Genomic DNA, 134,027 nt, shown 5'->3' on the forward strand with positions numbered 1-134,027 from the left:
AATTCACAGTGGCCTGTGTGACAAAAGCAAGTGACTGTCCCTTTATAATGACAGGAAGACTCCTAGACAAACAGAGCCATTCACAATGAGTTATCTCAAGTGAAAATGTGACCATTCTGGGAGGAAAAACTAAAATAGTATTGTATAATCAGACTCTAAAACCTCAGACATTGAAAGTCATTAAACACAACCTCAGAAATATGCTTTATGTATTGAAAGAAGCAATGGAGAAGTCTAAAATGATAAATATATACTTGACTTTTTAAAGAATTTTTGGATAAGTCATAGAATTAGAAAATTAGAACATAATTGTTCATCTAGAAGACAATTATGAAGATATTGTTCCAAAGGTTTTTTTTTTTTTTTTTTTTTTTTTTTTTTTTTTTTTTTTTTTTTTTTTTTTTTTTTTTTTGAGACAGGGTTTCTCTGTGTAGCCCTGGCTGCCCTGGAACTCACTCTGTAGACCAGGCTGGCTTTGAACTCAGAAATCCACCTGCCTCTGCCTTTCAAGTGCTGGGATTAAAGACGTGGGCCACCACTGCCCGGCTGTTCCAAAGTTCTATCCTCTGTCATGTCATTTCTCTATAGTTATTGTCCCTTGGCTGGAGATGTGTAGAAGTTGTTACTCTAAGCTAACTCAACTGGTGGTTGACTTTTCTCAGATGTTAGAAACTGCATGTACCATTAAGCTTGTCTTTTCTCTTTTGGGCATCTCTTTTACTACAGTGGTCATTCCCAACTGAGAGAGAAAGTTCTCTGTCCCCTACTTTGGGCACTGGTTTGAGAAGCAGAGACTGTGTTCTTTTAAGTTGGGCCTTGTGTCAGGTCTTGGTGCTTCTACAAGAATAGGTGCAACAGGTCATGTGGGATCTGGCATCTCCATGGAGCACATGAAGAGAGTCAGCAGATGCAGAAGCCATAGACTCATTTAGGAGCTCTGTAAAAGCCATGGAGCTGCCTAGGGAAGGAGAGTCTGGGTTCAGGAACTGCATAAATTATATCCAAAATGATAGGACATCCTTAGGGACAATGTGACATTTGCTCATTAAAACAACCCCTGGCAGAATGCAAATTGAACCAAATAGACAAATCTTTTTAAAAGAAATACACTTCCCTCCAGAAGAGAGGAGATTCTTAAATATGTCTTCAAACTACAGAATGTAGACTTAGCACTTTATAAGGCAGGCTTTAGGAATCTACTATGTATCCAAAGACAAGCTACAACTTTGGATAAAATTTTGCTACACATATAACTGATTAAAGTTGAGGTTACATAAAAATGTTTTTTGTTTATAAGTCAGCTAGGAAAGAACAAGTAATTCATGGAAATGGGCACTATATGAATAGTACCTCAGAGAATAATGCAAATATCTTGTGAGTGTATTTTAGAATGTTCAGACTTCACATCTGAAATCAGTTAATGAAGTGCAACAAGGTATAGAATATAGGACAAAGAGTAGGTGGTTACTTCAGTAGACAGAGAAAAAGCATTTGCTTAAGTTCACTCCCCTTCCTGACAGAAACTCTCAATAAATTAGAAACAAAAGGAAAACTCTACAATCTGATTCAAAATATTTATGAAAAATATTCCAGCTTCTGCCTACTTGCTTCCATATCAAAAACAAGAAAAATATGTCGTTTCTATTCAACACTGTGCTCAATAATCTATCCGGGGCAAATGACAAAAAGAGAGGCCAGGGCTGAAAAGGAGGAAGTCAAGCTACTATTTTTAGATGTGTTTATTTTATATTTAGAAAATATAACACTAAAGAATAAATTGACAGAAGTTTGATACTTAAGCTCTGGAAGTTACAAAGGCTTTCAAAAGAAGCTGACGATATAAATAAGTAGAAAAATAGGATATGTTCACAGAGCAAAAGACTTAATATCATGAATATCATGGACAGTAATACACAATAAATGAACCTACAGACTTAATGCAATACCTATCAGAATCTCATGCGGCTTCATTACAGAAACTGACAAGCTCAACTTAAAATTTATATGGAAATTCACAAGACCCTGGGCAGACACAACAATCTTGAAAACCAAGAAAGAGTAGAGAAGTCGTACTTTTGAATGATAAGAAGATACAGAAATTCAGAACTGTGGTACAGGGCAAGGAACAATGTATACAGATCACTGGAATTGAGAATCCAGAAATAAACTTTCACATTCAAGGTGGATTGACTTTTTTAACAAGACTGCCAGAAATAGGGAGAAAACTGTATATTTTTCAAGAAATGGTGCTGGAGAGGGGACAACATACCCACATGAACAACTAGGAAGTTACACCGAATGAAGATCTAACCCAAAGAGAATCAACTGTGAGCTGAAAACAAGGTGAGTCTACTTGAGCTTGACAGAGCCAGTGACTTCTCAGGTAGGACCGAAGCACAAGCAAGAGAAGCAAGAAGAGAAACATCACTGAAATAAAAAATGTTTGCACATCAAAGAAGGGAAAGGGAAAAGGCCACTAAATAGTAGGATCTTATTTTTTTCAACTTCTGTATCTGAAAAGAGACTTATATGTAGAATATAAGACAAACTCTTATTATTGGTGCATCATTTTAAAATAGAGAAATAAGCTACCTTTAAAATGAACAAGTGATCTGAATGAATGTTTCTCCAGAGAAGATACACCAAGGTGACACCCTGCATCATTAGTCACAGGGAAATGCAAATAAAAAAACCCAAACTGAAATACTGTTTTACATCTACAAGAACTACTAAAAGGAAGACAGATAACACATCAATCAAAACATGGAGAAATTGTAAACTTTACCCTCTGGGTGTGTAAAAGAGTTCAGCAACTCTGTAAAACAGCCTGACAGCTTCCTCAGCAGATGATCAAGGCACTACCACATGGCTCAGCACTTCTACTCTTAGGTACTATGGTGGTTTGAATGAGAAATAGCCCACATAAGCTTATATATTTGAAACTTGGTCCCTAGTTGGCAATAGTGCTTGAGCAGGGTATGGAAATGAAGAGTCCCAAACTCAGGAGACCCTTACTCAAGTCTCAGGAAATCACAGCCACCCAAAAATCACAGGACACAGTACCTGGATGCAATCAGCAGAGGTTTATTGGGGAGAGTTGGCTAGCCAATGGTCAAACTGCTCATCTGTTGCAGCCCGTACTGCCCGTTCCGGTCCGAGGGTCAGGGTCTAGCGAGAGAGAGAGTGGGGATAAAGGGGAAGAGACGCAAAGAATGGAGACAAGACAGAGATTCTGATCAAGTCTCGTTTATTGAAGGGAATTCTGAGCTATTTATAGGCTTTTGCCACGTGCCTTGTAGGCGCGTGGATACCACGTGCCTTGCAGGTGTTGATATGACGTAAGCCTTACAGGCGTCTATAGCGTGGACAGCACGTGTACCGCAATGCCTTGCAGGCTTGGATAGCACATGCGCCTTATAAGCATGTATGGTGTAGATAGCACGTGGACAGCATGTGAACTGCATGTCTTGTAGGCGTGACTACCACTTGCACCTTGCAGCTGGGGCCAGTAAACAGCAACACAAAATATGTGGGATATCAGAGTGTGCTTTAGCTGTTGTAGGCTATTGAAAACCAAATCTTTCATCAGGGTATATGGTTCCAGATGGCTGCAAAGTTGATCTAGCCGCTTTCTGCTAAAGTCGGCTCCCAACACTCATCTATGCAGGAACAAAATTTGACCAAAGGCCAGCAAGCTGAGGGGCTTTTTTATAGCATGGGGTGGGGAAAGGGAGGAATTTTCGTGTGGTTACACATGATTGGTTGTTTTACAAATTTTGAACATCAGCAGGCTGTAACACTGGGAAGACCTCAAGGGTGGGGAGGGTTAACAGTGAAAAGTTAGCTAGTTCTTGGAAACACCCAGATGACTTGCATCTTTCTCTGTGGTCAGAAATGTGTCTTCTTGCTTTGGGCCTTCCCTACCCACAGGTGGGTTTTCTTCCCTGAGGCTTGAGGAATGTTGCTCTTCCCAGAATGTATCCCGGGGCAGTGAAGGCCTGAAATCTTACATTCAGTTGTGCTTTCTGGAACCTGCATTCTTTTTGCTTAGGTCTAGGGGTAAAGAAAAAGCCTGTATATATTTTATAAAATGGTCTTTATAATTTTTCACTCTATATCCCCCACTTCTTTTAATTTTGACAGTTTTTAACTATAAAAATCTAGATTTTATAAACCCTGCTCCACTTCTTTAAGAAACAGCAAGTCTAATTTTCTTTTTATTCTGTAGAACAACCTCCGAGAAGAAAGTCAGTGACTCTTTTAACTTTGATACTGACTGTTTTAGGGCTCTCAAATCTATATCAATGGCAGCTCTCAACTGATGAAAATAATGAGGTGTCTGTATCAATGTAGTGGCACCTGTCCCCACACCTGCGGCCACTCCTAGTCTCAATGTAACAGCTAGAGTCAAGGAAAATAGGCTCTCTGCAGAACCGTCTAGGATGTTTCTCAAACTGTCGTTTAAGAGTACCTGCAGGGTGGTAGTAAACCTGGGGAACTAGCTGGACAAGTACACAATAATCTTTGGCCTCATCTAAGACAGAAGTAGATATATAAAGGGTTAATCTTGAACTGCAAGCTCACATTTATCAATCTTAGGTGCTAAGTATCTGTTAGCAGGGGTCCTCGGGCTCTATTTTATTGGCTAGGGGTCTCAAAGTTTTTATTTCTTTCAAACACACTTACAAAGTTGTCCTCTGACTTTTACATATTTTGTGGCACATAGTTGTCTACATACACATATAATCACATATATAATAAAGAGAAATTGCAAAAGGAACAAATCTATATAACTCTAGATTCGAATTTTGATTTCAGTCTTGGAATCACAAGCTGTCATTTAACCTTGGGTGTACATACCCTAAGCCCCACCCTCTAAGGTTGCATTACCCCTGTGCCTCTAGGGTGGGGATGTCTCAGGAGTCAAGGCCTGCTGCTCTTTGGCCTTGTAGAATAGCAGAAGACCTTGAGCTAAACAGCAGGAGGTTGCTCAGGCATCTGGATGTTCTCTAGTTGGCATCAGGCACAGGTGGTGTTGGTGGACTTCAAGGAGGTCAGATGGTCAACAGTGCCAGGAACAGTCTCTTAGTAGCCTGAAAAATCATTTCTCATACAAGAAGGACATTCTGGGTGTGGAACAAGGATAAGGGACACTCTCCAGCCTGAAAAATCATTTCTCATACAAGAACGACATTCTGGGTGTGGAACAAGGATAAGGGAAACTCTCCAGGCAACGCAAGTTCCCGAGGGCAATTTAATTTTAGGGTTCTGTTTATTCTCTCTATCTGTCCTGAGCTTTGGAGACAGTATAAACAGTGGAGCTTCTAGTTAGTCTCTAATATCTCTGACAATTCCTGACTTACCTTAGAAACAAAAACAAAACTGCTATCTGATCTAATTACTTCAGACACTTGAAACCTCGAGAAGGTCTCTATTCTAGGCTGTTTTCTCCTAGGTATTTTCTTATTTACTCTAAATCTCATAAGCCTTTGTTTGCTGGCATATCTTACACTGTTTTATTATTTCTCTGGCCCAAAACCTGAGGTCTATTATACGCTTTAAATCTCTTGGCTGCTTGGTTGCACTCATATCTTAAGAATCCAAATGTGCATTTAGCCTGGTAAGTCTTTTGTTTTCTGGGAAGTATAGTTCTCCCTTCTTGTGTGCACCATTGCCTCTTTTCCTCTAGATAGTAGCTGGCATGATGGCTAGCAATCTGAGTTCTTTCTCTTACTCTGTGTTTTAAGTGAGGCCATCTCTTAGGCCCATAACCAGGATGGGCTCCTGTATCAAGCCACTTGATCTGTCCGGTTATTGCCTCAGGCCACTGAGTCTCTTCCCTTTTGGTGTCCTAGGCAACGAATATTTACAGCTGCTTGCTTCATCAGGGTTTCCTCTCTTGGTATATAGCCCTGTGGACATGGGCTGTGGCAAAAGTATACCTGCTGTCCATGCAGATGTTGATTTTCTTGTCGGCCCCAAGTTCCAAGGTTGTTCTCTACACCGACGAGCCCAGGGGTGGGGAGTCAGCCCAGATGACTTTGTGTCCACCACAGTAGAGCTGGCTTGCCTCTGACCAGCATGGAGAAAACTGTTCCCATCTGTAAAGCAGGTTACCTTGGCTCCCAGCTAGAGTCAGTAGGAGAAGCCTTTCCTCTACCTGTGAGTTCTTGTCAGCTAGTTGCAGCCCATCGGGTAGGAAGTGTACCTGGGCCCCCATCCTGGGGAGTAAGTCTCAACCCGACAGAGGGTATGGACAGTCTAGGATGACCATAAATGAATGGTATACCCAGCCCATCTCTTAGTCCACCATTTTTCAGGTAGTCCTTGAATACATTTTGGCCCATTGGCCTGGAGGAGGACCCTGTCTATCTTTTTTTTTTTTAAAGAATTTATTTATTTATTTATTTATTTATTTATTTATTTATTTTGTGTAAGTACACTGTAGCTGTCTTCAGACACCCATATGAGGGCATCAGATCTCATTATGGATGGTTGTGAGCCACCATGTGGTTGCTGGGATTTGAACTCATGACCTCTGGAAGAGCAGTCAGTGTTCTTAACCATTGAGCCATCTCACCAGCCCAACCCTGTCTATCTTAATCGCTGTCTTCACACAGAGCTAGTATCTTCACCATTTGGGGTGTTTTTTAAGGCCTGGGATTTCCTGACCCTGGCTTCTATTTGTTGGGGCCCTCTTGGACCCCGAAGCTGGCTCCTTTACTTGCAATGTGCACACTGGTCTTTTTCAAGGAGTTTCTTATCTCCCTTTGATTGGAGTCCCTCTTCTCTGCTTTCTGTAAATTCTTTTCCTGTCACCTTTCTTTTTCTTCACCTCTCTCTAGTCTCAGCAACTTACACTAAATCTTTTATCTTCTCTATTCCTCTTCTCTAGACTTACACTAAATCTTCTCCACTCCTCTTTTCCACTCCTTTCTTCTAGACTTTCTCAGCAACTTACGCTAAATCTTTTTAATGACTTATCTTGTAGTCTCTCTAGCCTCTGAAGCCTTGCCTATACTGACAGAATGTCTAGAAAGGCTGTGGGCAACTCATCTGATCCCTGCTTAGCCTCATGTGCCTTGGTGAAAATTAGTGGGGTCTCATGTAGCTCTCTCTCTCAAGATCTATCAGTGGGATCTGGCGTAGGCCTCTGGGTGTCCCTTACCTTCTGTAACCTGCTGTTGACCACGGCCTGATCAATTGATGGGGTCCCCATGTCTGAGGGAACATTCTTTTCCTGATATCTTCTCTTGTTCTTCACTCCTGAAGACCAGAACCTACAAGGGTCTTGCAGAAGAAAGGCTTTTACTGGGGGAAGGGTATTCCTCTACTAGATTTATCTAGGTGACTATATAGATCTAGGTATCTGAGGGATCCTGGCCTATCTATTGTTTTGATAACTAACTTACTTTTTACTATAAATTTGTATCTATATCAAAATGGAGGCCTATTCTTTTGGCTCTCTGACTCAGGACAGCCTGTAACTTTTTGTAGTAGGCAACCTGCCTGAACTGTCTGACCTGTCTGCAGGCAGTTTTGTTGGTTCATAGTTTCTAAGCTGGAGTCACGTCACATGACTTGTCTCAGTGCTACTTATTCACTTTTTCTATTTTTTCACAATCTCAGCACTATTCACTCACTATTTTTTTTTAATAAAAAAATATATAATTATAACTCTCAGGTGAATAATCTTGCTGGGGCTGTTTGTCCAGCTGCCCTGGCTCCATTGCCAGGTTTTTAATCACCTGGGCCCTATCTATCTTCATAGGCGGCAGGTGGAAAGCCACCGATTTGTTACAGCAGCGACCCCGAGGTCCCCAGTACAGCCACATACACCAAATTAGGTGTCGGCCAATTTGTGTGGCTGAGTGGTTCAAGGGAGTTGTGCTGGGGAACCACAAGCTGTCTCCCGCCAAGTGCGGGCTGGGCAAGGATGCCCTCCATGTGGTGTTATCTAGAGAGCACCCTACATGTGGTAGGCGGGCTGTCCAAACCCAAACCGTGGTCGGTGCCCCTTACTAAAGGACCTGCCCAGCTCTCTGCTTTGTAGCAGCAGTCTTGTACCAGTGGCTTCATCTCTTTCTCTGCCAGTGATCATGTTATCTCTTTTTAACTCAGGATATTTAACACAGTAGATTAATGGCTAAAACACAGACAATTTGCCAAGAAAACACACACACACACACACACACACACACACACAAACACAGATAGCTCACCCCTCTCACAGGCGGCACATAAACCAGGTGATACAGACAGTTTTCGCCCCTGCCATGGGCGCAGAGACCAAGTTACACAATAAGGGCATAGAAAGAGTGTCAGACATCTGCCTGTCTGTCTCCCAAGTAAGACTCCAATAACCAGACAACTCGGTCAGTCTTTACAGATTCAGATTTAACAGATTCAGACGACTTGGCCAGCCTAGACTTGGCTGGACCAAGTCTAACAGATTTCTAACACGCCAGCAATGAACAACCCAAAAATAGACACACTGCCACGAGAGCACAACAACCACTGCCCTAGATGGCCATTTCTGACCTTTTCTCTCTGCCCCATTGTTAACACACAAAGAGACTAACAAAAGCCCGTCTCAATTGCCAGTGCCAGCCGAGAGGGATTCCACATCCTCTCTGGCACCTAGATGAACCCCCAGACGTCTCTGGGGGTGCAGCAGCTAGTGACCCCACAGCACGTCTGCCAGTCACTTGTTTATCTCCTCTTGAGACACAAACAGTTTACTGCCCCTCACGTGACAGAAACAGCTGCCAGTCCAAACCGAAAGTGCACTTTTCAGAAACCAAATAATTCAGACAGATAGGCACAAACAACTTAGAAACCAAACAACTTAAACAAACCTAGACAAAATGGCACACAAGAAATCAGACAATTTAGACAAATGGTAACACAACAACCAGACAGAAAACCTCAACTGTCCCCTCACCTCCCAGTGGGGTTCTTGGATATTAGGGTGGTCGCAAAACCCTGGGACAAGCCCCCAAATAAAGACCCCCCCAAACTCGGGAAACCCTTACTCAAGTCTCAGGAAATCACAGCCACCCAAAAATCACAGGACACAGTACCTGGATGCAATCAGCAGAGGTTTATTGGGGAGAGTTGGCTAGCTAATGGTCAAACTGCTCATCTAAGCAGGAACAAAATTTGACCAAAGGCCAGCAAGCTGAGGGGCTTTTTTATAGCATGGGGTGGGGAAAGGGAGGAATTTTCGTGTGGTTACACATAATTGGTTGCATTTTCGCATGGTTACACATGATTGGTTGTTTTACAAATTTTGAACATCAGCAGGCTATAACACTGGGAAGACCTCAAGGGGCGGGAGGGGTAACCAAGAACAGTGGAAAGTTAGCTAATTCTTGGAAACACCCAGATGACTTGCATCTTTCTCTGTGGTCAGAAATGTGTCTTCTTGCTTTGGGCCTTCCCTACCCACAGGTGGGTTTTCTTCCCTGAGGCTTGAGGAATGTTGCTCTTCCCAGAATGTATCCCAGGGCAGTGAAGGCCTGAAATCTTATATTCAGTTCTGCTTTCTGGAACCTGCATTCTTTTTTCTTAGGTCTAGGGGTAAAGAAAAAGCCTGTATATATTTTATAAAATGGTCTTTATAATTTTTTACTCTACAGAACCTCTACTGTAAGGGACCAAAAGTTGCTGAAGGAAGACCCTAGACTCAGATAGTATGCAAAGACCAAGAGTGTTTATTGTGTAGAAACATCCAGCATACAGGGGTCAACTATTCTTCAAAATGGTGAACCCAGACAAAGGTGTGCAGGCCTTCTTATAGGGAACCAGAGAAATTCTCTAGAAGGATTAGATAACTTAAATTTTCATTGGTGGGGGCTAGGGGGTCATAGGTGGTCAGTGGCCTGCATTTCTGTCATGAATGTCTAACCATAGGATAAGACAGGGCAGCCCAGCACAGATGACCTGTCCTGAGAGTTAAGTATTTCCCCATTTTTGGGGTTATCCTCAGGCTGCTTTTTGGGAGGGAGTTTTATGACCTTGTTTCTGGATTTTATAGTCTGTTCCTGGAGCTTGTGCCTCATGGCCTAGTTCTTGGGACTTATGGTCTTTTCCTGGAGCTGGTGCCTTGTGGCCTTCTTTTCAAAATCAGGCCTGGTCCTTAAATGAGGACAAATAGGTTTATGTCATCCTTTCAGTAGGAGGTTGTGTCTTCCTTGAGGAAGTACATCACTGGACTCAGGCTTTGGTGGTTTATAGCTTTGCCTCACTTCCTGTTCTAGAGCTCTGTTTCTGGTATGTAGAAGAAATGTGATCTTTCTGCTTCCTGCTCCTATGCCTTCTCTGCCATGATGGCCTTTATTCCTCTGGAACTGTAAGCCAAATCAAACTTTTTTCTTCCTTAAGTTGCTTCTCATCATGGCATTTATCAAAGCAACAGAAATGTAACTCATACAACTATACGCCCAAGACATAAAATGTATGTCCAAAGGAAAATGCATGGAAACATTGTTTATGATGGCCAACAGATAGAAACAACACAGTTGTTGCTAGTAAATGGGTAAATGGAGTGCCGCATAATTATATTACATGGAAGATGATTCACCAATACAAAAAATAATGCATATATATATATATATATATATATATATATATATATATATATACATTACAATGTGGATAAACTTTGAAAACATAAATAAAAGAAGCCACCTACAAAAGACCACATTATCTGAATCTGTGTATAAAAACCACCAAAAGGAAGTAATATACAGGCACAAAAAGTCATCAGAGCTGAGGTACTTTGGAGGAGATGACAAATGCCTGCCAGTGGTGGGTCCTGAGTTTCTTGTGGGGAAATATCCTGAACTTGCTTGTAATCATGGCACAGCTCTGTGCTTAAACTGAAAACAGCTGACTTGTGTTATTTAAGTAACTAAATAATAAGGCATGTGAATTCAATATAAACAACATTTTCCTAAAAATGTTAAAAGTTCTAGTCTCCATTCAACATCAGCTAGGTGCAAATTAGAGTCGTGTTAATAAATAATTCTGCTCTGGTCAGGTAGGAGAATTTTAAATTTTGGACAATGGAAACTACAAGCTGAGTGCTGAACAGTGAGAGTGCTCATTTGCGGCTTAGGAAGTGTGAATTGGAGGTGTGCACAGGAGTACACTCTGACAATAACTCATGAGCCAACCCAGAAAATCCCTCTCGCAGTTGCAGCTGCAGGAGCGGGAGCGGGAGCGGGAGCGGGAGCGGGAGCGGGAGCGGGAGCGGGAGCGGGAGCGGGAGCGGGAGCGGGAGCGGGAGCGGGAGCGGGAGCGGGAGCGGGAGCAGCGCCCTAAGCAATTACCACCACAAAATCAACACTCTCTATACACAATTTTTTGTTTGCTTTTGTTTAGTTTGTTCAGACCCTTCAAACTTATCCCACCCCTGGGCTTATAGTCATAGAAACAAAGAATGACAAAATGGGAGCTTTGTGACTGGCTATTTTCTATATGACCTTTCTCATTGGTGTGATGAAATATCGTTCCAGAGCAGTTTAAGAAAGAGCTTGGACTATGGTGGTAGTGCACACCTTAAATCCAGACACATGGGAGACAGAGGCCTCTGTCCTCTGTAGTGACAATTTTGCCATTTTGGTTTCTCTAAGAGACACAGAAATGTTATGGGAATATATTTTTGTTTCAAGCCCACATGTGGAATATAGAACTGTTGTAGATTGTTCACCAGGGCTGAGTATGATTTGCCTCACACTCTAGCAGGGAGTGTGGTTTTGCCAGCTGCGGGTGGTTTCTGTGATTATGTGATATTTGGAGTTCCGGGGACTTTTCAGAGGGTAGATAAATGCCAGGACCCCAAGAGGTGGGTTGAGTTGTTGGCTGATTGCTGTTGGTCACAGTTTGTTAAATAGTCATGCACAAAGAAGAAAAAACAAAAAGAAATTAGATATCCTAGTGGCAAAGACTTGCCCCTAGGAACCTGATGTCCCTAACAGCAGGAAGTAATCTAATGATAATGTGTCCCCTTTCCCCATATCCTTTTTTTTTTTTTTAATTTCTCTTCTATCTAGTGTTACTAGTTTGTGGAGGTGGGGTGGAAAAAGGGTAGAGGGGGTGGAAAAAAAAGAACCCCCATAGTAGCAAAAGACCAGATACAGTCAGTCCTCTATGAGTTCAAGACCAGGCTGATCTACATAGCAGGTTCCTAGGCTACATAGTGAAATCCTGTCTCAAAAAAATTGAAATAAGAAAGAAGGGAAGGGTTCACTTTGGCTCACAGTTTTAAGTGGGTCAGTACATTGTGCTGGAGAAGCTACAGCTTCAGGGCTGTAAGGCAGCTGGTTTCCCTATGCCAATAGTCAGGAAGTAAGAGGTAAATGGTGTTCGTTCTCTTTCTCCTTTTTCATTTTTATTTAGAACACCAGCCTATGGTGTGGTACCACTATTCCCGTGACTCTTCCTTTCTCAGTTACACCTCTCTGGGACCACCTTCAGACACATCCGGAGGTGTGCCATCAAGACCATTCCAAATCCAGTCAGGTTGACAGTGAAGATTAGCCATCGCCCTCAGGATGGGACTGTGTGGAGAAGGATCTTCTACTCCTTGCTATCACTTAGGAAATGTAAGAGCAGACAGAAGGCACATTGTTCTCCATTTGTCCCCTAGTGAAACTCCCTTGACCCAGACAAAACAGCCAGGTACTAGAGAATTAGAGATGAGAATGGAAGTCACTGGATCCTCTACTTCAAGCTGCATCCGAATCTGCATTCATCCTCATTGGCCTCTGGGCCAGGAAGAAAAATCAAATTCAACCACCTGCCTTCTACATCTGGCCCTCCTTAGACAAAGGAACTAGAAGCTGTCCCTTTATTGCTGGAAAAGTACTTTCATCTGAAATAGGCTCTTAGCTTCTTCTCCTGCAACTAAATTATTTACCAAGTGTGACATTTTTCAGTTGTCCCTTCTATTAATAGACCTTCCCATGTCTCACCATCCTCCCAGGTGACACTGATGTCATTCATTTGCAGCTTCCCCACAGTCACACACCTTTTAAGTCTCAGGCGTCCTTCCCAAAGCTCTTCCCACCATCCCTGACAGTCCAACCTCAGTGTCAGCCGATGGCTTTCATGTCCTGGATCTGCAAATGTGGGTCATGTGGCCACAGCATTTGTCTAAGGTGGTAAAACCCATGAGTCAAGATTTTTATAGGTTATTTTTCTTTGTAAAAGGGCAGCAGGGAATCTGTAAGCCACAAAAAGAAAGGTAAATTGGACCTGCAAGAATATTCTGGGAGGGGGTCAGTTTAAAACAAAGATAAGCTGTTTTACTGATGAATGTAAAAAATCTCTAAGCAGTACATGTTTCAAGGTATTTAATGAGAATACATGTTATATATTATATAATATACATACTGTATACACTATACATTTTATATATATTATTATACAGATTTGTGGGGTTTTGTTTTAGGTCATCATTCTTGTTATTATTAACAGAGTTTTCATTTTTATAGTCTACATTCTCAACAGAATTACTGAAATATTATAATAATATTATAAAGCTTTCATATTATTTCAGTATATTATATGTTATCTTCTTTTATGAAGCATTTGAGATACCTTATATAATAAATATAAAATATAAAAATATGAAATATGTTATATAAAAATAAATATAAAATATAAAATATTTACTACAATAACAAAGAGAAAAATACATGACTCATATCTGTTGCTGTGGTAAAATACTCTGACAAAACGCAGCTTAGAGGAGAAAAAAAGTTTATCCAGCTAACAGTTTGCTTGCTGTGTGATCCTTTTCCTGGGGAGACATGAACAAATATCTACTCACCCTAGACGAGGAACTGATGACAGAAGAAAGTATGGACACCACCAAAGTCTAACTTGATGAACCAGTGTGTTTTATTAGAGTTACTTTCAGGAACAGAAATGACTCAAAGACAGCTGACTCACCAAAGCCCACCCACCATGGGTGACAGTTCACAAAAGCCTGGAAACCTGGAGTGGGCTATACAACCTACAGGCAGCTCAGGTTGGAGAGTAGCCTTTCCAAGAAGTTCAGCTGGACTAAGACTCTTCCAGGCAGTCTCTGCTTCTTTCAGGAAGCAGAGCTTATCTGAGAGTATTTCTCAACATTCCTAACAATTACCATAGGCTTAGTAATAGAGGGACTTAGTGTATCTGACCAGTTTCATGAACTTCCTGAAGCCTTTTGAGTTGTTTACTACACTTCCTGAGCTTAAGGGGTGTCTCTGCAGGAAAGGATGTTTCACTTCCTTTCTAACATCATGTGTTTTAATGATCTTCCCTGTAAGATGGAAGGTTTTAATTTAAGAGGAAAGTGCTATATAACACAATTCCAGGTCAAGACCATTATTGAAATGAAGTCAAAGTAGGAACTCAAGCAGCTGGGAGCAGCATGATGCACAGCCAAGAACAAACAGCTAGTACACGAGTTTCTCGGCTGTTCTCAGCTCGCTTTCTTCTGGCTTATACTCCCAGAACCCTCTTCTGAAAAAATGATGCTGCCTACAATGGAAACATTTTTTAAACGGAAATGGGGTGAATCTCACTACTCTCTCTTCAGCCTTCTATCCACTATAACCAGCTGTTTCATGTTCTTGCTGCTGTAATGTTACTTTTATGAATGTTTTTGAAAGCATGAAAGATGCAAGAGTGAAGGGGTCATGAAAGTTTGTGCCAAGGCCAAGAGAGGTGCTTCAGACAGGAAATGCATAGGACAGGGTTATTGTCCCTGAAAGGAAGCTTTTGTGTTAATCCATAAAAGCCAGGGTTGTAATGAAGATCCCAGGATGTTAGAGAAGCCAGAACCATAGGGTGTTGTGGTGATTTGAATAGGAATGACCCTCAAAGACTCAAGTGTTTGAATGCTTGACCCATAGAGAATGACACTATTAGGAGGTGTGGCCTTGTTAAGAGTAACCATGGCCTTGTTGGAGGAAGATGTAGGACTCTCAGCCCCTTCTCTCGCACCATATCTGCCTGGACACTGCCATGTTTCCTGCCATGACAATAATGGACTAAACCTCTGAAACTATAAGCCAGCCTCAATTAAATAAATTTTATTTAAAATTTATTAAATTTTAATTTAAATTAAAATATTCTTTATAAAAGTTGCCCTGGTCATGATGATTCTTCACAACAATAAAATTCTAAGACAGTCTTCTGAGGAAAAGTGTTGACAAAAAGTGGAGCTACCCCAAGAGAGAGACTCTGTGTGTTCCCTGTAGTAGAGCTGGAAAGGCAGAACGACCCAAAGCCTTGGGAGCCCGGATGATTCCAGCGGACATTTCATGTTCTGGACACAGAGGTATATCTGTGCGGTTGGGTTTTAGACTTGCTTTGTCTGATCTTTCCTTACTGTGCCTCAATTTCTCTCAGTTGGACTAGGAATATTTATTTATTCTGTGTCTGGTGTGCTGGTGAATGCCTTTAATCCCAGCACTCAAGAGGCAGAGGCATGTCCATCTTTGAGAGTCCAAGCCAGCATGCTCTACAGAGAAACAGAGAGGAAGAGGAGGAGGAGGAGGAAGAGGAGGAAGAGGAGAGCACTCTCATAGAGTCTTAGAAGAAACTTGGACTTGTAAATGGTGTTGGAACTGTTAAACACTATAGAGATTTTGAAGTTGGAACAAACAGATTTTGAATTATGAGTGGACCGTGAGCTGTAAGGGCCAGAAGTGAAATGTTATCATTTGAAGTGACGTTTTGAGTATTGAGTGGACAGATGGTACGGTTGTGATGGTCAATCTTAATTGTTAACCTGACTAGATTTAGAGTCACTATGGAAGTACACCTCTGGATATGTCTGTTTATGTACTTCCAAGTAAGACTGAACTGAAGAGGGACAACCCACCTGAATGTGGGGTAACCAGCCCACAGGCTATAGATCTGCACTGAGTAAAGGAGAAAGCGGGCTGAGTCCTAACACTTAATTCTCCCTGCTTCCTGACTGCAGCTCATGTGAACAGCTGGCTCCTCCAGCTCCTGCCACCGTGACACTCCCACCGTGACAGCAGTGTCCTCAATTTGTAACCCCAAATCAACGCTTCACTCTTGAAGTTGCTTCTGTCACAACAGAAGATCAACGAACACACATATTAACATCTCTAAATTAGCAAACCAGTTTTTATTTTGTTTTCTTTTGAAACCAAATTCTACAAGTTGACCATTCACACACTTGAAAAGCATTTACTGAATACTTAGAGTCATCCACATTATACAGAGGACACAGAATAAGGTGCCAAACATTTCAAAACAGCCTTTACCTTTTAGTGCTTGGTATTTTCTGGGAGAAACAAGAATAAATAAATGAATTTAATAATAAATAGGTACTATATAATTAAATGATATGATAGCAGAGGGCTGGGAAGGTCTTTTGAAGGAGATGACATTTAAAAATTAGGTAAGAGATGAAGTGTGGTTCCCTCCCTTAGGTCTGACTGGAAGAAATAGGATTTTGGCAGTGCTCTTACACAGACTTGACTTTGAAGTGCAGAGCCCAGAATATTTCTTTGTCAGAAAACTTGCTGAGAAGTCCATAGAATGGAAACAAAGACACACCTTTGTAATCAGTTCCTCCATTTGTAATCAGTGATCCTGGAGAAGGCTCTGGGTGAGGAAGTAGTCAAGGAAGGCTTTAAATGGGTGTAGCTGGAAGTTAGATTTTTCTCAAGAAGCCGACAGATGCTTCTAATCCTTACCAGTGTGTGTGCTCCCTGGACCTCTGTGACCTTGCCTCTTAGCAAAGGGGAAGAAAATTAATCTCACTTGGGTAAAATTTGACTTTATAATTACCCCACATGTTCTACTTAAGGAAAAGAGAGACAAGTAAAATACACAGTTATGTGATTAAAACAGTTTAGCTTGATATTTAAGATTTGAATAGTTTCCAGATTGTAAGTTATTGGAAATCTATTTATTTGTTCTTTAGCCGAGTGATTAGAAAGGATGACCAAAAACCAAAAGAGGAATTAGAAGAGGAAGAAAAAGAAGAGAGAGAAAGAGAGAGTATGATGTTGAAAAAAACTGACAGGCAGAAACAAGCTTAAATCCTGTTGCTATGGAAACTCTGTACCCTCTGTGTTCTATTCAATCCACACCGAATGGTTATATGGCCTAGTAGTCAGCTAAATATTAAAGTGGACCTTACAGTGGAAGAGGATGATTTATTGTTTCTGAAAATGATATCTCAAAGTCAAAATGAAGTACTGTAAACCCCTCTTTACATCTAGTCTGAGAGCCCTGCAAGATGCAGGGACAATTTCCTTTGAGGGTCACAAAATAAACAAATAAATAAATAAAAAATAAAAATCTGAAATCCCATAAAGGTCTTGATTTCCCAACCCTGCAAGGCTACTTCTTCTATCTACCTCATAACTAGGCAAGGTCATAATGTTTGATGCATTAATTAATATGCTTCCAATTGTGATTGATTTAGCATTAAGACAAAGGCAATCTGAAACAAAAGCTGCCCTACACAAGGCAGGGAGACCTCCACTGATTAAAGGCAAACCTAATTTTCCTCAAGTGTAGGAAGGTGCAATCCACTCTCCTGTCACAGGAAAGAGAACACTAAACTCAACACTGCTCGCTAGAAAGAATCTTAACAAAGTTCACAGGAATTGTGATAAGAATTGAGGAATCATGCCCAACAGAAAGCTCAGCCCTGAGCCATTGCCCATAGCTACAACCCTAAGTTTCACATTGGAACTGCCAGCCCCAAATAACCAGCTTCCAGCCTTAAGCCAGAATTGGGTATGCGTTGGATTTTGGCAGTTTCAACTGGACCTCTTCCTAGTCTCCCTAGAGAATCTACTTTGATGATCCCTTTAATACCAACCATTTTGAAGCCTATGTCTGTGGATCTCAGTTCCTTCTCCATAGATATCACCAAGACATCTCAAAGATCTGTGTGTCTAAATATTGTTTTAGCATTTCCACAGGGTATTACATGTCTTCTCTATCTCAGGTACTATCCAATCTGGAAAAGTCTAAGCTACCTTAACATCCTCTGGCCATGTATCTTGAAGAGTACCTCACCTCTCACCAGTCAGCCTAGGTGTTTGCCGGTTAATAAACAAGTATCTTTCTATCAAATTTACAAGACAAATGGGAAAGTGTAGAAGAAGTACTCAGAATGGTGCCTGCCTCTACTACACGCTCAGGAAGGGACAGTGACTTTCATAGTCATCCCTGGCCTAAAGACTTCATGGAATCCTAACCCATCTTCCCAGCTCCAGCTCCCCCGAGTCTTTCTGTGACACTCTCTGCCCACTCAGGACCCCAGTTTCATAGAATATTTGTCCCTCGAATTTGTCCTTCCTGCCCTTGTTTCTTTTTTATTCGCTGCCCATGTGGAGAAGATAAGTAGCTAAAAAGTTAACCAGCTTCCAGAGCTGCTTTCCAGAGAAAGCACTTCCGAGCCACCCCTTAAGAGCAACACAACACCTTCATCTCTTTCATTTGCACCTGGGTGATGACTAGACCCTAGACTTTGGGCAGGCACTGCTCCAGAATAAGCCTTGGTGGGAGGTGGTGAGCAATGTTGCACGAAAGGAACATGACTTAGCGTAGCAGGGAGTGGTGTCAAAAACAGGCTGTGCTGGGATTTCGTGTCCCATAGGCCTTTTGCAACGTGATTTCCCTCTTTTTAAGAGATGGACTCTCTTTTCTCACTCTTGGAATTGGGTTGGCTTAGTGAGTGGCTTAGCTAAATCAAAAGGAGCGTCAGTGATGTAGATCTCAAAGCGTTGGTGTAATAGGTTCTAAAGCACTGTTTGCAATGTTGGAATGATTCTTCTAAGAATATTATTTTATGAGATCTGGTGACACAGGCCTCTAATTGCAGGCTAAGTCAGGAAGATCACAAATCCAAAGCCTGCTGCAGCCACAGGATGAACGTAAGGCCAGCCTGGGTACCTTGATAAGAACTGGTTTCAAAGTACCAAGGGGCTCTGGATGTGTCTCAGTAATAGTGTACTTGCTTAGCATGCTTTAGGTCCCGAGTTCAATTCCCAGCAACTCCTCCCTCAGAACAAAAACAAATTCAAGAAGAAAAAAAAAAAAAAAAAAAAAAAAAACCCAGGACACTGCTTAAGATCTCCATATTATCAGCTAGTTCACACTGGTTATCTAGGGATGGCCACAAACTCTAACACCACACCATGGTTCACAGCCCCAGCTAGCCTAGTTCTCAATCCGTCACAGGGATGGAACCACTAATAGTGTTGAGAGAGATCAACAAAAGAATCCTCCAGACAACAACATAGTTTTAGGAGAAAAAACATTTGTGGGATATCAACCCTGCAAATGAAAACCTTCGTGATCTGGTTCTAGTCTTCTGTGGGAGTTCAGCTTTGTATTCCTGCCCTTGAAGTTGCATTCTGAAGTAGTTTAGACAACTATTAAGATCATGACTTTTTAAACCCAGCACTCAGGATATAGAAGCAAGATCTCTGTGAGTTCAAAGCCAGCCTGGCCTATATAGCAAGTTCCAGAATAGCCAGGGCTACGTAGTGAGACCCTGTCTCAAAAACAACAATAAAGAAAAGCATTAAAGAATCATAACTTTTGTCACAGTGTTATCCAAGCCATTTTGAATTTTCAAAGTTATGGTAAATCTGTATGTAATATTCATAGTAAATTTTAAAATAGGAGGAATTAAGTCAATGAATATTACCTAAATTCAAATTTTAGGTTATAAAATGTATGGGGATTCAAGTAACCAAACAAGAACAGCTCTATTGGGGCTGGAGAGATGGCTCAGTGGTTAAGAGCACTGACTGCTCTTCCAGAGGTCCTGAGTTCAATTCCCAGCAACCACATGGTGGCTCACAACCATCTATAATGGGATCTGATGCCCTCTTCTGGTGTGTCTGAAGATAGCTACAGTGTACTCACTTACATAAAATAAATAAATAAAATATTAAAAAAAAAAAAAAAAAGCTCTATTGAACACAGCCGATCATCAACACGGGAGTGAAAACGTAAGTCTCACAAAGGTCTTCAACAGGTGTTATCGATCACCCTAGTCAGTTTGATTAGACACAATAAATGATAAATTATCCCTGTCAAGTGATTAAGAAACAAAACGCATGCCTAGAGACTTTATGGAAGATGTAGTCACCAGCAAGTCCATTTCACCTGGACATAGAATCTTGATAATTTATTTTTACTTCAGTTACTTTTTGCTGAGTGTTCATTTATCAGCATATTTAAATTCCAGATGGAGAGCATCCAGGAGCTAGCTTAAACAGCAGAGGCTTCCGATGGTAAAAGCATTTTTAGTTCAGCCTAACAGCTCAAGTTCGATCCACAAGATAAGAAGGAAAAAACAGACTCTCTGCAAGTTGTCCTCTGACCTCCACATGTGCCTCGGGCACAGTTCAACCCTCCCTCAAGAAACAAATGTAAGAAATAATAAATAAAATAAGCAGCAATATAATGGCATCTTTGTCATCATTTGTAGACTAATAAGAGACTGGCAGCTATGTGAGCCCGAGGACTGATACCTAGAGTACACATGTGCACCATAAGTGAAAGTCAGGCAGAATGGCTGTTTGAAGAAAATCACAAACCACCTGTTCTATGCTGGTCTTTTTTTTTTTTTTTTTTTTTTTTTTTTTTTTTTTTTAAATATGTAAGTACACTGTCGCTGTCCTCAGACACACCACAAGAGGGCAATAGATCCCATCACAGATGGTTGTGAACTACCATGTGGCTGCTGGGAACTGAACTCAGGACCTCTGGAAAAGCAGTCAGTGCTTCCAACCACTGAGCCATCTCCCCAGCCCTATGCTGGTCTTTCTACTGAAGGAAAGGAAAAGTCTAACCTGATATAAATTCCTAGTGTGCCTAAGGCCTAAGGAAAAATGCCTACACACCATCTGTTGGGTTGGGTAGTGAAAAATATCTTTCAGTTTTCCTCTTTGTGGTAATGTAAATATTTATTTACCTTTGTATACCTATCTCTTTTGTGTTGTTAGGTCTCGAGAAAACTTATGTTCTTCATATTCAGTGTTAGATGTCCTTCCTGATAGAATTTGGACCTTTCTGTTGTCACAATTACATTACATTTCTGCCACAACAATAAACACAGTTGGCTCCTGAGTCCAGGGCTGACATGGTTGGTCTCTCACAGAAAAACAGCCTGGCCCCTTGGTACCTGGTTGACAGAAAGACCCTTCAGAAACCACTATAATAATAATATATTATTGTTATAAATAGTAATAAAATATGGTAAAAAATGTATTGATAATAAACACAATTATAGTAAAAGTAATTTCATAATAAATATAATTATAATGTGTAATAAATACAGTAAATATAAAATAAAATCATTATTAATTATAAAAACAACAATAGTTATATAATATATTATTATATAATTATGGTATTTAATAATTTTGTTATTACTATTACCATGTCACAGGTTACTGTGTCAAGGGCATTTGATCTTTGCCATTTTAGAAATCAGAAACTTACATTCCTCCTTTTCATTTGATATCATAGTTTTGTTATTTAAGCTCAGGATAAAGTTTTGTTGTTTAAGCTTTTCTTAGATGAGTTTATATCAGTTAACAACTTCAACTTTTGCCATTTATTTATATGTCACAATTTGAATGGGCAGTTCTGCTAAAAATATATATTTTTAAAACGTTTTAGCAATGCATTCTTTCCTTTTTAAAAAGAAATCTATTTTTGCTTTTTGGTATCAATTATTTTTAGAATTAAACATTAGGCTCCAGTTTAAAGATAAACAGACAATTTCTTCCTGGTTGTTTAAAAGCAAAGCACACTCTGCTTCTTCATTAGAACTGAAACAAATGCCCTCCCAGTGTATCTGTTGGAATCTCCTGGACCCTTCCAAGGCACTCATTGTTAACTTTACTATGAGATTCCCCCATCTACCTCTTTCCTCCCTGTGTGTGCATGAAATGTAAATAGACTTTACACATTGACCTGGTGGCTTCTAGTTGCATTGTGGTCTCTGCCCACACAGTTCAGCTCAACTGAAATTTCTTCAGCTTTGACTACCTGCCTGTGATGGAATGAGGAGGAATGGCCTCCATACACTCGTATTTTGACTGCTGAATCATCGGGGAGCAGAACTATTTGGAAGGATTACAAGGATTGAGAGATGTGGCCTTGTTGGAATAGGCATGGCCTTGTTGGAAGAAGTGTGTGGCTGAGGGTGGACTTTGAGGTTTTCAAAAGTTCTCAATTACTGCTCCAGTGTCATGCATGCCACCATCTCCCTGACATGATGACAACAGACAAAACTTCTGAAACTGCCGCCACGAAATGCTCTCTATTATAAGAGTTGCTGCGGTCATGGTGTCTCTTCACAGCAATAGAACAGTGACTAAGACACTACTTACACTGTTCTGATAACTGTGGCTTTGAACTATAGATTGGGCTAGTCAGTAGGAAAGAATTAGAAAATCAGCAGTCTGTAGAAAGAATCTCTTATAAACATCACCTGTCAATAAAAAAAAAAAAAAAAAAAAAAAAAAAGCCAGTGGTCAATGAGCTGAGGCAGGAAATAGAGACACTGGCAGGCAAAGAGAGGATTCTGGGAAATAGTAAGAGATAAAAGATGTAGGGAGAGCCACTAGAGATTCAAGAGGCTAAGGGAGCAGCATTTTATGGGCTTAACACTGTGCTTCCTGTCAGCGCTGCAATGGGGAAGAGTGAAGACAGAGTCAGTCCTTTATGCTGAGTGTGCATTGACTAACAGAATTTTCCATTCTGTGATAAGCACCTTTTCCATGTATGACCTGAGATTTTAGCACACCTGTTTTCGGCTGCTTGCTGATTGTCACTGTAGTTAGTTTGCATTGGCTAGAAAATGAAAGTTCTGTTGGTGCAAAATAAAAGTGTGTATAAAGGAAGGGGATCGATGCTGGTAGTATCTAAAATGTCTCCCTTTACCTAGTGAGGTCATCGCTGATGCAGCTGGATGGCTGACTAGAAGAAGAGGAAAGGTCATACCCAGTGCTGGGCATGAATTCAAGAACTGGTCCTTCTTTTCCAGACCTGGATCTAGACCCACATCTGCCCTGACCTCTCCCCTAGATGTTCACCTGCCCTGTCCTATCCCCGATGTCAGGGACTTTCCCAATCGGAGGAGTTTTTGCCTTTGTTCCTTGCCCTTTTTTTGCGCAAGTGTCTGTCTGACTTTATCGTCCCTGGTAAACACGCATGGATGCGGCATCAGAACTATCAGAGTTAGCAGATTGTTTTTTCTGTGACAATTCTTAATGGTTTATCCACGCACAGCTGATCTAACAGCCACATTGGTCCAAGCAGCCCCATAGCTCCATTCATTCCCTTTCTTGGTCAGGATTTCAGACGCAGAAGCAGTCATGTGTCATCCCGACTGTCCGTTTTACAAAGACAGTGTTGATTTCTTCTAATGTGGTACACTTATACTTCTTATATTGTGCACACTGAGCTGGATGAGGCTAGCTAACAGCCTATCCACTTATTGACTATGGAAGGCAGGCCGCTCAAGGGTCATTTCCCTTGGATTCCAGCAAACAGAAGTGTGACTGCATTTCTGCACCCAGAAAGTGCATTTCTAATGTCAAATTACAGAACTATAGAAATATCATTATCTAGTCTGGCTTAGGGGAAATGCTTGCTTTCCCATAGGCTGGCTTTACTTTTACTTCTTCAAAGATTGCAAGGCATTTTGCTGACGTTCGAGTTCTACAGAGAAGGGGCGGGGGCAGGATGATACAGTCTTTTGATTTAAGGATGAAAACTCAAAAGAAGCAAATCAGGAAAATAAAATAGAAGTCAGACTGAGGTTGCAAGTTCAAGATTGCTGTTAATTAGTTAAATCAGTCTGGATGTCCACTTAGCTCACCAGCTCATTCATCCCACGTTTCTTTAATTCTATGTGTGTTTCTTGAAGATGTGCAAATTAAAAACTGAAAATAAATCTTTCTGTTTTTTTTTTTTTTTTTTACTAAAAGGGCTAGAGAGATGCCTCAGTGGTTAAGAGTCCTTATTGCTCTTACAGAAGAACTGAGTTTAGGTCCCAGCACTCACATTGGGAAGCTCACACCTTCCTGTAACTACAGCTCTGTGGGGAGCTGAGGCATCTGGCCTCCACAGGCACCTACACTCATATTCACATACTCCCATACACACACACACACACACACACACACACACACACACACACACATATATATAATTAAGAATAATAAAAATAAATCTTTAAAGTGTATAGAGTCTTAGGGCCTCACAAATTAAGGGCATCGTGAACTCATGACATCAGCTAGGAGAGACAGCAGCCTTGAAGCCAATGGGACAGCCGCACCGTAAGCCTGCCTGGCGCACAGTGGGGCCTGCTCCTATCTTCAGGAGTACTCACAGTAGGTCATAAGTCATGCACATGACAAACGTGGCCCTTTGTTATAAAAACCAATGCTTCTCATTAGTTTCATTAATGCCATTAAGATAAATCATCCTTGTGTTCAGCGAGGATTGACACCAAAAGGTTTGACATTCATTTCATGCAAGAGAAATCAGTCCTAAGGTTCTTAGCATGGAGGTTTCTGCATTCACAGTTAGGATCAGGCCATAGCTGATGCTCTGGGTCTGGCCATTCCCTCCGGCTTCAGGGCAGGCTGAACATTTTTCTTACTGTGTCCTTCATATCTGGCTTAGGTTTCCTGTACTGACTGATTGATTGTCATCTTTGTCCTACTGCTTGTTCAAGATCTGTGTGGGGAGTAGAAGGCCTGGCCACCCATGGCACATCATAGTCATGTGAGAATTATCTATTTAATTGAGTGTATGTTCTAGTTTGGATTCACACCTTGCTAGATGATTAGTGAGTCTGGAGGTCAACGTTCTCAACCTGTCTCTCTCCCCATGTAAACTGCATCTCTCCCACAGGTGCATTAGGATGGGTTACCTTCAACAGGTTCCAAAGTGTTATTTCATCCTATTTTTAGCCTCAACTTGGATCCAAATCCTAGTTTTCCTAAGTGAAGCCCAACCCCTCCCCCACCTGCTCCATGAAAGTGTGGTGCATATCCTCATTGTCCTCGTCTGTAAAGGTTAACAACAGTGAGATTTGTCCTGTAGCATAAGGATGAACTAAGGATGTGAGACACCTAGAAAACATCCAGAAGGCACTCAACAAACAACGTTCATTGTTATGTCCTCTGTTAGGTGACAGTTTTTCCTCTAATTGCTCAATCAATCTGTCTCCAATTAACTGCAGTAAATAACCTAAATCTCCAGTCTGAAAATAGTTGTTATAGACTTCAATATTGAGCAAATTCAAACTCCAGTGACAGTGCAGCTACTTACTCCTGTGTAACCCTGGATGGGTCACATGGCTATTCAGAACCTCAGTAGCCCCATCTTTTAAAATGTGAAGGATTTTACTGGGGAGAGGCATCAGTGGGTAACATCATTTGCCATGAAAACCCGATGACCTGAGTTCAGACTCTCAGAACCTACATACAATCAGGCATAATAGTGTAAGCAGCTGTAGTCTCAGTGTATCAGCCCAGTTAGCCTGGTTTCTACAGTACAAAGAGACCCTGTCTTAAAGTGGAAAAGCAAGGACTATCACAGAAAGGCTGTCTTCTGTCCTCCATACATGTTGTGTGGCACGTAGGTGCTCTCTCACACACATGAACACACACTTGCATATTGTAAATGCACACCAAAAAAATTAATTAAGTCTATTATTTTTGTATCTTTGGTTCTCCATAAGGATCTAGTAAAAACTCTGCCAGAGAAGTGCATCCAGAAACTAAAACATCATAAATCCACACTATTAGACAAAGTAAAACGGGGGTTTTAGAACTTGGGAAGAACATGCCTGTTTGTGCTATTAAATTCCATTTTCCTATTTGTAGCAGGTAGTGACTTTTGCCAGGATTCTCCACAATGTTTATTCTCTGACCCCACCTTGGTCTGAGAACTCCCAGTTTGTCAGGGATCTGATAGTATGTGGGTGGGAACATGCATCAAGAGAGAGGACAGTCACTGGAGCCTCCTTCAGTGATGACGCTGTGAAACACAAGCACCTGTGTAATGTAGCCCACTGTGCCACATAGAAAACAATCGTCTTGTCCTTCAAACTGAAACTTAATGTCTTAAGGGTTTCTATTGCTGTACTATAACACCATGACCAAAAGCAATTTGGGGAGAGCAGGTTTACTTGAGCTTACACATCACAGGTCACACTCCATCACCGACAGAAACAGGGCAGGATCTTGAGGAACCTGGAAGCAGGAACTGAAATAGAAACGATGGACGGAGAAATGCTCCTTACTTATTTGTTCCTCAGGGTTTGCTCAGCCTGCATCATTATATAATTTGGGAACACTTGCTGAAGGTGGCACTGCTTTCCAAGGACTGGGTTCTCCCACATTAATCATAAAAATAAATAAATAAATAAATAAATAAATAAATATTTTTAAAAACCCTACAGACCTGCCTACAGGCAATCTGATGGAGGTATTTTCTTTATTCTTTTCTTTTAAGCTTTGTATTGATTCTTTGTGGCTTTCACATCATACACCCCAATGCCATACGTCTCCCTGTCCCTTTGTATCTGCCCTATGCCTTACCCCCCAAAGTAAAATGAAATAAGAGTTAAAAAAAAATCTTAGCATGGAAGCTATAGTGTGTCATACAGGATACCCTTTTGTATGCACATCTTTCCTTGCAGATGTTCATTGCAGTGAGTCATTGGTGTGTTTCCAGGCCTTTGTCTACTGCTACACTGTCAGTACTGGATCCCCATGGGGACTCCTCGTGGATATCTTGCTGTTGCTCTGTGTCATAGAGATCCTGCAGGTTTGGTTCTTCAGTACCAGCCTTTCACACGCTCCAGCAGATCACAAATAAAGTAAAGGCTGGTGTGGGTCAACCCAAAACCTTGGCTCTTGGCCTGGGTGGTAGCTGAGTTGGTCAACCCACCAGCTCTTGTGCAACTGCACATCAGGATGAGCTCGGCAGTCGTGCCCCAGCTAGCTTACCCAGTGCCACAACTGGTAAGGGTCAGGGTCAGTTCTCCTGCTCTGAAGTCCTTGGGCAGGCTCACCTGTGCCTTAGCCATGGCCAGCTCTACAGTGCTGCCCAGGTGAGGTCCAGAGGCCACTCTCCCGAGTGCTGCAGCCAGTGAAGGGCAGGGCCAGCTCTCCAGCTTTCATGACCTCAGGGCCAGCTCACCCTCCTGCCGTAGCCACTGAGGGATAAAGGAGAGGGGGAGGGCATTTCTCTCTCACTCATGGCACCCATGCAGATGTGGGGTGGGGATACCCCTCTCATTCTCACACCTGGAGGCCTTTTCTTAATTGAGGTTTCTGTCCCAGAAAACTCTATCTTCTGCCAAGTTGACAATAAACTAACCAGCCCACCTGAGATGTTTTAGCAACAAATGTCTCCTCTAAGTGCTACTTAGGGTAAAAGCAGTTCCTGTTACTTGAGCTCATATCATTAGAAAGCAGAAGGAGGCAGCTCAAAACCTACTTGGTTTCAAAGAAGTCTATTTTGTTCACTGTTAAAACTTTCATTACACAAATCTTCCAACAATCCGCAAAATGTATAGAACCAACATTTGTCTAGTCACTGAGTGGGAAATGCTGCAGAATACCGATTCTGTGAGTTTAACAGACCCTGGCTCACCCCATTCACACGCATTCTTCCTGGCTACCAGAGATTGGGGATTAGACCTCAGAGATATCTCATTACTGATTCTTGGTTTTGTCTGCAAATACATTTTCCGTTACAAAAGTACCCGAGATAAACAAGTTATGAGGAGGAAAGGTTTACTTTGATTCTTAGTTCTAGACATGTCAGTTTGTCATTGGTCAGTCCTGTTGTTTGGAGCAAGATAGCACATCGCCGTGGGAGTGTTTGTGAAGGCACTTGTCTCATGACCAGAAAGTAAAAAGGAGAAAGAGGATGAAGCCAGGATCCCCTTCACCCTATTCAAGGACTTGTCCACAGTAAAGGCCTCTCCCTAGATCCTTAAATTTTCTACCACCTCCCCAGGCTGGGCAACAAATCTCTAACACATGTGCCTTTGGGGGACATTTAAAGAGTAACTCAAAGCACTTGTGAGTAGAGTCTGGACAGCCTGGGGACAGTCAGTCTGTCTGGAACTTTTCTTCACTGAGACACTGGGGGAGGAGAGCTTGGCAGATCTGGTTAACCACCAAAGCAAGCACCATGCAGTTGATGAGAGACAAAACCAGACCATGACTCTCAGAACTAGAAATGAAAGCAATCTGCGGTTCAAAAGGAAGCAAGCTTTGAAGTTCCTCTTCACTTTTATCCCACAATCAAACCCTGAATCAAGATCTATCTGTTCAAGTATCTGAAATTTCAATCTTAAAATGCTTGAAGAGCACAGGCTCATTTTAAAACATTATCCAGTTGTTTATAGTATATATTATAGACTTTAATTTCTGGGTGTATTTCAAGGAAACTGTGGAAAAGGGATTAAAGGCATTTGTTCTCTGTGTCTGACAATATTTGCTCCCAGAGATAAGGCTCTTTTGTAAACTTGAGATAATGTTTGCATGGACTTTGGAACACCTACTTGCAGTTACTCCTGGGGGTGAACAAAAAGTGATTTTGATTTATCCTTTCCCTGAAGAAACACCATTCAGAATATTTAAGTGACGGGGTCCTCTCTTACCTGAGCTTTAGCTCCAGAGAGGTGGTACTGGGAAAGAACTGTATTGGGCACTACAGTTAGAGGGCAGGAGACAGCGGTAGTACCCAGGGAAGATGCTCTAGGCATACGTGATTCTGTGGCTGAGCCTAGCCCCAGCTTGTAGCCTTTCCTGGGTTAGAAAGACTTCCTTGAGTCTTAACCCAAGAGGACAAAGAACACAGTTGGTCCTTCTAGAGTTCTGTGTTTAGGATGGAGCCATATCTCAAGAGGTTAACTGTAGGGTGCCTCTAATAAGAACACCTTCAGGACTTCAGTATCTAAGTCGAGTGAAGAGCGTGTGGCAGATATTAGGAAACCAGGCCTTTAGGAAGTGTCTTAGTAAAGTTTTACTGCTACGAACAGACACCATGGCCAAGGCAAGACTTATAAAGGACAGCATTTATTTGGGACTAGCTACAGGTTCAGAGGTTCAGTCCATTATCGTCAAGATGGGAGCATGGCAGCATCTAGGCAGGCATGGTGCAGGCAGAGCTGAGAGTTCTGCATCTTTATCTAAAGGTTGCTAGTGGAAGACTGTCTTCCCGGCAGCTAGGATGAGGATCTTAAAGCCCATACCCACAGTGACATAGTTACTCCAACAAGGCTACACCTCCTAATAGTGCCATTCTCTGGGCCATTAATACACAAACCATCCCAGGATGCAATCAGACACAGAAAAGGTGCTGATAAAGACTCATCCACTACCCCTCACCACCACCACCACTGCCACCACCTTCTCCAACTCATGCTATTGAAAGGTAAAGCCAGGGTAACCTTCACCCACCATATTCATTCATTAATCCATCTATCCATCATATACTCAGTCTCCTCCATCTGCTTTATAGACCTAATGTTGAAGGGGAATGAACTTGGACATATAAAGGTAATTAATTAAGTCTAATACCTGTAGTAAAGGAGATCCTAGTCCAGTAATTTATGATGTAAGAATCAGGGAGCAGAGTCAGCATGGACTTTTAGGGTGCCACAGAAGAGGATAAGAAAGTTATCCTCTTCTGTGGCACCCTAAACACTTTTCAAAACCTATTTTTAATGATAGTTCTTAAATGTTTTAACCTCCCTTTTAGCCCACCACCCACCAGAGGTAGTGGAAAAGAAAGGATACAGGGGAAGCAGACCTGTTTAGAAAGGTTCTTTGGAGCAACTCTTGTCTGTGTTGTCTGGAAATCGGCAGTTCAGTTCACAGGTCAGCAATGGCAGCTAGATCCACTCACAACCACTTTATTGATACACCAGCTGTTTAGTATGGTAGAGTCAGGATAGCAGACAAAAATCAGCAGTGGTGGCACTACCTACCAAAGACTACTACCAGGCCTCAACCTCAGCACAAGTTAGCAGGAGGGACTAGGACCAACAGGAACACCAGGAAAAGTTGGCTGTGCATCTCTTAGCGAATCAAAGATCAGCAAAGACTCCAGATCAACAAGCATTTAGCTATGCAAACAAGCCAAGCTCCACCTCCATCACTGTCCAGCAAGTCTTATTTATATCCCTCTAAACATCAGTGTCCTCCGTGGGTCTTGCCTCAGCATGTATGTCTGCCTCAGCTGACATCACTCTGCCAATCAATCTGAGTCCAAGGAAGTGGCAAGAAACTATAGCACATCACCAGAAGTTTCTTGGTGTGTTTCTCTCTATGGCGTCTTGACAAATGGAGATTAACTACACAATGTAAGACAGACCAATACACGTGTGTCCTTAGCAAAGAATCTCTCAGCACATGTCCTTTCACATGCTTGCTTTAGCAGAACATTCTTTCTCCTGTGTCTGCTTCAGCTAAACTTTCCTTTACCAGTCTGTCTTAGCCTTTCACTTTGTCCACTTCAGGAAAACACTCCTTCATGTGTTTGCCCCAGCAAAACATCATCCAACACAACTAACTTTCTAAAGAATCCTTATGTTTCCACTTCAGTAGTTAAATAAACTTGATGAATCTAGGAAGATTTCCCACAGTCAAGTGGGAAAGTTGCTTGGCATAGTTTAGGCCAGCATTTCTCATCCTGAATCTAAGAGCCCTTTAAAGATCAAATGACCCTTTCACAGGGGTCACCTAAGACCACAGAAAAACACAAATATTTACATCACAATTCATAACAGTAGCAAAATTACAGTTATGAAATAGCAACAAAGATAATGTTATGGTTGGGGTCACCACAACATGAGGAACTGTACTTAAGGGTCACAGCAGTAGAAAGTTTGAGAACCACTGCTTTGGGCAAAAACATAAAAAAATAATAAATTTTTAAAAAAAGTAGAGAAAACAAGCAATTCCAAAAAAAAGAGAGGAAATGAGATACAGTAGAGAGAGGCACTGGGATGGTGGACAATGAGATTAATAAAGTTAAAATATAAAATACTCTGTGTACTAAGGAACATATGTATTCTGCCTTACTACTACACAAATGACCTATCATCTTTGGAAGCACAGGAAAAAAACCTTCCAAATCTGTTTATGCTTCAAGCTATCTTGTGAAAGGAGAAAGTTTCCCTCAAAGAGTTGCCATGAGGACTAAGTGTGAACACACCAACAGAGGGCCTCTACTTGTTTCTAACATTCATTAAACATTTGACAAATTATTTTTAACTTCAGAAGCCCTTGGATCTTCCTGTGTGGGTTGTAGCTCACAGTTACACTAAATGTCAAATTTTTCTGGGTTTGTATTTTCTGATATTTTGTATTTGCATAGGAAAAAAAATCTGTTTTCTAAATATTCCCAATTTCTTTGGGGTTTTATTTGATGATTATGTGGACTGAGCCACCTCCTTCTGTTGTGTTTAGAAGGCAGCAGAGCCCTGAACAGCTGCTGGTAACTTTTTTTTTTTCCTCAGCAGAATGGCCCAGCATGGCTCCCATCAGATGGCAAAGCTCGAACCACCCAGGAGAAGCAGGAGCTCATTTGCATGGCAGTTCTGCACATGGCGTGACTCTTGAGTACTCCAGGGAGAAGGATGCAGAAAAGGTTATCTGTAGGAAAAGCCACAGAGCCAGAAAATATAGAAAGGTTGCAGAGGCCCTGGAGGCCAGTAATGAGGCCAGGCAGTGTGGCAGATCTCCTCTGAGGCCTTTGTACACATTTTCTTTCTCAGTTTATTCTCATAATGGCTGTGTGAGGATCATTTACCATCCTTGTTAACTGATGAGGAAGATGTATCTCAGTGACGTTAATTGCCTTATCCAAGATGTGCAGAAAAGCCTTGCAGCTGTGTCTTCCTCATTCTGGAGCCCGGTCTCTCAGGAAGAACAAAGCCTCAAGGGAGCTAGGGCTGACTCTCTAACAACCTCTGTGTTCAGGGCCTAGCTCTCCTCCCTTGTGGCATTCTGAAGTAAGAGAGTGGTCTCCACACTACCTTCTGCTTCTTGTATGTTGCCTCTTAACACTGGTGGGGGCGGGGAGTGGGTTCTCTGATTTTTCAGAAAAGAAAAGAAAAAAAATACATAGATTGTTTAATGGCTTTTAACCTGTAAGTCATGACTCATTTGTGGTTGAACAACCCTTTCACAGGGGTCGCCTAAGACCATCTATCTGCATATCAGATATTTATATTAAGCCATAACAGTAGCAAGGACAGTAATTTTATGGTCAGGGTTCACCACAACATGAAGAACTGTATTAAAGGTTAGCAGCATTGGGAAGGTTAAACGACTGGTCTGTTAGGGACCAGATAGTAACTCTGATTCTATTTTGTATGTGAATTTTCACTAAACTTTTGATTATGAAAATATTACTTTGATTATGTAACCATTAATACTTTGCCATTTTTTTATTCTTCTGTATGCATTGACAACTAGGTTCATTTTTTACATCAAGGAATAGATACCTTGAAATTTCACTGCTGCGAATTTCATCATGAATTATAATAGACACTAACAAGCTGTGTTTGCTCTAAGCTGTTGGTGCCTCCCTTGGGCCCACACAGTCACTAAAGCGTGGGGAAAGCCTGGCATGGATGTCTTAATTTCCATGTGTCTTCTTTGCTTCAGATCAGATGCCTGCTTAACTTTGAACAGGCTTGTCAATCACCAAGGTGTGTCCATTTTAAAACAGGTAATACCTACCTTGAGTCATTTCTTTTTGGTGCTGATATGGCCAATTTAAGAGTCATTGTTCTAAACCACTACACACCTTAGAGTAGAAAAACTTCAAATCCAGGACACATCACCCCTAAAAATGAGAGGGATTTTCTCCGATGGAGAGGCAGAACCCTAGAGCAGAAGAGTCATCTCACAGGAACCAGATTGCTCTCCTGCTAATTCTCCTGATGAGAAGAAGATCACTACCACAATTTTGAGTCATATTTGAAGCAAGCTGTAATTTAAATACTGAGCAGGATGTTGGGCTTTGGCCAGGTCCATTCACGGGATCCCAGAAAATGGCGATGAATCACATGTTGCTGAGGCTTACAGAGGCAAACCCATAAGGTCACTCAGTCCAATCAGGGGCAAGCATATATCATGATGTACTTCCTGTGTGCACGTGATCAAGCACATCCAGTGTAGTTGGGTCAAACAAACTTGTTTAGGGGAGCAGACAGCACTCGGCTTGTTATCTTCCATACATGACCTCCAGCATCTTAGGAAGTATCTGTCCTTGGGCAAGGGGCTTACGAGTTAAGACAATTTTTGTTTTGTGGATCATTAGACACAGTGATTAAAATATAACTCCCAAGGGAGGACAATGATAACACCTTCTTTGGATCACTTTGATGACCAAACCCAGAGATAAACAGATTTCGTTTTAATTAAGGCTGCTTGTCTTGACACACCTTGTGCCCCTGTTGTAATTCTTCATCTTTAAATATAAAGCTCCTGTCAGTATCTCACAGATAGACGGAATCTCCTTACCCACCCTTCTTGATTTTCCATAGATTCCAGCTAGAAAACACATTAATTCTTTGTTTTCCATCATTAAACAAGTTTCCCTTTTATCACATTTATGCTTCTTTTTTAACAGCGTGTGCCTATCTTTTGGTTACTGTGTCAGGGCTCAGCAGTTCTGTACTCTTGCTAATCTCTGAACAAAGCAGTTCAGCTTGCATCATTTGGCTGTGGGTCTTTTGCTTTTATTTATCCCCTCTTGTCTTCTCAGACATCTGAGGTCTGGACGCCAGCTAAGGCTTTCCAAATGAGCTGAGCAGGAAATGCCAGGTACAGTTGAGTCTACAGGATGCCCACTGACTGCCCCACTTACCCTTGGAGGAGACAAGGGGAGATAAGGACCTTCTGCTGCTGCTGCTGCTGCTTCTGCTGCTCTCCTATCAGAACATTTTCAACCCTACAATTTAGATGGAAAGATGAGAGAAGGTGGGGGTGCTTTGGTGCATCCTCTAGTAGGCACAAGTGGGAAACAGTTTCCTGTTAGGTGATCTTCAAGTTACAATTTGGATTTTATGGTAAATGAAGAAGGATTACATTGCATGATGAAGCTGAAACTCCCATTTGCAAAGCAAATGTTTCCTATTTCTCAGAATAGTATTCAGCGCATGCTTATCAGAGCGTACTCCGATGACTTTTCCATGTTCCTCTCCAAAGGCCACAGCACACAACTCCCCCGCTTTCCTCTTCCTGTCTTTGGGTTCTTTTTGTTTTTTTTTTTTTTTAAATAAAGAAGTATGATTTTATTGTTTTATTACAGTGGAAGAAACTGATGTTTGGCAAGAGTCTATAACTTTCTCAAATTCATTGCCACAGAGCTTGTAAACAAAGATACTTGCAAAAGATTAAGCAAGGCAATAAAAGCAGCCGGACTCAAAGACTATACTGCTCTTAAAGAGGACCCTTGTTCTTCCACATTGCTCTGGCTTGGGTGTGGCTTCTCCTCCAAAGGTTCATGTGCTGGTATTCAGGGTGGCTGTGACGAGGGATGGGCTGTGAGGAGACTGGGCTGGGGATGTAGCTCAGAGGCAGAGCTCTTGGGCACATGTGTTATGAAGGGATGGTGAAGCCCCATTCCCTTCTCTCCTGGACCTGTTTTATCTTGCACTCTCTTGTTCTTGGGTGGTCCTGTGCTACTGAAGCACCTTTAACCACGAGGCCTTATCAGAAGTGGTACAATTGCCCTGGAACCACCAGATCTGTGAGCTTAATATCCCTCTTCTCCTTCTAGTTATCCAGCCTGGGGATTTCACAGTAGACACAAACAACAGACTAATGGAACTTCAGTCACTAACTCATCTTAGAATTGTGTAGAATTGTGTCTCCATCCCCTAATTTACATGTTTGAATTTCTAACTTGCAGCACCTTCTCTGAGACTGTGTTTAGGGATAGGGCTGTTAAAGTGCAGGTTATGGTGTGTTTTGTTTGTTTGTTTGTTTGTTTGTTTGAGACAGGGTTTCTCGTATAGCACCGGCTGTCCTGGAACTCAATCTGTAGACCAGGCTGGCCTTGAACTCAGAAATCCACCTGCCTCTGTCTCCCAAGTGTTGGGATTAAAGGCGTGCGCCACTATTGCGTCTAAAATGCAGGTTAAATTAAGCCCTGTGTATATGCAGATGGGGCTAGAGGTCCAATCTTGGATGTAGTTTCTCAGGAGGTTTTTTGGTTGGTTGGTTTGGTTTGGTTTTTTTCTTTGTTGTTTTTTTTTTTTTTTTGGTTTGCTTTTGTTTTGATTTGTTTTTTTGTATTTTGAGAAAAGGTTTCTCATTGACCTGGAGACAGGCTAGGCTGGCTTCCCAGGGAATCCCAGGAATCCATCTGTCTCTGCCTCTTCAACACTAGGATGACAAGTGAACTCAGGCCCTCATGCTTGCATGATACCAAGTAAACTGTCTCTCCACTCTGTTTCTCTCCTGGCAGAAGAATAAAAAGACGAAGAGGGAAAGAGGAAGAGGAGGAACAGGGAGGAGGAAGAAGAGGAGTGGTGGTAGCTGTTTTGGGGCAGCTGGTGAGCCCTACATCCATGTGAGGTCAAAGTGATAGAATCTCATCATGAGGCAGGAAACAGGCCTTCCTTCATGGACACTGGGCTGCTGGTGTGTTGATTGGGATCTTCCAGCCTGCAGAACTATGAGAAGTAAGTTCCTGCTCTTTGCATCTTTTTGGACACATTGTTCTGGGTTTTTATTTTTTTAATAATAACAAGATGTCACTACTGTTGCTGGAAGCTTGTCAGGTTTAGCCAGGTCAACTGACATGAAGCAGAGGTGGATGAGGGAACAGAGAAGCCTGTCTTTAAGACTAACAGGTTACTCAGTACTGAAAAACGCCACCTCTGGCATTGGCCATTCCCTGAACTTGACTCCCTGGCAGGCACACACACACACACACACACTCACACACCCCTAAGCTACTCCTAAATAAACAAAGGCAAAATGCAGTGAACAGTTGGAAGCAGACACTGGGGATGTTTTAACCATCCAAACTATGACTTTTCTACTGGTAATTTTGCTCATACTACAAAGATTTTTTTCCAAGGGACTCACCTATAGCTTTCCCTTTAGATAAGAATGCAGAAATATTATTAACATTTTCCTGGACTTGAAAATTATTTTTAAAAAAATGCTGAAGAGAGAGCTTGGTGGGTTACTAATGGGGAGCAGGTCTTCAACAAATCATCTGAATGAAATCAAACCGGCTGATCTATTTCCAGCAAATGTAAGCCGTGAATAAGATGGCAAATCATTTATTTCACTATGTTGCTCTCTGAAGAAGAATTTAATGATTTTTTTTTTCAAACCTGTCAGATTTACAACAAGCGAGAGATTAACACCAGATGGCCTACCCTCCATTACTGAGTACTTTATCTTGTCAAGGACTTAGTGGCACCTGGGTGAGATCAGAGGCTCAGAACACAGGTAAGCTACACGCATAGAAAAGCCTTCCTCAGATTTCAGTGTTAAAGGAATTCCACGGGGTGCAGGAGAATACAACTTTAACCCCAAAGCTCTGGATGCAAAGTATGGAGTGGTGGGCGCTTCACTCTGATTGGACAGAAGTAGATACCAAGGACTGGGGAGGAATGACAAGCTTCTGTCATGTTAGGAGCTGCGGTGAGCGTGACAACATTCGCCATTACAAGATGGCGCGGGCATCCTGTGCTCCCACAAGTAAACAACTAACTGTGCAGGTGCAAAAGGCAAAAGCACGCCAAAGTCACTGCCCATCCCAGGGAGTAATATGGGATAATGAGTGAACAGCCAATCAGAAGTGAACACACCACTCCAGGGTACATATAGCAGTGCCTTTCCCAGGCTTGGGGTCTTCCGCTTCTGCAGATACGAGAATAAAGCCTTGCTGTGGTAACTATCGGAACACTGCCTCACGTGTCTCTTTCGTGGGCGAAGGGGACTCAGAAGGGGCCCGGAATACTGTCAAGCTGTTCTTTGTTCTAATTTACCCTTTTAGGAAAGAGTTGAAGAATTAAAAGAAGACTCTGTTGTTCTTTCCAAAATTGTATGTCTTCTGGTATTAAATATCAGGAAGAAAGCCAGGCACAGTGGTATACGTCAGACATTCCAGCACTGGAAAGAGTGGAGATAGGAGGATCCGTTTGAAGCCAGCCCAGGCTATCTGTCTTTAACAACAATGACAACAACAAAAAATGCACTAACACCAAATGTTCATACTTTTCATTTAGCAGGTCTTTCAAAACTTCAGAAAAAAAACAATAAAAATATAACTGCTACAACAATTTGATTTTCTATAATTATGTCTCTATATAAACATCTTATACTTTTGCTGTTGCAATCGTCATAAATGGCCTTTATAAGCTTGGCATAATGAGAAATTAAATTGAATTCAGAAAAGTCATTAAGAATGTATTTCTGAGGAATCGAAAATAGTTTCTGAATTCAACTGGAACCTAAACATAAAATGCTATGTCTATTGTAACACGGTAATTGTTTACAAGATAGTAGACTAGTAACTAAGATTTAAGAATATTAGAAATTTCTATAATCTGTGTCACCTAGAACTACTCAAGCAATAACCAATTTTAAGCTACTATTTTGATGTCTAGTTATGCGTATCTGTGTGTCTGTGTGTGGGTGTGTGCATATGTCAAGTGCCTAATGAAGACAGAATTACAGACAGATGGTTTAGTCTTCATGCATCAGTAAAGATGAAGGTGACTTTGAAAAACCAGAATATTTCAAACAAGTAGGTGAATTAGATGTCTTGTGCAGCCTATTCTGCTCCTCATGCTATATGAATATATGTTCACTGAGCCCTGACTGCCCTGTTTATGTCACTGGCAGAATCCCGAAGGAGCGTTACGAAGTATCCATGCTTTCCTGGGTGCCCTGCTCCACTTCAGATGGTGGGACCTCCTTCCACCAGTACAAGAAAAAGGAGAGAGGTTAGGAAGCAGCAACTCCTGGGTAGGAACTGACAGACATGGATCCGTGAAAATAAAGACTAGGAGTGAGGCCACGGCAGCAGTCTCTTAGCTCACGCTTCTCCCACCCTAAGCCAGTGCCCGCTTCCTGTCCTCACCCATTGTTTTAAATCTCTTATTGCCCCAACTTACACAGGGCTTCTCGCTCCCTCCTCGCGGCATCACAGCATCCTCCACTACATTTCCACTACCTTTTCAGGATCACTACTATAACATCCCGAGTGAGGAACTTGGTGGACCATGATGTATTGGCAAGCTCTGCCATTCAAGCCATAAGCTGCAATAGGCCGTGTCGGACCAAGACAGAGATGCGGCCCAAACATTTCTGATTACACAGATTAAGAAGCTCAAGTGAGATGCGAAGTGACCAGATCAGAACGAATTGGCAGCAAACAAGCGCGAGTTTATTGGTGCAGCTCTCAGGAGATGTTTACCTGTTCAGGGCACGGGGACTTTGGGGCAAGTGGAAGAGTGACGTGTCAGGCAAGAGCTGGCTTTTTTCCCCATATAAGGTTCTTGTTTGACTGCCTGGCGGTTGTTCAGGAGAGGTTGGTGCCACGGGAACACGGTTTTGGCACCATCTGGTTAAGAGGCTTTGCAATGTGGGCGGGGCTGTAGGGCGGGGCTGAGCCTTCCAGCTCCTCGCCTTACCCAGATGGATAGTGTAGTATCTGTTGCTTTTAGCTATTGGCTATCCCTTAGCTATTATCACCTTTCTGAAACCTAAATCTTTTGGGTCCTGTGCTACTGTCTTCTCGCTTCTATACTGTTCTGATTGTGCCCCACCCCAAGCTTTTTCAATGAATGCCTTGTTCTTTTCCAATTCTCTTGTGTCCTTGTGCTTTGTTCCTTTCTAAATCATAGGCTCCTACACATTTGGATACAGCCAGAGACCAGGACTGCTCAATCTAGGATTCCTGGAGCCTCTTCCCATCCCAGCCTGAGGGCCTTATAGGTAAAACTTAGAAGGTTCTTGAACATGACTGAAAAAAGATCCCATCTTTGCCTTGTCATTGAATACTAACTAAAGGACACCAGTGCCTTGTCTTAAACATCTGAGGAGTCTGAAGTAGCAACACTTTGTGGCTTTGTTACTAAGATAAGATGCAGTATTTTTATGCTTTAAGACTGTTGTAAACGTTTCCCCATCATTACTTCAAACCCATGGAGGCAACCTGATCTGGCAGCAGAGCTTCTTCTTGAACGCAGGTACAAGGAAGCATACACCTGTACCAATGTGTGCTTACGATTTTGATAACCTTTTTCGATAGTAGCCCTGCCTCTGTACTCTGAGTTTGGTTTCTAAAACACCATTAAGAACATTCCTTTTTGTGGAAGGTTCCAAGGACCCCTGGTTTTCTCCGTGAAATGCTAAAGATCTTGGCAGATGGTCTAGCATGACTTCTGCGGGAGATCAAGCCCGATGTGACAAGGCTGCAACTTTGACCCATTTGGGTTCCTGAATCTTGTCATCAAGCTTTACCTGCCTTCTCAATCCAGCGATCAGACTCTAAGGAGCTCAAAGGCATCCCTCCAGTTTGTTTTCTAATTCTGGATCTCTGCTTTCCTCACTTGATTCCTGGATTGAGAATATATTTACTGTTGCATATAATCTCTATAAATCAATTTTTTTTCTAACAGAGGTAGAAAAAAAACCAGAGTTATTATCTCAATAATCTTTAAGTCGTCCTTGGACTATTGCAGATTAAGTATGAGATTGTTTGGGTTCTTTGTGCAAAACAAAAGCCACTTGTGATGGCCTAAGCAAGTCAGAGAATTTATGATATAGACAGAGGTGTGTCACCACCCTCCAGTCTGTGATAACAGAACAGGCTAAACCAGAAATGGATTGGCAAGCTTTCTCTGTAAAGGGCGAGTAGTGAAAGCAACAGACCAGGAGGACTGTGCACTCCTTATTCTGCCATAAGCAATATGGAACGTATGCCAATAAAACTTTATTTGTAAAATAAAGGCAGAAGGCCAACTTGACAGGTTGTAGGCTGAGAACCCCTTAGCTCACAGCCCTGCTAGGGCTGTTGTTGGTGCAGCTGTCAGTCCCCGTCTGCCTTCCTGTCCTCCTCTTACCAGCTTGTTCCTTTAGCTCCTCTGGCTCTTCTGAACCAGACAACCAGACATGGCTTCAGTCACAGCTAGCTAGGGTTGTGAACATCTTCCAACAGATCATGCGCTGAAGCCTTGGTTTCTAGTCTGTGGGGTCTCTGCTTGGATGCAGTGGGGCTTTTAGGAGGTGAGGCTTAGCAGAGAGGAAGCTAAGCCACTACGGACATGACCTTGGAGGCACACTGAGATTCACTTTCCTTTTCTCTTCCTTTGCTTTCTGGTGCTATGAAGTGTGCAGTCTCGCCTCCTCCAGTCTCGGTCTCCCAAGTGGTGGGGCTGCAGGCCTGTGCTACCACGCTTGGCTGACCTTTCCCCTCTTTTAAGTTATCCCAGGTGTTGAGAGCTTTTGGTGCCTCTTCTAGGAATTGGGCATTTGTCACTGGGCTCAGACAAGGAAGCAGGCTCAGATAAGAATAACGTCAAGCACGGGGCTTTGTTTATTGTTTTGTTGAATTATTTCCTTATGTGATCTTTTTGCTTATCACTCTGCTTAATTACTTTCCTGTGTGATCTCCTTGTTTACTACTTCAATTGACTACTTTGTCTTTGATTTAAGAACTAATCTTGTGCTTTGGATCTACCTAGAATGATATAAAAGCAGACTGGAGAGAAATAAAGCTGCTTCAGCCTCCAGATGAGCTGGAGTCATGTTATAATTTTGTCTAGTTGTTTTTCTTCTTTTTCAATCCTCACTCCTTCGCTTGAGACCCTGTGGACTGAGCTGGCTTGGTCACCAGGTGATTTGTCATAGCAACAGGAAGATGACTAACACAGGTCCTCAAAGCTGTGAGTTCCATGTCACAGCGTCATGCTGCCTGACTTCCCTAGTCACAATTCCAATTGGCTGACTGAGGAAATGACTTAGTCAATTTCTTTTATCCATTTTGCTCAGAGTGCTTCTGAGTTCCGCTGTTAAGCTGTTTATCTTCACTGCAACATTAATTCTATACTAAGGAGAAATGGTTCCTTTTGTAAAGACCCATGTTTATACAGGAAATAATGTATGTACTTCTGTGAAACTTATTTCACATTTTATATGCCTTCATTTCCATGTTTGTGATAGCAAAAGCTAAAGAACATTTACAGAGTGCTATAGCTACAGCAGAACTTATATTGAAGTTTTTAACATTAAAAAGAAATAAAGACCCATCAGGATTATGTACTCTTACTTCATTAAATTTAAAGAGGCCTATGATGAAAGCGGATTAAGACAAGCAATAAAGGGGCCAGTGAGATGGTTCAGTGGGTAAAGACGCTTGCTGCTAATCCTGACCCACACAGTGGAAGGAGAAACTGTTACAAGTTGTCCCATGACCTCCACAAGTATGCTATGCTGGATCAATCTACACAAACAAAATACACATACATACATACATACACACACACACACACACACACACAACTATTTAAAACATAAGCAACAGGAAATGTTGAAAACTTGAAATATTAGCCTAAAAAAAAAAAAATCCTTCAAGCAACCATTTGTGCCAGAAACTTGCAAACGTGGGAGACTTTATCACGCAATTTCCTTCTCTTTAGAATTAATTAGCAGCGTTCTGGTCCCCTGCTGAAATGAAGAAAGTAAATACAGTACTGTGAGAAAAACTGGTTCACTTTCACAAAACTATGAGCGGCTTGAGTCTTAGCCAAGCCAATATACAACCTGCTAAAGCACTATTCATAACCTATTAGGCACTTCAAGAAAGCTTTCTCTTTAATGGTATCCTCCTGGGATACCGCACTGGAATGCACAGCGATTTCGAAAAAGGCACAGATTTGGCTCAACTGTAAATATCAGTAGGTGCACAGAGGCAAAGGCATTGTGCAGGGTAGGGGGTGGGGTAGGTGGGTTCTGATTCCCAGTGTTGATAGGAGGATTTTCATTTCTATCGGCACTTATTTTTTTCTACTACAATTACAGTTTTACAAAGAAAAAAAAATCAGTCTTGTTCTCATTTGGGTTTCCAGTTTTCAGAGTCTTTAGAATAAAGGTGAAAGCCTGTTTCATTTACCTAAGAGATTCCCTTTGCAAACTAGGCGTGGTGATGCATGCTTGTAATACCTACTAGGGAGAATGGAGAAAAGTGAGTTCCAGGCCAGCCTGGGCTACACAATAAAACCGCTTCAAGTAGCACCAACAACAAAAACCCTCTTCCCACAGTTTTTCAGGGTTGCAGAAAAAAAAAAAAACCCAAAAGCTCAACCCACTGCCTCGCCTGTTCAAGCTCCAGAGCTGCCAATGTCTCTGGGGGCTTGCCTGTGCGTGTCTCTAAAACAGTGGGTCTCTGCAGCTCCAAGGCTGTTTCTGATGGAGGATGCTCCACCCGTCTCCACCGCAAACAAAACCCAAGCTTGGACTATACACCACCCAGCCCTTTGTCTAGTTTGCTGTTTCCTCGTAAGCTGGCTTCCCGCCACATAGCTTCTCCCGCTTCTGGATTCTTCCTAGCCACCTGCGTGTAAGACTAATTCACAAGAAGCAGGCGCGGGACGGTTTGAGCGCAGTGCCTGGTCACTCTGGGAGCCACGGAAACTACAACTCCCGTCAGTCCCCGCGGCCGCCTGGCCCCACCCACCTCCCCGCTCAGCCCGCGGCGGAGGCGCTGGGCTTTCATCCGCGGAGCGGCGGGAGCCAGACGCTTTGCTGCGGTCTTCTCCGACTGTCGTGCGGGATCCCGCATCAGTCTCAGTCGCGTTCAGCTTCTGTGTTCGTGTCAGCAGCGATCCCTGACGCAGCGAAAGGATGGTGGTCCGCGTGTTCGTCGCCTCAAGCTCAGGCTTCGTGGCGGTGAGCCGAGCGGGCGGGATGGCGGGAGACGCGCGGCGCGTGCGCCCGTAGGAGACGCGCGGGCAGGTGACCGCTAGGCTCGGACCCGGTGGCGAGCAGGGGTCACACTCCCCGCACTGGCAGCTGGCGAGGGGAACCAGGGGAACCAGTCAGTCCCCTGCCGCAGCTGTCGGCTCCAGGGTTACTGAGTTTAGAGGTTTTCTGAGTTTAGAGGTTCCAGACTTGGGACACCCCGTCGGTTTGTTTTCTCTGGGAGTTTAGATTACTTCGATTTGCTGACCTGGCGTCTGGAGGAAACAGGTTTTTAAAAATTGCTCTTCATCCTCTTGTCCCCAGCAAGTCCTTTTTACCTCTACACCTGAGCAAAGAGAACAGGAAACCACATTTGTCCGTTAAATCGGAGTTATTTGTTTTCGTTGTCGCTTTTTAGCCGAGGGTGTTACAAATACTCGCTACGTTTGTCCTTTCCCTTGTTCCTTCAGTGCTGTGGTAAATTTCATTTTAAGAATAAATTGTGTTTTCTATGTTTAGCTATTCTGTTTGTCGAGTGTTGACTTCTGTTAGGAATTTTGTTCTTTAAAAGAAGTTAAATAACTAGAGATGGCACACTTTAAGAAATACTGAGCACGTATGCTGGAAAGTCCCTCTACATGTAATGCTCGTGTAGAGAGTCAGTCATGCTTTATGTGATTATTAAGATTCGATTTCCTTAGTTAAGAGTAAAACTACATCTCCAAAAGTGTGCTTTGTCAGATACTTAATCAGATATAGAAGAAAGTACAAGAATGGTTGTTTTAAAGTTTAGTCTGCCTGGTTGGTTGCCTGCCCAGTAGGCAGATTGTCTTAGTGAGTAGAGGGCAGAATAAAATACCACTTGGAAAATCCCCATAAACCTCTGAACCTCTGAAACTGTTAACCCAATCCTTTTTGCTACAAGGACTTTTTTTTTTTTTTTTTTTTTTTTTTTTAACTAGACACAGTAGTTGGGGAAACGCTGGCTTACCTGAATGTGCAGGTATGTTGTGGTTCTCAAACTCCTCACTTTTTGCTATTGCTTAGTCATAGGTGCCTTTTAAAGATTTTTTTTTCCCCCTCTCAAAGCTGAGTCCCATGAAATATACTATCTCCTAGATAGATTTATTTAAGTGGATTCCTTACTATAGAGCTTTTGGTCTTAACCGTGACATTAACCTGCCTTAGTAATTATTTCAAAAGCAGTTTATTGATTTCAGAAGTGACAGGCTTTAGTGTTGATCTTCAGTAGTGTTGGGAACGTCAAAGGTAAATTACCTATCTTCTTCATCGTGTATCTAGACCTGCATCCTGTAACCTGATTTCATCAATTCCATAAACACACGTGTATTTAGTGCCTGCCTACTGTGTGACTTGAGTCTTAGGTTTAATGTTTTGTACATGTTGTTGAGGAAACAACTTCTTGTGTGCTGCCTAGTATGGGGACCAGGGGTCCCTTCTCTCTCTCCTGTATCACGAAGGCCTTTGAGGCACTCACAATTGTGCTGTCCTTTTAAAATGCCTTCCTTCCGTCAGTTGAGCAAATGTGGGTGAAGCCCACACCAGCCTATTTCATTTGAACTGTAGACTGGTTAACTTCAAAGTGCAGTTTTTCCACTTTGGTTTTTTAACTGAGTCTCAGATCCCCATGGTCTGATGTGGTTTCATTTGATTGGGAGGTTACCCCCAGTTACCACATAGACACAGCCTGTAAACACTGATTATTCACTTTGGTCTGCTGTTTGAAAACAGGTCTTAGAAACACCCATCGAGTCTCCCCATTTTGTAATAAAATCCCCTACTCCATGTACAGTTTTTCTGTAGAGCAGTATTGATATTTTAGGTTATATAAAGTGTATGCTTATCTGCCAGAACATTGACTTCTTAGCCATGATGAAGGTGTGTAGGGAACTCTTGGCTGGGGAGACTAGTGGTGCTTACTACATTAAGCTATGTTAAGGTTTTGTGGGAATGCTGTGATTCTCTTCTGCTGGTGTTGGGGTGACTGGTATATCTATATATCTATATATATATGTGTAGATATCTATATATCTCCTGTACCCATCTGTGACCACAAGGTATATAGAAGAACAAACAGTGTTAATTCCTACCTCAGTTTGGTTTTAGCTAAAGTGTATTAAACTGTAAGGAAGGAATGTGACTGGAATTAGACCTAGCTAAGTAAATCCAAGTGGCAGGACATTTACACAGAGTGTTTAGAGAGAAAATCCTCCCCTCTCTGGTTCCCTTGGGCCCTGGAGCGTCCACAGTAGGAATGACTAACATGAAGGGATGGCTGCCTTTTCATCCTCTCCAGCTGCAGAGGGAAGCCTGCTTGTACTAGGAAATAAAAATTATACCCGAATTATACCATGGGCATGTTACTGTTATAGTGAGGGAGGAAATTTTATTCACCTCTAAAAAAAAATATAGAGCCATAGAAAGGTCATTTAATAAATTAATTTATTATGTATGTGTACCTGACAGGGGAGAGCTTGGTAACTTTGTCCAGGAAATATATTAATGTGACTTGAAATCTAAAAGGTTATTTTCACTGCTTTACTAAACAGAATTTGCTCTGGTCTGCCACTATGATGCCCAGCTCTGTCCTTGATCTTGTCAGGGAAGCCTAGGAGATTGTTGAGTGTGGTCTCTGTGCCTGAGGAATCCACAGACCAGGTGAGGACACCAGCTAGAAAAGGTGCAACCTTCAGTAATAACTCGAAGCTCAAGCATATGCTGCTTCCGGGAACATTCTTAACGAGGCAGAGATGCTACAGGCAACGGAGACATTTGTTGTTGGATGTGAGATTCCGAGAGAATATGCTGGGATCATAAAATATGCATGTCGAGGTAGCCTGCAGAGAGGAGTGTGGGAGAGAGCTCCTGAGCCCATTTTTTTCATGCTGGATGTGGAGGTGCATGGGGAGGAGGGGTGAGCAGCAGATGCCCCTGTGGACATCTACAGATGACAAGGTGGACTCTTGAAGTTCCCAAGGGAAGCCTATGAATTCAGACTCCACAGTGCTCAGCATCTTAGAGATGCTGTTAGTATCTGCAGTTTGTTTGCTGCTTGGAGCCTTTTGTCCTTCAAGCAGCAGCAGGGTACTGCCCTTCAAGGGGAGACTTGAGGTATGAGAGTTTTAGAAGGCTCCTTTCCTGCTTGCCTTGGACTAAAATTTATCAAAAACAAACAAAGTCTTCATTGAACCAAGATGGATGCTTTTTGCATGGATTTTTTTTTTTTTAACCATTTATTAAAGTTCTGTGGCTCAGTTGAGAGTTGGCAGGAAACCCAAATCTACAGAAGTGATATCCAACCACCCAGTTTCACACAGAAGGAAACTTGAGCACAGAGGTGAAGTGATTTGCCCTAATGTCATTTATGAAGTCAGTGAGATGCAAGTGGAAGCCAGGTGCCTGCATTGATTGGTTGACTGATGCATGCGCTTATTTTAAACATTGAAACCTCAGTATCAGGCTCTCTCTCACTGTGTGTGTGTGCACAGACACACACACACACACGTGTGTGCTGCTTTACGTGCCAGCCTGCACAGGCCAGAGGAGGATATCAGATTTATCTGATTGTTTTATCGTTCTCCGCCTCATTTCTTTGGGACAGGGACTTTTCCTTGAACCTGGAGCTAGGCTGGTGGCCAGCAACCTGCCTGTCTCTACCGCCCATAGCACTGGGGCTACAGGTGTGTGCAAGGCTTTCTTCCCTTGGCTTTTTAGGTAGGTGTGGAAATTCAAACCCATGTCCTCATGGTTGTGCAGCAAGCACTGTTACCCATGGAGCCCTAATCCTAGTACCAAGTCAGGTGGTGGTAGGTGCTGTATCCCAGGATGGTCAGGAGAATAGACCCAGCCCAAATCATTGCTGTCTTCATCAAGCTTAGAGATTTGACCTGCAAGCCGTGTTGTCAAAGAGGACCAGTGCTGGCTTGAGGGATGTTTTTATGAGTCAGGGGGAGATAGGCTAGATGGCAGTATATTATGTCTCTGAATGTTGGAGAGTCACCATTTGGGAGCAAAAGAGAAGGCATTGGAAAGGAAGCTTGGACTGGTAAGCTTGCTGTGGCCTTGTATTTAGGTGAGGTGGGCGTGAAGGGGGAGGACAGACAGACACTACCCAGAGTTGCCTAGTTCTTTGCAGCTGTGCACCATGTCCTTGTTGCTCTGCACAGCTGATTATTATCTTAAGCATGCAATTAGCAGTTCAAGCTGTAGATTGTGTTCAGTGAAGCTCTTCAGTGAGAAAGCCTCAGAAAAGAGTTCTAGAGAAGTCAAGTCAGGACGAGATCATGCACAGTGACAGGCTAATTTGCTTGACTCCCATAGGAGCCAGCAAGTAGATGCTGGACTCTCCCGGGCCTTTACTTGGATCTTCACTGTCTATGGCAAGACAGTTATTGCTGTGTCACAGATGAAGAGGCTGAAGAGAACTGACTTAAGCCAGATCATGTTCAGTTGCTATCCTGACCTGGAGTCAAACCCTGTCTGGCATCTGGTTCCTAAGCTTCTAGAGCAGAAATTCTCCCTGTGATCTCTGTCCGCTTGTACATTGTACAGAAAGGGGGCGGGGGACAGATAGAGAGAGATGCTGACATCCTACAGTTTGCAGGTTAATCTGCACAAATAGCTGCCCTATGGGTCATTGGCTCCCTGGCCAGAAACAGTGCTACAGAGCTGCAGGGCATGGTGGAGGAGTGAGGAGCAGGCTTCAGGATCAGGTTGTGCAAGAAGTGATCAAAAGAGGCAGGAATAACTTGAGGGCCCAAGGGTGTGGAGGTAAGGAGAGACTGTGCATTTGTTTCCTAGGGCTGTGAGGCTTATTTTTATTTTATTTTATTTTTTTTATCAGAAATGGGTTTCATTCTTCTTGCTGCTGGAGTTGGAGATCCAAGTGATAGTTTTCTGAGAACTGTAAGGAAGAATCTGCTCCTTGGATCTGCTGGCAACTATTGGCATATCTTGGCTTGTAGACATACTGGGATAGCCTTTTTATGTGTTTATGTGTTTATATGTTCATGTGGTATTCTCCCTGTGTGCATACCTATGTCTGTCTTAGTGTTCAAATGCCCATTTCCCCCCTTTTTTCTTTTTCTTTCTTTCCTTTCTTTTTTCTTTTTTTCTTTTGAGTTAGGCATGTTGCAGTAGGGTCTACTCTAATGATCTCATTCTAAGGACCTCATCTGCAAAGATCCTGCTTCCAAATAAAGTCACATTCACAGGTACAGGAAGCTGGTACTTCAGTATCTTTATGGTGCATCTTATTCAGTCTAGAGTCATATCCAGTCTGAGGGTTGAGCTATACAGACTGATAGTAGAATTGTTCTCTTTAGCTGGAAATATTCTGGGCAGGTTTCTTACACTTTAAAGTTAGCAGCTAGACAGAAGCTTGCATGGATATGTAGTCTATGTGTGAGTTTCGCTGCTGGGAATGGAGACTTATTACCATCGAAAGGGAACTCCTGGCCTCAGGGTTTCTATACATTTTAATGTTTCCCAATTTTGACCATTCTACCAAAAACATTTAAATTTGTCCAAATGAGTCTAACCAACAGCATGGATTCCTTTGTGAAGTTAGGGACTTTTTAATCTGTTTGTGTTTGGATACTTAAAGAGTCAGCATTTCAAACCGTCTGGCTAAGCTATGTCTTGACATGTATTTGTCATATGAAATTCAGGGTGGTTTTTGTACTCCAGGCAGAATGTAAGACTATGTGATTCTCTTTTTGTTTTTCATTTTTTAAAAATTAAAACACAGGCTGGAAAGATGGCTCATCTCGGTCTGGTCTGTTCTTCCAGAGGTCTTAAGTTCAAATCCCAGCAACCACATAAGTTTACAACTATCTATACTGGGATCTAATGTTCCTCTCCTGGCATGCAGGTGTACATGTGCAGATAGAGTACTCATATAAATAAAATAAATAAATAAATCTTAAAAAAAAAAAAAAAAAACAACCACAAACAAGGAGAGCTAGTGTTGTGTAAAGGACTCAAAAGATCAGTGGGAGCTCCTAAGAAAATGGGATTTTGTGTGCGTGTGTGTGTGTGTGTGTGTGTGTGTGTGTTCAGGAGTTCACACTCGTGAATGTGGAGGCCTTAGGTCATCCTTAGGTATCTGCCTTTATCACACCCCATCTCACTCTTTGACTGACTGTGAGCCTGGCCAGGGAGGGTCAGGGATCCTCTGTCTTCTCTTGACTCCTGTGTACTAGGGTTACAGCTAGTAGTCAGATTTCCTGGCTTTTTTGATTTTGTCTTTACACACAAGGGCTGGACATGCAAACTCCGGTTCTCATGTGTGACCAATGAGCACTGGCCCACTGAGTCATCTGTCTAGCACGGTTAGGTTGGTTTTTTGTTTTTTTTTTTTTTAATATTTCATTTATAAAAAGTTTTTAAATGAATTATACTTTTCTCAGATTAAAACAGCATGACAGAATTGAAAGTCTATATTTACCAAGAGGTTTTGCTGCTTAAAGTAAAAATGAGCCTGATTGTTACATATACAGAAATGTTAAGTATTATATTTTGAAATGCAGATTTTAAAAAATTAGATCAAGAAATTATTCACCTGCCAAAAGTCAGTTTATAGAAACTCAGCAGACTACTGGGGAGAGGAAGTCATCCTCTTCGGTGGTATAGCTACTGGTTAGAGGCCACCTGTGCTTCAGTAAATAGCCTCCACCTGCTCATTCAAGAAACTCCCATTAAATCCAGAGGAGCAGGCAGACAGACACACACAGACACACATGCATGCTTGCACACACACGTGCACACACACATGAAAGAAGAACCCATTGGGAGGAAGAAATTGTTCAGCAGGAAGTGCCGGGGGATCGGGTGAGGGTATTGGTGGGTGCATGTGACCAAAATATCTTATATACATGTATAAAACTGTCAAGTAATAAAATATTTAAAGATGAAAAACAACTATGTCATCACACACAGAACACATAGAGCCATTCCAGTTCTAAATAGGTTTGGGACTGTGCCCCTACCCCCCTGCAGCCATGCCCTGTCCGTTTATGTGCTTGGCCTTTCTTTTCAGTTTCTCACGGTCTCTATTGGCTTCTTTACCTCCAAAGCTTCCTTTCCCCTCCGTTCTAAAAGAAACACATGATAAAAAGCCCACTTATTTATCTTTGAATTAACTACCCTATCTTTCAAATCCAATTTTTAAAATGATCTTTGGGATACCTAGGGAAACAAACAACCAAAACCCTAAAATGGTCAGTTGTAACTAAAATTGTAACTCTGAGCTGGAAGGTGACCTTCCTGGACCTTGGCAGTCCTTTGGTGAGAACTGATTTCTTGGGGTTCGGGTTACTGTGGCTGCAGAGTGAGACACATCCTGATTTAAATCACATTGTGTATTTATTACCTTTCTTGGATTGACCTAATATTGCTTATCCATTATGCAAAAGAGAACTTTAACTTCCCTAATTAGAAACTTAGTGAAAATCTGCTTTCTGTGTTGTGATGCTTTGGAAGGTGATTTGTCTCTCTAAGGCTGCTGGAGGTGATGGGCTTAGTGGGAGGGGACTAAATGGTCATGTGGGGGCTACACTAGGAAGGGATGATGGTAGTTGTTGTAGGACCCCAATTTGTTCATGTCTTTACCATGTGAATACTCCGGTTTCTACCATGATGTGTCTGTCAGAGGGAAGCAGACCTGCAGACCTTGTTACACAATGATGAACTGTAGGGACAGCCTGAAGTTGGACTTGAAGCCTTCGAACCTACAAGCAAATATGTGTATACACACACAATATATATATATATATATATATATATATATATATATATATATATGCACATATACATACACACACATACATGTGTATCTGTATGTATTTATACACTTTGCTCTCACAATGGGAAGTAAGCTAATATATATGCAAGACAGTAAATTAACACAAGGGAAAATTTCTGATTTGGGACATTTGCCTTGGGGGTTGGGGGGGGGGTCTTCTTCCTAGTTGACGCTTAACAACCTGCCCTTAAGTTTATAGAAGTGGTTTTTGATCAGTGATCACCATGTGCCTGGGTTTTACAGATGCCTGGTGTTTGGAGAGATGGGAGGAAGGGAGGAGAGGTAACAGGACGCCTAAGCTGTCTCCTCCCTTAACAGGCTTATCTGCCAGCATCTGCTGCTGACTTAGGAGCTGGCTATCATTTGAAGGGTTAGGAGTGTTATCTCTTGTATACTAGGTTATTTTCTGCCCCCAAACTCTAAAAATGAACAGACTCAAACTCGGAAAAGCATGTAATTGAATGTTTCCTTTCTAGACTCCTGACAACTTTGCAGTGGGACCAAAAGCTGAATTATAGGGCTGTCTACCTATAAAGGCTCTTTGAGGGTCTGTGTTGTCCTGTGATGTGATGTGCTGCCCCCTCCCCGAAATCTGACAGTTTTGGTTGTCCATCTGTCACCACTGACGACAGCTTATTCCCGAGGGAATCTGACTGTTCAGGACTGGCTCAATGCCTGGCAGAAGAAATTAAGGAGGGGTTTCCTGGAACTGACCCCCTCCGCACCGTGGTCAGACACAGGGTAAGGTGTGCATCAGGGTGTGTCTGCATTGTTGTAAACCTTGGTGGCCCCTGGCCAACACTACTTTGGATCTCTCAGAATAACAGCACAGTGTTGGTCATGACTGAAACAGCCAGTTCTGACTGCTTAAGGATGTTTCCCACTGGGTGGTAGCCCAGTGCTTGGAAGTGGTAGGGATTTTTTTTTCCCCCTGTTAGATGTGGTGAGCTGGAGTGAAGGGTTGAGAATAAAAGACCCAGTTAGGTAGCTTGCTTGACAGGTCAGATCAGTGGTGTTTGGTAAATGTCATATGTAAGGCAGCAGCTACTGCTGCATTCCAGCCTGAAATAAAAAAAACAAAGCAAAGAAAACAACATCGGCCAGCACAGCCAGCCCAGCCAGCACAGGAGTGGGATGCGGGCTGCTGAACCCATGGCATCTCCTGTGGCCTGCCGCTCAGCAGCTTTTTTGCTTTAATGGTTGTGTTCCTTTGAGTGAGAATTAACTCCTCCACAAGCCTGGAACCCTGATGACAGGAGTCTGAGTTACATGAGAGAGGAGGGAGAGGGGAAGTGTATGCTCATATGGGTACACATGTGTATGCCTGTGTATGTGGAGGCTAGAGATAACATTCAGTCATCCCCAGGACCACCAATCTCCACTTTATTTCTATTTCATTTCATTCTTTTTTGTCTTCTGTGTCAGGGTCTCTCACTGTTTGGGTCTTCCCGAGCAGGCTGGGTAGATTGGCCAGCCTCAGGGATCTGCCTTTCTCTGCCTACCAGGGCCAAGGTCTCCAAGTGTGCACCAGCACTCTGAACTGTTCAGATGGGTTCTAGGAATCAAACCCCAACTCTCAGGTTTACACGAGGAGCATTTTGCCAACTGAGTTAACTTCCTAGTCCTTCACTTTCCTAATACTTTTTTTTTTTTTTTTTTTAAAGAATAACTGTTTGTGTTGAGTATGAGTCAACTTCCTTAATTTTAGATTGGATTTCTGTTCAACTCCTACACACATAGACTGATCCATGGGGCAGGTTGTGCACAGCATGGTTACAGCAGTGGCTGTCAGAATCATCAGCACCACTGATGAAGGGTAAGCATGTTGGTTCCTTTTGTCAGCTAGATACAGACAAGTCTCTTGGGAAGAAGGAATTTTTACTAGGGCGTGGCCTCCAGAAGATTGACCAATGGAGCATTTCCTAAATTGCTAATTTCAGTAGGAGGATCCAGCCTGCTCCGGAGTATGGGGCTGAGGTGTATAAAAGGAGCTGAGCCAGTCCAAGGAGGAAGCAAGCTAGTAAGCAGCCTTCTTCAGGATTTCTGCCTCAGGTCCTGTCTTGAGTGATAGGTTGTGACCCAGAATTGTAAGGTAAAGGATGAAACAAACCCCTTCCCTCCCCGTGTTTCTTTGGATTAGAGTTTTGTCACAGCAACAGAAAACAAACCAATGTACCCGAGTGACCTCAACCATTCGTTTGTAAATGTGGGGATTGGGACAGATTAGACTGATGCTGTGAGAGTTATCCCATAGAGTGCCAGGATGACCGATGCACAGTGCTGGTCACTGTCATTCTCCTTATGTTGCCACCAGAAGCAGTGCAATAAAAGACTGTGACCCTGAACCATGTGAGTTCTTTAAGCATCCCCCAGATGGTGTGCAGGGGACAGTCGTGCTCACCAAGGGTGCATTCTGAGAGCATTTTTAGGAGAGTTTTGAAGTAATTTAAGTGTAAAGGGTTTTCTCTTTGAACTTAAATTAATAAGCACATATGATTTGGTCATGTCCTCTACGCAGACCAGTTACACTGGCCTGCCGTGAATTTGTTTTTTGGTTTTTTTTTCCACATTTTTAGGTGGTTCACACATTGTACTGTCATTTAGACCATATCTACTCACTGTCCCAGCATGCTTATTGCTATGCCAATGGTTAATATGCCAGTGGTTATTCTTCTTTGCTCTTAAAATGTTCAGTTTTTGAGTCCTGGTTTGACTTACAGTTTCTGAGACTTGTCATATTTCTTCCTAAATGACATCAAGGACTAGGGGCCAGTGGCTTCCTAAGAGAGGTGCTTTGGAGTCTTGTCTGTGACGAGCAGGATGGATGATTGCTGGTGGGAGCTGCAGGCTTAGAGGAAGGAGGATCCAGGCTGGGACCCCCAGCTGTTATTCACAGGTCTTAGACTGCATCTTACTGTATCTTTGAGAGTTGTGTAAACAGATACAGAGGATTTCAGGTCTATCCAGAACAGGGAAAAGAAACATGAGACCCACAGAGAATGGTTGGGTAAGTGGCAACAGTCCTTGTCTCACCCCCCGACCCCCACAGTGGCATTTTCCACAGTTATGACTCTGAAGCTGAGATGCCTTTGTAATTTGGGGCAGATACTTTCAGCCCTCTCAGATGCACAGGTAGGTGACGGTAAAAGAGGTAGAAGGTGGGGGACTTTATGGAAAATACCTCGGAAATAGGAGGAACAGATGCCTGGATTCAGTGTTCTGATTCACAAAGCCCACAGTGTTTAAAGGGTGGGTGAATAATTATTTTCACCCGTACACAGCAGTGTGGTAGGTTTTTTTCCCCTACTTAATCCTTGCAAGCATCCTCTGTAATTTTTATTTTAATGCCAGTTTTATAGATGAAAATATCAGGGCACAAATTGGTCACATAGGCTGAGATCATCCAGCTCATTGGTTCTAAGCCTTGTCTTTTAGTTTTGTGCCCTGTGCTTTTTCCATTACCACATTGCCCACCAGAAGAGCCCCTGACTGGAGACTGGGAGAACACGTGTGCTGCTAAGCCCTGACTAGAATAATCGGAGCATGCTTGAGCTTTACAGTGGGTTGGAGCAGCATTCTCGAGGGGCAGTTCCAGAGTCTCCACTTTGCTGCTCAGAAGGCAATTATAGGCACAGTGTCTACAGGGCAGAGAAAGCAGAGGTTCTGCTTCTGCAGGAGCTGAGAAATGTTGAGAAGGAATATGGTTCGAAGTAGAAAGGTAAGATTTCCTAACAGTAATAGTGACTGCCATCTATACCACATGGAGGAAGTACCCTGGGACTTGGTGTTTATTACGTGTATCCTTGAAGTAGTAAGATGTAGTCATCATGCAATGTCCTGTCTCTGTCTCAGAGGAAGAAATCAGATTAAAGGGAAGGGAGAATAGCTTAAGGGACTGTTTAATGTTTTGTTGAGTGACATGAAACTCAAATGTGCGATTTGCCTAAAATATAACTGTACTGCCGTGTGTGACAAAGTTAGATGGAAGTCATTCATGTGTCAAATTGGAGGGAGATAGGGTAAAAAGGGAGACAAGAACTTGAAGGGATGTCTGGAGCCCAGAGGAGAGCTTCTGGGTTAGGCCGTGGTGGAGACGAGTGCCCTCCTTTTTTCTACGTTGGACCTTCAGTTCCTGGGAGTGATGTCCAGGACCTGGCCAGTACTCTACAAAAACAGTATCCAGGGGTCAGTGTCAGTATGTTGCCATGGAACTTCAATGCAAGGGAAGAGGCAGAAAGTGGAGGCAGTCTGGACTATTGGTGACAGAAGGCCTGTTGGAGTGGAGGTAGCCTCCTAGTACAAGGGGAAAGATGTGGCCAGCATACCTGGGAAGCAGGCAGAGGGCAGGAATGGTTGGAATGGTCGGTTCCGTTTCACACAGTAATCGTTCTCTTGTGTTTGTGATTCTCCAACTTTAAATGAGCTATTAAGAGTCAACTGAAGAAAGAGTTCCTGTGGTAATCAAATAATGGATCCAGAATTAGGTTGAACCCAGCCTCAGAAGGCCTACAGCTAGACTCTGACGCTGCATTCGGACCTTGGTGTGAAAAAATGAGCAAGTGTATTTTAGGTGCTGTAAGGTGTCTGCGTCACAAAAACATCATCAGGATGGCCTCTCTTCCTGAGGCAGGTGAAGAAGTCCTGTGGTCCTAGCACCTCATCTCGTCACAGCAGGGTGGCACAAGTCCCCCAGAGCTATGTGGGTGGTGCTTGGATCAGAAATTGATACCCTTGCTGGGCAGTGGTGGCACACACCTTTAATTCCAGCACTTGGGAGGCAGAGGCAGGTGGATTTCTGAGTTTGAGGCCAGCCTGGTCTACAGAGTTCCAGGACAGCCAAGGCTATACAGAGAAACCCTGTCTCGAAAAACAAAAAGAAACAACAACAACAAAGGAATACCCTGAAGTCTCCACAGCCCCTACCATTCCCAGATTTTCCCAACTGTAAGCTTTGCCACGGAGTTTGTGACTTTTTTCTTTACAGTAGAGGTGGGCGTGCGTGTCTGTCAGAATGCATGGTTAAGTTATGCATATTCTGTGAACATGGAGCCAGTTTAGTGAAGGAAGGAAATAAAACCCCCAAATGCGTGTTAAACGTGGATGGGCTTCATTGCTTTGTGTTGACTGCCTGACACCCTGACATTTAAACAAAAGTGGTATGTTCACACAGTCTACATGGGTTGCTGCAGGGACAGCAGCAGTGCTCTGATTGGTGCAAGTCAAGTGCTGACCTCGCAGTCCTGCCAGCTACAGAGTTGCTACCCTGACAGACCCTCATCTGGGTTCTCACTGACACAATGGTATTTGGGCTGGGAAGGTCTGTCCCATGTGACACCTGTCCTGTGCATTCTAGACAGAGCAATGTGTAATGTGTGCGGATTTTATTGGCTAGGTCACCCTTGGCCCCAGAGCCTGACAGCTATTTCCAGACCTCCTGAAATGCCCCCTGGGAGGTAAAAGCACCCACTTCCTGTTGAGAAGCACTGCTCTGCCTATAGGACCAAAGGACAGACAACACTGCAACGTAAGAGGACTCAGGTTGCTTTAGAGTGAGCCAGCAGGGCTCTGTGATGCACAGGTTCAACATGCCTGCAGGCAGTAGCGTTGAAGATAGATGCTCTTGAAGTCCTCGTCCTCCTGTTTCCACCTCCCAGATGCTGAGATCACAGACTTGTGCCTCCAAACCTGGCCCCATCTTTCAAATTTTAGCCCTGTTAGTGGTTGAGGAGGGCCATGCCAATGTAACTTTTGAGTTGAATCTTTTTAATTACCAATAAGTTTGACTTTTTTTAAAAAGATGTTCTTTTGCTCATTCTATTTTTTTTTTAAAGTTCTCTTGTAGCTCACTGAGTTTTCAAATTCTTGCATTTTATACAAATCATTGGGAATAACAGATTAAGCCCATAAGTGGTTCGTATTTTGGAAGTTATTTGAGTTAATGAGTTGTTGTGTTTACAATTACTCTTATTTCCTAGTGTTTGTGTTTAGGATACAGAGTGAGTGTGCAGCCACAATCCTTCCCCCTGAACAACCCATGGCCTGATTGTGAAAAGAGAAACCAAGTATCAAGGACCACATGGGGTCAGGGGCAATATGAGGTCATGTGGAAGTTAAGCATAAACTTACCTGTCCTCTAGGTAAATCACAAGGTCAGATGTGTGCAGTTGACTGAGAGCCATATAGAAATCTATTCTGTTAAGATCCCAGCTGTTTTTAAGATTCTAGAAATGTTTAAATGAAAGCTTCTAGTGAACAACTAGGAGGAATTTTCTCCTCCAGACATTTTATATAAGCTTGTGAACTGGAGTGGATGCTGGGGGATTTGTTCTTTCTGCCACAGAGATGGCCTGACTTTCCTGCCCCATCGCTCTTTGTCCCATCGCTGAGGTGCCCTTTTCGGCCCGTATTCTGTACGTTAACAGCAAGGCGGATGGACACTGCATGCTCAGTCTCATGGTGACCTTTTACTAGTGAGTACCTGGTTCTAAGAGATAATTAACAGAGATGAGATGATTAATAATTTACCCTTTGAATTCTGTTTCCATTTAAAAGAAAAAAAGTCATTCTGTTAGTGAGATAAAGTCTCTGTATTAGGTTCAGCTAGCCTGGCAGAGTCCCATTGTCCCTCAGTGGTTAACACCCAAATGTCTGGACGCTTGACCTGTCAGTTGGGCAGTCTGGCCTGTTTCTGGGCTATCTGTTCAGCTTTCTCTCACCATAAATACACTAGCCTCCTCCACCACCCTGGCTGATCTTGTGGTCTTCTCCACCTTGTCTGAGAACTCCCTATGTGACATTCAATCCCCTTCCCTCCTCTCTTCAAGGCTAGTACAGGGCTTTTTTACCATGGTCCCCTTGCCTCTCTCTCTTCTTGCTGTCCAAAGTGGGAGGGCTCTTTGCTCTTGGCCCACTGTGCCACCTGTAGGGCAGCTCTCAGGGCCTTCTGCCTGTGATTTATTGGAATTATAATTGCTTCTGGGTCAGGGACTGGCCTGTGTGTCTTTTGCTCTTGCAAATTTTCTACTAGAGAACTTGGCATTTGAGTGGATACATTGAAATTTGCTTCTGAAACACTGTATGTTTGTATATAAAAAGCCAATCAGGAGTTTATGAACACCCCAAAGAACAACAGGAATGAATTGCAAATCGAGTCTGCTTTAAAATGTAAAAGTGGGACACGATTTGTTTCACTGCTTCTTAAATAAATGGCTTGAAGAATATGTGCTATGAAGACAATTTATTGCATTATTATTTCTATTTGAGTATCAGTCTTCAAGAACCCCCATGTGATGTAGAGTTGGAGTCCTGGGAGGGAGGCACAGTTGACTTAGGCCCTTAGGCCTGCCTGTTCAGCTGCCCAGGAAGATGCCCTGGCTTACACTGTAATGACAGGCAGTGTCTGGAGCCACTGCTGACTCAGACAGCCGCTAGAACTGGCAGCTGCCTTCTTAAGGGCAGATCTGTAGAATTCTAGGGCGTGTATTTAGGCTAATTTGGATAGTAAAGCAACAGATTTTTACCCATAAATGGCCTCTGAGAATGTCAGCATGCACCATCAAAGTATATAAAAGAAAATCCTGCCTGTTCCGGGCAGATTAAATCAGGTTGGGTATATTTGGGCTCAGCATACTTGACTCAACAATAGAGAACATACGTGGTGCATTTCGGAAAGATTTCTAAACTGAGAGTGTAAAGTAGAACAATGCGATGCTTTTGTGGTTAGATGAGTAAGCACGACATGGAGAAAGCCTCAGCCTCTAACTCCTGAAGAAAGCAGTTAGTTGGCCCTCGACTCAGCCGCTTCCTTTCAACCTGTAAGACATTCCCTTCTTATCTGGAGACAGTTCATTCAAACTTCCTCTTGTGTTTCTGATGATGGGCTTGGGTTCTTTGCTTCCCTCATCACCAGCTTCAGGCACTTTCCTCATAAGGTACTTGCCTTTTGGCTGCCCAGAGAGCCTTGTACTAGACCTGATTAGAGAGGCCTTGTTTTTGCACTTGGGTTTCTCTTTATTTCCTCGGGCAACAAATAGAACATCCTAGCAGTTTGTCAGCAACCCTGGGTGTCTGAAGAAGTGGAGTTTTTCTTCCTTGCCCCCTCCCCCACTACTCTCTTTTTGTTAGTTTTAATTTTTCTACTGTTTTGAGTCAAAATGGGATGGAGCATTCTGAGACTGACGATAGAGAAGTTTGACATACAGACCAGAGTTAAAAAGCACTTGCAAATCAAAGGCGGTTACTTTATCTACCTGGCAGAGAGAAGAGTACCCAGTGGGCAGAGCAGGTTCCTGAGAAGATTTGAGCTGGCTATCAGAGCTCCTGGAAGCAATTGCTTAGGAATGAAACGTCAGGTGTCCCGGTGAAGCTGATGGCTGTTATTTCCCCTTGAGAAGTAATTCTAGTTGGGTATGGTGGTGCTGGCCTCTGATGCCACCACTCAGAAGACCGAGGCAGGGGAATGATAAGTTCAAGCCTTCCTGAGGAGGCAAGAAGGACCTGATAAGCTGATGGTGGCCAGCCTACAACAGAAGCTTGGTCTGTACAGTGCCGGTACAGAGCATCTACCCTTCAGAGCGTTAATTTATGCCTGCTGTGGCAATGTGAGCAGATCACAGCCTCCAATTACTGTATATAAAATATAATTATGAAAATGGCCTGCTGTCCCCCACATGATCTTTCAGCTGTAAATAGTTGTTAATCAGATCTTCAGTCACTCTTGGCACAGTTGCCAGTTGACTGATGGAGAGGTGGGAACAGTGAACTCCAGAAATCCCGATGCAGGGCCACACGTCAAGCCTTTGAAGGTGCTGCCTCAGGCAGCAGTCTTATAGTGTGCTGTGGAAAATGCCTTCGTCAGCAGGATTTCCTCCCGATGGCAGGTTTTGACGATTCTAGCAGATTTTGCTGGAACAGCTCTTCCACACAGTACCCTCTAATTAACAGGAAGCACATGCATGACTTGTATATAATTTGCGGAGAGAATCTCGCCAAATAAAGTGGCATCGTAAATTCATATTTTATGCCTGGCTGACTTTTTTCTTTGGGAAGTAAACATGTAATCTTGATAGAAAACTTAAAGACAGTAAAGACCAACCCACCCACACCTTTCTTCCTGTTTCTGCTAAATCTTTTCCTCAAGTGATCCGGGTTTCAGAGAAAACAAGGAACAAGCATGGAGAACAGGAGAACAGGATTAGACCGGCACATCGCAGCCCAGAGGTGAGAGAGGAGACACCCAGATTCGAGGTGTATGTGGGCAGCAATACTAACATCGCCATCCAGAGACACACAGGATGAACAGACAGTGCTGACCCCATCATCCAGAAGAGTTTATGGTTAAATTGGTGGAAAGGGCCAGAAGCATCCCAGTGTTACTCAGCAGTCCGACCATATGTCATTAAATGCCAGGTCATGGTCGCCGTGGTTATAATAGGAGTTTGATGAAGGAGATGATCTCGTGGGTAGAGGGTTTTACCCTCAGCACTGTTGAACTTTATGTTGGGAAGTTCTTATGGAGACTAGACCGTGCATGGTAACAAGTTATGACAACCAAAAATTCCTTTGGACATGATATGTCTCTTTGAAACTAGGACCTGGCAGTGGGGGCACCTGAGGGACCCTGTGCATTTGGGACTGAGCCATGAGGAGTAAGTAAATAGTAATAAAAGAATAGGAAGGTTGAATGATGGGGAAGGGGCGCCATAGGAAGAACCAGCCAAGGGAAGACACAGAGGGATGTCAGAACAGCCCCCAGAAGTGTGGGTGAAGGAAGGAAGTATGGGAGCTGAGGAGAATCACTTGAAAACTGTAGCAACACTACAGGGTAATTCTGGGTTTTTCAACTGGAATGATGGAAACTGGCAGCTTCTATTGGGTGTTGGTTACTATATATTTCTAGGTTTTCTTTCTCGTTTTATAAAAAGTATCATTGTGTGATGGATGGGGGTTTTCAAACATAAGCACCACCAAGCTGGTTCTCTGTCACCGCCTAGACTGAGTGTGTGCTGGGTTGGATCTTGGGTGCTTGGGAAGGAAGGAAGATGGGTGAGGGGTGAGGTCCGGCCCAGGGGGAGCCAGAAGCTGGAGTCATTCCGGCATGGAAACATGGAATGTCAGAAATCATTCAAGGGCTTGGCACATTTTATGCCACATTTTTAGAAAATGTTTACAGGATGAATAAATGCCTAGGAAACCTCCAAGCAGAGGAGGATGGGCCTAGAACAAAGGAAAAGTCGTTTGGTGACATTTTGACAATGAGACTGACTTCTGAAAAGGTTTATGGTGTCATTTAGTCTATGGTTTTAAGTCATCTTGATTCTTCCACATAAATTCTTTCTGTTTTCTCTTTCTCCACTTCCAGTCCTTAGTACTGGAACTTGAACCCAGGGCCTGTGTATGCTAGCGGGTACATCACCAGTGCTCTGGGTCTCCTGCCCTTGGGGTGGTTTGCTTGTTTGTTTTATGTGTGCTTTATCAGGCCAAAGGAGGACCTTGAGCAGGCTCTCTTTCTCTACCTTATTTCCTGAGACAAGGTCTCTCATTAAACCTGGTTTGCTGTTTAGAGATAAGCTGGTGGCCAGCAAGCTCCAAGGACCCTCCTGTTTTTCACCCACCACTGTGCTGGGTTTACAGGCATGCGTAGTCATACCTGGCTTTCTATGCTGGTGCCGTGGATCTGAACTCAGTTCCTCGAATGTGTACTGAGCACTGGTACCCACTGACCCTTCTCCTTGGAAACACTTTGTATTGCTGTCTCTTGAACTGTAAATCTCAGCTTGGAATAACTGCCTATTCAAAACTGATTTATACATTTTAGAGGATAGTTGTCACTTTGTGTACGGTGTCCTTTCTCCTTGAGGTTGTAAACACTTTTTACTTGGTGCACAGTAACTTTGGCAATGCCTGCAGCTGTTTTTATGGAAACAAAGAACTTTTTTTTGTCTGTGTTCTCTCCGTGTGAGGTGGAGGGGGTGGGGTGTGAGGTGTGAGTGGTGGGGGTTGTGTTTTAATTTTTCCTTCACTCCTAGATTGGCAGGCCATCAGATTGATTAGTCTGCAGCCATAGACCTGCACTAGCCTTTGGGGCACTTATGTTGTGAAGGTTCCACCTGTGACCTTTCCCCCTTCCTCCCCCTAAACTGCAGTTCCCTGCCACTTTTTTTCTGGAACAAAATGTAGCATTGTTCAGATACCAAAGTTTTGTACAGGAGTCAAATTACAGATTAACAGAATGGAATACTTAAGAAACATAAGACTGGCATAGTGACGTTTTCCTGTATTGCCAGTACTGAGGAGTTTAAGGGTTTGTGAATTTGAGAAAGCCTAGGCTACAAAGCTAGACCTTTAACAAAACTCTGCAAACCAAAGAACAAGTAAATATAGCAAGTAATAGATTCAGTTTTATTTCAAAGGAAAACAAAAATAAAGGTAACAGTGGCTTCAAACACTGGAGAGCTCAGAAGTTTTTAATACTCAACACGACCTTCTAGACATGAAAGGACATGTGACTCGTGGCCAAGATGAAAATGTAAAGCTGGACGGAGACTTAGGTCAGTGGTAGAGCGCTTGTCCAGCCACACTCAAAGCTTTGTGTTTGATACCCAACGAGCAGCTCAAAGAGAGTAAGAGAAAGGAGAAAGGGGCTATGAACAGTGACATCACCAGATAAAATTGATGAAATTGAAGGGACTTATTTATTATTATTTGAGCCAGCCATGTGATGTTCCAGGACTGTGCATGTTGGGTTCTGGTGAACACTGTTGCTGACTCTACTCACCACCATGTAATAGAAGCCAGAACTTACATCTCCATGTTTATCACCTCCTAGGGTGCTTGTTTCCCAGCCTTTCCTGTAGGTCATCCCTCTCTCATGAGCTTCCCCAGCTTGAGTGCAGTCGGCTTTTTATCGAGTGAGACCACGTGGTACTTGTTTTTCTGTGCCTAGTGCTTATTTCACTTAACATAGTGCCCTCCACTGAGGCTTGTTGTTGAAATGACAGGATCTCGTCCCTTCCTGTGGCACGGCTGTATTCTACAGTGTCTATAGACCTCATTTCCAGTAGTCATTCACCCACTGATGTTCCCTTTATTAGAAATCAGAGTGGTGTGTTTGGGAATGGAGCTGACATGAAGGTACAGTCCACAGAAAGCTTTATTCCAGGGAACACCCCCCCCCCAACCCCCAGCCACAAGGGCTGTGTTCCAGATTTGAGGTGAAAGCAGAGTTAGGAGGGATAGAGGAGTGTAAGAGACATGGGATCTGATGGGGGCCTGAGAAGGTAAGTAAGCTAGGCACCATAGGTATTGGGGGAGGATGACAAAAAGGGCAAGAGAACACTTGAAGAAATCCTATGAGCAGAGGGGAGTATTCTCATATTCATAAGTTTTGGCAGGGTTCTGGCAGGAAGTTTCTCACTACATGATTTAGTCTGACATAGCCTATGCAGCAAAGGCCAGGCATTGTGCAGAGCCGGACACTTACTTTACAGCTTCAAAGATGAAGGTCTGCAAGGTGCAAGGCCACAGCAGTGTCTTTTAACTGTCCCAGAGAGGGGTTGGGGAGGAGACGAGCTGCAAGGAGTGTGGCCTTATTCCTCCAGGCTGTCAGATCTGGTCACTAAGAGTAACTAGCATCTTAAAGGTGCAGGCCCATGGTCTAACACACTTACACTGTTTCCATTTCTTGGCTGTTGTGAGCAGTGCAACAACAAACATGGGCATGCCTATGCATGCGGTCTCTGGAACATGATTTCATTTCCTCTGGATACATTCCCCAAAGGGGAGCCAGCCAGGGTAATATGATTTTTCTTGTTGACGCTCTCTTCCATGGTGGCTGCACTGACTCTGATCCCTGTCATGAGTTTGGAGGGTCTCCCTTTTGACACATTTTCCCCAGTATTTGACTCTTGTCTTTTGTGTCTACTGTGATTGACACTATTCCCTGAGCTGTGATTCTGGACTCCCTAAGGAGAAGTGACAGAGAGCCAGTGCTGTTGTGTGTGTGTGTGTGTTGGTGTAGTATTCCACAAGTTCCGTCTGTTACTCAGTCCAGATGAGTGCTGATCTCTGTAGTCACGCCCCCCACTTCCATCTGTTTAGCCGTATCAAACATGCTTACTTTGTGTTCTGGTCGTCCTCATCCCCCATTCCTCCCTGTCGTCCTCTGGTTAAAGATGCCTTGTGTATTTCCTGGACAGCGTTTCTTAAGTCTTGAGTATTGATTTCCTCCGTGCTACTGCTTCAAAAGTAGTTCCTTGGAACGATACGTAGTGCTTAAGGCTTTGCATCTTCACATAGCACCAAGCACACAGGCTGCAAGTGCTTTTCAGGACTGCACAGACCAGGCTTGCCAGTGTTCTGTTGGCCACAGAAGGTCGTGTGACCAACAGATTTAAGGGGAACTTGGCTTCTCTTTTGAATACAGAGACAGAGGAAGGGGGTTTATTGACTTTGTTTTTCGTTTTTGTTTGTTTGTTTGTTTGTTTGTTTAAATTACCGCAGTGTATAACAAAATGTTTTTATTATTCTTTCAAATTAACTTAAAAACACTTTTGATAATGAAATAGTTGAAATGAAATTCTTTTATTTATCTATTTGTGAAATACAGCTGTGGAGTAAGTTGGCGTCTCGTAATTACACTGTGGTGTTTTGATTCAAAAAGAAATCATCTTTGATTTCTGGCTCTCTCCGTAGAATGAGATATGTGTCAGGTTTCGTTTGACAGCCTGTCCGATGTGGCACAGAGTTGAGAATCTTTCAAATTCTGTTTTCGTTTCTGTTAGTCTGAGAACTAAGAACTTCCCCCATTGTGAAAGTAGGTGCTCTCTCATCCCCCACCCATCTCCAGTCTGTCATCATATAGCTATTTTCCCTATTTGTGTGTTCTCCCACCCCCACCCCCCACCCCCGCCACCCAGAAAGTCCACATCATCACATCCTGGTCTCTTTCTTTGTTTTCCCCACTCAGAGGCAGACTTTTGTCCCATTTTCCCAGTAAATCCCAACGTATTGAGGTGTATTGAGTGGTGTGATTTTTGTGGCATTCCTTGGGTCTCTAATCGACAAGATAGCTTTTGCCACAAAACCCTTTCAGTTTCTGTTATGTGCCTTTTTTCTTCCCATGTCTCTGTACCATGATAAACACACGCCAATGAGTGTACCTCCAGATATGGCTTACTGCCCGTATTCCAACTTGAGCTACATAAAAAGGTCTGAATCAGTCAAGCGTCTGCTCCAGGTTAAGGGAAAGGAAGCCATGTGTTTTTGTTTGTTTGTTTGTTTGTTTTTTGAATTGACTTCTTTTTATTAGATAATAATGTGCACGTTAGCCCTTGCTAAAGATGTTCTTGATGCCCAGGTGGTTGCTCTGGAGCTCTGTTGCGCCTGCTGCCGCTCCTTTTATCTCCTGGGTGCTCAGCGCCCATGCTCTCTTCTATGGTCATCGTCACCAGGGCTTCTGGTCCCCTTTCTTCCCTTCTGCTCTTCACTTGGGCTCCGGTGCGGCCAGCTCCTCACCTCCCTGTGCTTCTCACTGCAAGGGCTCCTGCTTCGGCTTCGGCTTCGGCTTCACCTGCTGCTCTCAGCCCTGCTACGACTTCGGATTCCCTCATTTCTGTCAGACCCTTTCTTCTCTGGACTGTGCCTGTGGCTTCTGGACTTCCGGTCAGAAGCAGAATGGACCATGTGCCGTTCTCCCCAGAACTCTCTTGTTTTAGAAACCCTAATTTTTCCTGGGCTGTTCCCCTGTCACTATGGCTGCTAGAAAGTTCTTCATAAAGCATGTTCTTAGACTTGTCCTCCTTACAGTCACTGGATTTACTTCCAGAACATTTGGTTTTCTTCTTTTTCTTCCTTTTCCCTTTCTCTCTTTTCTTTTCTTTGTTATCACTCTCACTGCTGCTATCTGATGTCTCCAAGGAAGAGGAGGAGGAAGAGGAGGAGGAGATTTGTTTTTACGTTTTTGTGTTTATTTTTGCTCTTCTGTAACTTCTTTTTCTTATCACTTTTCTTTTTCTTTCTTTCTTTCTTTTTTTTTTTTTTTCTTTTTCTTTTCAAGTCTATACAATTTCCTGAGAAGCTTCTGCTTCTGTTTGGTGGTGAGTGACTTTAAGAACTCAACTTCAAGGTCTTCTTCACCGTCACTTGTGACATAGTCCCTTGATGGATCATTTGCGGTCAAGTTTCTCCCCAGTACATTTCATTTCAGTGCAAACCCACTGTTTCTCATCCCTGCTATTAGCTCCGAGGGGTGCATCGACGGCCCTGAGCCATCAGTAGGACCTGAACTTGCATTGATCCCAGAAAGACCAAACAAGGGGCACTCTCTATCTGTGTTCACATGGCCCCACTTGTGACATTTAATACACCTTACATTTCGAACCTGAATACCAAAGGGCTGATCTCTGATGTTCATGTCATCTTGGGCATAGTTTTCCCTTGGAATGCCCTTCTGCCATTCGAACTTGTACTCGGTCTCTCCTTCCATCTCTTCTTTCTCTTTGTTTTCATTTTTAACTCCTGGTGGGACCTCATACATGAAATTCAGGCCATTCTTTACACGATCATCTACCATAAGCAATCTGTTATCATATGACTCTTGCTCTTTAAGGTACTGTTGCATTAATTCTTCTTGTTTCTTTTTATCATACAATATTTTCTGTTCTGCCATCCATGCCTTCTTGATGTTGGATTTGGATGCAGGACGAAAATCCTTTTTACACATGAAATTGGCGAATGACTTCCCCATCTTGGAGTCTGAGACAGAGAAGCCAACCAACCGCCGGGTCTGCTAGGAACGTGAACAAACTAAGCCGTGTGTTTGAACTGTGGAAGCAGTGAAATAAAGACTTAGTGCATCAAATACCTATGGCCCTTTAAACCACCTACTGAACAATCAGCCTGCCTCCACTTTAAAGCAATCTTATGGTAAAGACAAACTGGGTTTATTCCTGGTTTTGATTAAACCTCTGTTTTTCAAAGACAGGGCTATGTCCCACCTGTAACCTTAACTACAAACGGTTCTTTCAGTACTGCCTGTGACTGTTCCAGGAATGGCAGTCATGTCCTTGTTTCAGGAAGTTGTTTATAACCATCTTGCAACCCTACCTGTGTTTCAAACAGTTGTATGACCGACCACCTATGACCACCTTGTTCTGCCCACCCTGTGACTATGTCTTTGTTTCAGGATGTCCGCTCCTATGACCCTGCCCATTTGGCCTGCCAAATCCCTAATTTGGAAACCCTTTACACCCCCCTCCCTCCCCCCAGCTATAAAGGTCTGTCTTTCCCACATCCAGTGCTGACCTCTCAAATCCCACCTTACAGTGAGGCGGCCTGTGACATGAATAAAAAGCTTTCTTTAATTAATCGCTTGCTTTAATTAATTTGGCCATGATGATTTGGGTCAGTGGTCTTCTCCCATCTTTGGGATTAACACTAGAAGTCACTTGATGGTTTTGCATAAAGTCACATCTTGGACAAAGAAAGAAAAGTAAGCACGCTTGAATCAAAGAAACAGTCCAGCATAATCTTAACTGTATCCCCCGTCTCCAGCCCCCCAGTGAACCCACAGACAAGGTCCTGGGCTCATCTGCACTTTAGGCAACTGAGGCTGGAGGAGAGGCCGAGTCATTTTCATAGACTCCCACCCTGCAGGACTCTGTTCCTGCCCTGCCACCCCAGGTGTCTTCCCTGGCCTCTGTGTGTGCTTAATTTGTCTGTAATTAAACTCCCTTGCCCATGGTTGTACATATTAAATCTCAATTTAAAAAACAAAACAAAAACCACATCTCACTTAAATTGATTATGCCTCGTCATTTACAAGTGAGACCAGAAGTCCCACAGAGCCACATAAGCTATGTACACTTGAAACTTAAACAAAAGATGACATGTCTAGAAACCTATGGATGGACTTTGACAGGGCTGCTTAATCATATAAATTAGCTGCCGCCCTCCTGGGAAAGAACTAATCCTACAAGAGAATGGAGTTTATTGGAGGCTGTTGCCACAACTAGAATCTAAGCCCGAGTCCAGTGCAATGTGGTTTGTTTAGCCTGTCTTCTCATTTACTCCATAGAGGTTGCTGGGGCCTGTGAAAACCACAAGCATCTTTACTTCTATTTACACGGATCACTGAGTGATCATGCCTTGTCAGCAAAGCCTGTAGTGCAAGTCCAGACAGCTCACGGCTGAGGTGCCTAGTGGTGTGTCATTAACACTGGGGTGCAGGCATCAGGGAGCTCTCTGCAGATCCTGGGGTGCACAACTGAAAGGGAAAGGTTTGCCATGCAGTGGTCAGGAAGGTTGCTTGCTGTCAGTCATGTCTCAGGAATTTGCTGTAAAGTCTAGAAGCATTTGGTATAGAGTCCCAGGGTGGCAATGAGAAGTCAGTACAACAAAGCAGCATACTTCCTTGCTAGTCACTTAGCAACAGTTGCCAAATCCAGCCACAAATTAGTAAAAACAAAGCACTAAGTTATGTTCTTGTGTTCTAAAAAATAATTAATAATAGAACTTCAACAGGAAATGTTTAAACAGGAGTGTTATATCGTTAGGACTGACTCTTTCAGTAACTGTCAGTTAGAAGCACTGTGTTCTCTCACTTGCAGTGTCCAGATACCCCTGAGTCATTGCAGCTGTTTGTAGTTAGGTAGAAGACCCTAGAGCCACTGCCTTTAAATTCACATAGTCATAAAATTGAGAAAACAGAGTGTCAGTCAGAACTATTTGATGGGTCGGCTTTCAGGTAAATTAAATTGCTGCTCTGGCTTAAAGAGATGCCCTGCTGCACAGGGCTTCAGTGGAGATCTGCAAACTTGCAATCAGCAGTTCTCATGGAGGACGGAGTGTGTCAGCAGGCCCTGAGTCTGTAGAATCCGCACTGTGGAGAGAGGTCAGACCAGCAGTAAGGGAACAACAGGTAAAAGGTTAGCACATGTATGTTATGAAGTGCTCATACGTGATGAGGGAGGGCTGAGCCCAAGGACCTAGTGCTGCCATGTAAATAGTTGCTTCTAGCTACCCATGAAAACTTCGTGTGTTCATTAACAAATATGCATTCATTGTATGCCTGCTGTATGCAGCGCACCGTGTACCATGCCGTGGACAGAACAGGCAAAACTGCCTGTCCTTGGTGAGTTTATAGTCCATGTAAAGGGGCAAGTGCTGGCTATGGGAAAAAACGGAGAGCTTCAAGGGAATAGAAAGTTCTAGAATGGCTGGTTTAAAACTCCAGTGGCTGAGAAGGGCTCACTGGGGAAGTGAACCAGAAATTTTAATTTTTTTTTTTTTTTGATATGGTCTTTGACACAGTCTCGTTATGTACTAGGGGCCAGCATAGAATTCTCTATGTAGAGCAGACTAGCCTCAAACTCACAGTCTCTTTCCCTCTGTCACTCAAAGGCTGAGTGGCTTACCTTATTAGGGCTGTGTTTGTCTAGTAGGAAAAGTTCAGAGTAAAGCAAAGGTTGGGGTGGCAGCTGTAAGATGTCACCAGGGACTGAGGCTCCTGCTTTCTCTTTCATAGTCCCTAGCAGATGGCGTTTGTGTTCCCATTTGTGAAGTGTTTTCTGTGTCTCCAGGTGACCATGTTTGCTGTTAGGCAAGGAAGAACAATGGGGAGGGCACCCCACTGTGTAACCCAGGCTGGTCTTGAATGTTCAAGCCTCCTTTCTTAGCCCGCTGCATGCTGGGCTGGCAGACACAGCCACACCTAGCTGGGATTTGTCTCTGATGCATGGGGCTCACTGCCTTACATCTCCCCAGCCAGAACTGTACAGGATATCTTCCTGCTCCAAAGACTCTGGGAAAACTGTCTTCCGTGGCTGAGCAAGGGTTGTCTGGAAGCAGACTTCTGTTATCAAAAAAGGTGGGGTTGTTTGCAATGGCGTCTAAGTGAATTTGAGTGAAGACAAGTGTGAGCTGCATGTACCTTCCAGCTCGGATGAATTGACACAGATGGCTTCACCTACCGTGGTCCTATAATTTACCCCTCTTCTATTTGCCCAGCAATGGAAAAAAAAAAATACTGTTTATAAAATTTGAAGCTTGAAGAGAACAAAATGCTTCGTGCGGAGGAGATGGTCATGAATACTGTTTCTATTTGGATTCTAGTGCCCTGACCAGCACTTCCTGCTGTCACCTGGAGGCCACCCATCAGGATGGGTGTTCTCTGTGGTGGTCTTAACCCCCATGGAAGCCAGGGCTCCACAGCTCCACACCACCTCTGCAGCTTATAAACAGCCAGCATGGTGTTACTCATCTTCCTTCCTGCATCCAGAGTCACAACATCCTCTGGGATACTTGGTCCTTTGGTTAGATTTCCCCAACCCTGAATATTTGGCTGACTGACTGAGCAGTGTTGGCTCATCGTCTACAATCTCAAACCATCACCCTCCCTCACCCACCATCCCTGTTTCTTTCGTGTTACTGAAAGTAACTGGAGGTCAAAGACAAAATGCTTTGAGATGTCTTCCTATTAGTTGGGGAAACTTTAGGGCCTCCCCACTCCCACCCCCTCCCCAGGCAATTCTCTGTGAGATTCTTGTCTGTCCTTGGGACTGTCTCTTAAAATTAGTTTCTTCTCTTTAAGATGTGAACAGCCACACATTGGTACTGTCCAGAAGATTTCAGAGTAAAGTCCTGGCCCCTGTTGTCTCTCTCACCAGCTCCTCCCATGTTCTGCTTTGTCCCTCGCTTTATCTTCAGTCTCCCGGTTCCTCCTGTTAGTTTCTTACATGACCTTCAAGAGTTTTTCTTTTCAACAGAACAAATGTGTTCCCAGTTTTCTTCATTGCTTTTCTAAAAAAGTAAAAGAACCAGGTCTACAGGTTTTTAAACCTGTTGATCAATCTTGGAGATCTTTCCAGAATGGTGTTAACAGTTCACAAGAGGCCTTCTTCCGCTTCCGCTTCTGCTTCATTCTTAAGCTAGGCAGTACTAAAACTCTCCTTGAAGCACAGACCTGGCTGTGCCCCTTTTTAAAATACAGATCAACTCTGTGCTGGGTAGTTTTATTTCAACTGGGCACAAGCTAGTCATCTGAGAGGAGGGAGCCTCAGATGAGAAAATGCCTCCATAAGATCAGGTCTGTAGGCGATTTTTTTAAATTAGTGATTTATGGGGAAGGGCCCAGTCTATTGTGAGTGGAGCCTCCCCTGGGTTGGTGGTCCAGGGTTCTATAGGAAAGCACTGTGAACAAGCCAGTAAACGGCACTCTTCCATTGCCTCTGCATCAGCCCTTGCCTTCAGGTTCTTGTCCTGTGTGTTTGATGAGACTGCTTTATAGAACTGTGAGTGAAATATACCCTTTTCTTCCCAAGTTGCTTTTGTGTTCATCACTATAATAGTAACCATAACTGAAGCCATCTCTCTTACCTTTACTCTGTGCAGTACTTCATTAGTCATTGCTGTTATCTGGGACCTATCCCTTTATTTCTGAGCATTTTGTCAGTGTTAATGTCTTTGGATTTTAGTATTCTGGGTCATGTTTACACAGCTTTGAGGTCTTGGCCAGAAGGAGGGAGGATGCTGAAAGCTGGACACTCTAGAGACACTGCTTATGGTCCTGTGGACTGCTGTGGCTTTGGAAGCAGATTAGCAGGGGTCCATTAGGAGCCTGAAAAATATCTGTGCAGTTTGACAGTTGGATGTCACGCATAGTGCCTGCTGTGGTAGCACATGCCAGTTAGTGTGCTGAAGCTGCAAAGGCAGCGGGGTCCTGAGTCTCACTTGTAGGCCTTTTTACCTGGAGTCGTATTGGCAGATACGCTGGGGCATTTATAAAGATGCTGTTGGGGACTGTTTGTGTGCCTTCAGATGTATGTGTTTAAATCTGGTGTCTAATGTGATGGAATCGAGAGGAAGCTGTTGGGAGGTGAGGAGTGAGATTAGTGCCTTTAAGGATGAGGCTCCAGGGAGCTGCCTTGTCTCTTCTACCAAGTGAGGTTACAGAGAAGGGTTCCTTCCGTCCCTGACCCAGGAAATGGCCAGATACCTGTTCTACTAACACTTTGATCTTGGGCTTCTCAGCTTCCAGAATGAGGAAAAACAGACTTCGCTGTTTCATTCCAGCCACCACTACAGACTGAGACAAGATGTCATCATTCATCACATGGTGCTGTCTTAGTAGCACAAGTTACAAATACAGCAAGTAACCAACAAGACAATGTGCCTAAGTGTATTACATGTACAAAATATAAAACGCTGTCACTCGTAACACACAGTAGTCTCTAGCCAAGGTGCTTCAGGCAGCATCGATTGGCCATTAGTGTTGTGATGAGAACACTGTTCAGAACCTAGGATGTAGTGACGTCATGCCATACCTCATGGATGAATGCTGCTGCCTCAGGCTCATATGGTGTTGAGTTTAGAATTCATATGTGACCTGTTGTGAGTCTAAAACCTGTTACTAGTTTTTGCCACTCCTGCCCCCGACCCTGTATGAGGGTTAGGGCAGTTCTAAGAGGCCGAGCTGTTTCCACTCCTCTGGATTTTGGCATGTGTTGCCTGCTGCCCACTGCTTTATGAGCTCAAAGTTCAGGGCTTTTTATATTCAGGAAGTGGACCAAGAAAGACCTGCCCAGAAGTGTGCATGGTCCCTCAGGGCAGAGGAAGGGTAACAAAAGGAGGATATGAGGCAGGAGAATGGCACTGAGTGCTTTAACAGCAGCCAGCTGTCAGACCTTGATCAAACACTGGGGGACCACTCTTGACCTTGGTTTTCTTAACTGTAAGACAGAAGCAATAAAATCACTTTCTTAGTTTTCAAGCTGAGTAATTTTTTTTTTTTTTTTTTTTTTTTTTGCCCTCAGGTTAAAGTTTCAAAACAATATAATAACATTTCTGAAACCAAGTATCCCATGTGAGGGAAAACAGTCATCTTTTTCAGAAATGAAAGACGGCTTCATTATCTATTTGGATTTATAACACCACACAGTAATCTCAGAGTCATGTCCAAGAGCGTATCGATGTGATGATTGGCAGCATTTTATATGTATCTGGATAACTGCCCCGTCCTGTTAGTCAGTCATGGACCCAGTGATCAGAGCCATTTGCTTATAGCATAGTACAGGTTTCCAGCTTCAGAGTCGCGTATTACTGGTGATTTCTAAGAGGATCCGGCGATAGAGGTAGAGGAAATCTGTGTGAGAATTTCATCTTCAAGCTTTGGGCCGTTTGTTCACTCCTTACATTTTAAAAAATGCCTCTTCTTCAGTCACTTTGAAAAGGCAGCCGTGTTTTATGCTTAATGTGTTTAATACATGTGTAAAACATTGAATATTGGCTTCCGGACATTTGAGGACCTGCCGATGCAGCCGGAGCTGACCCCTAGTGACTGGAGGAGGAACCATGGCAGGTCGGAGGAGTCAAAAGGGTTAAAACAGAGTTGGCTGAAAGATGTTTGTGGCTTAGTCTCACCCAGAAGTAAGGAGTAGTGTTTCCTCTTGTGAACTGATGAAAGAATTATTTCCTGGTCATGATTATAGCTGTGGAATATCCAAGAGGAATAGCAGGGTTGTTGCTCTCATTGGTCACTGAAGTGTCCCTCTCAGATGGGATACACATGGCTTACAAATGATCCTATGAATGGTCCTAGGCTGTGGGAGCTTACCTGATTGTAAATGTCAGCTTCTTGCAGGGTGGGAGATGGGGAGTGCCCATCCCATCTCACCTGTCCCCTCTTCCTCTGTCCTTGCAAGTGTCAGGGTTGAGCCTCAGCCTTCTGGGATGTCCGGGTGTGGGAGTCATGGCGTTAGAGCTGGCTGAGTCCTGGCCTAGACTGACCGTGAGGGCAGTGTGCTTATCATGTCTCACCACGGGGAATTTAGAATAGGCTAACCTGCAAATGCATGCATCAGGTAAGCATCTCTGTATTTATTTTCTCTCTAGATCAAGAAGAAGCAGCAGGATGTGGTTAGATTTCTGGAAGCCAACAAGATAGAGTTCGAGGAGGTGGACATCACCATGTCGGAAGAGCAGAGGCAGTGGATGTACAAAAACATTCCCCCTGAGAAGAAGCCTGCGCAGGGCAACCCTCTTCCACCTCAGATATTTAATGGGGATCGATACTGTGGAGTAAGTGACTGCACTGTTCCCACCCTCTTTTCCTTTGTTACCCATAATGCTCTGGGTTTGTAACCCAGGGTACATTTGGATCCTTTACAGTAAAGCAGCAGCTTTGTGCAGCACCTGTTCGGGGTCATAGGGCTATCGGAGAATTGGAGCTCAGAGCAGTTCCAAATTCAGCAGCACAGACGGGGGCTGTTAGAGAGTTGTGTGGTGTGTGATGGAGTTCAAGAGTGTCTGTCAGTCTTCCCGCTCTGCTTTGGAAGGGAAGTGGAGAGCATGTGTTTATTGTGTTCTGACTTTTCAAGCATGTCTCTTCATTAAAACATTTGGGGGCCAGACTGAGGAGGTAATTATTCTTGAATCATTATTCCCCTCTGATAGCTGATTAGAAAACAGAATTCATATTCAAAAAAGATTATCAGCAGAGGGATTGCTGTGAATGTCTGTAATCTGTTTTGGTGCCTTCCTGCTGGGTGGTATATGAGAAGGTGAAGTCGGTTTGTCTAGTTATCCACCTAGCTTATTTCTTAGGTTAAGAAACAAAATCTTCCTGCTGAGTCGGTTGGGATTTGACTTTTACCACAGCTTTAAGTGCTGCACACAAGTGTTTATTTGGGGACTGCAGTCCTTTTAAAGAGCAACAGTGCAGAGAGTCACAGATGCTGTAAGTGGCCGGGCTGTCATTAGGGTATAGAAAGGTAATAGTATATTTGGTGGCTGTAGAGCAGAGAAGAGTGAGCAGTCAGAAACTAAGGCTGAGAACCACTGAGCAGAGCTGCCACGGTCCTGTGATGCACAGAGCCCTGCAGCGGTGACACTTGTCTGCCTTGTGTTGTCCATGGCACCTGTGGAAAGTTTCCTGTCACCTTAAACTCAATTCTGTGATCTTTAAACTCACTACATTCTGTCATCTTGCTCACCTCCAGGATGGTGGGATTGCAGGTGTGCACTGCCAGTCTGAGTTTTCCAGGTTCACACCCTCGTCTGCAGGTGCACTACCTCAGAGCCACACAGCTCTAGTGTGCAGCTCTTTGAGCAAGGGTTGTGGCTGTTCCCAAAGCTTTTCTTATATAAGTCATCACATGAAGATGAAGGCTAGTTGTTGTTGTTAGAACATCACATGTTCGTGCTCTGTTAGAGGGGGGATAGAAATGAAGGGTACATACTATTCATGATGGTTAGTGCTGGACTAGTAGTAATGTGCATAAACTGCAATTCAAAATAAAGCTATCCGGATTGGGTTTGCCGAAAAGGAATTGCAGGTTCTACTCTGTAACACCCGCCACCTCCCCATTCGCTGCCTGCCAGTGTTGAGGTTGAGGCGACTGATGGTCCGAACAGTGTCCAAAATGAGCTGCTGTTTCTGTTTGTGGGTTTGGTTTGGTTTTTCGAGACAGGGTTTCTCTGTGTAGCCTTGGCTGTTGTGTAACTTGCTCTGTAGACCAGGCTAGCCTTGAACTCACAGAGATCCTTCTGCTTCTGCCTCCTGAGTGCTGGGATTAAAGGCATGCCCTGCCTTGGCTCTCTTTCTAGTTTTAATCTCCCTGTGTTGTTGACCTTTTGAGAGAAAGGTGCTAGAGACATAATTGTTTCTGTCTTGGTAGAGCGATCTGCAAAGGGTTTAGAACAGGGGTTTGAATAGGGTGAATAAAAGTAATGTTGTAAAATAAGATTAATTTTATTCTTTTTCTTATCTCGTTCTGACCTCTTAGCCTTTCGGTTCCTTTGCTTCACAGAGTGTGTGGGACTTGTTCAAGCAGATTGTCTAGGAGTTGGCTTCCATATTGATCAAACTGTACCGGACCAGTGGCTGCTCTTCTGGAGATCTCAGCAGCAAACATCCCAGGTGGAGGTGGCAGCAGCTGCTGCCTGTGTCCTGTACTCCATCTGCTCAGACTGGAGCGTTAAAGACGATGTCGGTTCCTTTCTAGGTCAAATAATGATGACCTTCAATGAGAATCAGCAAGACAACTAACAATAGATTTCATTTCACTACCTACTTTTGTACACCTTGCTTCCCAGTGCTGGTTACCGGGGGTTTCATTTGATTGGCTAATTTGTGGACACTGTTATGTTGCAACAGTCTGTACAGGATTCCCTAGAAATCTCTTACTTGGTTTTAAGTGGATGAGACCTAAAGTAAGCACCCGCTAAGCTCCTTGGTGACCAGCGTGGATATGTGATTCCCTCTGTTTAGGTTGTGGTTGTCCTGACTCCTGAGAGTTCTCCTGTGCTTGAACAAGCTCCCATGACAGTCAGTTCCTCCCTCCCTGGAATCGAGGGAATGATGGAGACACGTGGGTGCTGTCGAAGGTTCGTTGTAATAGTGCCTCTGCCCAAGGGATGGGACCTTCTTCTACTTCCTTAGCTGGGGCTTTGACAGCTGACGCTGGGGCGTGGCCTGAATATGTTCTTGCCTACTGGGGCAACAAGAATTCCTCCTGTTTTTTAAACTGTTAGTCCAGATGTGATGATTTCTTTCTCATCTGGTGATGCACCTTCATAAATTCCTGCCAGCAGCCTTGTCAAGTATTACTCTGAACTGGTCTAATTGCTAGCTAGCTAACCCCACTGCTCTTGCTACCCTACAGCATCTCAGTATGAGGCAGGGGTCTGGTAATGGGACCTGGCCCTCCTGAACCTGCCAACACTGAGGCCCTCTGATACCCTCTAATGCCTGATTTGGATTCTGGAAAGCTTAGCCCTGGCGTTTGAGGTTTTAAGCCTTTTTCTCTCTCTGAGCTGACGTGTGTGGAATGTGCTGAACGTGAGCATGCCTCTCCACAGAAGGAAACCATCCCCTCTCGTTTATCTCCTTCCTCCCCGTTAGTGCACAGGTGGTTTGGATCATTGCATATGTTTATTTCTTGTTTAAAACTGTTGTGTAGTGAACACATAAAATTTACCGCCTCAGCCATTTTAAGGCTTGCAGTCCATTATTGAATTTACTCGCATTGTTCTGAAATAGACCTGGAGCATTGTACCTTGCAGAATTGGAGTTTTCAGTCCCTTAGGCAGCAGTTCCTCTTTGCCTCTTCCTCCAGGCCCTCCTAACTACCATTCTTTTATATCTGTGAATCTGGCTATGTTATAAGACTCATGTGCGTGGGATTATGTGGTATTTGTCTTCATCTGAGTGGCTTCTTTCATTAAGCTGGTATTCATCCATGTTGTGCTATTCTGTCTAAGACTGCATAGCATTTCATTGTGTATACGTCCTGGTTTTGTTTATTTACTCATCATTAGTCTTAAGATTGCTTTTATTCCTGCCATTTAGAACAGTACTGCCGTGAGCACAGACACTCAGATACTAGAACAGTACTGCCGTGAGCACAGACACTCAGATACTAGAACAGTACTGCCGTGAACACAGACACTCAGATACTAGAACAGTACTGCCGTGAGCACAGACACTCAGATACTAGAACAGTACTGCCGTGAGCACAGACACTCAGATACTAGAACAGTACTGTCGTGAACACAGACACTCAGATACTAGAACAGTACTGCCGTGAACACAGACACTCAGATACTAGAACAGTACTGCCGTGAGCACAGACACTCAGATACTAGAACAGTACTGCCGTGAGCACAGGCACTCAGATACTAGAACAGTACTGCCGTGAGCACAGACACTCAGATACTAGAACAGTACTGCCGTGAGCACAGACACTCAGATACTAGAACAGTACTGCCGTGAGCACAGGCACTCAGATACTAGAACAGTACTGCCGTGAGCACAGACACTCAGATACTAGAACAGTACTGCCGTGAGCACAGACACTCAGATACTAGAACAGTACTGCTGTGAGCACAGACACTCAGATACTAGAACAGTACTGCCGTGAGCACAGGCATTCAGATACTAGAACAGTACTGCCGTGAGCACAGGCATTCAGATACTTTCTTAAGAGTCTTGCAGCTTCTTTGGTTTATAACTAGAGGTGGGATTGCTAGATCACATGGAAGCTTTGGATTTATTTATCCATCCTTTTGTCTGTCTGTCTGTCTGTCTGTCTGTCTGTCTGTCCTAGCTAGCTAGCTAGCTATGGAAATAGCCACGGAGCCCGTTTCCATCGTGTTACACCTACAGTACCAGGACGTTCCAGCTTTTCAGTATTCTTACCAACATGCCTTAATCTTTGTGTGCATGTGTTTTTTTAAGTGAACATTCTCGTGGGTATGAGATGATCCTCACTGTGGACTTGATTTGTAAAACTGATCATTTGCTGACTGCTGATGTCTGCTATTTGCAGATTGTCTTTTGAGAAGTATGTGTTCAATGCCTCTCCCCCCCCCCCCCAGTCATTACTAGGTTTTGCTGTTGAGTTGGGGGTATTCGTTGTGTATTCTGGGTCATTATCCTTCAGTGGTATCTGATCTGCTGGTGTTTGCTTTGCCTTTTCCTGACACTGATTGTGCTTCTCGGTGAATGAACGTTTCCCAGTTTGATGGCCAATTGTCTGGCTTTTGCATCTGTCACCTGTACATATCCATAGCCCTTCCCTGGGCTTTCTTACGGGAACCATAAAGTTTTGGGTCATAGATTTTGTGGCCTTTAATCTTCTAAGCTAATTTTTGTCTGTACTGGAAGGATGGGGTCTAACATTACTTTTGTTGCCCAAGGACATCCAGTCTTTCCCTTACTGTTTACTTAGGAGACCATCTTTTCCCTACTGAGTGGCATGTGTCATCATTACAGCATAGATTTATGGTTTCTTTTGGGCCTCCCTTTTCTTTGTCACTAGTTAATATATTTTTCTTTCCACCAATGACGTACTATTTTGATTACCATGGCTTTGCAAAATAATTTGTTCAGAAAGTATCTTTTTCTAACTGGGTTGGCTGTTTGGACTCCTTTCACACTTCTTGGGAATTTGGGTTTTTTTTATTTTTACTTTTTCTGTTTCTAGGGAGAAAAAAAAATATTCTTAGAATTTTAATAGGACTTTACTTTATTGGTAGTTGCCAATGGATAGTAGTCATACCTTAACAAAATTAAGTGTTCCAGCCTGTGAACATAGAATTTACCGTTATTGTGTCTCTGGTTGCTTTTATCACGTTTTAATTTTCAATGTACAAGTCTTCGTCTTCCAGGCTAGGTGCGTTAGGAAGCACTGTATTCTTCTGAAGGTGTTCTCAGCCTTCTTTTCCAGCCCTCCCATTTTTCCCATGCAGAAATACGGATGATTGCCAGTGTTGAAATGCAGCCAACTCTTCCTGTATGCAAATATAGCTGGCTGTTCGTAGACACAAATGCAGCCGATGATATACACAAGTGCAGGTAGTAGTGTGTAGAAATGCAACTGACTGTCCCTATGTGCAAATGCAGCTGACTGTATATACAAGTGCAGCTGACTGTTCCTGTGTACAAGTGCAGCTGACTGTATACACAGGTATAGCTGACTGTCCTGTGTACAACTGCAGCTGACCGTATATACAGGTATACCTGACTGTTAGAATATACAAATGCAGCTGACCATATACACAGGTGTAGCTGACTGTTAGTGTATACAAATGTAGCTGACTGTATACACAGGTGTAGCGACTGTTAGTGTATACAAGTGCAGCTGACCATATACACAGGTGTAGCTGACTGTTAGTATATACAAATGCAGCTGACCATATACACAGGTGTAGCTGACCGTATACACAGGTGTAGCTGACTGTTAGTGTATACAAATACAGCTGACCATATGCACAGGTGTAGCTGACTGTTAGTATATACAAATGCAGCTGACCATATACACAGGTGTAGCTGACCGTATACACAGGTGTAGCTGACTGTTAGTGTATACAAATACAGCTGACCATATACACAGGTGTAGCTGACTGTTATTGTATACAAATACAGCTGACCATATACACAGGTGTAGCTGACTGTTAGTGTATACAAGTGCAGCTGACCATATACGCAGGTGTAGTGACTGTTAGTGTATACAAATACAGCTCACCTTTTTGTGCTGATTTTGTATCATGCAGCTTTGTTGAATTCATTTTTTTCCCTTTTTAGAAAACTAGCACTTAAAAATTCATTCAGGATTAAAATCATAGTAATCAGTTTATGGCTTAACCATCAAGGAATAAGACACGATAGCATTTAGCAGTCAAGACATTCGTGAGAGTCTGGCTGCAGATGCCCTTGTTCAGTCAGGCATCTGTTGACAGTGGGAATATGGAGTGGTTGTAAAATACTGCTAGTTATTCAAGAGTAACGTCCTTTATTCATGTCAGATCTTAATGACAAAGGACAGGCTCCCTAAGATACAGGCAAACTGACCTTTCCCATGAGACAGTTTACAGGTAATTTTATTTATTTATTTTTATTTATTTATTTACATTCCGATCGTTGCTCCGTCCTCTCAGTCCCCACTCCCACAGTTCCTCATCCCACTCCTCCTCCCCCTTGCCTCTGAGAGGGTGTTTCCCCCATTAATGTTTAAAAATTGCTGGCTTTTTAAATACTTTAAATAGATGGTATTTATAATGTTAAATATGTGCACAAGCGTTGGGCACATTGCTAACCAATCAGGGATGATAAGCTATTGCCCAGTTTGTTCCAGTGACTTGGGGCCCTCTGTGGCCTCCTTCCCACATACCGCCTTGGGTATTGAGGTGACAGTTACCTGAGGTTGGTTGAGCCTGGCTAGGTTACTGTCCGGTGGTGGGTGGTTACTATTCCTAACCCCCTTCTTCTTCCTATAAAAGGAGGTGAGCCTACACTGACCACAGTGGAGCACACCCATGTCTGCAGCTACCGTGGCTCTCAAGTACAGTGTCTCTGAAAGACCAGAATGCATTTCCATTTTATAAAGCTCAAAGCCAGATGCATTAAAAGCAAGTTGATCTAACCTGCTTGTAAACTTTTATAGTGAGATCTATTAAAATCGCCACCCTTAGAAACTCACCTGTCTCACACATATTTTCCTGGCAAACTTTATATTATCTTAAAATCCTGCTGTATTTCAGCACCATCTGTGAAAGACAAGTTATCTAACCGAGGAGGGTCTTCTCCATCAGCTGCTTATATGTTTATATGTGGCCCCTTCCACGTGTAGTGAGGATGCTGGAAGAGCAGGGCTTGCTTTTGTTTCTCATCACTGCCTGTCGCTCAGCAGCCGGTGTCGTATTTGTTGCAGCTTTCTCTTTTCTTACCATAGAGTTTATTCTGCTCTCTATAAATGTTTAATCCCCCATTTTCACCTCACTGAGATGTTTGCCTCAAACCCATGCAGTGAGGAGTCCCTAAGATGTGACTGTCATGAAGATGCTGACTCTTGCTGTGAGTGCCAGGAGAATCTCCATCCTGAAAGTCTGAGGCCACCCCTGTTGGCAGTCATCAGAACTCCTGTCCAGACAGGCAGTTTTCTTTTTGTTCACATAATTCTTCTGAGCCATATGCAACTAAAGGCGGGGAAGACAGTAGAACTGTGCCGACAGTACGGTCACATTAACATCAGTGTTGACACATCAAAGCCTGCTTATGAGAGGATCAGAAAGGAAGGCTCCTTCCCTGCCCCTCCCAGCATAGGCTCCCTCCAGAGCAGAGCCTAGTAGATGCCACCTCCTCAGGAAGCTTTGCCTCCCTGTTTTCTGCTTTTTCTGTCTGTGCTTCTTATACTAATCTGTATCCTTTGATTTTAAGAATTGGATGGTATTTATCTTTTTCTTTGAGAGGCTTTCTTATAGTTTCCCATTCCCTCTCCACTTTGATATGTAAATACACATTTGAACATGACTCTGCGAAGTTGGTTGCCCGCCCCTCTGGAGCCATAGCTGCTGCATAGGTGTGTCTTATGTTGATGCAGTTCTGTAAATACTGTTTTACAAAGCTGTTTAGTAGTGTGAACAGCCACAGGGAAGGACGTCTGTGCCTACCTTACTAAGTCCTCAAAGCTTACAGAGAATAACACAAGTGTCAGCATCAAGGAATTCTCGTCCTAAAGCTGAACAAAACTCGCTCCTCCATCCCACTTTGGTAAAGATGTGAGGAAGGTACTTTTTCTTCTATTTCTTTATATTGCTTAGACTTCTATCTGAAAACAATATTCTCACAGTATGATACACTGATCTTATAAACATTCTAATTGTCTTTTTTCCCCTAACTTTCATTTTTACTGGATAATTACATTAGCCACAGAATTCTAGAGTTAAAACTATATATTCTGTCAGGACAGGCAGCTTCATTTTCTGTATTTCCTGCTCCAATTAGAAGAACCCACATGTGCTGCAGTAGATTCTCAGGTTGGTCTACTTCTCTCGGAAACTTTCAGGTTTGTGTCTTTGTTGGTTTTCTTTCTCTCTTGACCTCTGAGGTGTTCTCATCTGCTGGGCTAGGTTCCTTAGGTCGGCTTAGTTCTGTCTCTGTAAGCTTTTCTCTTGAGGTTTTCTGCTTGTTTGTTTCCTCAGTTGTGGAATCTGCGGCCTGAGAACTTGATGCTGAGCAATTGGTAGGACTTTCCGTCTGAACACTAGTCCCCTTCTTTAGGGAAGTTTTTGTATTTCTTTGACTCTCTTCATTCTTCTCTTCATTCAGGATTTAGTTTTATTTGTTTAGTGGCCTTACCAAAAAAGAGAGAGAAAGAGAAGGAAAGAAGGAAAGAAGGAAGGGAGGGAGGGAGGGAGGGAGGGAGGGAGGGAGGGAGGGAGGGAGGGAAACTATTAATTGCACCTCTTGATCTGGACGCTGTTCCGTGCTTTCGAGCAGCATTCTTGAGTTTATTTTCTAGGTCACTAGCTGGATGGAATTTTTTTTTCATCTCTACATCATTCTGTTTTTACATTTTGTATTTAGCAATCAGATTTAATTTCTAGTAACCCCTTTGCATTGTTTTATCTCTCCTTTAAAAATAATGTCTTGTTCTCTTATGGATATAGCATCTTAAATGTTTCCAAGGATATTGATTCAAAGTATAACGATTTTTTCTGTGGCCTGTACATTCCCAGCATTGACTCTGGCTGTTGGTCTTTGACTTTTTCTTTTAGGAGCCAGAGTGATGGCTCCCCCTCTCCCCCCAACCCTGGGACTTTCACAGACCTGTTTACTTTGGGTAGGAGAGCAAAGGAGATTGTATAAGGGGTTAAACCCTCTGGACTGCTAACAAAAGAGAGAGTTACAAAGGCATGAAGGCCAGAGTTGCCCTTCCAGGACAAGGCTTTCCATCTCTCTGTGTCCTAAGTGTACAGAGTGACCAGCTAGCCTTTCCCACTTCTGGAGCCTAGCGTATGTTCTTCAGAGAACCCCAGTCTTACCAGCAGCACCAGGATAGACGGGCTGCCCCCCAGCCTTTGCGAGTCCACCTCGTGCGGCTTTGGTCTGTCTTTTCTACCCTTTCCCCCAGCACTGTGTTAGCTTCTGAGGCTCAGTTTCTGTAGGAGGCTGCCTTATACCTCTGTTCTTTGGGGTTTAGTTTTCCCCAATGTTTTCTCTCCCAGTCCAGTTGTATTTGCTACACATTTTAGGTGGTGATTGAATTTTACTGCTGGTTGCCTTCCTTAGCACGACTCTGTCCTGTTGCCCCGGCCCCTCCTCATGTCAGATGGCATCCAGACAAGACAGTTAGCGACTCACATGCCCGCACTGTATCCCGAACCAGTGTGGTCAGAAATATTTAACATGATTTCAGAGCTGAACATTCTTAGTGTCTAGCATAAGAAGTGCTGACTGGAGTTGAGATGGCTGTAACTTACCTATCCACCCTACCAGATTTGGGTCTGCCAACTTTTTTTTTTTTCAACATCAAAGTTTTATAAAAATAGAATATAACATTAACAGCCCGTAGTCCAAAAATCTAGAAATTCTGCTTGGAGGCTCCCCTCAGGCTTGAGAGGAAAGTTTAAGCAGGAGCCTCCATCTGTCTTAAGCAGCAGCAGTTCCAGTGGCCTTCAAAGGGCAGGTTTTAAAACAATTTCTTCTGTTTGGATAAGCCCGCTTTTCCTTTGACTTATGTAGACTGACTGCTGCCTCCGTTCCCTTGCCCATGTGCTGTGTTCCCAGCATTCCCCCTGTTTGCCTATGCCCTTGGCATGTGGAAAAAGTATGGCTCTATCTCTCACTTGCCATTAGCTGAGTGTGGGGAGACCACACAGCCTCTCAGACTGGCCACTGTGGGCTTTCCTGACTACTCTCTTAGGGAACACTGCAAAGGCAAAGAACTTGAAGATCTTTGTCTCCAGTGCCTGCATCGTCCATAATGGTCTAATCAGAGCAGGAGGGCTATGTCCTTTGCTGGGCTTTGTGGAAGAAGGAGGCTATTATTAACGCTACTTGCTGCAGATTTTATCACGAGCCTATAAATGTCTCCAACATCGGTTTTCACTTGACCGCAAACAGGAGTGTAGGCTACCCGGGTCTTTTTTCTTTACCCCTGCATTTCTTTACATTTCTCCACTGCTCTTTAGACTTACTCTTCTTAAAAGCATTTAGGAAACATCCCCTCGGTGTGTGAGACGTGTTCAGTTATGCTTGATCTGGGAAGCCCAACCTCTTCTCCCATCTCTACCTATTGCCATCAGAAGCGGTGACTTTTCGTCCATCCTTTAGCTTAACGGTAATGAAAACGTATCGGCTGTTGAAACCAAGCACATTCACTTTGAATATGATTTCTGCATTTGTGCCCTTTGCAGAGTCAGTGTTAACTGATCTTTATAGCCTGAAGTCACAGAGCGGATTATTCTGCAGTGTGCAGTGCGGCCTGCAGAGTATTTACAGACAGCAGCTTCAAAGGGTGCCTTGAACTGTAGGGAATTCAGTGGGTCTGTTTTAGAAGCCTTGTGTGAATTTGTAAACCATAATACTTTTCACCTTTGGGAGGGATTCTGACACAAACACATACACACACACATGCACACACAGACACACAAAAACACATACATAGATATATGTAAAATTTGACAAGTGAAACGCCTTTGATAAGAAAGCATTAACTGTTTTATTCATTAGAGCACATGGCCTAAGGTCATACAATAAGAAGCTATATTTTAAGAGGAAATTATTTTTAAAATTCTGACTGTGGTACTCTTAAATGATTTCACATCATATTGTTTAAGTGTGAAAAGAATATTAAACAATTAAAATATTCTGATTTTTAAATTTTCAATAATTTATCCAAACATGACCAAAAACATATTTATTTTTGCATACTTTAGGATTTGATAGGACTCTCAAAAGCCTTTGAATGTCGGAAAGCAAATGTTTTTATACTGTTTCAGAACAGGCAAAATGGCCGGGCAGTGGTGGCACACACCTTTAATCCCAGCACTTGGGAGGCAGAGGCAGGCAGATTTCTGAGTTTGAGGCCAGCCTGGGCTACACAGAAAAATGCTGTCTTAAAAAAAAAAAAAAAAAAGCAGGCAAAATGCTGACACATCACATGACGTACTAGTCAATAATTAACAAATACTGTTGATATGCCGACTTGACATAGGTTTTACTGGTAATCTGAAATGTATCCAGTACTAGCCAAATGCTGACATAAAGAATTACTTTCTGGGCTGTCTGGATGGCTGGTGACCATGCAGGCCTGACACCTGGCATTTGGTCCCTGAAGTTGTCCCTAAGAGTTGTCCTCTCTCTGACTTTGCTCGGGTGCTCTGGCATGGCCACACTGCCTCCACAGACACACACATCATGTATACAATCGTAATAAATAGAGCTTTTAAATGACTGTAATTGTGCTTTTTAATTGATGACTAACTTGGGTATTTGTCACATCTCTTAGGGGGTGAGTTATCCTAATGAAAACTTCTAAAATCTACTTAGTAGTCCTAAGTTTAGTACTTTTCAGGCCAGAAACCCCAAGCCACAGCTACAGGGCATTGAGCTAAAAGTTGATTAAATTAAAATAGTGCTTATCACTTTTGTAAGGACATATAGTTTAGGAGATTTTTTCTTTTTATAAGTTAGAAATATTATCCTGAGATTTCTAAGTATGTGACATTTGCAAATACCTTTGTTGGTGACTAACACTTGTAAGGACAGCTTCATTTCATTGTGGATAAATGGGTTATTGATACTGTTGCATGTTTTTCATACCTCTAAATATTTTTAGCTGTTTTTGAAAATTGCATGTAAGTTTGTTTTATATTTAAATTTGTGGTTTGGGGAATTATGATCATTTTGAGGTTTATAAAGATTACAACTTGAAGTATAAACATTAAATCCCCTTGCCATTCTTTTACTCTTTTATGTAATGTTTCCATGTTGCCACCGACCTCTCTTAAAAGCAGAAAGAAGAAGTGGCCAACTATTGCAGTAGACATCTGAACCACAGCACGCCCAGGCAGAGCCTTACCCCTGGACACGGCTTCAGACAGCCTCCAGCAGCTCCAGTGCCTGCTCCTTTATTTCCTAGGAATCTGTAAGTCCAGTGGACTTCAGTAGCATGCAGTGTAGGGAAGAAAGCTGTAGAGGCGTTAAAGGGCCAATCAAGTTTGTGACCTGACAGATTGCATTATCCCCAACATTGTCCATGACTGAGCCTCTTAGAAATGAATCTGTGATTACCGGTCTGCCAGCTGAAGGCTTAGGCAGAGTCAGGGTATGCACGGCCTTCAAGACCAGGCTAAGTTTCTCAGGTATGCTGTATGAGCACCACAAGTACTCGAGAAGAGATGTGACCATGGGTGGTAGGGTCCCTTGACAGAATATGACATTGGTTGGGATTAGGCTGAAGACCCCCAAACTCGGGAGACCCTTCCTCAAGTCTCAGGAAATCACGACCACCCAAAGATCACAAGAAACCATGCCTGGATGCAATCAGCAGAGGTTTATTAGGGAAGAAAGCTGGCAGCCAGTGGTCCAACTACACACTCGAGCAGGAGTAGAGTTCGACCCCGCCAGCCAGTCTGAGGAGGGTTTTAAAGGGAAAAACTACAAACCAAGGGAGTGGGAAGGGGGTGAGGGGTTGTCAAGGATACAAAACATAAAAATAGTGGTACATTTCAGAGGTACTCACCCTAAATGATTAGAGTCCTGTGAAAATCACTCTGCACACTCATTCTTCTCAAAAATGTAGTCTTACCATGTCACTGTGCCCTACACTGTCATTACCAACTATTTCAGGTTAAATATTTCTCACTTCCTCCAGTCACAACCCACCTAGATGGCTTGTATTTTTTTATGGTCAGGAATGTGTCTTCCTGCTTTGGGCTTTTCCCACCCACAGGTTGGCCTACTGCCTGAGGCTTGAGGAATGTAATCCAGCAAGTGTCCTCTGATTCAGGGATAATGTCCTCCACCCGGAATGTGTCCCGGGGCAGTGAAAATCTTACATCCAGTCCCGCTTTCTGGAACTTACATTCTTTTGCTCAGGTCTAGGTCTAGGGTAAAGAAAATATATATCTTTATAATTTTTCACTCTACAAGGCAAGGGCTGATAATGAGGCACTGTGGTTGATGTCCATCTGGGGTTAGGCTGCTGAAGGCAAATCAGAAAACTGAGGAGGCTTAAGGGATGTGCCGAGTAGTGGAGGGAAGAGAACGGGCCTGCAGTGCTCACTTGTGTAAGACGTGCAGTGCTCAGTGCTCATTAGAGAGGTGCTGTGCTCTGAGACTGAAGACTGGGGACTGATATTTCCTCACGCTGAACAGCTTGATGCTTCCACGGATCTGGAACGTAGCAGAGCTCAGAGCCGGAAGTGAATTCCAGTAGAGGAGATGCCCTCAGAAAAGAATGAAAGAGCAGAGGCAGAACATAGAGAAAGGGTCAGATCATTGAATTTTCTTCAGTGACAGACTGACTAGGGGCTTTATCCTGCAGGATGTTGTCAGTGGGTCCTCAGAAGGGACGCACACTGAACAGGGCTGTGGAGCCTGAATCAGTGAAGCAGTGTTCACATTTCAGTAAAAGGCCTAGCAAAAAGACATCTAACAAAAGGTTGGCAGCTTTTAAATAAAATGTGTAATGTTCTGGTGCCACTAGCAGCCTTCAGCCCCTCGTCAAGATCCGCTTCAGCCAGTTGTCTTGTATGTCTCGGTGTGCTCAGCTCTACTCCAGTTTCCCCATCATGGCAAAGCCAAGAACCACTGTATTCCTTACTTCCTATCATCTCCATGTCGAATCCAAAACCAGCCCTCGGTTCCTGCCTGCAGCCCTGTCCATTACCTCCACTGAGATCCTGGCTGACACCACTGCTGATCTATATTACCAAGTGCCCCCTTAACTTTCTCTCTAGTTTTCTCAGCTCTCCCCTTTTCTGAGACATTCTCCAATGCCTGTTGAGTGTTGTTGTAGAAGTAACATCATTTTATTCCCTTGTTCAAAACTGTTACACAGCTTCCTTTGTATTTAAGGAGAAAACTGTATAAAACCCAGCATAACTGCTGATAGGCAGCCTGTCAACTCCCTGCCTTCCCATGCTGCCCTTCCCCCAATGTCCTTATATCAGCCATTCGCATGACAAACTATTAATCCAGGAGACTTCTGCTTAGCATACTGAGCCATTCTCTTCAGATATGTGACTCTAGATTGGTGCATAAGCAACAGAAGGAGTAGCCACTGTAAACTCTGGGGCCAAGATGACTGCAGGTCATCGGAGCTACATCTGAGGCTATGAGACTCACTGGTAGGGGCTGTCCACAGAACCAAAGATGATAATCCAAACATTTTTCATCAAATGAGGCTTTCTGAGGACAAAACTTCTACAAGTTGTGGACTCATTTAGATTTTGTATCTTCTTAAAAGCCCCATAATAACATTGGCTCAGCTCATGCCCGGTGACCAGGATGCATGGGGCCATGGCCAGTTTCCTCCTGGGCTGATGAGGTACAGAATACAAAGAGCATGAAGGTCAAGGGCGGTGCTGCAAACAGGCGTCAGCTTCCCACTCTGTAGCTGTCCCGCTTGGCCACTGTGTTTCTTTTCTCAGAGCCTGCCACAGGAAACTGCAAAGGCAGAGCAGAAGCCTTCCACTAAGATGGACTCCTGCAGACCCTTGTGACCTTTCTGATGACCAGTGATTTTTTTTTTTTTTTAAAGTCTCAGTAAAGTATCAAGCATGGCACTGGGATGTGGCTTTCCTTATTATTAGTGCCTAGGGTATAATCTAAGGTCAGGGTGAGTCCATGCAGATACATTCTAGTTTGACACACAAGGAAAAGGGGGTGTTTGCTCCTTTATTTCTGTGGCCAAATCCTGTCCTAATTCTGGGTTTAAAAAAAGAAAAGACTTGTTACAAGGGGCCCTTTCAACTGTAGCACAGTGAATCCAGTGGTGCATGCAGGTCTTCCTTGGCCTTGACAGAGCAGCGGTACATTGTTTTCTTCCACGGAGGAGTTTTTGACAGCATCAACTGTAAAAGTAACTGCTTGCCATTGCTCACTGGCTTTATTTTACTTTCCTCTTTTTCTAGGACTATGACGGTTTTTTTGAATCAAAGGAAAGCAACACAGTCTTTTCATTCCTAGGCTTGAAGCCACGGCCGGCGTCCACGGTAGGTTATCCTTGTGTATTCAAGGTAGGCTAACCCTCTATCCTGGGCTTCAGCACGCATGGTAGGTAAGCCCACTGTACTCTTGCTTCAGAGTTTATCTTGCTGGAGCAGACCTTAGGGACTGAGGTTGAATGGGTGAGAGGTGTGTATATATCTACCCTGCTGAATTTTCATTCTCGGGTATATATAGGCTGCTATGTTACAAAATTTTTAACTTCTTTAAATCAAAATGTTAATTTACTTTTAATTTATAGCACTGTTTTTTTTAATTTAAAGTAGCAAAATAGGTAGCTAGGTTTTATTTAAATTATAAATTTGCATTATGTTTCACCCCTGTGTCTGTACCTCTTACATTTATGATTTGTTTGATCACAGATAATATTTGCAAAATAGTGAAAATATATGGGGGGAAAATCACGTCTGTACCGAACATGTACAGCTTTCTCCTCCTTATTTCTGTTTGTTTTGTTGTTTTTTGAGACAGGGCTTCTCTGTGTAGTTCTGGCTGTCTAGCACTCTCAGACCAAGAGAACCTGGAACTCACAGAGATCCACCAGCCTCTGTCTTCTGAATGCTGGGATTAAAGGCATTCTTTTGAGATAGTGCCTTTCTATGTCTGACTGTCTTAGAACTTATTATGTCTATTGGGCTAGCCTTGAATTCACAGAGATCCCCCTTGCCTTTGCCAAGCACTGGGCTTTCCTGTCCTTATTTTTCTTAAGTGATACAGCATAATACCTGTTTGCATAGATGTCATCTCAGTCACCTGGGGATGCTTCGAACCATGGGGGGTGGGGGGACAGTGCTGGAGAAACTAGAGAATCCTGGGGTCCTGATGAGGACTTGGGATGGGTCACCCACAGATGCCAAGGGGTGGCAGCTTTATGCAATGGCAGAAACAGCCACATTTGAGAGGCATCTCTGGAATCAGACCTGAAAGAGATGTCACAGTTTCTAATCCAATCTGAGTATTTTTAAAGCCTCTTTATCAAGTCATATCTTTTGGGAAATGTGAAGAACCTGAGTCTTGTCTTTTATAAAGACTTAGGAATAATGGATATTTTTACAGCCATATAAAACAAAAGATTTACTTTAAAAATAAAAAGATCCTTACCAAGTAAGTTAATAGTGTGGTTATTTCATTTAAAAAGACTGGTTTTGTGACTAGAAAAGTAAGGCTTATTTTTTTGTAAATATGTGTAAAATAGTGTATCAAAATCACTACCCAGAGCCAACCACGTTGACTCTTTTCCAGGGTGCCTTAGAATCCTCATATACATAGTAATTGAGGCTAGGCTATAGCTCAAATTGGGGCTGAGTTCTAAAGTGTCTATTTTAATTCAGCTGACCCTGCAGTGATTCTGGAAACTTGTCTAAGTAGCAGGTCCGTTGAGGCTGCCTGGGATAGGTACCACCTGAAGCCCCTGTGGGAGGAGGCAGAATCTTTCAGTAATAGAAGCCCTGCAGCAGCAGCAGCAGCACCTGCAGCAGAGCCTCCACCGTGAAAACACGCTTTGTTTTACATCTCAAGCCCGCAGATGGTTTGTGGGTGGTTCCTATGCACACGTTTTTTAGCAGAGACATACCCACACAGAAAGTATTTACAGGTTCTTCAAACTATTTTTATACAAGTGAGATATTTGAATATTTGTTAGGAAAATTAGTATTTGTATAAAATATTTCACCCAAAGATGTTAAACAGTCCAGATTTACCTTCAGAGAACTGGTGGATAGGGCAGTGTGTGTGGTAGGAAAGCCTGGGGCAAGGATTACCTTACAGAGGTAGGGACCAGCAGGCTGAGTCAAAACATCATAGAAAATATTGTGTGCACACCATCTCTGTTCGTATTTCCTCCAAAGGCACAGATTCTTTAGATTCAGCAGGCTGGTATTTTCAGACATTATACCAGTGGTTCTCAATCTGTTGGTCATGATCCCTTTGGGAGGGTCAAATGACCCTTTTACAGGGGTTGCATAGCAGCTATGAAGTAGCAGCAAAAATAGTCTTATAGTTGGAGGTCACCACAATATGAGGTACTACTCCAGGGGCGGAGTATTTGGAAGGGTGAGAAGCACTGCTGCAGACGGTGAAGTCAGTCCCTGCTGCAGACAGTGAGGTCAGTCGCTGCTGCAGACAGTGCAGACAGTGAGGTCAGTCGCTGCTGCAGACAGTGCAGACAGTGAGGTCAGTCGCTGCTGCAGACAGTGAGGTCAGTCACAGCTGCAGACAGTGAGGTCAGTCACAGCTGCAGACGGTGAGGTCAGTCGCAGCTGCAGACGGTGAGGTCAGTCACAGCTGCAGACGGTGAGGTCAGTTGCTGCTGCAGACGGTGAGGTCAGTCACTGCTGCAGACGGTGAGGTCAGTCACTGCTGCAGACGGTGAGGTCAGTCACTGCTGCAGACAGTGAGGTCAGTCGCTGCTGCAGACGGTGAGGTCAGTCACTGCTGCAGACAGTGCAGACAGTGAGGTCAGTCACTGCTGCAGACAGTGAGGTCAGTCACTGCTGCAGACAGTGAGGTCAGTCACTGCTGCAGACAGTGAGGTCAGTCACTGCTGCAGACAGTGCAGACAGTGAGGTCAGTCACTGCAGTGCTTTTTTACCATACATGAAGTCCCTGGTGTTCAGACCCGACCACCAAGCTGAGCACAGTGTGACATACCTATAACTCCTAACACTGTGGAGATGGAGAGTGGGAGGCAGAAATGTCAGGTCTTCCTCAGTTCTATAGCAAGGCCTTGGCCAGACTGGGCTGCTTGAAACCCTGGCTCAAAACAACAGTAACAAAATCACACAATTTATTCTCCTTAGCATTTGTAAAACAGTTACAGTCTATGCAGGGTCCATTCTCATGGGGCGATCGGTGTGATATCTGGTCTTAGTCCATTTGAAGTTGGTCCCTTAAGCCTGGGAACAGAGTTCCTGGGCAGGAGCCGTTGGGACAGAGCAGAGATAAATGGAAATGTGACAGCTAGTAAGCATCTGTCTCCCACTTTTAGTTGCTTATTTTTACATTGGTTATAATTCATTATAAAGTGTGTCGTTTAAGACTTGGACAATGTAGTTACAGATGTGATAAAGCAAAAGTGACCCTTGTCCTCTCTCTGCCACCTGTACCATATACACATAAAAGGAAGCTAGCCAGCAAACACAGAAGCTCACCTTTAACATCTGTAATGCCCCACTGGGTGGTAGGAGAGTGTGTTGACTCTGACTGGGCTATGCTCCAAAGTAGACAGTGAGAAAAGGAAAGAGATCTCTCACTAGTGGCCTAACAGCCATACTGGCCCAGGACATACTGTTTGTCTTGCATTGGACTTTTTAAAGTAAAAGGTAAATGGATTGCTAACATGTAAAGTTAAGGTTTTCCACTTCTGTCAAAACGGAGAGAGGTGGATATAACAGGACGGGAGCATGGAGTGACAGGACTCAGCCGTGGCTGACCTCCAGCATATTCCCTGACTGAGGAAGGGGTCCATTCACCAGCAACTGTCAAGTAAAAAGCACAGCTGTGTTCAAAGAAGGAGACTTAGTGGCTACTGAAAAATGGAGCTTTTCTTTGCCTGTTTGCAGGTTGTGTGGGTATGACTAAAATTGAGGCTCTGGCTTAAAAGCTAGACTCACTCCTATCAGTAACATAGGAGTAACATATAACTCATTATAACCTCTCTCATATCTGTTCCTGACATTTAAAAAACAAAAACCAAAAAACCACTGCCAAAGGCAAATGTTCTTGCCAGTGCAGTGTAATAACCATGCCTTTCTCCTCTTCTGTTTAATAGGCTGAACCTTAAAGAGTAGAAGGTGATGGAGTTGCATTCTGGAGCATCCCCTGGTACTCAGCACACACCTGCTTACCTGATGCATCACTGTGACAAAGCCACACACATAACCAGTAACTTCGCCCGGCCTGGAGAAGGTGTCTTTGGAGGACATGGGAATAATGGGGACTGCATGATTGCTCTGAGCCAATCAGGACTATGGTGGTGGATTCTCTTCATTTTCTGATTTGTCTGCCGTTGCCTCGCTCACCTGAAAGTACTCTCCCCGTTGATAGGTCAGCTTCCTTAATGACTGACAGATAATTGGGCAGCACTGTCAGGGAGAAAACATTGGACCTGCCCTATGTTTTATTAGAAACCGGTCTTGCAGAAACCCATTCCTCTGTAAGCTGCCTGCATCCCTTCCTTGAAACCATTTTTGCCAGGATGGTAATGTCATTGAATCTGAAAGAAGAAAGCAATACTGGCTGACAGAGGACTCTGAGGGTTCTTGTAGAGTCACGAATGTCACTACTTTGGTACTTTGTAATAATGCCTGCTGGAAAAGTTAGATGCGTCAACTCTGTTCTACGATGGAAACCCTCACCCCTGTAAATTCTCCAGGCTTCTCCAAGTGCTTCCAAGACCACCATTGCAATATCAAATGCTCACAGCCAAGTTACAGGGCAGAAAAGAATTGCTGTTTTGGCAAGTGTCTCCTTCTTTATCTCTTGTAAGGGGGAAGTTTCACTATATGCATAAGACTACTTGAAAGAGATATTTTAAGAAGTGCACCGCTTACATATAGTAAGTTAATAGAGTCTGCTCTGTCAGTATGCAAAGGCGTTTTCAGCTCTTGTAGTTTGCTTACACACACATGCACATATATTTTTAAACGCAGCTCCCCAAAGTAACAGCTGCTTGTTCTATTTTGTGAAGGTATTATATTTTTGGAGAAAAGAAGTGCTTGGTTAGATATATTTTGTGAACCATTGACGCCAGTCCTGCCGGGACTAGGACTCAGTGGCAGGACATTTGCCTAACACACAGATTCCGCGCTCAGCTCCAGGACACTGGAAAGGAAGAGACCCGGCCGGATTGCTGTCTACTGTGACTTCCCATCTCACCTGCCTTTGTCTCTACTCTCCTAGTTCATACTTCAGACCAGTTCACAGGCTTAGGCTTTTCAGAATAACACAGACACACATTCTTGCTTGATGTAGGAGCACAGTGAGATTTCAGAGCAGCACAGACAGGAGGGGCTGTCTAGAGCACTGTCCAGAATAGGCAAAGTCCCTGCTCCTCCTGGTTGAACACTGGTGGACACTGAAGTTTGATCTCACCGGAGCAGAGATTGCTTCCCTTTATCCTGGCATATTTAGAGTTAATTTCACACATAGGGATCACCTTGAACAGGATAAAAGGCTGACTGGAATCTCCACCTAGCCCTAGCAGCATGGTGCTGGGCCTTCTGCTCTGATTCTGAGAAGGAAATATTTGAGAAATTGAAAGATCAAAAAAGCAGCTCTTTCTGTTACCCCCATACCAAGATTTGCTAAACCAGGGCTGGTCTGCAGTATTTTTTAAGTGCTGAGGCTGAGATCTTGTTGGAGTCCTATTGCAACAAGGAGAAAGGTGGACAGCTTTCTTTATGAATGGACCAAATGATTGATGCCCAATTTTCTCTCCAAGGAAAGCTTGTCAGGTTATGGTTGTTAGTGGCTCGTTGGTATTAAACAAGATCCAAGTAAAATTCCATTTGATAAATCCCAGGGAGTTGCCAGAGTTTCATGTTTTGTGTTTTATTTTTCCCCCTCCAACTGGATATTGTGCTTGAATTTGTGAGTCTTCTGACATGATACATTTCTATTTAAAATAGAGTAATTTTTTTTTAAAATTGTTTGTAAAAATCAACCCAGGTTACATTGATCTACTTACTTATATGGAGTCTATCTACTCTTGCCAGTGAGTGCCAAGAACCAGTTCAGCAAAGTGAAGTCTAAGCATGTTTTAGATTGTAGGAGCAATAACCTTACAATGTTGAGGAGACAGAGAAAGCTACCACGATGTGTCATACAACTTTTTAATTGTCCATACCATACCTACTATGACTGTGTTAAAGACACTGAATAGATGGTCTTCTTAGAATTAGATATGCTATCACAGTTGCATATCGTTTCCCTGCCATGATTCTTCTGGGAGCACTGGGGAGTCAGCCAAGAAAAATGAGATTAGAGGCAGTGGCTTGTTTTAGTGTCCAGAAGGCCAGTGTGGAGTCAACCGCAGTTCCCAGACAACAGTGTGTGCAGACCATGCTGGATCTCGAATGATTTCCAGTCTGCCTGTCTGACTCACTTCTCTGCTTTCCTTCTTTCTTTCCCTCTTTCTGTTTGTTGTTGTTTGAGACAGTCTTGCTCTAGAGACCTGGACCTCACTTCTGCTTCTGCCTCCCAAGTGCTAGGATCACTTACTTGCTGAAATAGTTCTTCTGATTCCCTTTAATTAGCTTGCCTTTAGACTGGGTCACCACCATCTTCAAAGCCTGGGGAAGAAGTGCAGGCATGGCTGTAATGCCAGTGGCTCTCAAGACGTAGTGTTGACTTCCTGTCGGTTTGTGGACAAAGGGAGTGTGCTGCTGCTGACTAGACGGTGCCTTTTGAACATTAGCTGAGCGTGAAATACCATACTGCTAGGTATCTGCAGACCAGAAGACAATTTAGTTCAGGAACTACTTTGCCTAATTCTGGGGGGTTGTTAAAATCGAAGAGAAAAAGGAAATATTTTGCCCTTAGATGCGAATATATTTTAGGCTTTCTTTACCTGCTTTATAAAGTTAACCCAATATTTACATTTTCATATTGTGTGAATTTAACCATCTGAATATGTTTTTCTTTTGTTATTGAAAGGTACCAAAGGCTTTTTATGTTTTGTTTGGTTTGTTTGATTTTATTGTGGGGTTTTTTTTTTTCTAGAAATACCTTTTATATAGTCTTGTCCCCAAGTGTCTGGGTCTACTTCAGTCTGTGTAATTGTTTTTTGTTTGTTTGTTTGTTTTGTTTTTTACCTCAGTTTGTTTGTGTTTGTCTCTCAAGGCATTGGTGAAATCTCATATTTTTTATTCTGCATTAAAGGTGAATAAATTCCAGAAAACGTGCATTATAAAACTGGAGTTCTTTGTTCCCATTTTCTCTACTTTTCCAACTTTTATTCTGGAGTTAGCTGGATCCTTCCTGTTGCACGGGGAAGCTGTGTTTCTTTTCCCATCCATAAAAGGGTTAAACAGTTACAGGCACAGAGTTCCTGCAGTGTCTCACTGGAGAGAATGTTTTGCCTGGGCACACTGGGAGGAGAACAGAGCCCTCTCTGGCCACCCAGGACTAAGGTGGGGTTACTCAGCAGCTAGCTGTCCTAGGTGTACCATGTGCTCTCCCAGGCACATCTACACTGGTTACAGAAACCACCAGAGGCCACAACTTCTCTTACTTGAGTTTCCTTAGCAGAAGAAAACATTTCTGAAGCCAGAGGCTAAGGCTGAACTCACCAAGAAACAGTTGCAGAACTTAAACTCCAGGACAGATGAAGGGTGGAGGAAGGGGTCAAAAGCAACAAGCTGACAGAAACATGTCTGCTCATGAAACCAAATCAGCAGAGAGCCCTGCCTGTTTGCGACCCAGATTCCAAGGGGAGGGCTTCCTAGTTCTAGACATACAGGCCAGGTTAGCATGACTGTCTTTCCTGCCAGCATGAATTAAGTCCTCACAATGTGATGGGTCCTGTCTGAGCAGCACAGTAGGATGAGGCCAGCAAATGAGCAGAGGGTACAGCCACAGTTAGTGGCAGGCCAGGTAAGTTGTCAGCATTGGCATAGCTCATTGTCAGAAAGGTTAATGGTGTTTTTTTTCTTCCTAAGACCATCCTGACCTTTTAGATCATGCAATGGACTATATGCATATATACATACATATCTACTGAAGTATAAAGAGTAATAATAACAACCCTGTATGCCTCCTGCCTGCCTTACTGCCTTTCTCCCGAGGCACCCCATGTGCCCTTTCCTGACCTTCTCTTTCTCCCTATTGAATAGAGAAAGCCTCGCCCTGTATTTGTGTGGATCGAAGCCTTCCTGCCCTTAAGCGTTTTGTCTCCATGTATGTATTCTTAAAGAAAAATAAACAGAGTTAAACCAGATACAGTTTTATTTTTGCTTCTTGCAGTAGGAACATTCATCATTAAGCATTATTCCACTATGTGAATAGATAACATTTTTTTTCTCCAATTGCTGCCAGTTAAATATTGCTGTATTCTTTCCTTTCACTTCTGGTGTAAGTAAGAGACTTCTTACACCACAGTGGAGCCACACCCTAAGCGGTATTGCTGGTTGTACAGAAAGCACGCATTAGCTTTAAGACAGAGACAGATTGCTTTCTTGAGCTATGGCACTGGTTTATAGCTCCCACCAGAATGTTAGCATTTTTAGAACTACAAGTCATGAACAACCTGTGTGATTGTTAGACAAATTTGTACCAAGCATATAATGTAAAATGGAGTTTCTTTTTGTTTTTTGTGGTTTCATTTGGCTTTTTTTTTTTTCAATCATTAGTAAATTGAACATGTTTATTATGGGGTTCCTGTGTCAAACTTCTCTGCTGCTTGGATATTTTGATATGTTTTTAGTTATTGAATGTTCTGTTGGCATTGCTAGGAGTTGAACCCAGGACCTTACGTATACTAAGTTAACATTCTACCTCTGAGACATATTCCCATGAATCAGTTCTTGAAGAGAAACCAGGAATAATCAGTCCTCTGAAGCTTTTTCCAGAAATGTGAAGTACACTTGAATGTTTATTCCGTTTTTTAGGAAATAAAGGTAAGTGTGTTGATTGACAGCCTTGAGATGTGCTCGGATGTCTTTAAGAGGCTTTCTTCTCTGAAGGCGTCGTAAGTCTCATTCGTCACTTATTGTTTGGCAGGAAACCCATGGGATTTATGCTCTGATTCAGTTTGCTTTACCGGATTTCACCAAAAGAAATTATGCCCATGTGTGCCAAGTTGCTTAGGATGTCAACATACACCGAGCCATGGGCTAAGCGTGGTGTGACGCTTAAAAGAACAGCAGAAAAGTCTTGGCTAAGCGACTGGGTTGTATTGAGCTTGAGCTCAGACTTGGGTAGTCCCAGGCTGAGCTAAGGTCCAGGCGGTGCTGAGCATGACCCAGTGAATGGCAGTGGCAGCAGTTTCCATGTGTGTAGAGTTACAAGGAACTGGGATGCAGGCTTCTCTTCCAAGGAACCGTTTCAGTAGACTGGACACTGACATTTTAAAGTGTATTAACAAAAACCTGTGATCAGAAATAGAATAAAAATTAAGAACTCCTTATAAAGCAGACCTCTACACTATTTACATAATATAGGGCCCCATAATAAACATCAATATATCCAGGCCTTCCCCTGAAGAAACTTTAAAGCAGGTGTCAGCATTCACCAGTATTCACCAGAATGAAGCTCTTGTAGTTCAGAATGCTGCTGTCCACCATACCAGCAAGCCCCAGGAGTCACTGAGCCTTTGAAATGTACCTACTTGGGTTTGTGACATGGCTTAAGTATAAAGATATTTCAGATTTTAAATTTATTGTAAACATTCAGATGAGCATGTGGGTAATTTTTGCATTGTTTACACATTAAAATATCCTGAATATATTAAGTCGAATATTAAGATGATCACTTGTCCCCTTAAGTGTAGCCACTGGGATAGTTTAGGTTTCCTATGTGGTTTTCATTGTTTCCCAGGTGGACAGCACTGCTCTTTATCACTCTTTTTTGCCTGAATTTACAATAGAGAAATAAATACATCTGAAATACCTTTAGGTCTTGATAAAATTCCTCCTTCATTTTTAATACTGAAAGAAACTGCAAACATCTTTGGGAACATGATTTTCTGATACAGCTGCCAAAAGTGACTTTTTTATTCTGCCTTTTGCCCCTGTAGCTTGAAGCATATTTTGTAGTGAAAAAAGTGTCTTCTGGACATTGGCAGTGCCATGTGTTGTCAGAATGTGTGACATCTCTCTTCTGCAGCCTCCTGTTTCCTGTCATTTCACAGAGCTCATGTCTGGAGTTGCCCTGTGTCTGAATTAGGTCACAGTGGCATTTTGTATTTTCTGTTTTCAAGTAGGGGATGTAGTGACCCACACAGATGCCAGCTATAATCTTCAGAACTGTGGTGAATGTTCCTGTGGCATAGCCCTCAATTCCTGTTATTTACAAAGTTCAAAAAGAAAAGTGTATGGATAATCTGCCTTTTGGACATTTCTTTTTTGGTCATATACCAGAGATTAAAACAAACCTGCCCAGGGTTTTAAAGTACCTTCTGCTATTTTCTTAGAATACTCATTTTGAGGTAAACCTATATAGTACTCTTACCATTTTTTTCTATTCTTTGTATTTCTTTGGGAATCATCCCTGTAGTGAGAGTGAATTAGCTGAATAGTTCTTGCAAGCTTGAGAGACGCCAGCCATCTGAATTCTATTGAGCTCCAAGTCCTGTTGCTTTGGGGCCCATAATCTGCTGTGTGAACAAACTGTGTACCTCTGTACAATTTTCCTTTTTTGTGTGAACAGAGTAACATGGTCAATATAAATATTCTTGTTAATCAACTTTATGTTATAAATTTTATGACCCCACTTCTTTCATCTCTTAAGTTGTCTGGGTTTTCTTCCTGCTGATCTGTTTCATGTCACACACTAATGAAACCACATTAGCAGATTTCAAAGACTTAGGGTCTGGGACAGTCCAAAGCATGGCTCTATGGCAGATGCCAAAGACAATCATCATGCCTGAAAGCCGACAGTTTGGCAGCAAGAGGGCATACCCTCTCTTGTCTCGCCTCCCATCTTTGTGATAAATCATTCTCAATGTGCTCTCAGAAGTATGGGCACTAGCTAGGCTGACAAGATGTGACAGGAGCAGAGTTCCTGTCTCCAGCATGGGAACCTGAGTAATCCCATGGCTTTCCTAGTAAGTGTTTATTACCATTCCAGCATCCTAATCACAGATGAGGAACAGAATATTGGCAAGCCATCCAAAAGGTGGCTCGGCAAACGGGATTTTTAGCTGCTACAATGACTATAGCATTCACACCTGTGGACAACTTCTGACCAACAGCAAGTCAGTTTCTCCAGTCAGGACTCACCTAGGACACCATACTGCCTGTTAATGAAAGAGGCCAGTGTCACCAGCTCTCCTAGTACAGCTTCACTGGAACCCCAGTGTGCAAATAATTGCATCTGCAGTAAGTGCAAAGAAACAACTGCTGGAATCTAGACAGCTGCAAGAATTCTGCCAGACCCACACAGTGATGTGGAGGAGTTGTCTACCTCAGGAGACATCCCCTCAGCTAAGAGCAGAGGGTAGATGTTGGTCAAGGTCGGTTTTCCCATTAATAACAACTGCTTATTAATGACTTGGCAAGTGGCTCTTTATTGATACAATTTTCAGTACGTTATAATTTACATTCTGGTGATTTGCTTGTGGAGCTGTTATCATATGGTCATTTGTACTACATAGCAGAAGGGGAAAAAAGCCTCCAAATAAGGTTTGTAGCCAAGGCCTGAGAATCCATGTTAAGTGTGTGTGTGTGTGTGTGATGTTGTATCATGCTGGGATTGTGCCAGGGCTTTATACATGACTCCAAGCACTTCCGCCATGCAACTACATCCCTAGCCTTTGAGCCTTTCTTCCCCTCTGTACCTTGACTTATGTCCGTGAGTTAGTGAGCTTTCTAGGAAGTAGGTGGGGGTGAGACAAACATTCGTTTTCCTCTTCAACAATGAATGGCAGAATCACCAGTTCATGCCCAGGTGCATCAGTCAAAAGACCGGACCCTGCTCTTGTTGTCCAGGACCATTTTGTGGAGTTTGCTGCTGGTAAGTTGAATGCTGAGGTGTGTGTGCTGCTGTTGGAGACCGTCTAGTGCTTTTGCTGTGCTACTGTGAGTATGAATGGTGACTGTATAATACCGCAGACAGAGCTTCTCTAGTGTAGTCAACTGTCTTTAGTTTGCCCTGCTTTTGTACTAAGACAGTCATTACTTGTGTGTCTTCTTTTTATTTGTGGGCCATAAATTTGTCACAAAGCTGACTGTCAGATGAAATATGTGTTTTAGAGTGTGCAACAGTCTATTTGGTAATTGACTATATGGCCGTGTGCTAAGAAGTTCTGATTTTTTTTTCTTTCTTTATCGCTGGAACTTTGATTCCTTATCTTTTTTTTTCCTCCTACTGACAGCTATAAGTTTGAAATATGTTATGTTAGCCTAAGACCAATTAAGAGATAAGAATCACACAGTGATTTAAACAAGGGAGATGAATATAAGGAATTGCTGAACTCTGATTTAAAAAAAAAAAAAATTTTTTTTTTTTCTTTTTAAAGCCTGTCAGATCTAAGAAACCCCTGGAGGCGATAGAGCCTATCCAAGAAGGGGAAACGTGAAGGGAGGCTGCCCTTCAGACATCCTTGAAGGAGATTCAGTAGCAGTTCCTGGATGGTAGGAAGTTTGCAGGTGAAGCAGGAAACAGCCCATGGAGTACAGGCTAGGGCCTGCTGAGCAAGCAAGCAGCCATGCTTACAGAAGAAGCAGGCAGCAGTGTCAAAAGGAGGCCTGGTGCAAGCTGTGTCCATGCCAAAGGGGTTGTCACATTCCTCAGGCCTAAGGTGCAAGGTCACTAAGGAACTATGTAGTCATAAGCTACCCACACTGCTGACCTACTGTGCAGCAGTCAGACACAGTAGGAGAACCACTTCTCACTTAGTATCCCTCCAATATCCTCTACTGAAAAGACTAGCACCTGCCCCATCACAAGAACAGTCATTAGTGGAGGTCTCTCTCTTACCACAAAGCTGCAATTCAAAAGTGAATTTGCAGCTAAAAGAAAATAAATCAGTGACTAAGACATGCCACCAAGGGATTCTATAAAAGGAATCTCTTAGTGACATCTGGAGCCAGTCGTGTTAAGAGCTAAAGGATGAGATTGCCAGTGTCTGTAAAACCTTGGTAATTTAAGTAAAAATGGTTTACAGGAAATATGTGTGCCTTGCTGGCATGGCCTAAGAGTTAGTGATTCACTAAGCTGAGGAATGGGCTTGTCACAGACACAAGTGCATCTGGAAGATACAAAGTTTAGTCTTGATCTGATCCTTACTTTGATTGTGTACCCTATTTCAATAAGCAGTTGAAATTTAATTTCAGCCTGTGTGCATTACACACCTGTGATCCCAGAACTCAGGAGGCTGAGGCAGGCGGGTTGAAAGTTCAAGATCAAGCTGGGCTACATAACAAAACCCAACCTGTATTTGTTTTAACTAGAAAAAAAAGAAAAGAAAAGAATACTGTGGTGCTGAAGTATCTATGTAAAACTTATAAGGTAATTTCTTGTGTGATCGGGAATCCGTGATAAGCACTAACCTGTTGGTGGGCATAGCCTAGTCCCTTGACTTCCAAAACAATAAATACAAAAAAAAAAAAAAAAAAAAAAAAACCAATAATGTTAAAGGCCCTGGCTCTTAGAGCCCGAGCTTGGGTACACTTGTGTGTTCTCATCACCCCTCCCCTGCTTACTCCTGCAGCAAGTAAAAAACAAGCTGGGGAAAAAAACAAAAAAAAACAAAACAAAACAAAACAAAAAAAACCCTGGGAAAAAAAAGAACCTGGGGGGAAAGAAAGCTCTGTGATGACATGCATCCTGTCTCTCAGGTCTAGGCATCCATGAGGCTCTGATAGGTAGATGCTTGGATCCGTAATCCTGCCAGAGCCCCCTTTTACTAACTCCGAGGAAATGCAAACTCAAAGACAAATGGCTAACAACATAATTGGCCATGAGTGATGCCTGGTCAACCCTGTGCTCACCAATACACTTGAGCCTTGGTCTGTCCCTGGTCTGTGCTCTGACGTTCTCTGTGCACCTTGGGGAATTGGGTACCACTAAGACACGTTGACCACATCAAGAGTAGCAGAACCATAGTCAGAAGGCCGGTGCCGTTCTCTACCTTGATGAGCACATGAAAGTCACTCTCAGCATGGCTTGTCACAGTACCCTTATTGCACAGGCCAGTGTGCCTGGGAGAGGCGCTGTAGGGGAGGAGGGCACTCGGCCCTCTGCACAGTGGGCTCCAGCCTGTGGTTTATGTGGGTAGTGCTGAACACTGTTGTTGGCAGGATGCTGACTACCTTCATCAGAAAGCCCAGAATTTGTCAGACATTAAGTGCAATGTAAGCCATGTAGGGAGGTTTGGGATTTTTATCTTAGCAAAGCATTATTTAATTGAACAGCCTGATTTTTTTTTTCAATAGCTGAGGAAAGCTTGCTGTTTCTGCTGTGCTACACAAATATAGCCAAACCGGAGACTTCTGTACTATCTGCTTTTTCAATAAGATCAAAATTTATTTAATTTCATGCATATTTTGTAACCCTTAACTACCCAGTCAGTTTAGACAGTGACGACTTCTAGGTTGTTGCTCTGACTCAAAAAAACTCTGGCCTTCCTAGGTTTCATACTAGCCTCATTTCTAAAGTCAGAAACCAATAGATGCTGCTTGTAGAAGCATGACAGGAATCTGGCAGTTTAGAAGTTACTAGATGTAGCCCTTAATATATGAGCTAACTGCTGTTCAGTATTTTTCTTAGGTAGAAAAAGTGGGTGGATGATAAAAACAGCGTGTTCTCTTGTCTTCCAGTCACTGCAATTACAGTCAAAGTGAAGTTCTGTGCCTAATAATAACTTCGGTTACATTGAAAGCCAGTGGGAAATGACTGCATATATATTAAATGTAAGATCAGGGAAGCTCTCATATTATGATTGATGTGTATGTATATATATATATATATATATATATATATATATATATATGTATGTATATATATATATATATATATATATATATATATATATATATATATATTAGTGGATAATTGTCTCAAGTTTTAGTTCTACTGGGTTGTGGAGACAAGGCCAAGAAGTATCTTTCAACAGGCTGTTCCAGTGATTTAGCCGACCGCCATTGTCTGGGCCAAGGCTGAGAAGCATGGCCTTCAGCAACAGTAAGTTACAAAGTCAGTGTAACTGAAGAGAATAGCACCCAGACAGTGCTGTGGGGCTAGAGAGATGGCTCACCAGGTAACAGTGCACACTGTTCTTATAAAAGACTGGAATTCCATTTTCCAAAACTGCGCCTTACCCGGCCTGTAACTCCAGCTCCAGGAGATCCAATGCCTCCAGCCTCCACCTGCAATCATGTGCAAATGCCCACACACATGCACACAATTAAAACTAAGATACATCTTTACCAGTGAGTGTCAAAAAGAACGGGGCAGCCAAGGGCGCTGGAGGAAATTGCCACACTTTAAAACTGAGACAGAGTCCCCACATCTGGTCATGTGGCGGAAAGGATGGAAGGTCACAGAAGGTCATACAGGACAGGATCGTTCTTGATGGCAGACTTTTTAGCCCCATCCAAGGATGGTACTTTTTGTCAACTTGATACAAACTAATCACATGGAAAGAAGGAACCTCGGTTGAGACTTTGCCTCCATTAGAATGGCTGATGGCCACATTTGTGGGGTATTTTATTGGTTGATGGTTGATAATGGGAGGCCCCAGCATACTGGGGTCAGTGCCACCCCTGGGCAGGTGATCCTGCCTTGAGTTCTCACCCTGACACGTCTTCATGGAGAACCATAAGCTATAAGCTAAAACAGTGCCTTCTCTACCCAGGTTGCTTTTTATCATACTGTTTGTCACAGAAACAGAAACCAAAGCAGAACAAAGGCCTTCTAAGTTCTTTTATGTAGCATTCTTATTTCGAAATAATTTATAATGAGCACACTCTTAGACAGGAAAGGCACCACCAGCCTTTAGTAGCTCGAGGTTGGCCATGGTGTTTCCAGATCTCTAACTCGCTCTTTGATGCCTGCTCTTTCCCACGACCTTGAAAAGCAAACTGACTCACAGTTGATTCTAAAACTGCAGATAAATCCAGTGGGAGGGAAACTACTGACTGGAATATGCTATACAAAGATAATCATTTCTGTATGCATATAGATCTGTGTATGCTTTTAATAACGAGATAGTTAAATAATATATCCAGTCTGTGTGGTGGCACACACCTGCAGCCTCAGCTACTTGGGAAACTGAAGCAAGAGCATTACCAATCTGAGGCCATCTGGACAGATGAGCAAGACCCAGCTAACAAATGGAGCCAGGGTGTTCTGGTGCTAAAGAGGACCATAGAACAAAGGGATGGCATTTACAAGTAACCATTACCTCATCCCTCAGTTATCCAGGAAGGGAGAAGAGTGATAATGTTCTGTGATTCACACACACACACACACACACACACACACACACACACACACACACACGCTGGATAAATCTCGAGACAGCAGTATGTGCTCAGCCAGTGTGTATCTAGCAGGCTGTCGTTTGTATAACAGGGCTTTGGCAGCAGCGACACCTAGAGGCCTGATGTCTGGATACAAGTAGGGGGCTTCCTGTTAATTTTAACCATCTCTAGAGCTAATGAAGAGAACCCTGAAGATGGCAGTGGCCTTTTTAGAAGCCTTTTGCAGCATGTGAGTCTTATACTACTTTAGATTGCCTAAAAGCATCAGGAAACCTCGTTCTAGAAGGATGGGAGGGGAGAGGCGAGCCTGGGTGGAAACAGGCATCATATCTTTACCTTCTGTGACCTCACTGTCCAAGGATCTAGAGGATTCTTTAAATCATAGAACAAATCAGATTCCCCATGTCATCAACCACAGGATCTCATATACTTTGCAATAGAAAATCTGTAACTATGATGTAGGCTCTGGGGAAGCCACACAGTGCCCAGGGCAGTACTCACTGGACCAGCAGAAAGCTCAGAGCAGAACCACCATGAGCCGGAAAGCTACAGTGATGAGCCCTTCACTTGCTGCTAAGGAAGAGGAATTACCACACAAGAAAGGAGGGAAGATGGGCACAGGGCTGCATCTCTGTTGCACTTTACGCAGCAGCATTAATTAACACTGCAGTGATTCCCTGCTGCCGATAAGCCATCTAGATGTGGTGGCTTACAACATAGATACATGTAGAATTCAGGTTAGAGGTCTCACAAGCTGATGCTAAGTGTTAAGTGGGGTGACTTCTGTGTGTTCCAGAAGAAAATCAGCTGCCTCATCTTCTCAGCCCCTTGAGGCTGCCTGGTTGACAGTCACATCACACATACTAGCATGCTACTTCCCATCTCTTCCTCTTGCTCAGCCACTCCTCCTCATTCTTGAAAGGGTCCCGGTGATTACCTTGGGTCACCTCACATAATAAACCGGTGTAACCTCTTCATCTCCAGGAGCTTCCATCAGCAAACCTGCTGTTGCCAGGGTAAAACACTACATCCTCGCACTATCTTTAGCTGAGGAAATTATCCTGCCTGCCATAAGCATTGCATGTACTAACCCTGTGATCCAGGCTAAGGGTATTTAAAGTCCCCGGCACTAAAGAAGGAAGGATGCAGAATAAGCAAAGAAATCAGATTTCTAGCAGCGTTAACCTGGAGGAGCTTAGTTCAGATGAGACAGTTAGTTCAATGGCCGATAAGGAATAGTTAGCCAAGTGAATGGCTTTTAAACGGCAAATATCAACATGCAAAGGTTCAGAAACATGCAAATAGTTCGTCAGTTTCTATGATTAATAAGATAGCAGATGATGTTGCTAAAACTGTGAGGTTTAACTATGCTATGAGAGAGATTCTCCTACGAGAATATCTCTCTGGGGGTGGGGGAGGAAAGAGAGGGAAGAAGAAAACAGAGGGAGAGAGGGAGGGAGGGAGTGAAGGAAGAAGGGAGAGGAGAGGGTGGTTTCTCACAAAAGCATTGCCAATTCTTTATCCTATAGGAGATTGTACAACCTGGCCAAACAGTCAAATATTTCAAATGCATTTTAATCTACCTCTTTGTTACCCACGTCTAATGATAAAAAGAAACTATAAAGCTAGAACTGATGACCCAATGAAAATATTAAAAGAACATTTCTAGAGGAAGATGTGAAGTATATTTTTTTTGTGAGGCTCTTACACAGTTCTGTTCTCTTACCGCCAGCCTCAGGAACAATTTAGTGAGATTTTCATTAAGTTTGAAAAAAAAAAAAAGAAAAAGAAAAGAAATCTCCATGCTAATGACCCAAACGTGAGTTGTTAAGAACCGTGAAACAATTGTGATATCATTGAACCATTTCACACCGAAGAGCTTGTGAAACATCTCCTCCATACTAGTGTGGAAATTGCTTTTGATTTTTAACTCCTGAGTGTGGCCTCATCCACAGCTGGTGCATACGTCACAGGCTATGGAAAGGGTTGTGAAACGTGGCTGGAGACCTGGGAGGGTCAAGGACTGCTGTGTGGCTGTGAAGAAGGTTCCCTTAAAGAAAGCGGGACGAAACAATGGCCACCAAGCTCACTTTGCGTCAGACATTGCGCAAAGGTTCTTACGATGGCTGACCTTGGTTGTCAACGAGGCTACATCTGGAATTGAGTAAAACCCAAGCATCTGGGCATGCCTGTAAAGGATTTTCTTGATTGGGTCGTTTGGGGTGGGAACATCCACCCTAGATCTGGGTGGCACTTTCTGGCGGCAGCCCACGTATGACACAGAAGAAGGATGCCTTTGCTATTTGCCTGTGTGCCCTCACTGACAAGTTTGTGCTGAGAAATCCCTTTGCTGCCATTAAAACCTACTTCCTTGGGATTCCAACACAGATGATGGCCAGCAGCTTTCTAGGACTCCAGCCAGATCAGGACATTTGGGACGTCATCCTGTCTCATGGACTGAACCAAACTCCTGGGTATTATATTATATTATATTAATTCTTGGCCTATATATTAATTTTACCAGTTCTGCTCCCTGAGAGGACACTAATACAGTTCCCCTGAGGGAACCATGGGCCAGCTACATGGTAAAGATGAGAGACAAATGTGTACAAGTCACCCTATTACCTCATATATTAAGTGACTACTTAAAAGGGGGTCCACCAGTACATACAGTGGCTTGATTCCTAGCACAAAAAGGATCCAGAATAAAAGTGTTATTAAAACATAGAGGGTGTGGCTTTTAAACCCATTTCTGTCATAGATAGACTGTCAGAAATATCCTGTTAGAGAAACTTATTTGAAAACTTGAATTATGATTGGTAGAAAGGAGTTTCTCAGGAGAAGGGCCTCCATCAGCAGTAGCAGCACGTGCACAGGCCTGGTCATTAAGGGCTTGGGGTTTCACACTATGAGATTTGAATCTTTAAACACTGGCCACTGAAAGTGTGGCCCGAAGACCAGAGCATCTCTGTGGATGCCACTCCAGTCAAAATTCCATTTTAAGACATTGGGTGATCCATGGCCACATTAATATGTGAGAATTGTTGTTACTGACTTGGGGAAACACTGAAGGATTGTAATTAAGAGTGCCAAATAATTATGTTTGTGTTTTAATGAAATGAGTGGTGGTGGTGGTGGCAGAGGAGGGGTTGGGATGAGGGTCATATGAAGATGAAGAAGTCTATTGACTAGTCAGTCACCTCAGTGATAAAGACTTGAACTGAGGTCACAGCCATGGAGACGCTTTGTTTCCTCTTGAGGAGGAAGAGAAAAGAAGGCACTCAAACTTTCAAATTCAGCCAACAGGTAGAATTACACCAAGTAGGGAAGCAGGCTGTTTTTAGACTACCTGTTTTGAGATGCAGGTGAAATGGCCAGCGTAAGCATGCAAAAGTTTACCCTTTTGACATCCTGGTGACTGCAATGAATTAGCCCACGAAATCCCAGAGGGCAGAAAAACGGATATCAGCCAACCTGAGAAACCAATATTCACCATTATAGGAAAAGGCAAGGGGAGAGAAATCTCCACCAAAAGTTAGGTCAGGGGAGCACAAAGACACAACCTTTCAACTGGACTTTGTAGAAGTTCTTGGGTGCAATGCTTCAGTTTTCCTGAAGTCCCAAAATAGTAAAAAGACATGAAATAGACCCAGCCATGCCTGATCAGAATTACTAAGAACGAAAAACAAACAAAAAAGTAAGTTTGGGCAGGTGGAATTCTAGTAACAAATGTGTGGGGCATCCTGCAGAAACACAGGGGGACCCAGAAATCAGACAGTGAAAAATGAGAACAAGGAAGGCAGAGGCGCTGGCAGACCTGTGGAGGTGTTGACAGACAGAAGGCAGAGAAGCATGTTAGACTAGCTGATGGGCAGTGACTGCATCCTCACGAGCACTCTCCACTTTGCACAGGCTTCCTGAAAGCAAGTGTACCTTGTTAAGCCTTCCTGTTGGTTTAGATAAATAAGAGCTTCTCAGCCAGCTGGTCATGCGTGGCCGTGGGCTATAAGTGCTCTGCACAGGCCTGTTCCTCTTTGCGTTTCATTCCTAAGTATAATCCCTTAATGCCCTAGGGACCGGAAGGGCTTCAAGATTTCAATTAAATAGTGTCTTAAAGTTATCGTAGTCTCTGGGCTACAGAATGCTGTTTTGTGGTAAGTTGGTTCTATTTGTGGGTTGTTTTGTTGTTTTGTTTGTTGTTTTTATTTAGGGATAAAAAAAAAAACATCCATGTCCTTTTTGGGATCCTTTTTACACAGCAAGCAAAGCTTGGAAACTTTGACACAGACTTATGGCAAACCCTCAAGACACCCAAGTGACCAGCTATGCCCACAGCTACTGTCTGCTAGGATAACGCCATGAACCTGAATTAGAAGATACCCTTTAATTTCCATAAAAATTTCCCTCCAGGTTTCTCTTAATTAAAGTTAAAATGGGAGAGTAATTGTTATGTTTGTAGAAGTCCTTATTCTTACTCAGCTATTGTGTATGATGACTCCTCTAAACCGATACTATGAACACTTTTCTTTTAATTGACTAATTGATTTAGTTCAGTTATTGACCCAACAGGGTGGTTCCCCGTATGTGGCATGCATTTCTTTAATGGTGTTTAAAGGTAATGATTCTAGTTTGTAGCCTTCTTTTCCCGTCATTCACCTGGTGCCGAGTCCAGCTTCCAGCCTCTTAAGCCCACTACTGAGGCGTGGCCTAAAGACCAGCAACAGGTCATGGGACCATTACTTGCCAGACAAAGGCCAAAGATAACTGAGCTTTGTCCCATAGAGAAAACCTCCTGTACAGAAGGAAAACCAGCTCCAAGTTCTCTCCAAGTAGTTAAAACAAAGGACCATGTGTTAAGTAATAGGGAAGGCCTTCACTAGCCTGTGTCATGTGCCTGTTCCATGGGACAGATGACCAGAATTGGTTCCATAAAGGCGGTGGAGGGCTTTTGCCTGGTGATGGGAGCTGTGCTGCTTAGATTGATACTGGAGACATCTACTGCATCCCAAATTTGCCATTGGTACTGAGCATGGCTACAAAGCAAAGCAAAGCGAAGTCTGACCTTGGGAGAAACAGCTTTGTTCACGTCGAAGTTCGGGACGTGACGTCATAAGACATCGCATCATCAGATCAGAAGTGGGGACCACAAATGGACAGTCCTCCTTGTAGACAAAGAACAATAAAGCATAAAAATTGTCAGCAACCCCAGTAAGGACCTGGGTAGGATAATACAGGTAGTCTTAGAACATTCACTGAGCACATCTGGTCTAAGCCAGTGGCTAACCAGATTTTTGGTTTTGGTTTTGTTTTACCATGAACCATATGGAAAATGTATATCACATGTCAAAACAAAATATACACACATGTACTGTATAATTAAATTTTATAAACATCATTTCATTTTACAGAGCCCATAGACACTGCCTGGTCAATCTTTCTCATATTTCTAAAATGTATGCATATTAATGTTCTGAAAGCCCCAAGGTCAAGGTATCAGCAGGATTGGTTTCCTCCAAGGTCTCTTTTCTTGATTTGCTAATGGGCGCCTTCTCTCTGGATCTTCACACCATCTTCCCTTGGGGTGACTATATCCAATTTCTTCTCTTGTGAGGACTCTAGTTATACTGGATTAAGGCCCACCCCAGTGACCTCACTTAATTGTAACTGAGGCCCCATGAATCATAACAAGACCTGATCAGACTTTGTAACAAGCCGAGCTTCAGGGAGCAGTGTCAAGGACAGGACAAGTATAATGCTCTATCTCCAAGCACAGAGACATTCCAGGACACTGAAGGTCATGGTTTTGGTGTATAAGTTTTGGCTGAGATAATAGTGTCATACCATCTTGACTTCAAACAGCAAGTTAATGTCACAGCCTGCTATCAGTGGTGACATGCAGTTTGTAAACATTGTTCAAGGGAAAATTGAGTGCCACCCTCATATAATTTACTGTTGATTCAAGACTTAGTGTGCTTTTTCTGCAGTGGCCCAGCTCATAAATATTTTAAGCTTTGTGAGCCATGCACTCGTCTTTGTTTTCTTAACCCTTAGAGAATGTGCAGTCTTCTTACCTTGCCCTTTGTGTACAGTGGAGTTGATGTAGTATGTTGTCTTGTCGTCTGGCTGCTTGCCTACTTGGTAGGGACTTTCTTCAAGCATTGCAGAAGAGGACCTATCACTCACTCAACTTCCTCCAATCTGGTTGTAGGTATAAGCAAGCCTAGAAATAGTGTGTGTGCCTAAACACACTGCCCAGTTTCTAACAAAGGAATGCTAACTTTAGAAAGCACAAATATGCCCCATTAGTATCTGTTCTCAAATGTTGAATCAGTAAGTCTGTCACAATGAGGGAAGGAGTGGGTGCTTGTTTCGTCAGATTAGCTCAGTCTTAGTTGGGAGGCTGACCCTACCAAAGACTGGACCCTACCACGTGGCTACCACAGTTTGCTCCACACCATGAGGCCCATTCGAGAAATGCAAGAGCTGCTTCCCCTCAACATTACCTGTGCTCTACAGAGCTGGGCAAATGAATAGGGGAGGAGAGAGACCAGTGTCTGCCTCTCCATTTTTAGTAATGGCATTCCCCTCAAGGAGGGAGAGAGGGGAAAGGGTTCTAGCATTCCCTTCAGGGACACGCCCCCAGTGAGCTAACTTCCTTCCACTAGGCTCTACTTCCCAGAGGATCTACTGCTTCTCAGTAGCAGCCCAGGCTGGAGATCAAGCATTTAACACATGGGCTTTTAGGAGACACTTAAGGTTCAGACTACAGAAATTTGTTTGTATAAAATTAACTACAAGATCAGCTAAGATGACTGCTTCCTTCTCTCCAGATTCCTCTCATCATTTCTATTGAATCGATGTGTTGGGTTGTCTGTAGGCCAAGTTTGACTAAGGGGAAGTTGAACTGAGGAGATGTTAAGAACTATGTGGTTCACCATCACTGTCTGCATTGGATCTTACTGCCAGGAGTGTGACGAGCTGGAGGAATCCCCTTTCTGTGGATGGTGCCAACTCACATTAGTGATGCAGTGATGCCGGGCCTGAGGGACTCATGTTATACCCATGCCCAGCATCAGCTGCCAGAAAAGGCTTATAGAATAGAAATACGCTAGTCTGTGGGAAATCCTGCCCAGAGTCAATGTATATAAAAGAACCTTGAGTTCTTTCTCTTGCCTCATCAAAAGCAAAGTTCTCTCAGGTTAGAATATAAGTGGCAAGGGTTATGCATGATTATAAAGCAATGTATACCTTTTTGTTTTGTCTGTTTCTTTGTTTTACATTGTGTGTGTATATATGTGTATATGTGTGTGTGTGTGTACATGTCCTCGTCCCTTTTCAGTTGTTAATGGCAAGTTGTACTTTGTACCAAGGACTCCAAAAGCCCTGTTTTAACATGAGACTGCATTCCTCTGACTCATGGTCTGTCTCCTTGGGAGTTTTATGTTCAAAGTTTGCTAAAATTCCCCTTTTGGAAAATCTTTTCCCAAATCCTTTTACATCATTCTTTCTAGACCACGTTTTCCTTCAAAGTGAAAAGACGACTGGATTCCATATCCACCCAGGTACACAGTTGAGTCCAGTGTAGCCCAGTATTGAAAGAGATGGGGAAAGACTTGAGTGGGATTCAACTGAGCACATCTAATTTTGTTTTCTTCATTTTAAATAAGCTCCAGGCCCCATAAAATTTGAACTCACTCCTGGACACTAGAAGAATACCTTGATCAGTTCAATAAAATACAAACAGCCTATTTTCTCAAAAGAGCAAGGTATTGTAATAATTAAATAATTAATAAATCCTGGCAGCGGATTTGCTCCACTACCTCCACTGATAATCCCAGCGCTACTAACTACATTCTGCATTCTAACTTGGCTGCTCTGGACCCAGTTGGGCAGGCTGCACTCTCCCTCTCCTTCACATGGGGGCTATGCCTCTCTGTCCTGCACTCTTCTCAAGCATGGTGAAGCTTCCTCTCCTCTTCCCAGTCCCAAGTCCGGGAAAATCTAAAATCCCACCTCTGTCTGTCTTCCCCAACTATTGACATCAATCAGAACCGAGGGAGGAGCGGTGGCAGGTTCTCAGCAGCTACATGCCGACACTCTCATGCAGGCAGTCTTTGGGAAAACATAATTAGCATTCGTTTTACAAACAGCTACAGCCAGGCCTCTTTGGCGGTATGTCCTGTGATGCTGATATTCTGGGATGGCACATCTTCACCTGCAGGCACTTCTCTCAGTGCCCTGGGACTCGGGCTCCCAGGCTTCCAGGCACAGTTTTGTTTGCCTTGGGTGTTCTGCCATTGGAAATCATCATCTTGTTGGCATTCAGGGAATAGTTCTAATCTCTGTTTGAAGCTTTCTTCTGTCACAGTGAGCAGAGGTCCCCAAACCTCGGAGTCACTATCAACTACCTCTGTGTCAGTACTTGTTGCCCAGAAAGCCCCGTGGTCCACCCTGCTGTACATCATGGCGAGCGTTGGTGCCATATCCTCTGGTGCCTGACTCTGGATGAGCCTCCTATTTGTTTCCAAGCAGTTGTTCCTTGAGCTGGAGACTGCTTACTGGTCCTTTTTTGAGGCAAAGAATGCACATTAAATAAATTATATTTAAGTTACAATTCCAACTACAGGAATACTTCCACATGCAGCTGAGTTTTGCTGCCTGAACACTTATTCCTCTTTTCTTTAAATAAACATTCCTGACAGAACAGCTCTATTTAGGAGAAAAGAGACATCAAAACTAACAACCAGGTGGTGGTGGTGCCCACCTTTAATCCCAGCACTTGAGAGGCAGAGGCAGGCAGATGTCTGAGTATAAGGCCAGCCTGGTCTACAGAGAGTTCCAGGACAGCCAGGGTTACACAGAGAAACCCCATCTTGAGAAAAAACAAACCAACAAAAATCCAACAATTCTCCCTAGGGGGTTCTCTTCTTCATTTGAAGGTATGTTTTCTGGACCATATAATGCCTCATGTTCACTAAGCTGGCTAGCAGGAAGAGATTTATGTGTTACTCTCTCATTTGGGATTAGAAAGTGGGCTCCCAGCACATGAATTTCGATTCCTCCCTTTCCCCACATTATGTCACTGTTGAATTTATGCTCTTTGAGAAAGTACCAGAATAACTATTCACAACTTATTAGTATTCACTGAAATAACGGACCTGAGCTTCGTGGTTTTAAAAATAACCTCATTAAACACTTCAACATTTGAGCGTGTTTAACTTTCATGGGGAAGGTGCAGTTTTTCATGGTAGTAATTTGCCTTTCCTTATAAAGTTTTGTTGCTTTCATTACTTTCCGAAGTGTGTTCTAGAGTTTTCCATAATCTAGTTTTAATCACCTAAAGCATCACATTCAAATGTAATAGAAAAAGTTGACCCCAGACGTTTTGGGTTTTTTTTTAATAAGAAAGCTTATAGATTTATTTTCTCCAACAAACCGATTACAATTTATTTCTGGTTGCAACCATTTTTCTTCCCTCTGTGCTGACAAAATAAACCTCGTGCTTTTAGGTCATTGACACCTTTATTCTTCATAGGATTTACTTCATTTATTAGTCTAGTCATTCTCATCTATCAAACTGATCTAGGACAATGTTTCAGTGTCAGTCTTGTCAGGATCTGCCCGTTGTACTTACTAAGGTGTTTGTGGACTGATGAGCAAAAGACCTGGATGTCTGAGCCCCTTCTGAAATATAAAGTGGTAACGTTTCTGCTTTTTGACTTCCATACAAATCTGTTCACATGTGGGTGCATTAAGTTCTACTCGACAACAAGTCACAGGTTAGGTTTTTGCTGCTGCTGCTGTTTTGTGTTTTGGTGCTGGAGACTGAATCTAGGATCTTGATCATTCTAAGCACTTCCTGCCCCAGATCCATACCTCCAGCTTGGCTTGAAGTTTTTATTAGCTTTCTGTTCATTTATTTATTACAAGAGTGTTTCTTCAGCCATGCAAGATCCGTCCAGGATAAGTGCTACTTTCTGTTCTGTGTGCCTCCAGGAGTCAACTTAATGAAGGGTTGCTTTTCATTTGTAATTCTTTTTCTCTAGAAGTGGCGTTATTCTTTTTAAAGATTGTGTGTCTACGAGCGCGCGCACACACACATGCGCTAACTGGGATCCTTCAAAAGAGTAGCAAGTGCTCTTAACTGCTGAGCTGTCTTTCTAGTCCTGAGAGGTATTATTGTTGTTGTTGTTATTTCTCTTCTTTTTTCTTTTCTTTTGTTTTGTATTTTCAAGGTGTTATTCTTAAATGAGGTATATGCACATTTTGGTCAGAGCTGACAAGAAGCCTGCATAAGACAACACTAGACTCTAGGCCATGCATCCCAGAATTCTCCTGGTTCACTTAAATCATGGGCCACTTCTGTAGCAATTAAAATTCCCTAGCAGATCACCACTGGGATGTGATGACTCAGAATAAAAGCCATATCTAGTAATCAGTCCGTTGGCAAAACTAAAAGATCGTTATTTTACTAAAAACAATTGGTTCTATTGTGTGGGTCAAAAATCATAGATCATTCAGTCCCTAACTGAATGGGAAAAAAAAAACAAACAAACAACTTAGATCTCAAGGGTCACATCAGGAAGGTGTTACCTGCCACTAGTTATTTTAGAAACATTTCTCAATGGCAGTTACCAGTCTTTTTGTAGCGTGTGCATGGGCTGATGCCCACGGACCCTCGTATGGACAGCAAATGGCTCTAACAGTTACCATCTCTGGGCTCAGGGTTCTGGCAATTGTTTCTTAGTATCATCCATGGAGAAAAGAGGAAAGAAACAAAAGGAACAGTGAATGTGAAGGAAGGGAAGAGAAGGGAAGGGAAGGGAAAAAGACAGATTAATCAGGGTAGTATTTCCAAGCAAGATATCTTCCCCAAAGATCATTCTCTCCTCTATTTTTGGTCAGTATCTGTCTTGGGTCACTCCCACTGCTGTGGCAAAATACTGTAGGCTAGGTAACTTATAAACACCAGAAATTTATTTCTCACAATTGTGGATGGTGACATTTTCAAAATTACTACATACCTGGTTTCTTAGTTTCTATGAGAGCTCTTCCTGGTTTATGGATGACACCTTGCTCTGTCCTCAAATAATTGGGTACGACAGCTCTTTGGGGCCTCCCTTACAAAGGCATGAACCCCATTTATGAAAGCTTCACCCTCAAGACCTAATTACTACCCACAAGAGCCCCCTCCTGCTTCTGTAGACATTAGGATTTCAGCAAGTGCACTCTGAAGGCTACAAACACTCACATCACAGCAACAGCCTTAGCTAGTGCCCTCTGGATCCGTCCCCTGTGGAGACACTTTGACACTTGTTCTTCCTCCAATGTGTGTGATTGTCAGGTTACTAAGGATAACAACTTTTCGGAAAGATCCAGTGCTTAACTCATTTTCCCAAAGAGACTCACCAGATCTTCATATTAGGTGTGTGGCCAGTGTGTGGTCATAGTGTGCTGTGCCCCAAGTTCACAGCACTTGTGATCAGACAGACTTGAAATCAGACTCGCTGATTTTTCAATCTTTGCTCTTAGTCCCTTACCGTGTTTATTCTCTGGCACTCTATACTATGTGTCTGTCAATTAGAAATATCCTTTGTTATCTTGTAAGGACAAAGATGTACACTGTTTCTTGCTGCTCACTTCTCTCCTACTGGAATACCATCTGCCCTTTCTATTTCCTTTGTGATTACCCAGCTCTGTCTTCTGCAGTTGGTTGCTTTGAAAAAAACTATCAATGTGTTATCCCTCATCTTTATGCGAACACACTGAGTTTACTCATTGTCAAATGGATGAAGCTTTCATCCTGTAGACACGTCCTTAATCCCTGAGCTCTGCCTTCCTTGTCTGCCTTTATCTCTAGCTTTTGCCCATCATTCTCATGTATTTCAGCCACATTTCTTCTTTGGAGTGTGCCTCTCTCCCATTCTATCTTGCACTTGTCAGCCATCCCTCCCCCATAATATTCCTTCTCCCTCCTTTGGTGTTAGAGGTAGCAGGGGGGGGGCGGGGGGGGTACAGTTGTGTGTTCCTGACTCCTTGGGCTGAATTTTACCTTTCTTTTCTGAATGATTCTATAAATTGTTTCCAGGATTTCTCAGTTGCTGCTTCTTATCACTGATAATTTTTCTCCCCACAGTGGTTACCTATTTGGAGAATAGAGACCACAAATCTATTTCTCTGTCTTCTCTCCCAATGATTTTAACAGTCTTCTTCCTATGAAAGGTGTTAAGCATTTACTGAGCAAAAGACTTGTAGCATCTGATGGTGAATGATTTCGTATCGCAAATGGACAGTTGCCTGCTGACCAGCAGATGGCTGGTTTCTTTCCCAGGATAGGGGGTGGGGGAGGAGGACAGCCCAGAACATCCGGCGTGGACATCCTTGAATGCTTCTAATACTTGAACTGCGATTGCCGTGGAGATTTCCTGGTCCTGGCTGCTGCTCTGTCATAGCCTCCTTGGCTATCTTGGAATATTTTGCCTCCTCATACCACACATGCGTATGAACAACTGCATATGGATTTATTTGCACTTGGACGCCAAAATAACTTTGAAAGATGAAGAATACCTGATTTGAGCTGGCCCTCAAAGCAGTGAAGTGATTGTTTTAGTTCACATGTTTTTCTGATTACTTGTTCAATTTTATGTTTTCACTGATAAAAAAGACTTAATATTTTACACTTGATGAAGAGGATTTTTTTTCCTAATGAGAAATTCTCTCTTCCTCTCATTATCTTCTAAACCTGCTGTGCTCTGGCGGCTCCTAACAGTCAGACAGACCTCAGAGCCCACTAGTAGCCTCCACAATTTGTGGTATCTACCATGCAGGTCTCTCGCTCTGCACTTAATGATGCAATATGAGGGCTGACAAACATGTTCTATAAAGGGTCAGAATGCAAACACTTTCCTCTTTCGGGTGAGGTATCTCTGCCTGAGCAGGTCAGCATCACTGTTGTAGTACAGACTCAGCAAGAGAGGATACTTAATGAGGTGACTCTGTGCCAACAGAAACTTTATGAACATTGACATTTAAATTGCGTATACATTTTGTGTTGGTTAATTGATTGGAAGCAACCTCAAGAGTACCTAAAATGTGTCGTTGTCATGTCTAGGAAAAGGAAACAAAGCACTACCAAAGGCTAGCCCGGACTTGGTTCTCTACCTTCCTCTCCCGTGTCTTCTTTCATCTCCTGTCTGTAAACCATCTGTTGCAGGAATCTGACTGTGCGGCTACTGTCTTGGGAATCTGTCTGTCTCTGTTTCTGAATGTTGTCTCTTACAATGAGCTTTTGCTCGGTATATATTGAACAGCACAGAAAACATCACACTGGGGAAGGAATGAAGAATTCTTTACAGAAATCTGAGTTTTACAAGGGATGGAACTTTACTGAGCCCAAGTGAACCAAATAACAAACAGCGCTGCACAGAGATTTATCAACCCATATGTACACGCTGCTTTCAGGTCTATGGTAGAGATTTGTTTTATGAGATTGCTTTCAATATATTTGGCTCTTTCAATAAGTGACCACCATATCACACTTACAAATGCATTGAGCTCTGAATCAGGGGCATGGGAAAACATACTTAAACACATAATATATTCATCCCAGCAATGAGATATAATTCTATTTTTTTAACCCTAGTTCTGGGGATTGAATTTCCCTTGTGTATTCTAGGCACTACTCTACTACTGAGCTATACTCTCAACACAACGTCTGTTTTCTTCAGAGGCAGTTGTTTCTTGATGTGTAGGCCTTGCCATACCTAAAGAATAACCATTTTAAAAATGGCAGTTGTCTTCCGGATTCTGACAAGCTGGGTGGGAAGACCAGGTTAGAAACTTTCTTCACTCTGTGAGTCATGTGGGAGTGCCTTGGCAGAATACAGACAGTCCCTAACCCCCTGTAGTTCAATTAACAGCTTCTTCACTTGCCAGTGGTGAGAAAGTGAAAAAGCCTTGGAAACTGGACTTGGAATTTTGAGCCTGACATATCCCAGGTTAGTGATGCTTTCTCATCCCAGCAGCCATGGGGAGGTGGTTTGAATAAAAATGGTCCCATAAACCCATAGGGAGTGCCACTATTAGGAGGTGTGGCCTTGTTGGAGTAGGTGGAGTTGTTGGAGGAGGTGTGTCTCTAGGAGGTTAGCTTTGAAGTCTCAGAAGTTCAAGCTAGGACAGTGTGTCTCAGTTCCTGCTGCCTGTGAATCCAAACATAGAGCTCTCAGCTCCCTCTCCAGCACCATGTCTGTCTGTATGCCGCCATGTTTCCCACCACAGTAATAATGGACTAACCCTCTGAACCTGTAGGCCAGCCACAGTTAAATATTTTTCTTTATAAGAGTTACTATGGTCATGGTGTCTCTTCATAGCAATAAGAACCTAAGACACATGGTCAGAGGGCAGCCAGAACTCTACAATGTATTGCATTGTTAGCTATGATGGCTAAACATAACCACCCTGTCACTGACTTACAATAGGTTCCATTCATGATGATTTCATGACGATCCTATTGTAAATGGAGAATCTGTACTATAGACTAGGTCACTTAAACGAAAAAAATTACCTTGTTTCTAGAGGCTTATCACCCAAGAACAGGGTGTCATGCCAGATAGTCAAGTTATAGTAGGGTCTGTCTTCTTCCTGTCTTGTATGTGGCCACATTCTTCACAGTCTGAAAGAGATCAAGAACAAGAATAAACTTGTTTCTTTTTATAAGAACCCATTCCAGTGGGCTTCCCACTTGGATCTCTCAGAGGCCCCATATACAAAATACCAACATATTAAAGCTTTGGACATGGGCACAACTTTAAGGGACCCAAACATTTAGCCCCTGGCATGTTTTAATTTCACTTTCAGACAGGTGTGTGACAGACACATTAGTACAGAACTTGACAGTTTTGTTTCCATGTCAGTCATAGAAAGGAAACACACGATCTGGCAAATGATAACATTTGGCCCACGAGGTAACACATTTCTGTAGCTCGGTGATACGGGTTACTTAGAATTGTACCCAGGCCATGGGGTGAGCAAAAGAGCAAGGAGCCACACCCACCATCGGAAGGAAGCTAAAGGAATGAGAAGGAAGGTGTTCGAATGTACTAAACAGACTGTCGTCAGCATTGTTAAATGATACAAAATATTTAAATAAGATATAGAACACTCTTAGGGACCCAACAGAGATTGGGAAGGATGAAATAAGAATAACATCTTAATGTATAATATGAGTTTGATTTTTAGATTACTGTAGGACATGAGAAGCCTGGGTTCACTGACCTTCCCCTGCACATGAGTAAACCTGAGTTTAGTTTTCTGTGCTTTGTCCTATTCCCAGCCAAGAGGGTAGAGGATCCTGCAAGAAGCTGCTGTTTTCTTTGTAAACCCAGAGAAATGCAGAATGAAAAAGCTTAACCTTCTCTCACGACACAGGACATTTACATGGCTTTGTTGTTGTGCTGGGATTTCATATATTTTGGAGCAAGGAGTTCCTCGGTTTCCTCATCTGAGAGATATAGGTGCTAATGGTCCTCACTCCTGAAGATAGTTTTCCACTAAGAGATGCATCTGAAGCAACACTGCCCATGGAGGGATAACAGTTGCTACAGTCTACAGCATTTTAAAGACAGGAAACCAAGGCCTTCTAAGACTGTGTAGTGTAACTTCTTCCTCCAGACTGAGTCATTTCCCCACTGGATGGAGAGGGGGTTCCTTAAGACTCAGGGAGTAAACAGTCTTTCAAGGCCTAGGAAATAAACACAGCAAGTCTCAGGAAACTCCTGAAACTCACAGGATTCACAAGGCTCCTCTTCAAAACTATGCACACAGTAACATACTGAGAGGAGATGCCAGCTGCCTGAGTTGCCTATAGGTCATGCAGGGAACTTTAGGGGTATACCTTATGTGAATTCTCATCCATGTGGGGAGGCTTTTTGTGCTATAGTTGCCTTTGATTAATCCAAACTCCTGGAAGTAACCTGTTCCCTGCATTCCTGTTTGAAACTACAATAAACACACTGGTCATCAAGCTAGACTGGAGTGGAATTGTTTCTTTGGTCTCTCATCAGTGTGCCTTCTGGGATAAATCGACATTGTTCCCGTCCTTGTGGGAAAAGCCACAACAGACTACCTAAGTACCCAGGTGTTACATAGTTGGTATATAGCTAAGCTGGGCATAAGCCCACACTGGACCCCCAAATCCATGTATGATTTAGAGGTCCAGTTTCTATTTTCTTTTTTTTTTTTTTTTTTCTGTTTACAAGAGGTTTTGTTTTGTTTGTTTGTTTGTTTTGTTTCATTGTTTTTTGTTTTTTTTTTATATGTTTTTCCAGGATCCTATTGATAGGTTATTTCTCTGCTGGTGAAATGAGCCAATTCAAGCCAGATTAGATTATATTAAAGGCAAGTGTATTGGGAAGCTGCTTTCAGGCAACTTTGCTGGTACCAAAGATTGAAGCAGGGGAGTTGCCATGGGGGGGGGGGCAAGAATGAGGGGAGAGAAAGGGTGTGAGCACAGAGAAAGACATAGAAGAGGGAGGGGGAGGGGGAGGGGAGGAGAGGGAGAGGGAGAGGGAGAGGGAGAGGGAGAGGGAGAGGGAGAGGGAGAGGGAGAGGGAGAGGGAGAGGGAGAGGGAGAGGGAGAGGGAGAGGGAGAGGGAGAGGGAGAGGGAGAGGGAGAGGGAGAGGGAGAGGGAGAGGGAGAGGGAGAGGGAGAGAGAGTAGAATGTCTGAATTATATAGGTAGGGAAGAGCCTCTGAGGGGCAGCCCAGTCCCAAGGCTGGAAAGTTTAGGTTTGGGGGCAGGGTATGCCAGGTAGGGACTGAGGGGTGCTGGGAGAACCTGGAAGCCAGGTCTTCTCTGGTATGTAATATGCACTTCAGTGTCCCAGAGTCTGAAATCAAATGTTAAAAGGGATTCTCTGCCTGGCAGTATATGCCCAGCCATTTGAAAGGAAAAATTCCTAACCATTAATTCTGGTTAATAACTTCCCTTTGTGGTTAGTATATTACTTTGCTTTCCTTTCTTTATAAAGCTAGATTTCCAAAACTGCCAGAAAAAGTTCCAGACTATTTAATAAAGAATTTTGAAAACAAGTAAATTGCTGAATTTGAACATTAAATAAAATACTGTTAAATGTTGCCCCTTGCTAAAAATGCATACTTATATGAAGAGACTTGATGGAATCATTTTCTTAAGCTGCACTCCTAATGTCCAAGATGCTAACACATTCCTGAATAATTATCTCTGTGATATCAACAGTACTGGTGTGCCAGAGAAATCTCTGCCCTCAGTGGAAGGTGGTCTGTTCAAGCAACACACCAAATGCTCTTCACTGTAGCTCCCAGCTGCAATCTAACTGATAATGGCAAGGTGTGTTTTAGCTGAATAAGGAAGGCTACCTGAGCCTAGGCCTGGCTTGGGTCCTTGATATTCTTTATGTGTCCCAGCAGGCACTCTGAATATTTGCAAATCAGGACACACAAATAACCACATGCTGGCATTTTCTTTCCTCCACAAGCGAGCGCCTCCCCCAACACTTCTAAGTTCCTCCATAATTCACCATGTGTTCACACCAGCCGTGAAAACAGCACACACTTTTTCTCTCCTTGAGTACCTGCTTGTATTTCTTCTCTCTTGCCTGCTTGCAAAACCAACAAAGAGACAGGATTCTCTCCACTCTGGCCTTGACAACCTAAAGGAATGGCTTGGTGTCTGCTGCTGCTTTCTCTTCCATTGTCAAACCCCACTGTTCCTGTGTGTGTGTGTGTGTGGGGGGGGAGTGTCTGTGAAACAGCCATTCTGTCATTTACAGCCTGGCTGTCTCTGTTGTGCTACCGGAGTCCAAGTGTTCTCAACTGCAGTTGTCTGGAATTATATCTATGCAGTGAAATCGCTGGGCATAGAGAAAGCCACTGCCTGCTGCTCCTGCCAGCCACAGATGCCCTCCAGGCAACTCAACACTGCATGCTGCGATGTTTCAGTCATACGCTCTCAGGTTTAATCAACTCCACCAGAGATGTGACTCACAGTGGATCTCTTTGTTTCACTTATCGGCTATGAGTACACACGGGAAGCTCATTTAGCCCCCACTCCTCCTTATCAACTACTATCATAAACATCGATTCCATTTGCCCGGGTCAGAAGCGAAGAAATCAATATGTAACATGGTGAATTGTATTTCCTCACAGCTCTTCCCTCTGATTCCCTGACAGATTTTAAGCATATTACATTGCATTAATTTTAAGGATTAAGTATGAGAGCTTATAGATTTAAATGCCAATAAAGGCAGAGATTGCACATGGAACTGACGACATTAAATTTTAAAGCGACAGAAGTTATTACTGGGCCCCGCATATGGAGGCAGTGCAATATTTTTTCGTTATGAGTCACTAGCTCATTTACAAGTTAATCTGTTGACTATTCCTTTGACATATGTTAATGTATTTTGGGAAGGACTTGAAAGTAAAAAGTTAGGAACTGTCATTAAAAAGTGCTTTGAAATTGTCAAATGTCACAAAATGTATCTGAGAGGACTTACTTTAATTGATTTATTTGCAAAAAAATATTAAAGACCCCAAGAATGACCAAAGCTTTATCCTAAGAACTGTAGCTACACAGACAAAACAGAACTGATCTCCATTTTCTGGGGCTCACGGGAAAAGAAGCAGATAAAGACAAAGGAGAGAATTAGTAAGGAAGCATGTTGTGGTGAATCCAAAGTCTCTGACGTAGTTTGCTTTCTATTGCTGTGAGAAGCATCCTGGGCAAAAGCAAGCTGGAGAGGAAAGGGTTTGTTTGGCTTGCAGGTTACAGTCCACCATTACGGGAAGGTAAGGCAGGAACAGAAACCTCGGAGTAATGATGCTTACGGGCTTGTTTATTTTGCCTCATGCTCAGCTTGCTTTCTTATATAACAGCCCAGGGGGTTCACCACCCACAATGGCCTGGGCCCTTTCATATCAATTGGCAATCAGGAAAATATACCCCCTCCCCCCACACCCATATACACACATACACACATACACACATACACACATACACACAGACACACAGACACACAGACACACAGACACACAGACACACAGACACAGATAAGCCACAGGCCAATCTAATGGAGGCGATTTCTCAATAGAGGTTTTCTCTCCCTAAGAGTATCAAGTTGAAGGTCGCATCCCTGCTGGCTCACGTGCTTGAACACTTGTTTCCAAGCTGTTTGAGGAGATTGGGGAGCTTTTAGGAGGTGGAGAGGGCAGATCTGGGAGAAGCTGGGGGAGTAGGGATGAATTTGGTAAAAAATACATTCTATGAAATTCTCAATGAATTAATAAAATATTATTTTTTTAAAAAAACTTTACAAAGTAAAATCAAACACATTAATTTATAACGCTGAGTTATAGGAAACAAATGCCATCAGAAGAGGATATCTAAAAAGTATTGAGCGCGTATTGACTAGATATTTTTCACTTTTTCGTGTTTTGTATGTGTTTGTGTCCCTGTGCTTACGAGCATGAGTAGGTGGACGTCAGAGGTTGACACTATTGTCTTCTTCAATTGTTTTCCACCTTAGTTTTGGAGATAGCTTCTCTCACTGAACTTGGCGCTTGCCAATTCTGCTTGAATGGCTGGCTAGAAAGTCCCGGGGACAGTTCTGTCTCTTTCTCGCCAGTGTCAAGCTTACCATGTTCACATAAGTGCCAGAGGTCTGAACTCAGGTCCTCATGATTACATGGCAAGTTCTTTACCCACTGGGCTATCTCCTCACCCCTCACACACTCTCTGTGGTGCATGTGTGTGTGTGTATTGAATTTTTTTCATCTTAAAACCAGATTTTAAAAAGTATCAGAAGTTGTTGAATGAATAGCTATATCATTGTAAACTATATCATAAGGTATACATAAAAAATATGTCACTAAAAGAGAGGAAAATACTGAAAAGCTTCAAGCATGCACAGAAAACGTAGTGTTCATGATCTAGAAAGCTAATGTAAGGGTAATGTTCACTGTGTAAAATACAACATAGAGCTTCAAAACTGTCAGGGGATTGGAAAGGAAAAATGAGAGAAAATACAGGGTCATGATAAAGGCAAATAGAAAACACAAACAAGACATCAGTGCTGGTAATATCCTGTCAGCAAACAATATCAATTCACCGTGGGGAAGGTGTGTAAATAGGTGTTTGAACAGTTTTTCAATGGTAAACATTAGACTATGTCATGTGACTGAGCTGGGGTAAGTATTTATTGTTACAGTTGAAACAATACAGTTGAAAATACAGGGGCCAGGTGTGTACCTCCAGAGTGAATTTATCTAGTTGCTCATGTGTGCAGGCACGGAGGGCAAAGAGAGAGGAACCTGAAATGGACAAAACAAACACCTTCCCTTTACGTCCCATTGCCGTGCATTTCTCAGACGTTTACGCTTCTTTTCACAGAAGCTAAGGGGCTCAAAATTCTCCATGCACTTGCATGGTATTTCTGCTGATTTTCCACATTCTTCAGGTTTTTAATTTCAAATTTTCTAGCAAGCGGAAAAGTGGCTGCTTTTAACTTCTAACAATCCCAGACTGTTGTCTGTTCTGAGTCCTTAAATCTCCAAGTCCCCACAGTCGCACTTTTAGCACAACGCAGAGGTGCCAACTCAGTCATAAACTTAGAATCATTCAAGCGTGGGCTTTCACTTAATTACAAATTATAATTGAGTTTGGACAGCCACTAACTTTCCAAGGTACTGAATGAATTACTCAGTGATTATTGCTTTTTTAAAAAAAAAAAAAAAAATGGAAGTCAGTGTGATTATCTGCCTGTTTAGTGTGTTCGATGCTATAACTGATTAAAGACCTCCAAGTCCCCAGTATAGAGCTTCCAAAGTGTCAGGGGATTGGAAAGGAAATATTTCCTTTTTAGTTTTCACATTTATTACGGTCTATTTTCAGGTTTTACATTACTGCAGTCTATTTTCAATTTCTTCCCAATATGATCACAGAATATTGAAACTGGTAAAAGATATAGTTGTGTGATGATTCCAGTTAATAAGTGTAAATTATTAGAAGTTACACAATTAGTAAATGGTAGGAACAGGACTAAAGTTTTCTTTGTCTGTCTATATCTTCTGTGTCTCTGTCTCTGACTGTCTCTCTGTCTCCCTCTGTGTGTCTCTGTCTCTGTCTCTCTCTCTCTCTCTCTCTCTCTCTCTCTCTCTCTCTCTCTCCCTCTCTCTCGACTTCTCTCCCTCTCTCCTGTTTGCTTTTGATTAAATAAAGGTCTCACTATATACCTCTGAACTCAAGATCCTCCAGTCTCTGCCTCCCGCCATGCTGAGAGTGCAGGCATAATACCCAGCATCCATCTTGATTTGGGTTTTAAAGGCTGGAACATTGGAGTATGATATGTCATGGAGCATGATGGAAAGGTGGAATAAGCCAACAGAGTTCAGTTCTTCTCTTTCCCTTGCCTGTGTTCTTTGATGTTTCTCATGACAGAGGAACTGAGACACTTGGAAAATCAGGTGAATATTGAATGTGTTGGAAATTTTGTTATCAGGTTGCCTGAAGAAATCCACCATTGGCCCAATGCTGTATCTTTATTGTTAATAAACTAGTGTGTTTTCATTGGAATGTAGAATATTCTCCTATCCAAATCAAGTGTAAATAGGAACTAGAACTGCCTCATGTTCTAAGCATAGAGGCTGAAGGCCCAGGCAGAGCAGAGTCTTGGGAACTTATTGACCCAGACATCACACATGAAAGGACATGTGAAAATAAGGAATGTCTGTATTCATGAAGAGAACGATTGTAGTGGGAGATATTTAAATCTCCAACTGGAATAGGACTGGTCAATGAAAACACAACTCAGTAATTATGAATATATTCTGTAAGCCTAGATTGGGCAGATACCCCTACACTACTCTGTTCCCCAGCTATGAGACCCTTATAACTTGAAGGTTTTCCAGACCCTGTGTCTGTCCTTCTACCTCCTGCTTCCCAGTTGTCCTCTCCTTCGTGGTCTTCCTCCTCCATTGTCTTCCTCCAGTTCCCCCCCACCCTTCCCACCAACCTTTATATCTCCACCTCCCCTTCCTCTGCCCAATCACTGGCTCCAGCCTTTATTTTACAAATTAAGATGGGCAGAAGGTTCACTACAATTCACCTGTGTAATGACTTCATGGGAAAGGGGATTTAGCATCAAAATACAAGGCCAGGGCTATCCACAACATAACTTTTGCTTAACTTAATAACTTGAAGGACTTGCCTTAAAAATAAGCAACGTGGAGTTTAGTCTGCTCTTTACAGGAACAACCATAGCCCCTGTAACAAATTATCACTGACCTACTGGCTTCAAAGCCACCTTCATGTAACCGCTCAGCCGGGCCCTAGTAGGCCCAGTTCTAGAAACTGAGAAGTTCTGAAGGGTCTACCTGGTGTGGTATATAGTGAGAGTCCATGTCTGTACCATCTGTGGCATCCTTTCATAGTGGGTGAATGCTGTGTCCTCCTAAGGAAAAGTCCTAGGCAAAGTCTCTCTTGTAAAGACCCTCATCTTGTTCATAAGGGAAGAGCCATTGTGACCCAAAGAGCTCCAAAGGACCCCCACCCCACCCCCACATACGATCACACTGATGATTGAGTTTCATCCTGAATTTGGGGCAAAACATATTCAATTCATAACTCAATTTTATCCCAAATCACCAAGACTCAAACATATTCAAATTCACATTCTCCCCTCCTAAATGGACAAAGGTTCTGTAATACATTGTAAAACATTGTTCATCAATGAAAAGGAGTAAACTTCACTGGGTCAGATGTGGATGAACCATCTCTGCTTTGTGCTTACTGACTCAGGGGTCAGCAAACTATCTGGCTTGCAAGCCATATCCAGCCACAGCTATTTACATATTGTCTGTGACTGTTTTCAGGCTATGGTGACAAAGCTGAATAGTAGCAAAAACAACCAAATGTCTTTCAAAGCTGACAATATTGATTACTTGCCCCTTCACAGCAATTTTCTAATTCCTGTGCATAATTAGGGGGTCAGGTGCAAAAGACCACATGATGTATTGTTTCCTATATAGAACATTCTAGAAAATGCAAAAAATGTAGGGCAGTGAAAGGGGTCTTGGTTTTGGTCGAAGCGCTGGCTGGAAAGCCAGGAGACCCAACAGGTGTCCATTGCCTGTAAGGAACAGGCGTTGTTCCACCGTGCTCCCAGAATCCAGGCTCCTAACACATGGTGTGGAACTCCATTGACCTGCACTGTTCAGTCACATTCAGGGCAATGCAGCCCTGCTCAAAGAGCACAGGCAGAGGGCATGACTATAGGCTTCAGGCCCAAGAGAGATTTACATACTAATGAGATGCCTGAAGGTCAGAGGATGAAGCCAATTAAACATTCTTCCCCAGCCCTTCCCCCCCCCCCCCCATTTAACTCAGGTCTGCCCTGGGTTTCATAGGGGTGCACATCCAGACTTAACCATCAACCATCATGCTAATAAACCCATTTTTAGAAACCCAAGGACTTTCTTGTGTCATTGGGGCTGTGCTGTGAGGAACCATGGAGCCACAGCAGCCGTGCCTAACTTCCCCCTGGAGGAACATTCAGCGTTCCCAGCCACCCAACCTGCACAAAAATAAAATAAATTAAAATTTTAAAAGAATAACAAAAACCTTTTGGAATGGAGAATTCACTGTTCCTGGGGACGGGGATGGGGATGACTACAGAGGATGACTGAAATGGGTACAGACCCAGGTGGTGTCCTTCCCCTGGAGTTTGTGTATACTCCTATGAACTTGTCAAAGCTAACACAACTGATGCAATTGAAAAAAACCAAAAACGTATGGGCTTAAAAATGACATGTTTTAAGCTTCAAATTGTAGAAACCAAAATGGAAGATTTTTAAATGGACAATAAGCCTTTGTACATATTGGCAGCAGTTCTATCCCAGGTGACAATTCTAGTGGGACCAAGGGATCTAAAGCGTGCTCTGCTTCAGTTCTTTTTCTGTCACTCGCAAGTCTTTTATGCTTGGCCACCTCCCTTACCAATCTTCATACAGTGTGACCTTGTCCTCTACAGCTCCAATCTAGAGACCTAGCTGAGAAGAGAGAATTTTTTCAACTTAGTGCTTATTTATCAGTTCCACGGAAGGCTGTAATTGGCCTTGCTCAGACACACACACACACACACACACACACACACACACACTTCTTAATCCAGAAATTCTCAACCTGTGGGTCATGTCTGTCCTCTTTGGGGGTCTAATGATCCTGCCAGATGGTCACCAAAGGCCATCAGAAAACGCAGATTTACATTACAATTCGTAAAAGTGGCAAAATTACAGTTATGAAGTAATGAAAATAATTTGATGGTTGGGGGTCACCACAACATGAAGAACTGTATTAAAGGGTCGCAGCATTAGGAAGTTGAGAACCACAGCTTCTTCATCCCAGAATGAAGCCCTTAGAACCTCATCCCACCATTGTGACCTAAGGACCAGCATCTATTTTGGAAAATAACGAGAAAGCTTCTTTATTCAGACAAAATCCAGAACTGGTTCAGCCAACCTTACTAGCTACAAATTAATAAAAAAAAAAACAAAAACAAAACTAACAAACTGACACTTTCTAGTCACATGTATGGTTTCAAGGTAGTTTCTTAAATTCTACCTGAGCAGAATTAATTTGATAAGACAGGATGGGTTAGGAACACATTGTGAACCATTCCATCAAGTGGTCTGTGATTTCTAGATCAGAAAGCCTTTTTTAATAGTGAAAGTATTTATTTCAGCTTCCAGTGCATTTGACTGAAGAATTGGTATTTCAAAAGGAGACAAGAGAACTGGTCCTATGCTGTACATAGAGCTCAGGCTAAAGGGCCTTATTATGTAGATCAGGACTCTGCTGTCTGCCCCTTCTGGTTAATCCTTTATTCTTTTAAAGTATCAGCCTTTACAGATTTTGAGGTCTCCCTCTCGTCCAATCAAATCTAGATAGCCTCTTATTAAAGGGAAAAGATGGAGAATTTTAAAGATTTTTTTCTGAGGAAGGTCTTAATTATCATGATTGAATTCTGATCACTAATTTTCCTGCCTCTGTGTGCAAACTAGAAACAATATTCTTTTCAAATGGGAAGGAACTATGCACAACCTTTCTTTTTTTTTCCATGCCTTGGATGTTATAAAGAAACCATCAAACCAAGTCTGAGCCTCCTTCCAAATCAAACGCCACAGGAGTTTCATGGTGTCTGTCTTTCCCTTTCTTCATTTATTGTAGGGGCTCCACCTGATGGGTCAGCTTACCCAGAGGAAAGCAGCCAGTCACTGATCTCATGTGCTCAAATTACCAGCCAGTCACAGAAGGAAAAGAGGAAAATAAAAGGCTAGCTTCCATTTGCTCAGGCTCCTGGGTCATTGACCCAGGAAAAGAGACAGCACAGCTCATTTGCAGAGCTGCCTCAATGACTTCTCCCTGGGACGGAACTGCCCAGGCAGCTCTTTCCCTCAAACTCTCTGGCCTGGGGAAGCAAAGGCAGATGAAGAAATTGGTCTTTGACTTGCCTAATAGCAATTTGGAACCATTTTAGAAGGGATTTATGTCATAGAGTCTTAAGTCTGTAAGTCTGATTTATTAAGTGTACATCTTCAAAGCAGTGCTGTACAGTTAAGCACCATTCCATTTTCAGCTAAAAACAAACACAACAGCAGCAACAACACCACCACACTTTACCATTATTCACAAATCTCCCTGACACCTCAGCAGCTGGGAAGCACAGGAACTCCACAGTGTCTTGCCTCATTGTTCATTCAGATGATACCATCACCTATTTTTACAGATCCTTGCCATTCTGTTTTAATACTTCAAATCAAATCAAATCAAATCAAATCAAATGTTGCGTGATATCTTAAGGTAAACCATTTTTCAATGCTATTAGAAGCTCGGAAAGATAGCCATCCGTAAGTGTCTGCATTGCAAACTCGAAGACTTAGGTTTGGATTCCCAGTACCATATAAAAAGCTGAGCATACAACACATACTGTCCCAATCCTAGGAAGACAGGGTCAGGAGGACCCCTGGGCCTTGCTGGTCAGCCAGTCTAGCTGAATCAGGGAACCCCAGGTACAATAATAGACCTTGTCCCTTACCTCAAAAAATAAGGTAGAGTGTAACTGAGGAAAACATCTGAAATCAAATTCTGGCTTCTATATGCATAGACCTATGTACACATGCACATGCACACACAAGAAAAAAAGACGTCATTAGAGAAAATTTTAAAATGACTACTGCACTGAAATCACTGCTACACATTAAGCCATGTCAACCAGGGATTAGACTCAGCGGAAGACATCCTGGTTGTTCTACACTGGGATTGGAGACATAAAGTACTAGGTACCCCCACGTCTAGTCAAAGAATGGTTAGAGGCGTGTCCAATACGGTGGCTCAACCTCCCTAATGCTTCCACCCTTTAATACAGTTCCTCGTGTTGTAGTGAGTGCCCCACCACCATAAAATTATTTTTGGTGCTACTTCACAACTATGGTTTTGCTACTATTATGAATCATAATGTAAATAACTGTTTTCTGGTGGTCTTGGGCAACGCCCATGAAAGGTCTTTTGACCCCCAAAAGTGTCACGACCCACAGGTTGAGAAACCCTGGCCTCAGAGTTTGCCAATTTGTCCTGCAGGCATCCTTGTTAACATAGGACGTTCAGGATGCAGGAGGGATGAAGAGGAAGATCATGTTTGTGGGAGGCACTGTGAAGAGAAGGGCACTCCAAGTTAGTACTCTTTTCTGTGGGGAATGTGAATGTCTAGGGAATGTGAAAGACAAATTCACTACTGTTTCATACCCTTCTTCTGTGCACAACAAAATTATTTCAGCCTGTGAGGAAATTAATTCATTTTCGATCTTGGCAAAGTAGGTCTTTGTCTCTTCTAAATCAAAATTTTCCATTGTGATAAGCAGATTTTAAAGTTACTCGTGCTTTAAAAAATATTAGATGTTCTAACCTTGTCAATGAAGAATTACTACCATATAATCCATGGTGCCTTATACCGCATGGCTTTGTTCTAGGGGAAAAGACCAGGAGTGGGGTGGGGTGACAGGGATAAGACTGATAGCTCTGTGCCCTATACGTATGTGCAGATATCTGTCTATACAAGCAAACTCTTTGTGAATATGTGTGGATGGTTTTGTGTTCAGAAAAGAACTACTACCATTATGTCCAGAAATAATAACAATAGACAAAAATGACCTAAAAACAGTGAATATGTATGTATGCAAATATGACCACGGCAACAAGAAATTAAAAAATTAACAAAGTGTTACAGAAAAAAAATGTTGTGTATTATTAAATTTTAATGAGTGGTTTGCATTTTGAAGTCAGGGGAAGACGGTGCTTCGATCACTGTTCTACTAATGAGTAACAGTAGTTAGTTCCAGCTTTGCCAAGGGAGATCTTCATACATTCATTGCCCCCGGTTGAGTAGACATGTTTGTCAACCAGTCCACACTCACTCATGGTTGATGTAGAAACACTTTTTATTAAGTTTGATTTCAAAAGCCAGGTTTGGAGTTGGGGAGATGGATCACTGGGTAAAATGTTTGTCCTCAGACGACATTTGGTTGGTTTTTAGTCTCCTGGATGGTATGCGACACGATTAGTGTTCTGAATTTCTTCATGAAATATTTTTACAGCTTGCCTCGAGATTCATTGTTCAAGGCTGACTTTGACTGCTCATGGGTATTTGGGGACCTTATTAGCCTTACCTCAGACTTTTGTACCAGAAAAAAATATATAGACTAGAAAAAAAAAATATCATCAATAGAGAGGAACTTTACCAGGATTCTCTTAGGGTCCACATTCTTGTTTTCATTGTCTTAGTGCTTTGAAGGTTGCAATTAACTTTTTAAACTCCTGTGGACTGTGCAGCTCTGTAATGAGCAGATCATCCAGGCCAAGATAAGCCTTTTACTTTTACAAACATGTTCTGCAAGGTTTTTCTTTTTTTCTCCTACTAATGAAGTGAGAATCAGACAAATGAAAATGTTTTTTTCAAGTTTCCAAAGGAGCTGTACATAAAGCAGCACTTTCCCACAGGGCTGAAGTTTGGATGTGCAAAAGAAGAAAAGGTAAGGTCTGCATAAGGCGTGTGAGGCCATTGGCTTTGCCTCATACAAGTGTATCCGTCATGGCTTCAGTGTCGGAGCATTGAGCACGACAGCTGATTGTCCTGGCCATCATCACTCAGCCGTCTCAGCGTCCCTTCTTGAGTTCTACAATAGCCCTCCAGGAATTCTGCAGGATCAGAAGGGGGTCTTTTAATGTTATTGGCTTTACCTGGCCAAATCTGAGTCTCTCAGTTGGTGTGTAAGCCATGGATAGCGCTGGCCAGATTCTTAAGTTCTGTGCTTCTTACAAGCTCCTGGCAACATTGCCATTTGTTCGGTGTTTCATTTTACTTGAATTATGCTTTAGGTTATATTTAAAAAAAAAAATGTGCAGTTGAACTCACTCCTAAAAAATAATTCCTCAAATTCATTAAAATCTTACAACT

General features: G+C 42.9%; 1 protein-coding gene and 1 pseudogene across 1 annotated transcript; one reads left to right on the forward strand and one right to left on the reverse strand.

The window, feature by feature from the left end:
• The first annotated feature begins 42,950 nt into the window (after positions 1-42,950).
• On the forward strand, positions 42,951-97,280 carry Sh3bgrl2 (SH3 domain binding glutamate rich protein like 2). The gene is made up of 7 exons (XM_076918067.1): positions 42,951-42,995; positions 43,207-43,295; positions 43,970-44,010; positions 59,972-60,051; positions 73,720-73,905; positions 89,251-89,331; positions 93,114-97,280. Exons 1-7 carry the CDS (start codon positions 42,951-42,953, stop codon positions 93,123-93,125), a joined length of 534 nt encoding a protein of 177 aa, XP_076774182.1. The 3' UTR covers positions 93,126-97,280.
• LOC117693475 (corepressor interacting with RBPJ 1 pseudogene) lies at positions 65,230-66,704 on the reverse strand (annotated as a pseudogene).
• Positions 97,281-134,027: the final 36,747 nt, after the last annotated feature.

Source organism: Arvicanthis niloticus, chromosome 21, assembly GCF_011762505.2.
Source record: "Arvicanthis niloticus isolate mArvNil1 chromosome 21, mArvNil1.pat.X, whole genome shotgun sequence".
NCBI lineage: Eukaryota > Metazoa > Chordata > Mammalia > Rodentia > Muridae > Arvicanthis > Arvicanthis niloticus.

Coding starts and splice junctions, on each gene's coding strand:
- Sh3bgrl2 (XM_076918067.1), top strand. CDS start 42,951: ATGGTGGTCCGCGTGTTCGTCGCCTCAAGCTCAGGCTTCGTGGCG. Junction 43,296..43,969: donor CTGGCGTCTGGAGGAAACAG/GTTTTTAAAAAT, acceptor TTTTTTAACTAG/ACACAGTAGTTGGGGAAACG. Junction 73,906..89,250: donor ATGGGGATCGATACTGTGGA/GTAAGTGACTGC, acceptor CTCTTTTTCTAG/GACTATGACGGTTTTTTTGA.